Raw genomic sequence first — 119,113 nt, forward strand, 5'->3', positions numbered from 1 at the left:
TCCCCTGCCCTCCTTCCTTCTCCCTCTGTTCCCCCAGCTGTTGATGGGCATCGCCGCCTTCGGCCGCTCCCACCTACCCATAATCCCTCACCTATTCTACTTCCCAGGTGACCATCTGGAGAAATCATCTGCACTTTGACTCTGCCTTGGCTTTTGCTTCCCAGGGGACTGTGGCTGACTTTGACATGCTCCTCTGTATTTGCCATATGCTTCCCCAATTTTAGTCAATTAAGATTATATTATTATTGGCATCAGAAAACATGTTTTCTTTTCCTTGACACATACATATGTATACAAGTGATATCTTTATATTTACACATGCTCTGACAAACTGAAGCCCCATGGATCACGAAATTCATTTGCTTAACAAAAGAAAAGGGTGTCTCATTTACCTACAATTTCTTTTTCATCTCACCAAGGAGACAGAATTCTTTTTCTTTTTTAAAGATTTTATTTATTTACTTTCAGAGAGAGGGGAAGGGTGGGAGAAAGAGAGGGAGGGAAACATCACTGTGTGAGAGAAACGTCAATTGTTTGCCTCCCGCATGCCCCGCACTGGGGACCTGGCCCACCACCCAGGCATGTGCCCTGACTGGGAATCGAATTGGGACCCCTTGGTTCACAGGCCGGCACTCAACCCACCCACCGAGCCGCACCAGCCGGGGTGGAGGCAGAATTCTAGGGGGCAGCAGCACAGAGCTTTCTGGAATGCGCAGAACAGAGCACCAGCCCTCTCTGTCCCCCGGGGCCCCTGCTCATGCCCCAAATCCTCCGGCAGCCCATTCCCGCCTTCTAGATCTCTCCGTGGGGGCACGGCTGGACAACAGGGACACCCACTCTTTTTGGCTCCGTTTTCCCCGGATCCCAGGTGGACGGGGCCTCTCAAGGGTCAGGAGAGGTCCTGGCTGCTTTGATTCGTTGAGGCTTCCAGTCCACTTGAAAACAAATAGCATCAAAAGAGAGCTCCAAGTTTGCGGTGTGTTTTAAGTATTTACCTTGAACAAAATAGTATGTCTAACACACTCAGACTCACATAAAACTTCCACATTCACCGCATGGTCACTGAATTTATTTCTCACAATATTTAATTGCTTGTCACAACAGGGGCATGAAGCTGTGTGACAAAGGCCTCATTTCAGTCTTGGGGCTTCTCTGTCCTGCTTGGGCCTTCGGCCAGAAGGCCACCTCTGCTTTTGTTTTTTCAGATGGGTCACCAACTCAGCAGTTCGATTTTGAGCTCGATTTTTTCTATCTTGAAACATTATCAGCCTTTTGTTTTTCCAAATACAAACTGTAACCCATTTACTCCGAAGGGTTTAAATGATGAAAATGGTATAAAACAGAAAGTGGAAGTCCCCATAAACTGGTCCCCTGCCTTCAGGATAAACACTTGTAATAGTTGGGTGTATATTCTTTCAACATCATATTCTTAAATATTATTTTTTAAAATTTAATCAGGAAATATTTCATACATGTGAAGATATATTTAAGCTGTGGCGCATAACACCAAAAATCATATCCGTGAACCCAACGTCCCATTTAAGAATCAGAATGTTCCCTACATGTTGAAGCTCACGTGTTCCCCTCCCCGGTAAACAGAGGCAAGTAACCAATACCTGAAAGTGATTCTTTTGTATCACCCCCTTGTGTTCCTATACTTTTGCTTGTTTCTGAGCTTTAGAAACATATCTCCTGCTGTGAGTTGTCTTCTGGGACCTGAGTGTGCATCCCCGGTAGTGCACCGAACTGTAGTTCATAGAACGTGTGATGGACATGTGTATGTTGTTACCCATTCTACCATCCGTGGAGTTTGGGGCTGTTTCCAGGATTCTGCTATTACTACAATGCTGCTCTGAGAGTTCAGCACCTGTCCCCTGGGTCACGGGTGTTTCTGAGGACAGCCGTGGAAATGGAGTCACTGGGATGAGGTCGTGCGTGGCTCTACAAGGTGACTTTCCCAGGTGGTCCTGAGTTTACGTCCCCAGCAGGGGAAGAGGGCTGTCCCTGCTCCACATTTGTGACAGCTCCCGGAGTCACTGGGCTTTGCGATCAGGTACCATTTGGTGGGGGCTTCAGGAGCAGCTTTCTCTCCCGACTTACATGTCCCAAAGGTGGGGCCGGGATTAATTCCAGGCCTAGTTGGCTCCCGAGGTCGCCTGCCGAGCGTCAGTAGAGGGCTGAGGGCTGGAAGGCGAACCTGTGCAGCTGCGTTGGAAGACAGTTTGGCAGTTTCTTACAAAACTAAACATACTTTAACCATATAATCCAGCAGTCCCGCTCCTTGATGTTTATCCAAGGAACTCAAAACCTTATGTCCCCACAAAAAACACGCACACGGATGTTTATAACAGCTTTATTCATAGTTGCCAAAACTTGGAAGCAACCAAGGTGTCCTGCAGCAGGTGATGGATAAATAGACTGTGGTCCATCCAGACACTAAAATAGTATCCAATACTAAAAAAACAGGAAAAGAGCTATCGAGCCATGAAAACTTTTGTGCATATTACGAAGTGAGAGATGCCAATCTGAAAAGGCTACACATGGTATTATTTCAAATATATGACAGTCTATAACAGCAAAAACTATGCAGATAGTAAAAAAGTCCGTGGCTGACTTGCCTGGGGGAGAGGAATGAGCAGGCGGAGCACAGAGGATTTTTAGGGCAATGACCCTGCTCTGTATGATATTGTACTGTCGTGGTGGGCCCCGTCTTCACATATTTGTTAAAACCTGTAGAACGTACAAGACCAAAAGTGAACCCTTTTGTAAACTATGGACTTTGGGTGATACTGTTGTCAAGGTAGGTTCAACGATTGTCACAAATGTACCACTCGGGTCGGGGATGTCGATGAGGGATGAGGCTGTTGGGTGGGGAGGGGCAGAAGGTATGGGGGCCAGAGGTATATGGGAAATTTCTCTACTTTTTACTCAATTTTGCTATGAAACGCAAAATTGTACTTTTAAGTGCACAAAAGTATACTTTCCACTCAACTTCAAAGTAGCCTAAAACACAAGGTTATTAATTTGTTTAAAGGACGTGTGGCTATTATCTTCAGCCTGCACCCAACGGAGGTTAATACCGAGAAGGGAAATCCATGGATTCATAAAGTTAGGTGCAGCCAGGACTACAGACATCACCAAGGCAGAGAGTGGACACCCAGAAATCAAATCCCCGCCCTTCTACTTACCAGCTGTTTGCTTTGGGCAATTTACTTAATCTCTGTGAGCCCCTGTTTCTCCATCGGTAAAAGGGAATAATGGGATCTATTCCATTTATAGATGAGACAATTTATGGCAAACTCTTGGCCGGTACTCCATACGTGTTAGCTCTTATTCGCATTACTATTATCCGGTACAATATTCATTCGTGCGATGACAATTAATTGAGCGGTGGGCCAGGTACCAGGGTGTAGAAGGCCTACAGCCTAGCCAGCAGGGCTCCGGGCACGCGGTGGTGTTGGGAACAGAAGACATGGCTCCCACTCGGGCTTGGCAGGCGAGCACCTGCCAGTTCACACACACCGGCAGCGGCTTCCGGGGGCTTCGACAGCCGAGCGATTGCTCCGGAAATTTTGTTACGAGATGTGGGTGGCGTGGCGCAGAGGTGGACCACCAGGGCTCCATCCCGAGACCTGGCACCTCCTCGCTGCGGGACTTTAGGCAAGGGCCTCACTTCTTCTGTGCCTCTTTCCTCATCTGTATGAAGGAGTGGATAACAGGACGCATCTCATGAGTTGTCGGGAAGATTAAACAGTGTCACCTACGTCGAGTGGAGAGAGCAGAGCTGGACGCAGCGCAGGTGCTGCGACGTGTTGGCGATGATCCTTGTTTTGACTCCCCAGTGGCCGGAACACTGGCCCCCCGCGATGGCGACCAGGGGGAAGCAAGGCAGGCTTCCCTGGTGTTGGGGAAGAAATCCAGTCAGCCCAGTCATTTCTGCAGCCCGGTGGAGTTCCTGCCTCGTGGGCGTTTCTCCCATGGCGCGGCTGGCAGAGGCCTGAAGTGCTCCATCGCTACGGCATGGTAGCAGCAGCCGCGTGGGAGCAGAGGCCCGTGATGGGGACTGGGTACAGATGGTGCGCCTCCCCCGAAGAGAAACACTAGCTGAGGCGGCCGCAGGTGAAATGATGTGGAGAGACTTCCAAGGGTATCATTAATCCCAGAACGCCAGGGGCAGTGCAGCTTCACGCTGTGTGGAAGCTCGCACACACGTGTGCACATGAAGAACCACGCGTGCCGGTGTGCTTCGGTGATATGATGGTGGCTGTGTCTGGCGGAATCCCTGCTTGCCTGGCACTCAGAGGTGGGAGAGACATGTTCCTTTCACCCTGTTTTTGTTGGCGCCTTTTGAATGGGAAGCCATACGCACACATTGCTTATTTAAGGGAAAAAAGGAGGAGACTGGAGTTGGTTCAGAAATCAGCACTGCACTTCACCGTGTCCTGTTCAACTTCTGCTGCTGCTCCCCGAGCAGATGGCCCCGGGCGGGGTCGGGCGGGGGCCAGCGGGCAGCCTCCGTCCCCTGCGGCATGCGCGGAGCCACCGGGGCCCGTGGCTGGGCGCACGCCTCCCGCTGCGCCTCCCTGTGTGGCGGAAGGCCGGCTGCGGGGCTGCGGCCGCTGAAGAGGAGGCGCCCGCTGTCTGGCACAAGCCGCACACCCCGTGCAAGGTCATGGTCCTTGTACCTGGGTCTGGCCTGGATGGCTTGCCAGGGCAGACAGGGGTGGCCTATGGCCTCATTATAAGGACCAGGAAAGGCTCGCCATCGAAGCTGCATGTCATCGTTCACAGGGCAATTTCCCAGTGAAAGCCGGGGTCAGAGCCGCCCGAGGATCAGGAAGCAGAGCTGGAGGGGCCAGGGTTTCCTGGCCTGCGCTGGGCCTCCGTGGGCTGGAACGAGCCCCGAGGAACCTGGGTTCTTCATTCTTCATCCATCTGCTGAGCTGAAATATAAAGATGCTTTTCAGAGCCTTCCCTGAATCGGCCCTCCAGCTTCGGGACACACACGGCATTGTGTGCGGAGACTTCCCTGTAGCCAGCAAAAGGGACAGAAAGGCCCTTTCAGTTAAACTGCACAAGAGGCAGGGCTCTGTCCAAAGACGGGCCCTCTGCCTCATGGGCCCCTGCGAGTTCATGGGCCGTATGAGCACCATTTACCGCCTGCGGTGTTGCCTTAGGTTTTTCAAATGCCCTGTAGTCTGCAAGTCTTTATACATACCTATAGGAAAAACATACCCGGATGCATGCAAATGGGCACCCTTCAAAGAGCCTTTACACATTCAAACATACCGGCACACACGTATTTGTATGTCGTCACACTCTTGACTGGCCTATTTAGTACAAGGTAACAATAAGATCTACAGAAAGTTTAAAGTGACATGCAAAGTTATAAGAGTAATAATAGAGCCTCCTTTCTTTGTTTCTCCAAATCTGAGTCATCGTCCAGTCCGTTCGCTCTTTCCACCTACAGATGCTAACAGCTGCTGCGCCCCTTTTCTGCTGTGACTCATTCGTTCGTTCACCGAGCATTGTGAGGGGCCCTGCCGTGTGCCACGCATTGTTCTCGGGTCCTGGGATGTATCAGTGAACAGCGTGGTCAGCGACCCATGGCCTGAGATGTTCACTGTGGTGTCAGATAGGGACAAGGATGGAGAGAGGGGGCTTTCGGGGAAGTGACCATCGAGTGCAGACTGGAGGCTTATAAGCCAGGGGGCTCCATTGCGCTCACTTGGCAAAAGCCAGCCCTGTCAGACCCAACCCTCCACCCACCACAAACCCACATCTGCACAACTGAACCGTGGCTACAGAAAACCGTGCACCGTGTTGGCTGGCCTCACCGAAAGTGGTGCCCAGAATTCACAGGGTGGAGGGTGGGAGCAAGGGGGGCCTTCAGCTTCCGTCACGCAGTGCTCACCGGGCCGTTCGCTCTCTTACTCCTGAGGTGGCCAGTTGCCATCAGCAACTCGCCTGCTTCACTCTCAGCTCGTTCTCCTTCCTATTTCCCCGAGTCACTGAAGAGCTACCTACCGCACCAGGATTCCTACGCTTATGCACTTACCTACTTCATTCTTGCCCAAATCCTTCCTCCCTGTTACCCTGCAGGAAACACGCAGTGGTGCCCAGCCCCAGCCTGCTACTCACGCACATCACTCCAAAGAGGCTCCCTCTCTCCCACATCAGCTGCCCTCCTCCTCCCAACCCCCACCTCCTGGAATCGTGCCATCAGCATAGAAATATGGGGTACCTTTCCCATAGTTAAAAAAAAATCGAGTTCTGACCAGCGTGACTTAGTTGGTTGGGCATCCGTCCTGCAAAGTGAAAGGTTGCTGGTTCGATTTCTGGTCAGGGCACATGCCTGGGTTGCAGGTTCGGTTCTTGGTCAGGGTGTGTGCAAGAGGCAGCCAATCGATGTTTCTCTTCTTGCGCTCTCTCCCTCCTTTCCCTTCCTTCTAAAAATAAATTAATAAAATCTTTTGAAAAATTACCCCCCCCCCCATGGCACGTTCCCCTCTGTTCCTCTTCACTGACACATTCCTAGGGAAGTGGCTGCCTCCAACGTCTCCCTCCGGGTGCTCTTCAAGCCTCCGCTCCCTGTCACTTCCTCAGGGAGGCCTCCCTTGACCATTGTATTCAGAGCTGCGCCCCTCCTCCCCAGCTTCCTTTTTCTCCCTGGCTCTCATCTGACTCTAATACGCGCTGTGAGGCAGGTATCTAATTTGTTTACATTCCAGGATGAAGTCCAAATAGGACAAAAAAAAAAGAGGCTGTCCATTTTGTTCATGGTCACACCCTCAGCTCCTGGAAAAGGGTCCAGGGCTCTCGAGGTGCCCAGTAGCGCTTGCTCAGTGGGGGGAGCGAACGCACGTGAGGGCGGGCGCGGGCCAGCCGCCGCCGATTGGATGGCGAGGGAGTCGGGTGGCTGGGCGTGGAGGGAAAGCTGCAGGCAGAGGTAGCCAGAGGCCCCATCACAGAGGGTCAAGGGGAGGCTCTTATGCTAAATGCGACTCATGAAGCAGGAGGGTGGCGGGTTTGGAGCTGGGGAGGGACATGATTTGACTGATGTGACTGAGATTCTGGGCACAAGTTGAAAATTGCACATTTCATGAGTATGTTCCCAGGAAGGCAGTTTTTACATTTATGTCCTTACTTTTATTTTTATTTTTATTTACATTTGCAGGGTGTCCCAATTTTTTAAAAAGATTTATTTTTATTTTTTAAAGTTTTTATTTATTTTCAGAGAGGAGAGGGGAGGGAGAAAGAGAGGGAGAGAAACATTAATGTGTGGTTGCCTCTCCCACACCCACTACTGGGGACCTGGCCTGTAACCCAAGCCATGTGCTCTGACTGAGAATCGAACCTGTGATCCTTTAGTTCGCATGCGGGTGCTCAATCCACTGAGCCATACCAGCCAGGGCTATTTATTTATTTTTAGAGAGAGGGGAAAGGAGGGAGAAAGAGAGGGAGCGAAACATTGATGTGAGAACCATTGACCAGTTTTCTCCTGTATGTGCCCTGACCAGGAACTGAACCCTCAACCCAAGCATGAGCCCTGATGGGGAACTGAACTGGTGACCTTTTACTTTGAGGGACAATGCCTAACCAACGCTGGCCAGGGCAGGGCTGCCATTCTAAATGTCAGGCACAGAATCTGAAAGCATCTCCGTCCTTAAGAACTGAATACAGCAGTAAAACATCCAGTGGCTGCCTGTCCTTTTCCAGGCACAAAGGTTTATTATGCGCCTTGATGTTCACGGGATGCTGCCTTTATAAACTAAAGGTACAAGGTGCTCCATGGACGAAGGGAGGATGAGCCAGCTTGGGCAGGAAATACGTGGATGGTGGGTTCAGGTGTGTGTGTGTGTGTGTGTGTATTGGTGCAGATGGTGTGGCTGCTTCTAGACCTGAGTGGGAGGGGGGCATAGAGGCCAGAGCTTCTGAGCGCTCCAGGCAAGCCAAGATGGGGGTGGGGGGCGGGAGGGGACCAAAAAGCGTGGGCCTCAGCAGCTGCCCAGCTGGGGTGAGAAGAGAAGAGTGACTGGCCGGAGGCCTTGGCGGGAGCCTGAGGCGCCGGCACTGGGTTCGGAGCTGTGAGCGCTGAACACCCGGGAGGCTGGCCCTGGGCTTTCAGACTTCGTTCGGGGCATGGCCTCGTGTTCCCAGTGCTTTGTCAGCTATGTCCCCAAAACTCGAGGGTCAGGCAAAGGGGCCCACAGCCTGCCACTGTGATAGATGTCCTCACGCCTGTGTGCGCCATGGGTCACCGTCACAGTGCTCTGAGGAAGCACGGGACTTGAGACTAGACTTGCGTTTCCCAAGTGTGGCTCCTGAGCCAGCCGGCCCAGCGTCGCCTGAAAACCGGTGACAGATGCAAGGTCTTAAGCCCTACCTTGACCGAGCTGCTGAATCAGAAACTGTGGGGGTAGGCCTGGCAAGCAGCGGCTTCAGGTGCCCCCGAGGAATTCTAACGCGTGTGGGAACCACTGACCCAGACCCGTTCCAGTGACACTGATGCTGCTGCTTCCACGGCTCTAGAAATTTCATAAGAAAATTATTCAGTTTATGAGTAACCCTGTTACTAATTAGCAAGTATTACTGAATACCTAAGGGTATAATAATGTTTAATAATAATTACTTCTGAACAAGGGGATTGTGGGCAACTTTTAAAAAGTTTATGTACTCGATCGCTCAGTATTATCATAAACATGTTTTCCTTTCGTAGATAAAAATTAAAAGATTTTAAAAGTAAAAGTACCTTATTCTAGTATATTTCTTAATAGCAGTGCTTCTCAAACTTTACGGTGCAAATAAACCACTCAGCCTCTGGGAGGGGGTGGCTTCCCCAGAAATGGGAAGGATGAGCCACTGAGAAGTTCAAAGTCAGGTTCTTGGCATACACTAGGAAGCTAAAACACAGGGCAGCCAGCCCCCCGACACCCACCCGCCGGTTCCAGGGATCCAGTGCAGGAAGGCCATGATAGGAGACCAATTTTAATCTAAGTCAAGGGTCAGCCTGGAGGCTGGGGATGAAAAACGAGTTCTACAGGAAGTAACCTCACAGGGTGATCTGATCATAAATGCAACCAGGCAGGTCACACACCAGGCAAACAACTTTTGTAAATGCCTTATCTTTGCCTTATGCGAGCCCTGTCCATTGCTTTTGTGCATCTAGGTTAACACACCTTTGAGAAGTCTGTTTTCAGACCCCCTCCTTGTAGTGTGTGACTACCCAGTTTCAGAGGAGACCTCTCCCAAAGCGGTATCATCCTCAAGAGAGCACAGAGTCGTAACTCTCCTGGAATCCCATCCCCGTCTTGCTCTCTCTCACCTCCACATAATCTTCCTGAGTTTCCCTCCTTAATTCCAAACGCATAAAAAAAGTTGCAAACCGTCCCTTCCTTGGAAACATTTATCTTAAGTCTGTTAAAGTCCCTACTTCCGGGCATACCCTGTGTTTGGTGCAAATCAGTTTTCATAAAAATTCTCTACAGGTTTGGACGTCCTTAGCTGACACGGGTTTAAGCAGGAAAGTCACGGGTCTGTTACTTTTACTATCACTCTGGCTGCTGTGTGGGAAATGCCTCACCCTACCTCGGAGTTGGTGCAGGGAGCCCAGGGCTGCGCGTTGGCGCTCGGGAGTGGGCCAGCGGCCCCCAAAGCCCCGTGGATCTATTTAGGGGTCAGGAATGTCCATATGAATAACGAGCCACCAGGGGACGCGGTTTTATTGCTGCTCTGAGGACCTCAAACGCTCCTGCTGCAGGAACAGGACTTTTTCTTCCTTTCAGAGGACTTGAGCTCCCGTCCACGCTTTGCTTGTTACCACGGCATCTTGGACACGTCCTCCTCTGTGCCTTAGTCTCCCCACCTGTCAGAGAGGACGTCGGCCCGGCCTCCGCGAGGACGTGACACCCCGGGCCTCCACTCGTGCACTTCGGTCAAGTTGAGCGGCGGGCACAGCCCGGACAGAGGCCGAGTCCAGCGGCACACGTGGGGTTGGCTTCCCACCCTGGAAACAGAGGCCTGGAGGGGAGAGAGACTTGCACCCTCGAGGCTCCCGCAAACTGTAAGCGGCACGTCTCGGGCCCACTGCCCAGGCCTCCAGTTAGTGGTCTGTGCGCCGAGGCCCAGGCCCAGCTTTGCCACGGTTGCCAGGGACGGGGCGGAGCCGGCGGTCCGAAGCCGGTCCGGGACGCGCAGGAGGCGGCGGTGGCAGCGGGGAAACTCCGCGCAACCCCGGCGCTTGAGCGCGGACCCGCGTGCGGGACGCACCTCCGGGCTCCCCAGCGCGGGCGGAATGGGCGGCTGGGCCACGTTGCCTGGGCCACGTTGCTCTGCGCAGACCTGCCCCGGGCGCCCGCCCTCCCGAGCGCCGGCCCCGCCCCTCGGCCGCGCCCCCGCCCCCTTGCCACCTCCCCCGCCTCCGCCTCCTCAGTCCCGGGACGTGCCGGGCTGGCGACCGAGCGGCGGGTACGGCGTCCGGCGCACTCACTTCCGCGTCCCGCCGCCCTTCGGCCCGCGCGCGCCCAGCTACCGCCGCTCTCGGACAATAGGCCGCCCGCTCCGGCCGCCGTGAACTTCCTGCTTCGGCTAGACCGGCCCGTGCGCCGGGGACCGCGCTGCCTTTCGGCGCGGGCCAGGATCACAGCTGCGCGGCTGCGGGGGTGAGCAGCGGGGACGAAGCGCGCCTGGGACGTGCCTGCGCCTCCGGCCCCCGTCCAGCCGGGCGGTGCGGAGGCTTCTACACTCTCCGGCCCAGGAGACTTCACGCCGCCCCGTCCTGCGGCTGCTGCTTTCTGGGTTTCCGAGTTTGGTCGCTTAAGGAGGATGTGATTTTTTTTTCTTTCTCCTTTTATGACTTGAAAAAGAGAAAAGAACGCACTGTAAGCTGGGACAGGGAAGCGCCACCATCTCCCCCCACGTGGACACTAACGAGGGGAAAAGGAGTTGGAAGAGAACTTGGTCCATCTGGCCTTGAGGCCTCCACTTGGGCTGGGCTCTAAAGCCTGGGGTCATGACTCTCTCTCCAGGCAGGTGGAAGGTTTTACCTGTTCTGGGCTGGACTTGAGCCCCTGTTCGTGGCCAGCATCGTCCCACCACCCCCTCCAAACACAGACGCACCACCCTTGGCACCTGGCATAGGCGTCCACCCGAGTCTGCAACATGGATAAGTACGACGACCTGGGCCTGGAGGCCAGTAAATTCATCGAGGACCTGAACATGTATGAGGCCTCCAAGGATGGACTCTTCCGAGTGGACAAAGGTGCAGGCAACAACCCAGAGTTTGAGGAAACCCGCCGGGTGTTTGCCACCAAGATGGCCAAAATCCACCTTCAGCAGCAGCAACAGCTCCTGCAAGAGGAGACCCTGCCCAGGGCTGGCCGAGGTCCTGTCAACGGCGGGGGCCGCCTGGCCCCACAAGCCCACCGGGACACTGGGGCGGGCAGCAAGCTGACCACAGACGGTGCTGCCAAGCCCCCTCTGGCTGCCTCGACAGTCGCTCCTGGGACAGCCACCACCATTGCTGCTGGGCAGCCCTTGTACCCGCCCCAGGAGCAGAGGGCCAGGCCGTATGTCCGTGGCACAAGGCCTGGTAGCCAGGACTGTGGTTCCAAGGAGAGCCCGGCAACTTCCGAGATGTCTGCCTTCCACGGGCTGAGCCCCTGCGAGGACCCTTCCTGCCTCAGCCATGGGGACTATTACGACAGCCTCTCCTTGGGAAGCCCGAAGTGGGGTGAGGAGCCCGGGGCGCCTTCCGGCGGCAGGCTGGCTATAGGGAGCGGGTGGCTGGGCTCCTCAGGAAGTGACCCCTCACCGTCCAGACCCTCCAGGGACCCTCACCTACACCAGCCGCAGCTCTCCCCGAGTTCCAGCAGGTCATTTGAGGGCGCCCAGGACGGGGGTGTCGATGGCCGCAGCAGTGAGAAGCCAGCAGGTCTCTGGACCACCGCCTCCTCCCAGTGGGTGCGGCCTGGCCTTCCCTCCCCAGGCCCAGAGAACGGGGCCCTGCTGGGGCCGGCTCAGCCCAGGACCCCCATCTCAGCACCGCTGGCCCTGAGCTGCCCCAGTCAAGGAGCCCTTCCAAGAACAAACTCGGGCGCGGGGAGTGAGGTTCCAGGCGTGACGCCCAAACTGAATGTGCACTCTCAACCCTGGTTCCAGGATGGACCCAAATCTTACCTTTCTAGTTCTGGGCCATCGTCTTTGCCAGCCAGCATGGACGGTTTGCAGCTGGGTGCAGCCGCTGGGCTGGGTCCCAAGCCCGGCTGCACAGACCTTGGCGTTGGTCCCAAACTCAGCCCCACCAGCCGTGCGCATCCAGTGATGTCCGCCCCGCTGGAGGCATCTTGTAAAGAAGGTCCCGCTGGCTGGTCTGAGGGCAGCCTGGGGTCTGTGCTCCCAGAGAGCCCCAGCCCCCACCGAGTGAAGCTGCCCTGCCAGACCCTCAGCCCCGGCGCTGAGCCTGGGCCCTCGGCCGCTGAATTGAAGTTGGAAGCCCTCACTCAGCGTCTGGAGCGGGAGATGGATGCCCATCCGAAGGCCGACTACTTCGGTGAGTGAGAGGCTGGCGGAGTTGCCCACTGTGTGATGGGGTAGCCGCCAGGGATGCTGTGACTCTCTTTGGCCTGTCCCCCCCCCGCCCCTTTTTTTTTTCTGGCTTCCTCTTTCAGGTGCTGCTTCTGATTGAGAAACTTGAAAGCATCCCTGGGCAGAAAGCGGATCTTGCAGCTGGGGGTTACCCATGTGTAAAGGGCGAAGCAGGGTGGGATTGTTTGGGACCACGTTCAAAAAAGGGAAATGCTATGACCCGTGTTCGAGGGTCTCAGGTGTGCCTTAGGGCCTCTCACAGCGACCGCCTCATTCAGGGACGTGCATGGGAGCCACCCTCTCCGCCCTGGTCCCCTGAGCCGTGCATCAGTAGCCGGCTGGGCCAGGCAGGTCTGGCTACCAGGACCAGTGGTTAGGCAGGGGCGCTGTAGGGCCCTGTGTGTGTGTGTCTGCAGGTACTGTGGGTAGTTGAAATGAGTCACACTAACATGAGGGAATTTGTTCTAGAGCAGCGGTTCAGTCTCTGGACCAGCCCCCTCCTTCCCCCAGGAACTGGTTAGAAATTGCAGCCTACAGGGCCCCGCCCCAGACACACTGCCTCCGAAGTTGGGGTGAGACCTGGCATTTCCACAAGCTTGACATACAGAGAAATTTGAGCCCCTGTAGACCAGGTGCCTCCTGACTCAGCCCCCACCAGCTGCCAGGTTGCTGAAAATAGTATGGAAGATGCTCCTTTCTGGTTTGGCTCAAACTTGCAGACTTGGTTTTATTCTCTTTTTGTTTGAAAACCACAAACTTTTGGAGACTGCTGGCTTTGGCGTTTTCCCTCTGCGCGGGGTTTGAGGCGGCAGGAGAACAGCTATGTTCTTCTGGGGAGTAATGATGTGGCTGCCTCGGAGGGGACCCCGCTGGAAGGCAGCCTATTCTTAGGTGGGTTGGAGGGTTGTTTTTGTTTTTGGTTTGGTTTTTTTTTTTCATTTTGAACTCTGGATTCTTGAAGTCACGCTTTCTACCCTGTGAGGCCTGAGAGCCCTGGGAAGCTGAGTCCCACTGGGATGACCGCTCTGCGGAGTGGAGGGGGCAGGACGGAGGCAGGGGCGGCCCTGGGGGAGAGGCTGGCTTGCTGCTTTCAGTCTACCCTTTTCTCCGAGAATGGGCCACTGTGTCCTGGGTGCTTGCCGGGTCTGAGGCTCTCGTGGTGGCCCTGTGTCCTTGCTCCTTGCGAGAGTCTCGCGCCGCATCGGGCGGTCAGAGGTCGCGGGGACGTTTGTTGGTGTATGTTTTTGAGCACTTAGCATCATTTTACTAAGAATCCTCTCTTCTTCTCCACAAATCCCCCCCTTTGGGAATAGGGCTTAGCTGGAAATTCTGTGAGTTTTTTCATGTAAATTTTTGTTTAATTTTTTTAAAATAAGAGAACGCTTATTTAGAAAGTCACAGAGGTAGAAGAAGTGAGACGTACACAAAATGGGCTGAGGAAGCAAGTTACAGAGGCAAAGGAAGGGGCCCGTGGAGCTTAGGGAGTCGGGCAGAGGCAGCGCACCTGGGGGCAGGAGGAGGGGGCAGGCGGGGCGTGGGCATGCTGCCCAGAGGGAGAGCGCCCATTTCTTTAATGCATTTCAAGCTCATTAAACTGCAAAACAACAGTTTTATTTTTCCGGGGAGGCACGTTTGCCCTGTGGATCAGAGCGGAGATATTAGCTAGCACCATCCATTCGTTTCATTCAGCGTGTTTATTGAGCATCTCCCTGGGCCACGCCCTGCTCCAGGCCCTGCAGAGTGAACAGGACCGGCAGATGCTCTGCCTCCCCAAGCAGGCACCGCGGTCGGTCAAAGGAGACAGGAGGTGAACAAGATAAATTAGCTGGTTTTCAGGGAGAGAAGGAGGTAGAGGAGGGGATGGAGCCGCAGGCAGGGAGGGGGTCCAGTTTTAAATCAGGTGGTCAGGGGAGGTCCCATCCAGAAGGTGGCATTTGGGAGGAGGCTTGAGGGAGGTGAGGCGGTGGACACAAGTCTGCGCAGGGAAAGGCCAGGCAGACAGCAAGAGCAGGGGCCCGGGGCGGGGGCTGGGCCGGGCCAGGCACTGGGCTAGGCCCTTCACGCAGAACATTTCATTTACTCGTCACAGCAACCCCAGGATGCAGGCTCTGGCATTAAACCCACTGCACCGAGGAAGCTGAAGCTCGGGGAGGTTGCGTTACGTATCTGGGGTCTCAGGTCTCGCAGGTGGCGCTGGGTGTGGCTGGGATTGGGCCCCATGGTCCAGCCTGGCCTTGCTTCTCACCAGCATTGCCAAGCTTCCCCACCCCCCCAAGCTCAGATGTGAAAACCTCATTCATATGTTTACTTTTATGGCTTTTCAAAAATTGTGGTGAACTTCATAGAACAAAATTAACCATTTTAAAGCAGACAGTTCAGAGGCATTGAGTACATTTAGAACATTCATAGTGCTGTGCAAACGCCACTTCTGTCTAGTTCCAAAACATTTCATCACCCCACAAGGAAGCCCTGCATCCAAGCTGTTGCTTCCCATTTGCCCCTCGCTCCCAGCCCCGGGAAACGGCCAGTTTGTGTCCTGTCTCGATTCACCTACTCTGGATCTTTCATATAAAGGGAATCATATTTATTTATTTTTAGAGACAGAGGAAGGGAGGGAGAAAGAGAGGGAAACATCAATATATGTTTGCCTCTGCAGCACCCCCTGCTGGGGATCTGGCCTGCAACCCAGGCATGTGCCCTGACTGGGAATCGAACCAGCGACCCTTTGGTTCACAGGCTGGAGCTCAAGCCACTGAGCCACACCAGCCACGGCGGAATCGTATTTATTTTTTGATTGTGTTATTCACATGCAGAAAATTCAAAAGACATAAACACATGTACTATAAATAACTAGTCTCCTTCCTACCCCCATTTCTAGTCGGGTGTCCTGAGTATGATGAATACATAGCTGCCAGTGGCAGCAGTGGCATGCTGTCACCTGCTCTTTGCCTTTGCCCCAAACAGTGTGTCTTGGCAGTTGTCCTATATCGGCATGTGTTGAGCTGGCTCAGCGTCACCCCCGGGTGGATGTGCCCCGGGTCACGTAAGCAGCGCTCGAGGAGGACTTGTCAAAGGGGCCACCTGCGAGGTGCATGCGGAGCTGTGGGGGAAGCTCCCAGGGTGCGATTGTGGGGCTGGGGGCTGTGTGCCCTTCACATGCTGCCTGGTGGCTTTTTTTGGAGCTTGTGCCGGGAACCCCACAGCCCACCGTGGAGGAGAGGGCCTGCCCCGCGCCTGGTACGGCAGCGAGCCTCCGTCCGTGCTGATGTGACCGGCTGTGTGGCAGAGGGGGACGCTGGTCCTCTGAGCCCCCGGCAGCCAGTGCTCGGCCCGGCTCCTGCCGCGGGACCTTGAGCGAAACATGCTCTCTTCCAGGCCACCCCGCATCCGTAGTACAGGGAGGCCAGACCAGCTGCGGGGCTCCCTGCTCGCAGGCCTCCCCTTCCCTGGACCTGGTGTCACTGGATAGAGTTTGTCTAACACACCGCGCTTGTTACATCATGATGAAATGGTGCTTCCAAACAGAAGACTATCTACAGATATGGGGCTCTTGCCAGAGAGAATCAGGGCAAGGTAATGGGCATCCTCAGTCAACGTAACTCTAGCCAGAAGCAAGGTAGGAGTCTGGGTGGGTTCCGCAGGCCCCGTCCTGGGGCAGACGAGGTGTCCCGGTGGGCACTGTGGGAGGAGCTCGTGAATCCCGGCCGCCACCTTTGAGAACACTGAGGTCTGAAGACACCTCAGTTTCCAGTTACTGACCATCCGGTCACCGAGGACCCTTCTGGTACTTTCCGTGGCTGCCCTTGTAGGTTCAGTACGATGAGGTCCCAGGGGGGCATTTCTCCCTCATCCGTTCTCCAGTCCTCCTCTTTGTGTCTTTCTGTCCACGAGGAAAGAGTTAAGGACAAGCTTTGCTGCTAGGAGAACATCGTTGGCTTTCCCGCCTCCCCAGGCCTTGCCCTTGGAGGAGGCCACCCGAGGACCCTGTGGGCTTCCGTTTAAACACCACTGTTTACACCGGGAGGAAGCGAGGAGGGCACTGTGCCTTTTGTTTAACCTTTCCTGCCTTTTCCTCCGCGGTGTTCGTTTGTCTTCCTCACACTGGGCCTCTCCTCCTGCTCCAAGGAAAAAGGGCACAAATAAACCACCTGCTACGGGCTGGGTTTCCTGGGAAGCGGACTCTGAGGCAGAGTTTATGTGCAGGGGGTGCTCCTGGGACCCCGACCTGCGGTGGGGAGGGGAGCCAGGTGGGCAGAGGAGAGCTCCAGCTGCCACATGGGCCTGCAGCCTGGGCCGACCCCGGGGACCCCCGAAGACCAGGCACGGCAGTAAACCTGCACCTAGTGCTGAAGTAGGAGGCGGCAGAAGGTCAGCATCAGCTCTCGGGCTCCATCCGAGCAGCCGGCATGACCAGATGCCATCGCCCGGGAGTTCCCCTGAGTTCCTTCTGGGGACATTGCACCGTGACTCGGATCTGGGCATCCGTTACCATGTGGGTAAATTTCTGATCCTGTGGTAACGTTTCTAAGTGGCACCTATGACCTCGGTCCTGCCTGGCTAGCCCTGCAGGTGCCACCTGAGATATGGGGACACCCAGCCCTTTTCAAATTGCATAAGCCATGTGGATTTTTAAAAAAATAAACCAGATAATAGTCTCCTTAAAATCAGAAGGGCATATGTTTTCTTAACTTTTTATTGATGTGTAACAGACATACATTGTAGATGTTCACTGAGAGGTCACACCCACGTAGCCTGCACCCAGGTCAAGACACAAAGCGTGACCAGGACCCAAGAGGCCCCCCCTACCTGCGCCCCTTACATTTCTCTACCAGCCTTGAAAGATAACCATAGAAAGAAAGAAAAAAGTTATCAGAAAGGTAACTTCTGACCACGACCTTGAGTTTTTAAGCAATCGTGTGATTTGAAATAACTTCTAAAACCTTAAGCAGATTTTAAAACGTTTCGTGGCAGGTTTGGGGATGAAGAGGCAGCGCGTGGGCCGTGCGCGCGCAGCTCTGGCTGTGGAGAGCAGGGGTTCGGTGACGGCAGGGTGGCCGGCCCCGCCGTACCCGCTGTCCAGCTCGCACTGTGGTGTGGCTGCTCCTCTTGGCCAGTGGTCAGGGCTCGGGCACCGTTGGGCCTCTGTTCTCCGAGGGGGTGGACTCTCCATCCTCCTTCAGCCCCGGCCCCAGCTGCCGGCCGTCCGCAGGATTGCTCTTCAGGGGTTTCAGCGGGGAGAGGGCGACCAAGCGTCTGCACCTCGTTCACAGGGGTTCCCCTGTCCCCTGATGACACATCAGCAAGGTGCACGGTCAGGGCCCTGTCCTCTCGGACAGGAGGGTCCGGCTCGGGCCATCGCTCTTAGCAGTGACACCATCGTCCTCTTGCTGGGCCCCAGCCCACTGTGCTCACTGGCTCCTGCCACCCCAGCCTCATTGCTGGCCCTGAGCCGGTGGTGTCCCTGCCCACCACAGGGCTCCTGCCCTTGCCCTTGCGCAGCCCGCGTCCCCCTGGCCAGCTCCTGCGTCCCCCCCAGGGCCGTGGGTCTGCAGCTGCAGCACTGGTGTGCCCTGACATCGGTTTCCCACGGCGGCTGCCTGGTCCCATCGGGCTGGCCGTCTCTGGGGCCTCCCTCCTCGGGACCAGGAAAGAACGGCTTGTCTTGTTCATCTAATTCTCCTGCTCTTTCCATTAGTAATCTGGAGCATGAAACTGACCTTTATACATGGCCGTTCTTGCCAGAGATTTTTTAAGTTGCGTTTCTTTACACATGCTGATTTATGACTCGGCACAGGAGACTGAGCTGTGGAAGCAAGGCACGCACTTGAGAGCGAGGAGACCAGGTGTTCTGGCCCGGAGCCTTCCAGCAGCCCCAGGTGCGACGTCGGGCTGGCTGTGCTCTGCTGAGCTGGGAGCTTCTCACCCGCAGTCTGGCAGCCGTGGCTTGGTCTGCAATTGCGTGCCCGGATTCTAGCTGACCCAGCGGCCCACAGCAGGGCAGCCGGGGGTCGGCCATGGCGGGAGCCTGGGGAGCCGGGGGCTGACCCGATCATCTCCCTTCCAGACCTGCATAGAATTAAAAGACTTTTTTTAAGTTGCTGTTCCATTTTCAGTGGTAAGCGGTAATTGCTTATACTTTAGATATTCTGGAGCAGACGTGCAATTACAACAAGAACCACGAACCACTGACGTGCCTGCCACCCTTTGAACTATCAGCGCTGAGATTTTTGGCAGAAAGTTGCCCGTGCAGAGCCGTGGCCGGAGCCCGTTGGGATGCAGGATGCGTCTTGAGCTGTGGGCCTTGGCTCTCTAGCCAGATGCGGAGGCGTTTTGGACCCAGAAGCCAGGCTGCTCTGCAGGGAGTGTCTACGAAAGTGACACTAGAAAGGACTAAAGGGCTCCTTCAGGAAACAGCCGAACGTGGGAGCTGCTGTGTTACAGTGGTCTCCCTGCCTCGAGGCCTTTCAGACTCTCCTTCTAGTTAACCGTGGGGTCCTCAGGGCGGGGGACCCCGGTGAGCCCCGGCCGTGGGGCTCAGTGACCTTGTTTTTGCCGGCATGTCCCAGGCCTCTGTGGACCCACTCCGTCGTGATCCTTGGACGTGGGACAGAGGCCTTGGGGCCTGGCACTGTCAGGACCCCACATAGCGGGGGCTCAGTTGATGCCTGCTGACGGGACTGAGGGGCTGTGGAGGGAAAGGAGAAGGGTTTTCAGCTGGGAGGACGGCCCTGAGATACTTTTGCTAAAATTCGTTGAGCAGGCGCTCTGTGCCGGGCCCTTTGCAAGTCATCTCGGCTGCGTCAGCGTGTCTAATGCTCCTACCAGCGCTATTTCATGACCCCGTTTCATAGATGGGGACACGGAGGCACACAGAAACCAAGTAACCTGCCTGATGCATTCGTTAAGGAGCTTTGCTGAGCGTGGCTGCGGAGTCCGAGGTTCTGGCCTCCGCACCGTGCTGCCCCTCAGCCCCGGGGAGCGCGGTGGCTTTCTGACCGAGGGCACTGCAGGGCTCAGGGCCGGAGTCTCCCCCGTCCTCCGGGGCAGCAACAAGGAAGGCAGGGCGTGAAGGGGCACCCGAGCTGGCGGGGGGCGGCCACGATGCCCTGGCCTAAGGGTCATTGTCACGCCCAGGCCGTGGGCGACGGTTCTCGAAACCCAGCGTTGGCTGGGGCTGTGCTTGGAGTCCACCCTGAACAGAAGCCTCCCCTTCAGCAGCACAGGCCCTGAACTCCCCAAGGCGCGTCGCCGGCAGGACAGTGTTTGCCAGCAAATATTTATATCTACTGCAGGTTTTGTTTTTCATTTGTCCCCTCCCAGGGAAGCCAGCTGGACACAGAATGTCAGGGTCACGCTGGGAGGCCGGAGACTTTCTGCGTGAGTGTTCCAAGGGGAATTCTTTAGGGGCCGAGGCCAGGTTATTTTTAAGTTTTGAGAGCCATGGGTTTGGATGTGGCCCTGTTCCTTCTTCGCCCTTCTTGTTCGGTGACTCGTCTGTGCGTGTCCTGGGAAGAGCCGGGACTGCTTACTCCCTGTTACTGGAAGTCTGCCGGGAGCATATCAGGGGCCTCTAGCTTCCTGCACACGTGTATTTGTAGCACAGAGAAAGTTCTGGAAGCCTACCATGGTGTGGTCTGTCAGTCAAAAGAAGGGGACTTGAGCTTGGTTAGCATGGGTCTCCCTCTGCAGCCAACCCCAGGAGGTGCAGAGGCCCAGGTGATTTGAGGACCGAGTGGACAGGGCGCCCCTTCTCATAGGCCCTGAGTCAGAGTGGACATGCACCCCCGCAGGCCCTGGGCTGGACAGCACGTGACAGCCCATTCAGCGTGACGAGACAGCAGCGGATTTGCCCTGGCTGCCCGAGGCCCCCCGACCACAACAGCAGCTTCCCTGTGCCCTGGAACCTCCTATCGGCAGCGTTGATGGTTTCCTTTCAGCCGGTGGAACCCAGCGGTGACCCTGTTTGCTCATAGGATAGTCAGTGCTTGCCCTGTGGACTGGGCGGAGGTTTTGCACCTGCTGAAGTGTTGCCTGTTCTGTGTACCGCACGCCCCCTCCCCTCTCAGTTGACATTTGCTGCCTGACGATGCAGTAGGTATTGAGTTTAGAAGGAGACAGGTTCCGGGCAGCCTGGCTGGCGGCAGCTGTGGCTGGGCTCCAGGGCGCTCGCCAACAGCGCTGTCCTCACCCTGACGTGCCGGCAGCTGGGAGCCGCAGGCTGTGCCAGCTCAGGCACGTAGCTTCCCTTTCCTGCCTCAGTTTCCTCGCCCGATGGGGAGTGGGTGTCCTGTGTTTGTTACACTTCTGTTTGCTTTCCCGTGCTGCGGGGTTCAGGCTGTCGGCTGGGAGGTGGCTCTCGGCTCTGGAGGTGACCATGTTTGGGGGCAGGAGCGGCTTCAGACACTGCGTGTGGGGGGTGTGTGTGTCTGTTGAACTTGGAAGAGTAGCCAGCACCAGAGCAGAGAAGCCTGGGGTGGTGAAGGCGGGAAGAACCTGCGTGTAAATGAACCCACCCCCCGGGCGGGGAGCAGGTGGACAGCGACGGCAGCCCCTTTTCCGAGTCGGCCGCCAGGCCCCTCCATGAGATCGCAGTGTCTCAACCCAGGTGGCGTAGAAGTGTCCTTTCACTAACAATGCGTGGTCGTCGTTGGCCTGACTCATGGGATCAAAACTACATTCTTTTGGGGGGAAAAAATGTAAGCTATGTGATAAAGAAGCAGTTAAGAAATAAGAAAAATGAGGAAATAAAACCGAACACTGTGTTAGTGATAAGATTCAAGATGTAAAACACAGGGCCTGGTCCATGGAAGGGACTCATAAAGTGTTTGGTGAATGGTCGAGTCATGGTGGGTATTTATAATGTTACGCCATCAGAGTCAAAAACTGGAATGTCCTGGTCACAGCGCTACTCTTTGCTTAGCAATAGGGCGCTGAGCCACAGTGGAAGCCACAAACGTAACCGCTCCATAACTTGTGCGCAGCGGCAGCTGTGACGCCCTGTACCGACGTCTGTCAGGCCCTGACAGCGCATCGAGTTGAAGGGTGAGCTTATTGGGTGAGGACTTTGGTGGCATGGCCGGCGGTAGGTGGGCCAGACGCGGGGCAGATGCTGAACATGGCAGACGCTGAACCTCCAGAGGCTGTGCACGTGGGGATGCCCTGTTCCCTGCGCCGGCCTGACACGTGACCACGTTTTGAGGAGAAGGGAATTGCAGTCAGACCCCACGTGACCTGCGTGACTCTGGACGCTTCCTGTCTTGCTGGCCGCGGGGAGCTCGCAAGGCCTGAAGCGGGACGGTGGGCATGAGCCCCCATGGGGCACTGACTTCCCTACTGCGTCCAGTGGCGCTCACCTGCCCCTCCTCTGTCCCTCCCAGACCCTTCCCCCACCTCTGTCTGTCACCCTGTTCAGTTCCAGGCCCAAATCCTCTACTCCCTCAACAGCCATCATGGAGCACCTGCTGTATGCAAGGGGCTGAATTAGGATTAGGAGGCTTCCTCTGTGCGCAGAGACTTACTGCTTGGTTCCCCTGCTGGAACATGCACCCCAGGAGAGTGCGGTGTCTGTCCTGGTCGCTGGTGCATCTCCGGGGCCCAGGGCAGCGCCTGGTACACAGCAGAGGCTCAGCAGGTCCTTGGTGAATGAAACAATGGATACCCTGCCAGTGGAGGAAAGGAGACATTCCCTGGCTCCCTCCTGAGTGTCGGTGCTCTGAGGGGAGCTGTTGCCGCCGTGGTGGGCACAGCGCCACATGCACAGGTGAGGGTAGCCGGCTCGCCCACCTAGCCCTCCTTAGCCATGACCCGGGCCAGGAGGTGCTCGGGTGGGCTCTCCCGCGCGGGCAGAAGGTGCCCGGGTGACTGAGGACTGGAGGGGCCGGAGGAGGCCTGGGCGCCATGGGTTGCCTGGGTCTGCAGAGCTTGGGGCCCGCTCACTTAAGTCCTGGGGAGGCTGGTGGCGGGCGGCAGGAGGCGCGCTGGCTGGCGCGCGCGTTCCTGCCCGAGAAGATATTCGCAGCACAAGAAAATCCGCTTCGGAGTCACTGTTTGTGAATGAGAAAAGCCATGTGAGTGGGTGTGGCTGGGCCGGCCCTGGGCGGAGGGCTCGCGGGTCTCGTGTCTCCGTTTCCCCATCCGGGAAATAAGGATGTGGTTGTTGCGAGGAGCAAGTTAATCGGTACAGTATGCGTCTGTGCTGTCCAGTGTGGGAGGCACTAGCCACAGGTGGTGCCGAGCACTTCAAAAGGTGGCCAGTCCGAACTGAGCTGTGCTCTGCCTGTGAGAGACCTCGACTTTGAAGACTTGGCATGGAAAAAAAATGTAAATAGCTCATTTATATTTTTATACTGAGTTTATGTGTAAATGAGAAGATGTTGGATATACGGGGCTAAGTAAATATATTACTAAAATTAGTTTCACCTGTGTTTACTTTTTAGGCGTGGCTACTTGACAATGTAAAATCCCAGGTGGCTCGTGTCATTTTTCTGTTGGACGGGGTTGTGCTACGTGAAGCCCTCAGAATAGGGAATGGCCTACCATACAAACACTTACGATGATTATTTGCTCAAAAATATCAAAGCCTCTTTACCTCGTCCCGTGAGAAAGCCTAGCCCCCTTGATTTGTTCAAATCCGTAAGTGCTTAAACAAGAAGATTGTAACTTGTCGGTGGGGGGGGGGACGGATTTTACCAGCGAGCCCTACCCCGCCCCCTGAGGCTCGCGTGTGCACTGACAGAGGAAGAAGACGCCCTGGGGCCCCAAGCTGGTGTCTGCGTGGGGCATGACCTAGCAGGTGGTCATGTTGCTGAGCCAATTTTCCAGAACCTTAAAAACACGCTCTGTTCAGCGAGTATGGGCAGAGCATCCAAAGAGACCGCCCATCCCCTTGTTATAGTTAGAGAAGTGAAAATCGCTGTTTCCTGTCCAGAGAGGTGGGAGGGGGCCCCTCGGGGTCTGGCTCCCCTGGGGCCCCAGCGAAAGGCTGCCCACACCCTGCACCTCTAACCAGGCTCTGGAGGCCTTGTGCGCCTGTGGGGGAGGGCGGCCAGGCTGGGGTGGCTTTCCGGGCAGCTTCCAAAGACCCCATTGTCTGGGGCCTGCTCTAACGCAGCTGAGGCTGTCCTCTCAGGTGGCCGCGCTTACACAGGCCCTTTGTTGACCCACCACACTGAGGTCAGTTTTGGAGCTGGCAGCCCCGCCTCTGCCCTTGGCCGACCTGTGGCTGCCTCCTCTCCAGGTTACCCGCGCCCGACAGTGGTGTATGAGGAGGGGCGGGGGTGGGGACAGGCGGCTGTGCCTACGTTTACAGTCCAGGGCGGCGCTGGATGAGGGGTGGGGGAGGAATGGCCCGGCTGGTGCTGAGCAAACAGGCAGGGCCTCCGCCCAGCTGCACGCTGACTGGGCTTCTCACCTCCACACCGGACACCCCAGGCTCTCCTGAGCATCGCCAGCCCAACCATACTCAGGGGGAGAGGTTGAGGACCCCCACCTCCCCATGGAAGGAATGCCAAGGAATTTGTGCTTGTGTTTTTTAAACATTTATATACAGTGCACTGTTTAGTTCCATGAGTTTTGACAAGTGCATGCACCCTTGTAACCCACTCTCCTATCACAATCTAGAAAGTTCCAGCCCCAGGAAGTTCCCTTGGCCTCTTCTCAGCCAGCGCCGGCCCCAGGCAACCACTGCTCTGGTTTTTTTCATCCTTTTATTTGTTTGCCTGTCCTAAAAGGTAACATTAATGAATTTCTATACAGTCGATCCATATTATTCAGATTCTGTTTTATGCATTTGCCTACTTGATGAAATTTATTTGTTGACACCATCAACAATAGTTAGCTCTTCGGTGATCATTTGGGAATACGCACAGAGCACAGAAAATTTTGAGTTGCCTGCAGATGTTCCAGCCGAGGTCTCTTGGGGTGACGTGGTGCCTGCCTGTTTCGGCTCTCATGCTACAAACAAGTGTCCTCTTCGTGGTCTATTCAATGCCACGGTTTTTGCATTTTTGTGCTTTTTGTTGGTGATTTCTCAGTGTTAGATGGCCCCCGAGAGCATTGCTGAAGTGCGGCCTAGTGTTTGTTCCTAAACATGAGGAGGCTCTGGTGTGTCTGACAGAGAAGATACATGTGCTCTGCAAGCTTCGTTTGGGCATGAGTCATGCTGCTGTTGGCGTGAATTCAGGGTTAATGAATCAACAGTTTATACTAAATAAGGTGTCAGAGACACAGATAAAACAACACTACGTATGGATTGGTTGATGAAAAAGTGACCAGAGGCTCATGGGAACCTAGCCTTGTATTTCCTGTAGGAACAGCAGTTCAGTATTTGTTGACTTGGCATTTGCGGCGGCTTCACGGATAATAGCTGCGGTGGAGAACGAGACTCTTCTACAGCATGACAGTCGGGCTCTTCCTCAGTGTGTCAGGTCGGGTGAAGGTGCTTCAAGGATTTCTCTATATCAGGCCACACTGCCTTCCAGAAAGGTTGTCATGTTTATGCATCTACTAACAGTGTTCCAAAGTGCCCTTTCCTCTGCGCCCTCCACAGCCGCTGTTGTTCTCCGTCTTTGCCAATGCGTCAGGGACAAGTGGCGTCCCTCCTTTGCGTTTGACTCCTGGCAAGGCGGCACATGTTTCCCTGCGCGGATTGGCCGTTCCTAGGTCAGAACAGAGCTGAGAAAGCAAGCGGGCCTCTGAGTGGGGAGACGGGAGGAGAAGGGAAGGGCAGGCCGGGGAGCCCCAGGAGCTGGGGGCGCGCGGGGCCTGCTGGGGGATACCCTGAACTCTCTTCTTCCCTCGGGAGTGGCGGGCGGGGCTGGCGGGGAGCCCTGGGCAGCTGGGAGGCTAGCTCGGCCTATTGCAATAGAAACTTCCTTTCCCACTGCAATGAATTGAAGCCATGGTTGGTGTTGAGCAGCTTTCAGAGTGAAGAAAGCGGACTGGCGCAATGACCTCGGTGCCCAAAATGGCCTTAAATACTTCCTTTGTGGCTTGCTGAGAGTTCACCCCTGGACTCAGGAATGACAGGGTGCCTGGGAGAGGGGGCAGAGGCAGGGGGGGCCAGGGTGCCGGGCTGTCAGCCTTGGCCGCCTCTTAGTGTCCCCTGCAGTGGTTTGGCCCCGCCCCCAAACTGAGGCCCCTCCCTGGAGGTTGAGGTGAGCGTCTCCACCGCTTCCTACCGCCTGTTAAGAGAAGTGCTCATCTGCGTGTGAGGCAGGAGCCCAGCACCCACCGCCCCCTGGGGTTTTAGGGGAGCTTCTAGGGTGGCGTGGAGGAGGACCATTGCTGGGGTCATTGGTCCAGCTCTGCCCCAGCCCTGGGCCTCTCTTCCAGAACCTGTTTACTCCCAGAGCTTCCCAGAGCTGCCCAGATCCACAGGCTACAGCCCTCGGCTCACAAAAAGCCCTGTTCAGCTTGTGTCTGGAATAACTCATCCCGATATGTTCCAGGCAGACCTGCCCCCCGGCCCCAGCCCGCTCCCCAATGCTGGCTGGGCGCCCTGACCTTTGTCGCCACTCCCTCTCAGCGCAGTAGGTGGTTGATGACTGTGTGAACCAGCCCCCTCCCTGTGATTTGCTGCAGGGGCCAGAGCTAAAGAGGCTGCCCCCCACGTCCAGTGAAGGGGGCAGCTTCAGGACGGCCCCCTGATAGAGGACCTGGGGTGCAGGCCACACCCACTGCCTACCTGATGGGGCCTTTGTATTTCAGTCCTCGTCATAGCAACGGAAGGCGCTGACGCAGGTGGTCCTCACGCAGGTCGGCTGTGCGTCCGGTGGAAGGGGGCCGCAGGGTTCTCGGCGCTGTCCGCGGCGGGGGCGGGGACGTGGGCAGGACCTGTGCTGCAGCCAAGCCTCGCGCCCGGGCTGCTCGCTGCCTCTGTGTATGCAGCTCCTGCCTTGGCCAGGAGGCAGGCCCAGGTAACGTTTGGCTTCAGGTGTGCCGAAGATCATTTAATACCGATCTGGGGTAAGTGGCGTCTCTGCCAGGGAACGCTGCCCATTCGATCTGCATTCGATCAGTTTCGCTGTGTCATTGGCTCTCAGACAATCTTCCTGGTACCGCCGTCCGGGACGGGGACATTCCAGGAGGCCGAGTGGCCTGTGTCCCACCCAAACCATAAAATGATCTTCCCCTTTGCCTGTCATATAGAGTGGAGGTTCCACTGATACTGTTTTTGAGAAAAGTTTCATGTCCTTTAAGCAGCTTGACAACCACCATTGTGCACAAGAGGGTCAGGCCAGCCAGAGCGGTTAATACGCAGCCGAAACAATAACGATGGTGGCGGTGACAACAGTAATAATAAAATACCACCTTCCCTTAGGAGTGAAACGTTCTGTGAATGCCTGGTGAATTGAAAGCTTTTGTGAAGGCCTGTTACTACGTTACATTACAGTAAGTCACAGTGTTAGCAGCATGGGTCACGGGTACCCAGTTTTTCTTCTCTGTCACTGGGAGGTCTGGTTCGGCTCTGGACAGCTGCCCCAGGCCCCGGGAGGAGCAAATGCAGTGTGAATAGGGGCCTCATCGTCCTGGCACCTCTGCCTGGGAGGAGCCCTGCAGGTCTGGGCGGCTGCGGTTGCCCAGTCCGAGCGCCTCGGAAGGATGCCTTGCTCCTAGGACACGCTGCGGCCCCTGTGAGCCCCCTGTGGCCGAGCGGCGCGGTGTCTCTCTCCTGCTCTTGCTCCCTGGCACCACACTCCCTGCCTGGCTCAGTCAGTCACTCCCCATCCCGTCCTGTGTCCCAGGGGCCCCTCTGGGGTGTCCTGGCCTCCAGCGCCTCCTCCCCGCGGCCCAGCTGGCTCACTGCTGTCACATGCATCCCCCCGCAGTTGCGCACAGGCCTCTGGCCTTCCTGTCTCCGCGCCACCTTCTTGTGCCTTTTCCCGAACCCAAACCGCCCTCCCTCCGCCAGCCCCAGCTTTTGAATGCGTTCAGTGCTTCTTTGCTCCACCGTGCGTGAGCTCTGCGTTCCTTCTGCTGGTGGGGACGCAGCCACGCGGCCAGGCCCTAGCCCTCCGCAGGCCGCTGCTGCTGTGACAGGTGGGAGGGGACAGGTGTGGCTGGCTCTTCCTGGCAGGAAACCACAGGCTGCAGAGGAGGGGCCGGCTGGGCTCGGATCCCTGCAGCGGCTCTCTGCCCCAGGTGGTCCCCCTTTTAAACCAGGAAGCCGTGCCTCGTCCTTGTCCTTCCCTGTGGGAAGAGTATAATTTTTGAAAAAATCCCATGCAGCCACTTTGCAAGACAGTTTGGCAGTTTCTTGTAAAACGAAACATATGCCTACCGTACAGTCCAGCAGCTTGCTCTATAGTGTTGCCCCAAATGAACTGAAAACCTGTGTGCACATGAAAACGTGCACGCGGGTGTTTGTCGCAGCTGCATTCATAATGGTGAAAGCCTGAAAGCAACCGCGACGCCCCCCTCAGTAGGTGAATGGATAAGCCAACGGTAGGACATCCAATGGAATTATCATTCAGTTAAAAAGAAATGAGCTATGCAGCCATGAAAAGACATGGAAGAACCTTAAACATGTGTGACTAAGTGAAGAAGCCAATCTGGAAAGGCCACATACGCTGTATGATTCCGCCTTCATGTCCTTCTGGAAAAGGCAAAGCTGTGGAGACAGTGAAAAGATCAGTGGGGGGCAGATGTTAGAGGAGGGGGATGTGTAGCAGAGCTCAGAGGACTCCCTGTGATTACACGCGTGTCCAGACCCACAGACCATGCCGCAGCCGGAGCGGACCCTCACGCAGGCTGTGGGTTCTGGGTGCAGGTTCATCACGTCCAGCGTACGCCCCGCCCCGGCGGCGGATGTTGATGCTGTGGGAGGATGCGAGGGCGTGGGGGCGGCAAGCGTGTGGGGAACCTCTGTGCTGGTGACGCAGTTTAGCTGTGAACCTAAAACTGCTTTAAAAAAGTAAGTTGTACTTTAAATAAACCGCCAGAAGGGAAGAAGCAAACAGGAGTCCCTACCCCAGGTAGTGAGTATTCACGATCTTTCAGAAACTTGCCCAGTTCCCAAGCTCCCCAGGGAACCCTGTGAGGCCGAGGCCCCGGGCAGGCGCACACTCTCTGCGGGATCCCTCCGTGCCCCCTACCCCACATCTGTGGTGGGGGGAGCGGGCGTGGCCCCCACCTCAGGCTACAGCCGCGAGAGGGCTCCGCTCCCGCCAGTGGGCGGGAATTTATGGATTCTTCGGTGCTCTGAACGTGGGCGCGAGAAGCCTGGAGCCCCATGGGCATCCCCCCTTATTCCCCTGGCCTCTCTGTGAATGCACGGGGTGGGCATGGCGTAAGGTCAGCCCGACTTGGGGCCTTCTGCTTAATCTTTGAATGTCAGGTTCTCGTCTGTATAATGACGATGATGCCCGTTTTGTAGGATTGCTGTTAAGTGAAGAAACATATAAATTGTGCAGCCCGGTGCTTGGTACATACGATGCCTAATAATTCCCACTAAGGATAGAGTAACGGGAACTGGATGGACCTCCTCCCTGAAACAACCAAAAAGCACAAACAAAGCAAACAACGGACAAAATATGTGAACCAAAGGTTTTCAAGATAGTGGATATCAGGCAGTGAAGGACAGTGAGTTTTGAGAGCCGGACTGGAGATGGGGTGAGCGCTGGGGCGGCCGCAGCCCCCTGCCTGGGGAGAGGGCGCGGGCTTGGCACACGGCAGGGGGAGGCGAGGCCGGGCCCGTAGACCCTTGAGTTGAAATGCACCTCAGAGTCCGGGGAGACAGAGACAGCTGGAGTTCATAGGACTCCGGTGAAATCTTTACTCCGCGAGTATCTCATAAAGGGCTTGTATCCCAGACAGGTAAGAAATCCTCGTAACTCAGCAGTAAGACAAAAAGGGGGCAAAAGATTTGTACAGACATGTCACCCAAGACGATACAGGATGGCAAAGAAGCCCATGAAGAGTTGCTCCGGCACATCATTCGTGGCAAGTGCCACAGGGATGTCGGGAAGGTGGAAGCCTCGTGAACCGCCGTGGGAATGTAAGATGGCAGAACTTCTTTAGCAAACAGCTTGGCCGTTTCTTATGAAGTTAAACATATACCCACCTAAGACCTAGCCATTCCACTCCTAGGTCTTTACCCAAGAGAAAAGGAAATATATGTCCATAAAAACACTTGTACGCAAGCAGCTTTACTTGTAACAGCCCCGTGCTGGAAACAGCTCAGATGTCCATCAGCGGGGGCGGGGGGGGGCAGGCAGATGAACCTATTGTGGTCCTGCCATGCAATGGAATACTACTCAGCAATGAAAAGGAACGGACGCTTGGTGCATGCAGCGACATGGGTGAATCTCAAAAGAATCATGCTGAGTGAAAGCGAACAAGTAAAAAAGAGCGCACACTCTACACGCCATCAACATAGCCTTGAGAAAAGGCACGCTGATCTGTGATGATGGAAGGCAGAGCGGCGGTTGCCTGGGGAAGGGGGCGGTAGGAAGGGAGGCCTTGCCAAAGGCACGGGGACAGGTGCCATCTTTGGGGACAGAGGATGCTGTCACTGCCTTGAGTGTGGTGATGACATTTGTGTACAAATGCCAACTGTTATTAACATTAAACATGTGCAGCGTGCCGTATGTCACGTCCACGTCCTTAAAGCTGTTGGTGAAAACGTCCGTCCAACGCAGTTTGGAGAACGGGTTAGTGGGCAGTAAGTCTAACTGCAGGAGCGAAAACGCCCCTCTCTCTTTCTTTTCTAAAAGTTTGCCTTCTTCTTCCCTCGCCCTCCCCTGGTGTTTGCGCTGGGTTACTATAGTGCAGTGTGAGGACATACTCTCCCTTTCCCCTGTTGGACATTTTTTTAGAGCCCTGTAGCTAAGGGGCCACGCGGGAGCCAAGGCGCCGGGGAGCCTCTTCCTCCTCTCTGTGCCACGGCGGCTCACACCTGCAACGCGCCTGATGCCTGCCGTGGGGTCCTCCCCACACCCACCAAGTCTCCACACCAGCCGGGTGACCTGCAGTTCAGTTCAATTCTGACCCTGCTGGGAGTCAGCACAGACCCCACATAAAACTGTCCCCCGCCTCGACTGCAGATGTCAGTCACTAGTTCAGGTTGTCACCCGTGCTTCCCACTGACCGGCTATCAATCGGGGTTCCCAAAACTCCCTCCTTAGGTTCGATTATTTCCTGAAATGGCTCACAGCACTCAGGGAAAACCTTACGTTTTCCAGGTGATGGTGAAGAATATGATAAAGCAGACAGACAAACAGCCAGGGAAAGAGATGCGCAGGGCGAAGTCCAGGAGGGTCTGGGCACAGGAGCGCCGCCCCGTGGAGTGGCGGTGTGCCACCCTCCCAGTGCCTGGGTGTGTCCGCCAACTGGAAGCGTTCCCTGAACCCCCTACTTCGAGGGTTTTGACAGAGACCTTATTGTGCAGGCGCGATCTGTTGTCAACTCATTCTCCAGGCCCCCAGCCCGCTCCTCTCTCCGGAGGGTGGAGCGGAGAGTTCCCAGCTGTAATCCTGGCTCGTCTTTCCAGCGACCCTCGCCACCCAGAATCGCCTCCTTAGAACAAAAGACAGTCCCATCACCCAGGAAGTTGCAAAGGATTTAGGGACTCTGTGTCAGAGCTGGGATGAGAGACCCGCACACGTATTTCTTACTCTTTCGCAAGCCTGAGCCTCTCCCCAGGCCACTTTGCAGGACCCTAGACGAGACCGGTCAGCATGGCAGGCTCTGGCTCCCTGGCCTCTGGGTGACCGTTCCACGAGGGCAGGGCTGGCATGCGGCCCCTTTTCTCATCATGCTGTTGCCGGCCTGTGGGGAGAGCCTGGCTCAGCACGAGGAGGGAGAAGCTTTTGTGGGGCGAATGGCACCGACAGAGGGCAGGAGGAATTGAGGGTCCCCACGGGGGGGTTGGGGTGGGGGCGGGGACAGCCTTGTGGCTGAGGTCCCAATGGGAGGCGGGCCCGGCTGCCAGGAGAAGACCAGGGGCAGGCTGCTCTTGGGTCTGAACCCCAGAGCAGGTGGTGTGTAGGGGGTGAGGAAGGAGTCCCCTGTTTTATTGGGGGGCTCATATGTGTGGGTGGAGTAGCCACATCTGCCAACCAAAGGGGAGAAGGGGGCTTTAGATTAGAGCCGGGGCTCGGATTCCATCGCTTGAAGGCCCCAGCGGCGTGACCTTCAGCAAGTTACACATCTTTCCATCTAGAACTTGGACTCCAGAAAGAGGTGTTGGCAGCGGCTCCTTCGCTAGAAGGAAACTCTCAGCCTGGGGTCTGATAGGTGCGTTTTTTTCTTAAAACATGAAATTGACTTTGAGTGATTTTTTTTTCCTACCAAAGGAAGAACAAAGCTGTTTCCTGCCCACGTGGTACTTTTCTGTCTACTTACCACAAGCCACAAGGAAGAAATACTTTCCTACCTACGTGGCTTCTTCTGGGATCTTCCTCACTCTGGCTGACAGTCCTTCCTTGCTTTGTATCTGTGTGAGACAGTGACGTGCTAAGAAAGGATGTCAGCGCTTAAGGTCCCGCTGCAGGAGTTAAGTGAGAGAGAATGAGGGGAGGGGCAAGGTTGAAGTCAGTAGGTCACAGGCCTCCGATAAAGAGGAAGCCAGGAGACAGTGCCGCTCAGCTGGCTGCAGGAGGGGGAGGAAGGCCTGACGTCAAGAGATAAAGTAGCAGGAAGCACGGTTGTCTGCGGCCACTTGAAGGCGCTGTCCGTCCTGCCGGTCGCCTTACGGGCAGGAGTGGGACAGCTGCTCTGATCGAGTTCCCAAACCCAAACAAGATGAGTTCACGTCTCAGTGGGGGCCGACAGCGCCCCGCTGACCATGAGCTTTCTTTCGGCTTCCCGCCTTGGCCAGCGGTCTCCAAGGCTGGTCCTTTTCCTGCGCTCACCCGTGCACAGCGCGGCGAGGGCCGGGGGGCAGAGACTGGCCACGCCTTTGACCCACACGGCTCCTCGGCTCTTTCTACAGTGTATTCAGGAAAGAGGCCCCTGTGATCAGCAGGGAAGAAGGGGGGTTGCCCTTGGGGGTGAGCAGAGTTCTCTTCGTGTTGCTCTGACGATCCGTCCAGTCTGCGTTGGGCGTGTCTCAGTTGCCGTCTGACAAGCCGGTCTCCATTGCTTGGGGTCAAGGCTTAGAGTCAGGTCAACTGGGGGACTTGGGATGGGGTGGGCTGGACGTAGACCTCGGGGTCCCCCGACAGTGCAATCGATACCCCGCCATTACTTGACATTTGACAACTTCCAGGAGCATCCCCCCATCACTGCGTTGGCATCCGGCCTCAGCCAGTGCTCAGAAACGTAATCTGTTTCTGTCTTCACATGTTTGTTGAGGGCCTACTAAGCGCTCTCTGTCAGTGGCTGCAGGTGTTCAGAATAAGACTCTGAATCTCTGTAAGAGACACCTACCAGGGGGACAGACATGTATACCCGGTACAAGGGGACGAGGAGGGAGAGGGCAGGGCTGTGCATGGAGCTACATAGGAAGGGATCCAATTGAGCGGTGTTGAGCCTTTGCAGGGCGCCGGTTAGGACACGGCTCCGTCCCGAAGGCATGTGCTGTTTACCAGCAGAGGCAGGTGGATGCCCAGGCAACCAGGAATCTGCCACAGCACGGCGGGTGCTTAGTCTGGTGGCAGGCATGCCATGCCCTCCTTTAACGTCCCTACGCTCCCAGTGTGGGACGCCCCAAGGCCACACCTGGCCCGGCCCGCTTCAGTGACCAGCCCTCCGGGTCCCGCAGCAGCCGCCGCCTGCGCCACCCGTTTCTGGACTGGTGAGCCTGCTGAAATGAGCCGTACAGAGGAGACGTCACAACAGGACCCTGCCGCCCCCACGTTAGCTTCCCTGCTGATGGTCACAGCTCCGAGCATGTCCAGAACTGATGTATTTCCTAATGTAAGAGCAGCCTAAGTTGTCCATGAAATTAACAAGCAGAAAGAAATGCAGGTGCCTCTGAGTTCCTTGATGTTTTCCATTTCATAGCAGCGGGGGCACTCTGTTTACTTTCTGGCTTGCTAAGTACAGGACACCAGCTGCCAGCAGTCTCGTCCTGCATGCATGCACACATGCGCACACACATGACACGGGCACATGTAGACACTGACACACAGGCAGTTTCACAGCAGTTAAAGAGATGGTGGGAGTTGGATTGATTGATGTTAACCGTGGTAGAACTGGGGTGGTGGGTGTATGGGGGGCCCCTGTATGATTCTTTCCACTTTTCTGCATGTTTGAAAAATTTCCTAATGTTGAAATTGAAGAACTGCAAATTGCGTTCTCTGGAGTTTTCCATGAACAAATCCCCCCGAGAGCCGTTTCTTGGGGCAACACCACGCTCATTTGTGAGCATGGGGCGAGAGGAGCTCTGGAACAGAGGGCTGCCCGCCCTGCAGGCAGAGGGCTGGGGGGTTTCAACCCACAGATCGGAACCGGGGTTGGGAGGGGGCCGCCCCCTCTGACTGAGCCCGAGAGCCGGCACCTGCGGGGCGCTGGGGGAGCGCTTGCCTTATATACAGGGCAGGGTGCAGCACAAAGAACGCCCTCCTTTATTACAGAATCATAAGCGTGTATTTCTGCAACATGACAATATCACGCTCAAGCACACTGTATGACATTTTCGGTGAAATGTTAAAATTCAAAGTATAAATTATTGCACCCGTATTATTGCCCTACCAACCACACTCAAGCAGGTGTTACTTCTGCCAGACCCTGGACGTGTGTATGTAAAACTGACTTTTCAAAAGTTTTAACATCATACCATATATTTAAACATACTTAAACTTTTTTGAGACTAGACTTTATTTTTTCTTTTTTAGCTCAAAAGCCATGCCTGCTCTTCCAAGAATTATTTTTTAAATACAGACACTGCAAACAAGTAAAGCCAGCCATACATTTACAGCCTAAAGAAGCCCCTCTTGACGTTTTGGTCCATTTCCCTGAATCGTTTTTTGCGCAGCCAGCATTGCTTACTATGCAGCTGGCATTGCTTATGTAACTGTGGTGTTTTTCACTGGAAGCCGATGGGGGAGCCCTGTGGTGGAGGGGCCCCAGGGCCTCCGTCCTGTGGGCTGGCCCGGAGCCTGGCTGTGGTCGCACTGCGTCCGGGTTGGTCCAGACTGACTCCCAGGCAGACACCTGGCTTGTTCACAAGGTGAGGTCCTAGGAGGCCCGGAAAGTCTTGGGCTCCCTTCGTGCTCAGACAAAGCTCACTGCTGAGGGCAGCAGCTCTATTACCCTCCTTTTTATTCGTGTGCCCATCTCTTGAGCATCCACCAAAGGAAGGGCCCTGTGCCACGCCCTCTTCACGTGTCTCACGGCAGCCCGGGGGGAGGCTGCCGTCGGCCCCCTATGTGGGCCATGACAGCTTGTGGCGTGACAGAGTCCAAGCCCAGGTCGCTCGCAGAACACGCCGTGGCCCTGGTAGATGAACTCTTCAGGGCTCCTGGTTTGCTAAGCAGCCTTCACTGCAGCTCCTGAGTCGTGCACGGCCAGCGAGATGAACCTTTTTCCTACCTGAGAACTAGTGCGCAGAGAGCCTACCAGGGTTACCCGAGCCCCGTGGGAGGTGACCTGGCTCTTTGGCTTCTGGTTCACTGTGTGGCCTCAGAGCCAGAGAGCCGGAGGGAGGGGGCGAGACCTGGAGGGTGTGAAGGGACGGAAGCTGGGCGCGGAGTGCCAGGCAGGGGAGCCCATGAGCAAGGAGCGTGGGAGCTGAGGTGGGGGGTGGGGGTCATGCTCAGAGGTGAGGGAGCGGGGAAAGCATCGGCTTTGCAGACTGACGGACCTGGGGCAGGGCGCCTGGTGCTTTTGTAAAAGTGAGGATAGTAAATCCTAGTCGGTGGTTCCCGCTGAGCATGGAAGGAAATCATTTACCTGAAATCTTGCCACCTGCGTGCTTGGCACATTGCAGTCATGGCGCAGTGTTTCGGACTTTGTCTCAGAGACGGCAGGAGACTTTGAGAGCTTTGGGCCAGGGAGCGGGTAGATAAAGTGCAGGCGCGTGGTGGGCGGGGGGCGGACGCCTGGTGCCCAGCCTGATGGCTGTCCCCTGCCGCTGGAAGTACTGATCCTTGAACGGCTCGGGGAGGGAGTGTGAGAGAAAAAGACATTTCAAAGGGGGAGCCCACAAGATTTGGCAGGATTTGGTGGGGAGCTGCTTATGGGGAGGATTATTGGGCTTTGTTCACGGGCTTTTGATGATTCGGTTTACACCGTCTCCCCGTCCCTCCCCTGCCCAGCTCACTCGTGTGCTCTCGCCCTGCAGGTACCTGTGTGAAGTGCAGCAAAGGGGTGTTTGGGGCCGGCCAGGCCTGCCAGGCCATGGGGAACCTCTACCACGACGCCTGCTTCACCTGCGCGGCCTGCAGTAAGTGTGTGTGCGTGCGGGAGGAGGGGGAGGTGAGGATCGTTGGGGCTAAGAAAGGGAGGCGGGAGGGGCACCCATCGTGGAGACCCTGGCCCCTGGTGCCCCACGGCCTCACTGAAGGGGCAGTGCCTTCTGGAGCAGGGTTCCGTGCCACCAGCCCAGGGCTCATCCAGGTCAGGTGACTGACCACAGAGTGCCAGGAGTTGCCCTGGGTGGACTTTGGTGATACGCTGAGTGGCTTCAGAGGGATCCCGGCTAAGGCCAGGCTTGTAATGCCTGTCAGAGGTTTCCGAACTGTTGGGGGTGGGGGCGCGTGGGGATCTGCCACCGTCTGCCTGTTGCCAGGGCCCTCCCCTACGGCAGGGGCCAGCCAGCGACCCCCGTGGGAGGCGGGGCCCCTTCAACACTCCATGACTCCAGTCTTTGACTGGAAGGCTGCTGTACAAGTGTGAAGTGTGCACGCGTGTGCGCGCCTGTGAGTGCGCACAGCTCAGGAGCACACCTGTGGGCATCTCTGCACTCTGGTACATGCATTATGACCAAAGCAGCAAACCGGGGGACCGGGCCTGTGCCCAGCTCAGCAAACTTCTCCCCAACTTGATGGCGACCACAGTGGAAAGATTCTGACACATTGCACGACGTTTGCCAAGGCTGAGCAAGTCAGGAATTGTGCTTGTTTCGTGGCCTCTACCAGAGATTAGTTCTGAGGAGCATTTCTGGAACATGGCCCACGGATGTTCTCTAATTCTGTACCGAGGCTAGCAGCTGTCAGGCAGCAGGAGACATTACAACCAAGCTGGAGTGTCAGGGACGAAGGGGTCTATTGTTCGGCCCAGGGGTTCTCTGTCCTGGCTGCTCCTGAGAATCACCAGGGGGCATAGGAACCAGTTGCGCCGCTGCCCCGCCATGGCCAGCAGAACCCGAAGCCCCATGGGTGGAGTCCCTGGAGCGGGGCGAGCATACAGCTTGAAGCTCCCCAAGCGACGCCAGGCGGTGGCCGGGGCGAGCATACAGCTTGAAGCTCCCCAAGCGACGCCAGGCGGTGGCCAGGGCTGAGCGCCCCGGGTGCATGCCAGGCTCCTCATTTTAGGAGCCTCTGGAGGAGGGCGGGGAGGGGCCTGCTCTCAGCAGCCCTCTGACTCCCGGCCTGAAGTGAACCAGGTGGGCAGGGACCTGTCTCCCCACCTGCCGAGCCTTGATGGCCAGGGGCTAAACCTCCTGCGTGGGTCCTCACTGCGGCTTCCTGCAAAGCCCGGGCCTGAGAGCTTACCATTTGTGCGGGGGTCGGTGTGGACCTCTGTAGGGAGAAACTGGGAAGGCTTCGGAATGGATGTGAAGTCTCCTGAGAACCTCAGCGGAACTGCTTTGTCTGGTTAGCAGATTCCCCGGGCCCTGGGCCTTGCCTTGTCTTTGAGCCGTGCTGCACTCTGCAGATTGCACAGTCCTGATGGCGACGCACACGTTTCTTGTCTGTGACAATGCAGACTGTCTGGTGCAGGCGCGGGGGGCTGTTGCTCTGTGGGGATCGGCCGCTGTTGGTCTCATGTCTGTTCAGCAAGTCAATGCGCGCAGCCCCGGCGGCCACACATGTGTGGTTCCCTGCAGACTCCTGGTCACTGCAGCTCCCTGGTTCCCTCCGTCATTCGCAAGTTAAATAAAATCTCTGACACGTGTTTCCACGGTAGCTGTGCGAGAGTTGTGATTGTGCCTTCTTTTAAGAACCATCTTTGACTTTTGGCTCCTGCCAAAATATGTCTCAATATTTGCTCTTATTTTCCAGGATAGAAAGAAAATACCGAGTAGAAGCTGTGTTTCTTCTCAAGCAATTATTTGAACTAAGAAAGTCGTTGGGGAAAAATATTGTTAATGAGTCAGTTGGTTCCTCCTTTGGCTGCATGACTATTGATTTCTTTTTTTTTTTTAAAGATTTTATTTATTTATTTTTAGACAGAGGGGAAGGGACGGAGAAAGAGAGGAAGAGAAACATCAATATGTGATTGCCTCTCGTGCACCCCTTATTGGGGACCTGGCCCGCAACCTAGGCCTGTGCCCTGACTGGGAATCGAACTGGCGACCCTTTGGTTTGTAGGCCGGCGCTCAATCTGCTGAGGCACACCAGGTAGTGCCTAGCTATCAGTTTCTTAATGGTTGAGTTTATCTTTCTTCAAACTATGCCAAGCACAAAGGCTTAAGGAAGCGGCTGGGCTGGGTGTTGGGTCCAGCATTCAAGGCCCTTTTGGCTGGCCTCTGCCATTGCTCCCTGCTAACTTACCAAGTCAAACTGGATTCCTCTTCTCCACATCCGAACACACAGCGCCCTGGAATCTCCTCCCCCTGCTCTGCATGTTTAAACTCTGACCAGCCTTTAGGACCCAGCTCGCAGGCTGCCCCTTCCAGGAAGCCTTCGCCCCTCCCCTAGCAGGAAGGAGCCCTTCTCCTGAGTTGTCCTGCCTGCCTGCTCCTCGATGTCCTCCTACTGGCTGTGACCCACGCTCTGTGACTCTGGGGCCAGCCACCCAGGCCCGAGAGCAGAGCTACTGAAAGCATAGGGACGGGGACTCGCTCCAAAAGTGAGTGCTGCGCCTTCCTGTTTGCCACGGCGCCTGCACACACTCCTGTTGTACGCAGACATGTCACTCCCTCTGCGCTTGGACGGAGCGGCTGGAGACCAGCCATGTGTCTGAGCGGCTTCTCTGGGACCCCGGAAATCATTTGCCTTTGCTCGGTTGACTTCTTGCTGCCTGTGCCAGCTTGCAGCAGAAGGGGGGACCGGGGCGCCCTGCGGCCTGGCTGTGCAGGTCTAAGAAGCTCAGCGTCGAGAGGACGGCACAACTGCGGCCGGGCTCACCCACCCACCGCCTCCTCGTTGGTGGAGCTGGAAACAGAGGCCCAGAGAAGGGCAGACAGTTTCCCAAGATTGAAAACCTGGCATGGAGCTGGCTCTGGAGTCCAGGCGCCCCAACCTAGAGGAGCCTTGTGTGCCCCCGTTTTGCGGGTTGGTTATTGTGTGTGTATGTGAGTGTGTATACGGGTGTGAGTATCTTCCTGTTTCCCCGCTTCATTTATCACAGTAATAGGGATGTTTCTGTAGGCATGCACACGCGCGCACACGTACACACACTCACTTCTTGGATTGTACTGATAATTTATTAAAATAAAATGCTGGGATCTTGTCAGTTCATACACGCTTACAAGGCCAGGCCAAGGCCTGACTGACCTGACTGGCACAGACACACTGAGCCACTTGGAGGTTCAGACAGTTTATGACTTGCACAGACAGCGAAACGAAAGACATGCCCAAGGTGCCAGCTTCCTGGGTCCTTGTCCCACACACCTGAAAGGGTGACACAAAGAGGGGCCCGATGACGCTGCGGGATGCAGCCCCGCACCTCAGCAGAGAGGAAGAGCTGTCTCGTCTCAGTGACAGGCACGCTGGGGAGCAAGGGAGATGCCTCGACAGCCTCCCACCCTCTCGGGCCCTGGGCGGGTCCCAGGGGTTCCCACTCAGGCCCCCTCCTCCGTGGGGGGTGCCGGGTCTCTAGGATCCCGTGGCGGTTCCCCACCGACAAGAGGCGACAGCGTTCCGTTCGTTTTTAGTTGTGAGAAGAGCGTGGCAGCCATTGAGAAAATCTTAGAGGCAGACCCCTGTTCTGTTGCTGTCACATGGGAGTTTCATGTGTGTATTTTCCCTTCTAGGCTTTGTCCAAATTTATACAACTGGGTCCACAGTTTCTCCAAAATGTTAGTAAAGCATATCCTTTTTGGTTACTCTTTTGTTGTAAATTCGTCCCCATCTTTGCTGTCTTCCTCTTAACCATTGGAGCCGTTACCTAGTAACTGATGCGCGGGGGGGGGGCGGGTTCCACAGTTTGACTGCATCGAGCGGGTTGGATTCCAGGCTGTTGATTACCACCCACGCCTGGCAAATGCCTTTGTGCATGCAGTTTTTTTTTTTTCCCCCTCTGCTGAATTGTTTCCTTGGTGTTCGCTCCCAGAAGTAGCTTCCGGGTGCAGCATGTGGGTGTTTCTGTGGTTTGTTAAAGTTCTTCTCTTCTTTCTTGACTTGCTTCTCAGGCAGTGAGTGTTTGGTTGCCATGGAGATGGGAGCTGGTGTTGCCTCCGCACCCCCCCCCCACAGGCCCTGCCCACCCACGTGGCTGGGCCCCCACTGGGCTCCCGGAAGCTGCCGGCTGGCAGTGCAGTGGAAGGGAGGGTCAGTGAGGAGCGCAGGCATGGCCTGGCTGGCGGCCACAGCCTCTGCGTCTGGACACTGTGTGTCAAGTGGCCTGTCTGAGGAGACGCTGGCGCCCGTGTGAGGTTTCGGAGAGGTGGAGTGAGAAGGAAGAAAACGTGTGCTGAACTGGTGGGGTCAAGAGGAGTTCTCTTTGGCACCTTCCAGAATAGACGATGAGGGAGGAAGAAGGCAGGGCTGTGTCCTCACTCCCAGGCAGCCTCAGGTCTGGGAAGTGAGATTTTTGTCAATTTGTAAAGACCAGTGGAAGTCCGTCCTGGAACCCAGATGAGACCTGTTTGCCATGCGTGGCCCGTCTGTGGGAATTGGAAGGCGATGGGCTCGATAAGACATTGCCTGTGCTTTCCTGCCCTGGGTGGTGCTCATAGAACAGGGGTTGCCCAGGTCCTGGGAGTGAGGGTTGGGGCACAGGTGTTCTACGCTGGCGGGAACTGTGCCCAGTGCTGGCCTGTGTCCAGAGGAAGGTCACCGAGGGCCAGACAGGGCCCATTCAGGGGACAGGGCTGGGATGTGCAAGTCGAGGCCAGAGCCGGTGACTTTCAGTGCTGTGACCCAGTGCTTACACTCCTGGGTAGGGTGCACTGTGACCCGCTGGCTGTACCTCACGGGAAAACCCCTACAAAGTTAAGACTATATGCCATTTGCCCATCCCACCTCCCAGAAACCAAGCATCCGTGGTTGTTAAGGATCGAGAGAGGATTTTATAGTGAACTCTCACACAGGTAGACCCAGTCGGGGGAAGCCTGAGTCAGGGGGCAGCCTGCATCTGGAACCCTAGAACGGTGCCTTTTTATTCCTTCAGGTAAATAAAACAACTAGAAATAAGCCCAGTGTATGGAACAGAGGTCAGTCAGGTGGTTGGCAGCTCATCATCCAGTGAGTTCTGAAGTACAGGAGGGTTCTGGTCAGCTACTTGGTTTTTCTTACTAAGTCTAAATACTGCCCCTGAAATCCTGTTTACCGTATTTATCGTTGACTCCGAAAATGCTCAGAGTCGCAATCACTGGCGCCCGAATTAGGGAGGCCATCCTAGATTCATGGCAGGCCCGCTTCCCTAAAACAACCGTCCCTGTGTTCATGAGTACAGTGAGGCCTCGCTTAACTTCACCGCCAGGTTCTGCGCCTCAAACCGAGGTAAACTAAATCGGTTTCACCATAAGCTAATTGATAGAAACAAGAGTTTTAAGTTCCTGACGCATCTCATCAGCCTTATAATGAAACGGCGTTATTCGCGGACCTGCTGTAGTTTATCGGTGAGCCTTCTAGCTCCCTGCCAGCCTCGCCCCACCAAGCCTCCACCCCCAGTGACTCACCAAGTCCTGTAACAGCCCAGTGAGTTCGGCGTTATCATCACCCACATCTTACAGGCGAGCAGACAGTGGCTCGCAGAGTTTAGCTTGCTTGTGGGTGGCTCTCTGGTGGTTAAGTACGGGGGTCGGCACTTGAGCCCAGGACCGTGTGGACCCACAGCCCTTGCCATCAGCCATGATATTGTTACCTTTGCTTAAAGACAATGTGTGCTGAAGCAGGCGGCTGTCCCTGGACAGGGGGTCTCTCCATGACTTCTCAGATGCGGCTGCCGCCTTGGGGCCGTGTGACAGCAAAGGCTGGGTTTTCGGATGCTCTGGGGTTGTGAATGCAGATGAGCTAGCTGCCTGGGCCCTGGAAGGGGGGAGATGGGACTCCCTAGCGGGCTGCGCCCATAGCAGAGACATAGATGGAGGGCTTTGATCAGAGTTCTCTTCCTTCTCAAAGCCTTTGATCCCTGAATTTCTGAGCCCTCGAGACATCCCAGTATTTCTCATCCGATTCAGTATTTACGCCCGAGCCTCATGAGTCAGCCGGACCTAAGGAAGAAGCTGAAGATCAAGAATGTGAGAAAGGAAGAGTGGGCAGGTCCTGAAGGCAATCAGTGGGCGCGGGAGAAATCCGGAAACAACCAAAATAGATGGCTGGGCAAAGGGCTGTGCGGGTCGGAAGAGAGCAAGCGGGGGGCCGCTTTTATTGGGTGGGTCAAAGGCTCTCTTGTGTCCGTCTGTAGCAAAGCCAGTTCTGCTGGGTGCACTGGAATTGGAACCAGACTCGGTTTCTGAGGCCAGACTTTGTTGATTCAACCAGAGGCCACAAAGTGTCTGATGTAGAAGAACGTCAGATTCTTCATGGTGGTGGCACATGAATCAAAACAGGGTTTTTGAACTCTATTGTGCAGGGGACTGCAGTGTAACCTGCAACATGAGTGGCCACACCCGGGTTCCAAGCACACTCGTGGTTTGGGGTGGAAATCTGCTTTCCTTTCCTTCAGCAATCCTAGACCACGGGTGAAACCTGGTTGTGCCCAATGTGTCTACCGTTTCCCCAACTCTCAGAGGAGAACGGAGAGTGTGCCGCTGCGCCGGGGACACTGCACCCAATTAGCGGGAAGATGTCACACCGGGTGCCTCATGTCAGAGCCAGAATCCTGGATTTAGGGAGGAAGAGCTTTTCCAGAGGAGGATGGTATTCTGGCATTGCCGATGCTACCTGGGTCTCCTGGGCTCTCATTTTCCTAAGAGCTTCTCTTCTTTTCTCTCTTATATGCCCCGTCTCTAAAATTTTCTCTTAAAACTTCTGTCCCAGCTCTGGCCCTGTGATGGTTTATTTTGTGTTTCAATTTGATGGGCCATGGGGAGCCCAGATGCTTGATCAAACATTATTCTAGGTGTTTCTGTCTGGGAGGGTGTTTCTAGATGAGATTAACAATCTGTAGTCTGAGTGAAGCAGATTGCCCTTTCAGAATGGGTGGGCCTCACCCAATCAGTTGAAGGCCCCGTGGCGGGCACTCCCACAAGTGAGGAATTGGAACCAGGGCATCTTTTTTTTTTTCCTTCCTGTAAAGACACTAAAAATACTGAAACTACACTGTCGGCTCTCCTGGGTCTCCAGCTCGCTGACTGCAGATCTTGGGACCTGTCAGCCTCAGCCTCCATAATTGTGTGAGCCAGTTCCTTTTATAGTAGATCTGTCTACATACACACACACACACACACACACACACACACACACACACACACACAGTTGATTCCATTCCTCTGGAGAGCTCTGACTGATACAGGCCTTTTCATCTTCCTGCTCCCCTACTTTCCCTTCCCTCCTCACTTCCTCTCTCGCACATTCCCTCACCAACAACTTCTTTTGCACCCCTGGTTTTCATCGGCACTTCTGGGCCTCCGATGCCAGATGTCCCCGCGTGAGCCAGTGTTCATGGAGTATTCGCTCGTCTTCTCACGGCCACCTCCTGTGCCTCCCCAGCACACGCATGTACACAAGGGGAAGTGGAGTCTCGGAGTGGTCGCACAGCTGGTGCTCGGGGACTTGGGGTCCCAGCTCAGCTCCAGGTGGCCTTGCAGTGTAAGCGCTTGCCAGCACACCGGTGATCCTCACCCTTTCCTGTGCATCAGTCACAGTCATGGGGAGCCTGTTAGGATACAGACTCCAGGCTCCGCTTGTGCGATCCTGATCCCTGGAATCCAGAGAGCAGAGCCCAGGCACGGGCATCGTGGTGAGCGTCCCAGGGGCCGGGGGCCGCCAGTTGCGGCCTCTCCTCCCAGCCCCCTTCACCTTCACTCAGCTTCCAGGTCTCTGCTGCCCTCCTGAACTCTGGACGCACATCGTCCCAGATGGCAGCCAGGGGCCACATGTGGCTATTGAGCCCCAGACATGTGGCTTCTGTGACTGAGAAGTCGATGTTTTAATTTCACTTTAATAAAAGTTTAATTAAATTTAGCTAACCACATGTGGCCAGTGGCTTCCATTTGAGACGGTGCCAATATAGCTTCTGTTCCTAAACTAGAGTTCACTTATTCATAATCAGTGAAGTTTATTATTTTTAGTATTTTATACATCACGAAGGCAATTATAGTCATGTTATAAAATATATACGTGGGAGAAGAAAATCACCCATAACCCCATGTTAGACCAACAGGACTGCTTTAACAGTTTGAGGTCTTTTTTTGGTAGTACATACAGATCTGCTGGTGATAAATTCTTCCAGATTTTGAATGTCTGAATTCATCTTTATTTCACCTTTGGTTGTAAAAGATATTTTTTGCTGGGTTATCGAATTCTAGGTTGATAGTTTTCTCTTTTAATTTTTCAAAGGTGTTGTTCCCTTGTTTTCTTCCGTTGTTTCCCATCAGAGGTTCAGTGTCATCTGTATCTTTGTTGTCTCATACTCACTCATGCCGTTTTCAGTTGTTAATTTTTCTCACTGTTTCCTGTTGGACAGTCTCTATGGTTATGTGTTTATACCCACTAATCTTTTCTCCTGCAATGTCTAATCTGCTCTTAAACCCATCCAATGTATTTTCCATCTCAGACATTTTAATTTTCATCTTTAGCAGTTGAATTTAGACCTTTAAAAAAAATACCTTCACCTTGACCGGTGTCGCTCAGTAGGTTGGGCGTCATCCCACAAAGCAAAAGGTCACCTGTTCAATTCCTGGTCAGGGTACATGCCTGGGTGTGGGCATGTACGAGAGGCAACCGATCGATGTTTCTCACATCGCTGTTTCTCCCTTTCTTTCTTCCTCCCTTCCCTTCTCTCTAAAATAAATAAATATCTTCCATGTCACTACTTAACTTTTTGGATGATTGGAATACAGCAGCAATTTGTAATGTTCTTCTCTACTGGTTCTAATGTCGGTATCAGGTCTGGGTTGATTTCCAGAGCCCGACTGTCCTCTTCAATGCAGGTCATGTTTTCCTGCCTCTTTACGTGTCTAGTTATCTTTGACTGGATGCCAGACATTGTGAGTTGTGCCTTGTTGAGTCCTGGGTACCTTCATATTCCTTTGAATTTTCTTGAGCTCTCTCGAGTCTGCAAATAAGTTATATGGCAGCAATGCCCCTTCCCAGTGTAGCTTGTATGATTTGTTAGGTGAGTTTAGGACAGAGCTTGGTCTAATTGTTCCCCACTCCCAGGGCAGACCTCCCTGAGTAGGTCACTTAGTGCCCCGTGGAGGTTTCCCAGCCTGGCTGGTGGGAATACGCGCCGCCCCGCCCTGGACGCCAGGCGCTGCTGTCCCGTCCTTGCAGATGTCTTCTCCCCTGGCCGTGTAAGTTCTTCCGCACAGCTCTGTGCTCTGCTGAAAAGTCTCCAGGACTTTTTCTCTGCGCGGGGTTCCTTCTCTGCTCTGGATGGTGGTGGTCCAGAACGGTGGGAACAGAAAACAAACAGAACGGCTGTAAAACTGAGAGAGCGGTGCCCGCGAGGGTGGCCGGTGGGAAGGGAGCGGGAGCGCGGCCGTCCCCCAGCGCGGGCTGGGAAGCCGGGGAAGCAGCGCAGAAGTGGAGACTGTTGAGGAACTTTCATAACAATGTGGCAGAGTAAATTGGGCCTTGGGTTTCGTATTCCATTTTTCCACTGTATTATGAAAATAAATCTGACAGGTGGAAATTAAAAATAAAACAAAACCTGGTCTCTTCCCACAGGTGAACTGAGAAGGAAGACCTGGCGGAGTTGGGCACAGAGGGAGGTGGCGGCGGCCGTGATTTTTAGCTCAGGGAGGTTTCAACTGAGGAAACTGAAGGCCCTTGTGTGTCAGGTGCTTCTTACAAGCCAGCACTGTGCTGGGTTCCCCTCCCTGGACCCCAGTTTTGTCCTCTCCACAGCACGCTCCACCAGGGAGCCCAGGGAGTTAGTGACGGGCCAGCTGGTCATTTCTGGGAAGTGGCAAAGCCAAGGACGCCAGACCGAGCGCTTTTCCACACCCCCTCCTGCCGCTGCGTCCCGTGGCCGCCGAGGCGGCATCATGAGCTGTGAAATCCAGGTTGATCTGTTTCATCTGAGCCAGACCGATGTGGTTGGTTTCTTCCTGCGGCTTTGTGACTAGCAGTACGTTTTAAGCATTGCCCTATTTTGGGAAAAGCTGTTTGAAGAAGCGCATCGGACAGAACTTGGTGTAATAGTGCAGATGCTCTAAGGCTGCCCTCGTCACGAGTGTCCGGCAGGTCCTTCACATGTTCTTCGTCCAAGTACTTAAGCTGAATTTTTAAAAATTAGCTTAGATTTGCATACAAATAGCCGCCTGGTGGCCACTGTGGGCAGCACAGGTTGGAATGACCAATTCAACTAAAGCACAGTCTAAACCGCTGATTTTCACCCGGTGTGCCGCAAGAATTTATAAAACATGCAGTAGCTGACTATTTAGTCAGAGGCACTGACCTCTTGTCCCTTAGACTGTCAAATAAAAAAATGACAACAGCCAGCACAACAATAGCTGCTCTGTGTGAATGAATCAAAATTAGACCTATTTATTTTGTCAGATCGGCAAAAGATCTATTTTTGGGTGTGCTGCAGAATTTTAGTAATTAGTTTATGTGTGCCATGCAGTCAAAAAGGTTGAAAATCGCTAGTCTAAACGATTGCTAGTGTTTACTCCCTTTTCTCGGGAATTCATCTCATTGTCAGGAAAACTTGCATTTTTACTTTCCAGGGAGGTATTTTGGAAACTGAAATTTGTGGTGAGGCCTTTGAGCTAAGGGCCAATTACTTTCCCAGAATAGCTGCGTCGCTCCTATTTCTAGAGCGGAGGGAAGAATGGGGAGTGTTGCCGGTTAGCGTGACTGTCAGATTAGATGCTGGCTGGCTGTGGCCTCTCCCTGCGGCACCCTCCACCGCTGTCCCCTCTGTCAGCCACACCGGCTTTGCGCCCGCTTTTCTCTTTTCTACCAAAGGCGCCCCAAAGGCAAATATAAAATATTCAGTCTCTGAGTCTATGGGAAGTGGCTTTTACAGGGGATTCCGGATGCATCTGTACTTTTGTTAGTCAGTATTTTATAAACTATTAAATAAAGAGCAACTTTAGCTCCTGTCTTCTAAAGCTCTGGAAAAACTGGTGTGTTGTGGGTGTGCCTATCACCAGTGGCAGGATGACTCTGAAGCTAGAATTATAAAGATGTCACACTGACACGCCTTGTCCCTCGGGGGCTTGGTGCTTGATGCTGATTGGCCAGGGGTGGGCTAGGTCTTAGCACTTGACCAAGGTGGGTCTCATCCCGTGGAAGTGCTGGTTTGGAGACCAGCCATCGTGGTCCTCGCCCTGGGCCAGCAGCAGCATCGCCTGGGAGAGGTAGGTTCTCAGCGCCTCACCGACCTGCTAAGTCAGAATCTCGGGGCCTGGAACCCGGAAATCTGTGTTTGAACACAGCCGCCAGCTGGTTCTGAGCAGGCGAAAGTTCAGGAACCACTGGCTTTATAGATTGGTGATCACCCCTCCACCATTGCATTTCGTCCTTGGTCTATGTGAGCGCCGGCTGGCACAGCCGTAGCTGCCGGCTCCTTGGTGTCACCTCTGCCCTCCGTGTCCTGCCACAGGGAGTGAGGCCAGCCAGTCCTCCCACTTGCTCCCACTCTACTTCCCTGCAGTTTGATTGGGCAGGAGGCCGGGAACCCCCCCTTCTTCCACTGGGCCTGAGAGAGGTTCCGTCTGGGACAAGGAGATGATACATATAGCATGGTGGGAAGTGGTGATTTTGCACCAGAGAGACCTGGGTGCCAATCCCAGCTCTTCTACTTAGCTGGCCTGGCTGTGTCGCATAATGTGATACGTGGGCGTGAACTGCCTCAAGTTCGGGCCCCATTATTGCGGGACTTATGAAATGATGGCTGCCAGCCTCCTCCACCCTACAGCGCGGAGTTCTGCGCCAACCTGCTCTGGTCCTGGCTGTGCTTTGGGGCCACCTAGTGGCGCTCGGCTCCTCTGGCTTCCATGTCAGTGGGGACGGTTCTGGGTCCCCAATCAGGCTATATCCCACGTGTGCTTTCGTGAGAGATTTGTACAGAATTGTCAAGATAACTGAGCAAGATACAGTGTAGGTAAAGTGCCCAGGAAATAGAAAATGCTTCAAAAATGAAAATTCCCTTCCCTGTTCCTTGGGAGGAGCAGAGAAACTGGATTCCATGTACCAAGTGCGCCCCACAAGGGGGCGCCTGTGAGGCCGCGCGACAAGCATGGGCACAGAGCCCGCAAACCTGGATCCCATCTGCCCCTCACTGCCTGGGCCAGCTTCCCTGAGCCTGAGAACTCACCAAGTGCAGATGATCACGTTTCATGGATAAGCACTGTGTTTTTAAGAAGAGAAAAGGAAACCTGGGGAGTTGGGAGCGATCCTGGGGTGCCATTCCCAGGGATTCCCAAAAATAAACAGTTCTGCCTCCTTACGCTGCTCTGTGGTGTTGGCATAGCATGGATTTTGTTTCGACCTCATTCTCCGGTGAGCCCTTTCCACGCTCGCTGAAACCCGGAGGAGGAGGTGATGCGGGGTGACGCGTGGACGTCTCTGTAAGAGGCATGTGGCGGGGCAGAAAGGGGCACTAATGGTACAGTGACGAGGGACAGTGTTTTAAAACATTTTAAAAGCTCTTATAACATAGAAAGTTCTAAATGCAGTACTTGAAACACAGAAGGCAATCAACAGATGGTAGCCTTTTTCTCCCACTGACAAAATACAAACTAAAACATTTGGATGTGGGATTTGATGTCTAAATTTAGATGGGCTTTTAAGAGTGAAGTAAAGACTGGACTTTGAGTCCTCCGGGGAGGACTAAGGCCCCTCACTCTCCCTCATGTCTGCGGGGGAGCCCTCAGATGATGATGATGATGATGATGATGATGATGATGATTTTGAAGAGAGGAAAAGCAGGCGTTCAGCCTCTAAGCCCCTCCCCTGGCCTCTGGACATGGGACGTCTCAGCCCTGGGCACTGGCAGCAGGAGGGTTTGTCGAGCCAGCTGGGCACTTTTTAAAATGATGATCGAAGTAATACCTGCTTGTTATGGAAAGTTTGGGAAGGTGGAGGATAAAGAAGCAAACAGCCGGCCAACACCCCCAACCCTGGGCATGTCGCACACATGAGGCAGACGCGATGTGTGGCCGCTGACAGGCACCGCCGCTCCCAGGCAGATTCCTTTTCCAATCTCCTTTGAATTTCTTCATTACGTTGAACTACACAATGCTCAGCTCTTTTTTACTTTTCATATTATTACATAAGGGATTTCTTTTTAAAATTTGAAAAGTATTTTTTTAGATTATAAATACACACTTCTAGAAAGTTTAAATACAGAAATGTGTGACGCAAAAAGCGAACTTTCTCTCATATTATCTACCAGCGTACCTAATACTATAAAAAATTTTAAATACTGACATGTATGTATAAAGTGGTAAGTCAAACTTACCTTTCATGCAACCTAACCAGTGATCTATAATACCAGACAAGTTTTTAAAAATTTTATAAAATTGAAAGCAAAATTTCCCTGTAATGCAATCTACCAGTAGTAACCACAATTAGTTTTAGTTTGCAATCTTCCAGGTGTTTTTCTTTTTTTGCATATCAGTGGTATGTGTGTAAATTACTGAAATGGAATTGTACTATAAATACAGTTATCCAGCTTTCTTTTTTCACTAACTAATGTGTTTTGATTATGTTTCTATAATATAAGCATTTTCCAGTATCACTAAAACACTTACTTGAATGGTATTTCGATGGCTACATAATATTTTAACATTCAGATGTACTCTGTTTTATGTAGTCATTTTCTGTAAGGCTGCCAATTTAGATCTAAGTAAATATTTACGCACATTTCAGATTCTTTCCCTGCGCGAAGTCCCAGACCGCCCCACAGAATCAATGGTAAACATTTTCATGTTTCCTTTCCAAAGAGAGTTTATGATTTTACACCCTCATCAGTCGTTTACAGAAATATGCAGTGACAGCAATCACAAACGGCTGTCGTCGCTTAAAAAAATCTTTGTTGACATCATGAGTTGTAAAAGCTCTTGTTGACTTTGTGTTTCTTAGAATACAGGAGGGTTCAGTGCCCTGGCACGTTTGATGATCTTCCCTGATGATTTTTAGAACAGAGGTGATCTGCCCTCTATTAAAACAAAACATTAATTCCCAGCTCAGATTCTTTAGAACTTTCGGGACCTATTGGACCCGGAGCTGGGTGCTCTGTCCCAGTGGGTCAGAAGCCTCACCTCTCTCTACGAAGCCCTGTGGGGTTTTCAGATGGCCTGCTGGCTCCCTCTAGTGTTACCTCAGCCTCACCTCCTTTCTCAGCATCCCCCTGGGAAACCTCAGAATGAAGGAAATAATTAAAATTAACTTGCAGCCCTGGCTGGTGTGGCTCAGTGAACTGAGTGCCAGTCTGCGAACTAAAATTAACTCGTATGGCAGTCAGGGGTTTCTGTGAGTGAACCCTGAAATCACTTAGTTGTAAGCACTCATCTTGTTATCCTAGTTAGGCAGAATTAGGAAGTACTTGTGAAGGTTCTAGAACCTTCTAGAAGTGCGGGTAACTAACTTTGAAGGAAGGACAGGGAAGAAGGTTTGGAGAGCTAAAGATCTGTAGCTTTCTAACACGCCCCACTTCCATTTTCACACTCCTCGCTCCGTTACACTTTATTCCAGGCTATGAATAATAATAATCATCGCAGAAAAAAGCTAACTAAAAATCCCCCATTTCCATGCTCAAAGGTAACAACTGTGGGCATTTGGTATACATCTGAGGTGCGCAGGCGTGCGTATACTTTTGCAGTCACATAGGTGTGTGAGCATGTATATCGGTATCTGTACATACACTCATGCACACTTGTGTACCCCCCTTTAAACTACCTTAATTACATCTCTGGATCATTAAACTTCTTTTTGAAAACAGTCTTCTTGCAGCTGCATAGTGGTATAAATGCCATCATTTATTTTACAGGAACCAGACATGAGGTCCTGTCATTTTTCAGGCTATTCTAAATGGTGCTGAGATGAGGCTCCTTGAAACGGTTGACCTCGATTATTTCCTCAGGATGAATTCTTACAGTAGAGTTTTTGGGTCAAAATACTCTGAACTTTCTAAATTCTATGAATACTTAATACCAAATTCTGTTAAACCCTGTTCTTGTTTCTGCTGTCCCTCGCTGAGCGGAGGACGTCTGTCAGTGTTGCTATGAACTCTTAAGTGCTGCTCCTTTCAGCCTCTGCTAGCCTGATAAAACATGGGATAGCATTTTAATTTGCAATTTTTCTTAAATTGTGAGAAAAGTTAAAGATTTTAAAAAATATTTTTGGGCCATACATACTTCTTTTGTCATCTGTCTTTGCCTACCTTCTTTTTTTTTTCATATTGGACTGTTAATTGGGTTATTTGCCTATTAGGGTTGAGATCTCTTGTCACATAGTGTGGATGCCTTCTCTAGTTTGTCATTTGCCTTTTGTTTTGTATAATTTCATCTGAAGAAGTTGTTTGTGGGTGTGCATACAGTTAAAAAACTACAGCAAAGTGCTATAGGAAATCACTTCACCTATCACCCACAATGCACAAATATTCATATGTTGTCATTTGGCTTATTTTTTTTATGAAGGAAGTAGACTATTACAGATAAATTGGAATCATCTGGCCTCCCATCCTACTTCCCCTTCCCCAGGGCGGCTGCTATCGTGAATCGAGTGCCTGGATCCGTCAGTCCCAGTTTTTCTGCTGTTACCACACGTACAAGTATTAGTAAACAACATGCGGTACTAGTTTGTGTGCATGCTTTAACTTACGTATATATAAGTACCTATCACATTAATGCATCATTGGGCAGCGTTCCTTATTCGCACATCAGTATGTTTAACGCATAGTGACATGTGCGGATCCAGCTCATTCCTTGTGACTGCTGAGTGGCATCTCGTCCCGTGACTCTTAACTCCAAATGCTCCCTCCACGTACGCATTGATCTTTCACACTGACGAACACCAAAGGTGCTTCTGGGTTCCCAGGTTTTCACCTCAGTGCTCCAGTGGGCCTCTGTCTGTGCACGTTAGGAGACCTTCCCAAGAGGCAGCCCGAGGCCTGTGTCGTGGGGAATGTAGATTTCCAGGATTGTGGGCTCTCTCTTGCCAAGTTCTCCCCAAAGTGCCAGTCGACCCTGCCCTACGCCCGCGTAGCAGTGTGAAAGGCCTCCGTTCGTCCCTCGGCTTCACCAAGACATGGTATCGTCAGGCTTAGTGGTTTTGCCCATCTGGGGATGAGATGGCTTCTCACTGTGTTTTAATTTGCACATCCTGATTGCTGGTGGGATTGAACATCTTTTAAAGTGGTTATCGCCTAGAACTTAACAGGTTTTCTCTCCTCTGCGCCTTCCCTTCCTTATCCTTTCCCTATCCTTTACCCATTTTTTTCCATTGAGTTATTCGTCTTTGTCTTATCGATGGCTGGTGTTCTCTCTGTTTTAGGTACTAGTGCCTTGTTACCTGGGTTGCAGCCACCTTCTGATCCCTGGCTTGCCTTTTACTAATTCAGCTCTGCATTTATTGCCCTTGGACAGGCCAAGCCCTCCTAGTGTGTAGCTGAGTTGAAATTATGTCACATCTTCAAGGAATGTAGCAAATACTCAGAATATTAGAAAGTTCTACAGAAATCAGTCAGAGTGCTGGGGAGACACAGAGACAACAGCGGGTCTGGCAGCAACAAGCACCACACAAAGGAGGGTCTGCCCAGGCCAGGCGAAGGGGGGCCTTCCTGGGAGGTGGGGTACAAAGGCGGAAAAGTGGATGGTCAGCCCGCGAGCCTGCGTCCTTCCCGCCTAACCTCCACTTCCAGTCCAGCCTCCCAGCCCGCGGCCACGCCCAAGCGGGCTGTTGTGGGTGGGGGGGGCCCCCCCGGGGTGGGTTGGGCGGGGCCTCTTCTGCCTCTTTGACCCCTGGCTCTTCCCACAGTCTCTTTCTGCCTCCCTGCTGAGGAGCAGTTTGGTTTTTCAACAGCTTTATCCTTTGACCTTTGTTTTATGCTGAACAGAAGTTTTGACTTTTGATGTCATATGTATCAGTTTTTACTTTCCTAAGATGTGCTTTTTATGTCTTACCTAAGAAATCCTTTTCCGTGCCCAAGTCAAAGGCAGCTCCCTATAGTTCCTTATAATAGCTTTTGTTTTTCACACTGGGGTCTTCGATCCTTCTTTTGTAGTGAAACTTCCTTCCTTCTCTGGGGCTTTTCCTCTGTCAGAGTCCTCTTCAAGCTCCAACAAGTCCCCATCATCGGTCTCTCCTCTGTCACCTTGTGCTCTGCCTGCTCTGGGGACACTCAGTGGGTTTCTCGCTGTCCCTGGCACTGTTGTTTGTGGCATTGGTGGCTTCAGTTTCATGTTGTGGACCCTGGCTCCGGGGGCTTGATTCCACTAGTGTTTCGAAGCCCTTCCATGGTTGAAACTCCCGTGGAGCCGGTTGCCTGTGCTTTGTGCCTGGCCCTGGAAATACTCTCGGAGCTGGGCCGACCGCCGAGTAACAGACCCCGGGCCTCTCCCAGGGTGGCCCTGGTGACCTTGAGCACGTGGCCCATTGTGCTTTTTCCTAAGGGATCAAGGGCACTGATACATTGTTCGCATCAGTGGCCTCGCTTTCTGGTGCTTGCATTTTTCCCACTCCCTGTTCACCCCGTTTAGATCACAGGAAGACAAGAAAAATCATTATCATTCCAACAATGTGTATGTTTTATGTTCAGATGGGAAAAAAAATCAGAAAATAAGGAAAGTAAGAGTTGATCGGTTTATAGGGCCTTCCCGCTAGGTTGTCACCAGCATCCCCTGGAGAACACGTCAAAGGTGATGGGCCCACACCCCTGTGGGAAATGGCAGCCTCACAAGACACTGTGGCCCGGTCCCCCGACCTGTGTGTGCCTCGGCCATCCTGTCACCAAACGTCTCGCTGGCTTCCCAGCAGGAGGATTCCCGGGGCAGCCCCCAGCTGTCCCACCAGGCGCGGCCCCGGGCCGTCCTCTGGCCCCAGCCTGCCTGGGGCCGCGGGCCGCCTGCAGCTTTCAGTAATCCCGTGGGCATATCCACGCTTACACACAGTGGGCGTATTTTGCGTGTGTATTTCTGCTTACAGAGATTCTTGCCTTTGTTTTGTCTTTGTTCACTGCATACTAACGTTTTCTTTTTACCTGGCCTTTGTGGTTTTTCCTTAGGCCGGAAGCTGAGAGGGAAAGCCTTTTATTTCGTCAACGGCAAAGTGTTTTGTGAGGAAGACTTCCTGGTGAGTTTGTCACCCAAACCTGCCCTCCCTGGAGTCCGGACCAGAGTCGGGGCAGCATCGGAGAGGCCCGGCCGGGAGAGGGGGTGGTCTCTGTGGTCCCCAGTGTCAGTGGGAAGCTGCACTGTTTAAGAAAGGGGTTCTCTCTTTCTGTGGACGCACAGGGTGGACTGAGTTCCTCGGGCAAATGACAAACTGGAGAGCTTCGTGCTTTGAAAGGACTTGGGGATCACTCAGCCTGTCCTCTTGTTGCTTCACCCATTTCTGCCTCCCCTCCCCCCGCCCCACCCCAAAAAACGTTCAGCTGCGATCCTTCAGCCGCCATCCCGGCCCTCCCTGCAGCTCCCTCTGCCGGCCGGCCGCGGGAATGCCGCCTCTCCAGGCACAGACAGCCCATCAACGTGCCAGTGACCCCCGATCTGGGCCCCAGCCCTGTCAGCACCCCGGAGACCAGCCGCTGACCCCTCCCTGCCTGGAGGAGTTCCTGGGCTGTCTCCCAGCTCTTCCCACCTCACTTGCCTGAAGCAGAACCATCACCTTTTGCCTTGGGTCCTCATCTCTGAGAACTGTGTCCTAGGTTCCTCCTTGCGCCCTCCTCCTTCCCCGCCTGTCCCAGAATGCAGCCACACATGAGCCTTGTGCCACCCCGTCCTCCTCTGGGTCTGCACAGCTCTCCCTGTCAGCTGGCCCAGCCCGGCTGGCCTGGTGACCTCCTCCACGCCAGCTGCCCGTCCACCTGGCCTGCCGGGCCCCGCCTCCCCAGGGTTCAAAGCGTGTGCAGAAAGCTCTGTGTCCAAGGCCTGCCTCTTCCGGCTTTGCTTGGGTCTCGCGCTGGCTGCGCCTGCCGCTGGCCCAGCCCCCCTTTCCTGCCTTAGCGCATGCCTTTTCCCTGCTTGGAATGTCTTCACCCTTTCTTTGCTCTGTTAACGCCCACGGCCTCCCCTGTCCCTCCACCCCGCAGAGCAGTTAGCACTCCGCCTGCCCACTCACAAGTCCTCCTGCCCCGCCCCCGCCGGAACATGCACCCCTCCGGAGGGAGGCTCCACCTGTACGCCACCGGATCCGAGCACAGCGCCCAGGCCAGAGCAGGGCTCGGGAAAGGGAGCCGAATGGAGCCCGCGTTTCAGGGATGAGGACTGGGAGGCCCCGAGATGGCAGGGCCAGCTTCCTTGTGGCTGTGAGGGTGGGCTCGGGGTGACTCGCATTTGCCAGGCACAGGCAAGCAAACCCGAGGCGACTTAGCAGAAAGGACAGTCGTTCCAGCAGCACCTTCCGCAGTCGTTTTCTCTCCGTTTTTGGCCCTGCCTTTCGCTGTGTTAGCGTCCGTCTCGGGCGCTACGTGACGGCCACATGGTGGCAGCCCTTCCAGGCGCGGGTCCAGTGCTTTGCCTCATTGCCTAGAGTCTCAGTGGCTCTTGTTGGGTCACGTGTTCATCCCTGGGCAAAATCATTGGCATTGGAGAAATGCGAGGTTCTGAGTGGCCAGGGCTGAGTCGATGCCCCACCTTGGAACGCAGCTTGGGATCAGCCCGCAGGAACCCTGGGGACCACGAGGTTGGGGCGGGGCTGGGTCCCAAGCTAAAATAAAGAACTGCCGTTACTCCTAGAATGAGAGAAGGTGCCAGGCAGCAGGATGCTTCACTACTCGTGAAAAGTAGAAAGTTTCCCTTTTTCCATTTTCCCCCTTCCTGTCCATTACAGTTTTCCCCATTGTTTTATCTACAATATCTAAACTATAGTGTTTTCCAGTGTACAGTGTTTTGTAGCTTTTCTGAAGAGAGTTCCTCATTTCCTTCAAGGGTCCAGCTGTGTGTGTGGCTCTGTGTGTGTGTGTTGGTCACGTAAGGTCGATAATACCAGGTTTCCTCGAAGCTAACTGTAAAAGGCGTCGGCTTTTTAACCGGAAGCTGACTTGAATTTGAATCCTCTCCTTAGCCCTGAGCGGCTACGTGACCTCAAGAAGGTCCCTTAACCTCTCTGAGCTTCCCTTCGGAGAAACAGTGTAACATACAGGTTGCAGAATTGTTTTGAGGGTCAGTGTGATGGTCTCAAACTCGTACATGCATCAGGGTCCTCTGAAGGGCTCGCGAAAACAGATTCCAGGGCCCCCGAATTTCCAGTTCAGTAGGTTTGGGCTGGATTCCACCCATTTGCCTCTTTCGAATGACGTGATTAGACTAAGGCCTCTCTGGCACGTCCTGGGCACCCAGATGTACTTATTGTCAGGGCAGGTGGTATTTGTATGTGTAACAGCCTTTGTGGCAGAGAATATTCCATGATCCATCACACAGCTGTGTTGTCCGTGGGGAAATGACGAATCCCTGAATAGAATGACACATCTGGGAGCCTCCCTGTTGTCATCGTGACCAGCAGGCGCGGGGCTGGATCCACATGTCCGGCCGGCGTTTAACTGCCTTCTCTCTTTCCCCTGCAGTACTCTGGTTTCCAGCAGTCTGCGGACAGATGTTTTCTTTGCGGCCACCTGATCATGGACATGGTGAGTAGGGTCCGCCGAACAGGACGGTGAGGCGCACGGTGAGAAGGAAGGCACTCAGAGAAAAGAGAAAGGAACCACAGAGAACATCACTTCCCAGCTGCACTCATGGTCTGGCCGGTTTTATTAAAAGCAGGCCCCATGCAACACACGCAGCTTGCTTGCTGTAGTAGGACCCACGCCATTGGCCTGTTGCCATGAGTACCCTCCGCCACCCAGCCCACGCAGTGTTGTGTTTCAGACAGTTGTCTCTGCTCTGGGCTGTCCAGAGCACGCGGGCCTCCTTCTGATTTCCTGTGACCTCCCACAGCGTCCCAGGTGAGCTGTCCAGTGGAGGCTGTTTTTACCACAGATGTGGCAGCTACCGTGGAGTCCAGCGCAGAGACTCAGATGAGCTCTGTGTGTTGCCCGCCCCCCCCGCCCCGCCCCCAGTGTTCTGTCCGGCTCAGTCTCTTCCTAAGATGAGTTTTTGAACCAGCAGAACAGGCAGCAAGTTTTATACACTCTGTTCCTGGTTCAGCCACTGGCTCTCTGAGCTCGTCATATCTTCATCTCTTCAGTGGGGACAGTGTTTCCTTCCTGGCCTCCTTCTAGGACAAGGTTGTGGGCTTGAGGGATATGGAGTTCTTATTCTGTTTCAGGGATCACATGGTTTACCATTGGAGATTGGTCCTGCAGAATTTCTGTAATATACTGGTTAGAAAAAATGACTATATAACATTTCTTTTTAGTTGGGAAGAGTTAAATTCCTTTCTAAACTGACTCATGAATTCATTTCTGGAAAAGAGAACTGCTGAATGTTGCTTTTTTTTTTTTTTTTTTGCTTTTACATTTTTATTGAGAGACAACTCCTCTTAGATGTACAGCTAATGAATTTTTACATTTGCATAAACCTATGTAAGCACCACCCAGATCAGGACGTAGACCATATCCCACATTCTACACCTTAGAAAGCCCCTCCCTGGCCTCCTTCCAGCCAAGGTCCCCTCCCACAAAGGCACCCACTGTTCTGACACCTCTTGCCCCAGATTTGTTTCGCTGGTCCCGGAATGTCATATAAATGAAGTAGTGCAGTACAGAGACTCCTTTGGGGCTGCCTCTTCTCACTTAGGAAAGTGTTTTTCAGATTCATTCATGTTGTTACGTGTGTTGGTAGTTTGTTTATTTTCATGGCTAGGTAGAGTTCCATTGGAGGGATGCAGCATTTCTTTTTCCATCCTCCTGCTGATGGGGACTTAGGTGGGCTCCGATTTGGGGCTACGTAGGAATGAGGCCACTGCGGACACTCTGAGGCATGTCTTTGAGGGACATAGATGCCCATTTCTGCTGGTTTTATGCTAACCCGTATACAATGGTGAACCGCAGCCGTCCCCGTTCATGAAGAGAACGGGCTGTCGACTGGCCCTGACACCCCCCAGCAGAGTCAGCCCCGTGAGCTGCGGTGTCCTCGTGAGCAGCCGGGCCTCCCTGGCAACGTGGCGGCCTCCACCCATTCCCCCAGGGAAGGACGGCGGCAGCCACCCACCCTCGCCCCCGCTTTCCCCAGGTGCCTGCCTGACTCCACAGGGCACCATTTCTTTAGCAGAATATGTCCTTGATTTTACAAGTCCTTCTGACAAACCCACCACCTGTGAGGTCAACAGTGTCCAAACTTTTTTAAAAATTTTAATTTATTTATAGAGAGAGGGGGAAGGAAGGGAGAAAGAGAAGTATAGAAATATACATCTGTTGTCTCTCGTGCACCCCCTACTGGGGACCTAGCCCACAACCAAGGCATGTGCTCTGCCTGGGGTTCGAACCAATGACCTTTCGGTTCACAGGCTGGCACTCAATCCACTGAGCCACACCAGCCAGGGTCCTGATGTTCACATTTTTTAACACAGTTATACCCTATTCTTATTTCTGGGTATCCTAAGCCTTCTTTGAACCTCAGGATGTTCCAATTATTTATTGCTATATGACACAGTACCCCCCAAAACAGCGCTGTAAAACAACAGTGATTTACTATTGATCATGGTTCCATGGGTCAGGAATTAGGTCAGGGCTCAGTGGAGCGATTCTTCTGCTCCCTGTGGCATCAGCTGAGGTTACTTTCTCAACTCTGTTCAGCTGGTGGCACAGTAGAATGTCCAAGATGACTTCTCACACTCTAGGTCTCTCTCCTTGTGGCCACTAATCTCATTCAGTATCTGGTGTGGACTTCCTTACAGCAAGAGAGAGGAAGCAGGCTTTGTACAGTGGCAGTATCGTAGCCAGGGAGGTGTATGCGAGGCATGATTATTGTTACAAAAAAAGAGATAGAGGAAGCAGAAGCTGCCAGTCTTCTTACATCCTGACTCAGAAATTTCAGAACATCATTTTTTTCCTCATTCCGTTGATCAAAGGATGTCACAAGACCAGCCTCGACTCAGGGGGACGGGAAATATTCTTCACTTCTTGAAGTGAGAATCATCCCATGCATGTGGGAAGGAAAGGAATCGCATTTTGGAGACAATCTCCACCACACTGGACACTGTGAACTTAAACCTGGATTCTTGCAGGCCTTCTCTAGGACTTGAAAACTTTTAGAGAATGTCTGTCTGGCAGTGATGCCCAATTTTAAAAACAGAAACCTTACCTGTCACCCAAAATTGTAATGATGCAGAGAAAGATTCCCTCAGATACCACCCCTGGTTCTCCAACAGACCCCAGCTGTCCAACTTTGTGTAAATTGTCTGTCTGTGCCCTCTTTTTTCCTGGACGGATTGAGCGCTCTGGGCTTGCAGCTTGGACCTGGGCATTTCCCCTGCTAAAAGAACACTACATAAGAAGATATGACATAAAAAGAAACAACTCCTCAGAGTGCAGCAAAATGGCACCTTTATCCCACTGTGTGTCTGGCACAGTGTGGGTTAAATGAATTCAAGGGTCTCTTTCTGCCAAAACAGGGTCTGAATTGTCAGTTGGACTTTGGAAGCCTATCCAGCGGTTCTTTGTATTTTGGTAGCTTGAGAGGGGCCTCAAAGGTTTGGGAAGCCCAGACGGAATGAGGAAGCTGGAAAGCTGGGAAAGCAGGAGTCCTCCCTGCTCGCCCGTGGCCGCAGTGTGCGCGGTGCGGTGTGGCCTCTGGAGGCGGCGTCAGGGCGCTGGAAGGGGCCGGAACACAGCACATCGTTCCCACAGGTCTCACAATGCACCAACAGGCCTTCCCTCCGTTGCAAGGCCTCTTCTGAGGGGCCCTGTGTGGCCCCCGCTCCCGAATACCGATGGCCGTTCGGTGCGTCGCCGGCAGCTGGGTGCTTCGGTGCAGGCTGGCAGGTGCTGCTTCCACAGCTCCACGATTTGTGCTAAGCTTCAAGGCCCCAGGTATTTGCAGAAATGAATCTCCTACTGAGTCAGCCAAGATGCTTTCAGGTGCACGTTATAGAAAAACTCAGACTCGTGTTAACTCAGATCAGTGCTTCTCAAATGTCTGCGTGCTCAGAATCGCCTTATTCAAACCCCCACCACTGGCCTTTCCCCGGAGCCGGTGATTCAGGGGGCCTGGGGTGAGGCCCGAGGCTGTGCGTTGTTCACAAGTTCCCAGGTGATGCCGATGCTGCAGGCATTGTGCTTTGAGAACCCCTGACCTAATAGGGAAACTGCTTTCTCTCACCTAAGAGGCTCGGAGGCAGGCACTTCCATGGTGGGTGAATTTGGTTACTCGCGGACAACGTCACCAAGGGTGTTCTTTCCTGCTCTTCTGGCCCCTCCCCTGGCGTCTCAGCCCTGTCCTGGTTTCAGGGTGGCCTCTTACAGCCCCAGGTATCGTATCCAGGTCAAGTGACACTGAGAGGGAGGATTGTGGGGCTTTCTCTCTCTGCGTTGAAGAACGACAGAAGCTCTGCCTCCACTTGGATTGTGGTGACCAGGGGTGGAGCCACGGCTTCTGGATCCTCCTGCCGCAGAGTCCGAGCTGCTGAGAAAGAGCTGAGGGGTTTCCTCCGAGCTCTGCATTTTCAAGGGCGCTTCCTTTAACCTTCCCACGTATTTCCCGCTTCCCAGATCCGGATGGATCCTCTCGGGGCCCTGCTGTGCCTCATTTCCTGCGAAGAACCGGAACACTTTTTGAAAGGGAGCCGTTTAAAGTTCCCCCCGGAGTTTTTATGAATTCAGGAGAAGGATCCTGTTTGGCCTCCCCTGTGTATGCACGTGGTGGGGTTGGCTTTCCTGCGTGGTCACTTCTTGACCTCAGTCCCAGGGAAACCCCAGGGCGAGTGCCTCGTGTGGCGCGATTCCACGGTCCCCTCGCGGGATGCTCTCCCTTCCACCGTCTGTTCCTCCCCATCATGCCGCTGAGGCCCAGCCTTGTCCTTTGTGTCCCCAGATCCTGCAGGCCCTGGGGAAGTCCTACCACCCCGGCTGCTTCCGCTGTGTCATCTGTAACGAGTGCTTGGACGGGGTGCCCTTCACCGTGGACTCTGAGAACAAGATCTACTGTGTCCGAGATTACCACAAGTAAGGCGGGCCGGCGCCGCCCGTGTGGGCCACGCCGCGGGGCACTCAGCGGAGGGCCAGGCGGCCCCTGCTGAGACGTGCCTGCAGGCGGCTGGTCCGGTCATCCCCCAGCCCAGCGGAGGCTTAGCGGTCCGAGGAGTGTAGCAGGGGCCTCGGGAGCTCAGCGGGTGCCTGTGCAGATGAACTGATTAAAGGATCATGTTTACTAGGAACAAAAAAACAGATCAAACCTGCGTGGTTCCATATCTCCAGCTTTGCCTAACTTTAGAAACCACTGACTCGGCTGGCCTCCACCCCCTCGCTGTGCCTGGCCTGAACCAGGCACCAGGAGGGGGGTAAGGAGACAGTGTCTATCCCGAGTTGAGGGAGGGGGGCCGGGTGTGCTTGTTGCCACCGAGGAATGATCCCTAAGCATTGCTGAAGGAGCCCCAGACAGTGAGCCAGGCTCTGGGGCCAGGCCAGTGAGGGAGGCCTGGGGCAGGCCTGGGCATAGGTCTCCCCAAAACATGGGGCCTTGTCCCCCAGAAGCACAGCCCGCACCTCACTGCTGCTCTGCCTCTCCCGCAGGGTGCTGGCCCCCAAGTGTGCAGCCTGTGGACTGCCCATCCTTCCGCCGGAGGTAAGGTGCCCTGCAGGCCCGGGCCCCGCGACACGAGTTTCTCCCCAGGGCTGTTTTCAAGATCCGTGCCGTGCCCTTGGTGCCCTGGCCGGGAAGCCCCTCTCGCCTTAGCTGGCTGCCCCGCCCATTGCCCTTCTTGTGCCCTGTTTGCCCCTGTGATCAGGGCAAACTCTCTGACTCCACACTACCCCCGGGTTAGAAGCAGGTGAGCCAAAGCAGGTGGGTGGTTTTTTCAGTGTGGACTGGGACATCCCAGGAGGTAGGGCTCCTGTCCCTCCGCTTCTTCCCATCAGCAAAGGCACCCTTTCCCCACCAGTGTTTGTATCCATCGCCGATTTTGGCTCTTCTCAGGCCGCCTGCTTGTTACCCAGAGTCCCGTCCCCTGCCCCAGACACAGCCCCTCGGCGTGTGGAGCCCGGTGGGTCCCCAACTGGCTTCTTGTTCTCCCTCTTCTCGGTCCAGGGCTCAGACGAGACCATCCGTGTCGTGTCCATGGACAGAGACTACCACGTGGAATGTTACCACTGTGAGGTAGGTCCCCCGCCCCCCCGCCCCGGCCCCCCAAACCTGACGAGCAGTCCAAGAGAAAAGCGGCCCAGTCGACTGTGGCAGGAGACGGTCATCGAGGTTCGGGCCAGGGGCGGCCGTCCGAGCTGACGGAGGAACTGGGGCAGAGGGAGGGGCGGTCGGAGGGCACGCAGACATTTGGGGCGTGAAGGCCTTTGCTATTTTCTCCTCATTCGTCCCTGTCACGGCCTGAGCCCATCACAGCTGCCCTGCCTGAAGCTGCGGAGCGAGAGGGGCATGGGGAGTGTGGGGTGCAGGTTCTGTCTGGGGGCCACGTTGTCAGGCAGGTGTGCGATTTGGGGAGTAGACTCCCCTGCAGCTTGTAGGCTGTTCTGCCTGCCCGGAGGCTCTTCCTCAGCTGAGCCCTGGAGATAGGGAAGAAACTTTCCCCGCCCCGCCCCTGCCCTTGGAAACAGGGATGTGGCTGGTCGGTGAGAAGGCGGGTGGGGGCCATCTGCCCCATCTTTGTCCGGGTATCATCATTCCCAGGCTGAAGGAGCCACTGGGGCCGTGACCATTAGGCCAGCCGGGGTCGCTTCTCACCAGCCCTTGTAAAGGGCACAGGCGGCGTCAGAGCCTGTGGACTTTCCACCGGAATTAAATGGAAGGAGATGAGATTCATTTTGTGGTGTGGGGGGTTGGGAGAGCAGGGCGGCGGGGGCAGGTAGCTCCATCCCACCGCCGGCCCTGAAGAAGCAGGTAGGTGCTGTCGGTGGCACCCCTGCCCTGGGGAAAGAGGGGAGACACTCGCTCGACCTTCTGTTCCACGCCTCCCAGGCCAGCGCCGCCCAGTGGAAATTCGAGAGCCACAGGTTCAGGTCCTGCCTGTCATTTTGTTTTCTAGTAGCCTCCTTAGAAAAGTGAAAGAAATAGGCGGGATCAATCTTGGTGATAGAATTGTGTTTGACCCAGAGCGTCATCATTTCCACACGGAGTCGCTAGGAAACCTTTTTCCTAAGTCTTGGAAAACTGCTGTGTGTTTACGTTGACATCCCATCCATTTCCGACGAGTCCCATTTCAAGTGCTCGATAGCGACACGTGGCTGGTAGCCCGGGTGTGGGACGTGCAGCCCAGACCGTCCCTGGGGTCCGCATTTCCCCGCCATAGAATCACCGTGCTGGTCTCAGGGACGGTGGCCTTTGTGTCAGTCTTGCCGTCCTTTTCGTTTGCGACCACTGGATGTCTTTGCCTCACGCAGGACTGTGGCCTGGAGCTCAACGACGAAGATGGCCGCCGCTGCTACCCCCTAGAGGACCACCTGTTCTGTCAGTCCTGCCATGTCAAGAGGCTGGAGAAAGGCCCCTCGTCCGCTGGCCTCCACCAGCACCACTTCTAGCCAGAGCCTCGTGCAGACCGCAGGGCGGGACAGGGACAAATCCACCTGCTGATGCCAGCGGTCCGCCTGGGAGCTGGGGTGGGGGAAGGAGGGCCTGGCCGGCGAGTGCCCGCGCGCGTGCACACCGTGGGTCCTTCCTTTCCCCAGCGAGGCCACCCCTCTCTGTGTGGTGTGTGCATTTTCCAAGGGCCTTTCTCAGCTGGCAGGCGCTCATCAGATTATTCAGGAAACGCTCCAGCCAGCGTGTGGCATGTGACGAGAGATCACATCAGTGCAACTGATGGAGCCTACCTGTCCCCTCTGGGGACCGTTCGCTCCAGAGGGAAAGGTTTGCACTGGGCATATTTCATAATGTCCCTGGAAGAGAGATTTCAGCTGCCGATCCATCGGCCCTTTTCCTCCCTTCAGGAAAACGCGTGCACCTGACCTCCCGCTGCGCACACGGGTGTGCGCATGTGTGTGCACACACACGATTCAAGGCTTCCTTCCACCCCAAGCCACAGTAACCCTGTAGACGGGCTGCGAACTTTAATCGTGTTATGGCGAGAGGGAGGCCCTAACGTGGGCTCTGTCTCTTAGATAAACCAGAGCCAGGTGTTGAAATAAGCGAGGCAGGGCGGCCTCCTGTACGCTGACAGCCCTCTGTGTGTCCCCTATCTCCCCTGCCCCACAGGTGGCGGGGGGCCGATGCAGATTGGCCCTGTCCTAGCAGAGGGCTTTGGGACGAAGAGCTTGGCGCCGGCGCCAGGCTTCTCTGCCCAGCTGTTTGCCTTTTCCCCTTTGCCCTTTTCCGCTCTCGTGCCCTCCGGAGTCTGTGACTTTGGAGTCGCTCCCCCACAGACGAGTCTCGGGACCCCATGTGCGGACATCCCCTTTGGAAGTCCTGCCCGCGTCCTGAGAGCCAGCCCCGTGTAGACGAGGCGTGTTTGTGTGTGTGAGACCTCGAAGCCAGGGTGGAGGGCATGCCTGGGGAGAAGTTATTACCGTCATTTCACAAGTGTCTCTCTTACCCAATTCTTGGTGCTGGCATTACGTTTGCAGAGACCAGTATAAGGTACATTGCTGTCATCTGTTTTTTCTTCTTTTTTAAAAAAAAATTATTTCCCTCCACTGTCAGTCTTCCACACACAAAATATACCTCACAGATAAGAGCTTCACCACATCGCAGGTAAAGGGGGAGTTCGACCGTCACCGTGGCTCAGCCAGCTCCCGTGGTGTGGCTGTGCGGCCAGCCTCCGGCGGGTCAGGGCGCCGTAACCCTAAGCAAAGGTCAGCAGGGACTAGAGCAGATTGACATCAGGTGCTATGCATTGCATCGTGCCACACGCTGGCAAGATTCCAAGGCAGCCTCTGCCCTGAAGAGGCGAAATTTGCCCTGCATGTCACTGTCCTGAGGCCAGATGGGGGTCAAGGCCCCTTGGTATGTCAATAAGAAGAAGATATATACATAAATGTTTTAAAAGATTGGCTGATACTTGCCCCATGGCCTTGTCCCAGGAGCGTTGGGCCGTCTTCACCACGTCCAGCCGGGCTGGGGCACGGCAGCTGGCATCTGCTCTCCGCCTCCTCACCTGGCACCCTGAACCAAGGGACTAGGGGACTGGGGGTTTGGGGCTGTGGTGGGCGGTCAGCAGAGCCCTTCTGGGACTCCCAGACTTTCCACGGGGCCCAGCTTCCTATCTGGGCTGCGTTTGGCCTCACTCGGCAGCAGCTGCCTGCAAGAAGCACAGCATGGGCACTGTGGATTGTTTCACATTTTTGTTAAATTCGTTCTGCCAGGATCCTCGGCTAGATGTCTCTTCTGTCCCCGCTGCATGCCTTCCTCGCTTCCTTTTCACGGGCTGAGCCTCCTGAAAAATCCGGGAGTGCGTGGGGCTGGGCAGTGACCCCCGGAGGTCATACCCCGCTCTTCCCATCAAGTCTTCCGGCTCAGCCTGGGCAAGGCTGTGGGCAGGTGAAGCCGGCCGATACGTCTCAACCTGTCTTTGCCAATCCAGGAATGTTCCTCGGCCTTGCAGACTCACCTTTGCTCCACTTTCAAGTAAAGACAGTTGCGTTTGCAAATTGGGAAACTAACTAGTTAAGTGTGTGATTGACTTTTTTAAATGAAAATTTAAAAGTAGCCTTGATTGGGGTGATTCTGATCTCGCTGCAGATATTTTATGTCATTGGAGAGCAAAGAAGAGAATTCCCAGACGAAATCCAAAAAGCAGCTTCTCTTGCGATCGGCGTCCTAGGAGAGGGCACCGGGTAGACTCTGGTTTTGTTTCTCTCCTACCCAGGCCCTTGCGTGTAAGCCAGGAAGAGATGTTCACCTACCTGCTTATTCTAAACATTCTGTAAGTTATTGCCCAAATAGAACCGTAACGAGGTTGTACTTCCAGGTGGCTTAGAAAGAAAACAAGCGCCTGGTAGACCAGGATGAGTAAGTTTGCTGTAAAAGTTAGAGCACATAGCCCTTCCCAAGTTCCCTGGACACCTGTTGGACTTCAGCTAAATGAGGAGAATTGTGGCCTGATTCCAGACCCCAAAGCCAGCCTCCAGCCTTCTGTGCCTCGTTTTGCCCTTTAGTTTTTTCTCGCCACCCGTCACCAGCTCCCCTTCCTCCCCAGGCTGGGCCGTTCAGGCCAGGAACCCAGTTCGGCCGGCTCTGTCCGGATTCTCTGGGTCGGTCTGCCTGGCGTTTCCCCATCTGCCGCCGAGTGGGGTGGTTCATTCGCCTCTCACCTGGTCCTGCCCCCCTCGTCCCCTGTCCCCGGCACAGGACTCCCATCGCTCCGTGGTGAGTGCCCCAGTGAAAACCTCTTCCTGCTGAGTCCTGAGGTTTGCCATTGAGTCCTGGGTGGCAGGAGGGATCGTCACAGAAATTGCATCCCCTTCGAGGGCTGCCACCGCCTTGTTTCCGTGGGCTCGAGTCACACAGAAGGAAAACAGGAGTGTTGGGACCCGAAAGAATGATCTGGCCTTCCCAGTCCTTTGCATGCTGTGTTTGTGTGCCTTTCCCACGTGTGTCAAAGTGGGAGCTGTGAGGGCAGTGGGTGCTTTTGGAAAAAGTGTGTGAGAGACCTCACCCCAAATCATCGTTGTCTGGTGCACTTGTTTATAAAAGTCTGCCAGGAAACCAGATTCTTTCTGCGCTCCTTTGTGCCACAAATAGTCCTAATCTCCCAGTTACTATGTGAAGTAACTTTTAAAAGCAACAGAAAAAAAATGAACAAAATGTATTAGGATCTATTGTTCTGATCCTCGTTTCGGAGGTGGGAAATTTCCAGAGTGTATGAAAATTTCAACTGTGCAGGGAAAATTATTTTTCTGTATCATCTTTTACCATAAAATTATTCCAAAGTTCACTGTTACTATGAAAGTGTGCAAAATATTACTACTAAAATCTTCCTGAAATGTTACTGTTACTGTAAAGTGATTCAAAATATCATGACAATAAAACTGCATCAATTTGTAGACTATTAAAGTGTGCTCCAAACATGATGCCGTTTACCGGGTCTTCTTTTGTGTGTGAGTAGATTAAGAAGATGGTGCTTTTTGTTCACTGGATGTGGTCTCCTTTTTGAGCTCTGGATTCTTAAAGGAACACATGGGTGTCAAAACTGGGAAGGGACTGAGATGGTGCCCCATAGTTAGGCGCCTGATAACCGTGTTTCAGTCAGCGATGGGCGGCACATACAAAGGTGGCCCCATGAGATTATAACGGAGCTGAAGAATTTCTGTCGCCTCGTGACATAGCCCTCAACGTGGTAGGGCAGTGTTGGTCGTGTTTGTGGTGATGCTGGTTAAACAAACCTGCCCTGCCAGGTGTATAAAAGTGTAGCACGTGCAATCATGTACAGTGCTGCCTAATACTTGATAACAATGAGAAATGACCATCACGGGTTTATGTATTTTCTGTACGATACTTTTTATCGCTCTTTTAGAGTTTATTTTCTACTTACAAATAGTTGGCTGTAAAACGGTATCCCAGGTTACACTGGCAGCAGCCTCACACATCCCGTGTTTACTGTGTCTCTTGACTGCATTTAATCTTGTGTTGTTTTGTGCAGTAACATGCCCCCCAGGCCTGTAGCCCAGGAGCACTAGGCTCTACCACAGAGCCTAGGTGTGTGGTAGGCAGGACCGCGTAGGTTTGCGTAGGTGCACTCTGATGTTTGCACAACGACAACATTGCCCAACGATGCATCTGTCAGAACGTATCCTTGTTAAGTGGCACATGACTGTACTTACAAGCTGTTAAGTTGGCATCCTGTGGTTTCGTCGATCCTGGCAGAAGTTATGAGACTCCTAGTTCAGAGACACAGGCCAGTGGGATGTTCACAGCAACAAGAGTAGCATTTCACTTTATCAGCATTTGCACCAGTTCCCTGAGCCCTAATTCCAGCGACTGCACGTGCAGTTACCGCAGGGAACCCACGCTCAGGGAGCCTCAGTTGTCTGTGAGGCCTGGCTTCTGCTCCACCCAGAGATACTAGGTCTACCATCCAAGATGGCTCACCATAGCAACCGCCGTGAAAAGGTAGCGTGGAACCCAGGCAGTCGGTGCCTCGCTCATGAGATGTGCAGGAATGCGAGAGCCCTTTGGGGACTCACCTAAGAACTGGCGGTTTCTTCAGCTGGGTCCTTCTGATTGAGACCCTCCATGCTGCTGCGGCGGCTGTTTTATCTCCTCCCTTTTTGTGTATGTGTTTTTGGGTTTTTTCCTAATGAGTCTGTGACCAAAGAATCCCAGAGGTGAGCTGCCCTGCAGACCGGAGGCAGGCAGGCTCAGGAGGCAGGAGTTGCACGGGGAAGGGGCGGGGGCGGGGGCCCGGGTACTTCTCTGTCACTGCTCCGTGGGTGGCGTCATCGTAGGTTTTGGTTCAGTGCTTGTGGCTGCCAGGCCTGCTGTGCCCAGGACAGGGAAATCCGAGAGGGGGGCGCTGATGGCAGTAGCATCTTACTAGAAAATAAACCATCTTTTTGAATGATCAGAGAGCAGTTACTCTGACTTTACAAGCACAGGCAGCTGTTTTCCTATGACCCTGATGCTACAAGGGATGAAAATCAGGGCAAAAGAGAGTCTGGGCCAAGGCGTGCTGGCAGACCAGCTTGGGTGAGGTGGGGGGTGGGGTGGGAATTAAGCCCTGATTGGAAATGCCTGCTGGTTTCTCTCATGTGAATACTCCCTAGTCCCAGGACGGCCAGTTTTAGGCTATCAGCATGACATCCCTGAACTTGGGAGTTGGGAGGAGACAGGCGTAGTCCTGACCAAACGCTAGCTGGCTCCGGCCCCTGGGCTGCTTGGATCTGAAGCAGTGGGGAAATGTGGTTTGGTTTTAAGTTCCACGATAAAGCAGGCCCGGCGGTAACAGCTGGCTTTGATTGCGTGCTCACCACGTAACAGGTATTGTTCCGAGGACCGTATTCTTTATAATCCCTCATTTTATGGACAGCTGAGATACAGAAAGGTGAGTTCACTCTTGAACAGTAAGTACCCAGTGCACCGAGCCGCTCCGTCCCAGGCAGTCTCACCCCAGGGGAGCTGTTCGATCACTCCACCTTCTGGAGGCCTTAACTTGTCCTTGAGTGCAGTCATTCATTAAAGCTGCTTAGCCAGAACTCACTGTGAGTGTGGCAAGGGGCTTATCGCTGTCTCGGGGGAGTCTCCATTGGTTTCCTGTTGTTTCTGTAACAAATTTACTGCTTACAACAACGCAAATTCATCCTACAGTTCTGGGGGAAGTGGCCACAGAGGGCTAAAGTCCCAGGCGTCAGCAGAGCCGCATTCCTTCCGGCGGCTCTAGGAGAGAATCCATTCTTGCCCCTCTCAGCTTCTAAAGGCTGCTCACATTCCCAGGCTGTGTTTCCATCACTCGGATCTCTTCTGTTCTCACACCTCTAACCCTCCTGCTTTCTTATAAGGACCCACGGGAATTCATCGAGCACACCCAGACGGTGTGCTTGATGATCAAAAACCGTCTAGGATAACGCCCTCATCTTGTGACCCTCAGCTTAGTCACACCCATAAAGTCTCTTTCTCCTTGAAGGCTAAGCTATTCACAGATTCTAGGGATTAAGACATCTTGCCAGGGGCGGGGAGCGGACATCCTTTAGCCTACTAAAGTGTCCAAGTTTTTGGGGGTGGAAATGAAAGATGATCCCAGGGATATTAAGTACATTTTCTTCAAGCATTGCTAAAAGTAGGGTTTGCATTTTCTTTGGATTGAAAATGGAAGTGAATAAGTTATTTGGACCTTGGACTTTGGGTGAAAACAAAGAATAAAGTGGGTCACAGTCTGGGAGAAAAAGAAGCCAGAGGTCTGATCCGGGAGAAGGTCTTGGGTCCATGACAACTGTAGTTATGCAACCCTTTCAGGAGAAGCCCTGTTTATATGACTGCCTCCCCCCTGCCCTGCCCCATGCAAAGCAGTGTAAGGTGCACCATCGCATCAGCGAATGGACCTGCTGGACCTGCGTTGCCCATGGGACTGAGGGGAAGTGAGGGGACACACCCAATTTGGAGGCTTGGCAAGAAGGCAGACCGCACAACAGACAGAATGGGTCAAATGTAGATACGTGGGAGATGCACTTGGGAGCCACACTCTCCTGTACAGAAAGGACATCAAAGTGGGCCGCAGAGGGAATTGGGGTGATGCCACCAAGCTTCATTTGCAGCTGGGATTGTTTCCATGGAAAGCCTGTTGGCAGATTTTATAAAAAATTGTATTTACATGGACAACATAATTTCACTATAGGAAAAGCTTGGCTAGAGATGTCAATTTCTATTACTACTCCTTGGCTGGTTTCTCGTCCTGAACATTGCTTTCCTAACAATCCAATTTTGGTTTGTTTGGCCTTTAAAAACGTCCAAGAGGAACCCCTGTTTCCATGTGGATTAGTTCCCGTTTTCCAGTCTCATTGAATGTTCACAAAGGCTGTGGGTTGTATTATGCAGTTGGCAAAGGATTAACCCTTGTGTCTCTTTGAGTTTTGTGGTGACAGAACTCTACACGGTGACGTGTTCAGAGCCCAAGCAGGTGCCCATAAGCATCCTTAAAGCCTCACCAGAAAGGCTGCAACCTAATTCCCCATCTTATTAAAGGAGAAGAAATGTCCAAGAGCCCAGAGCTGGTGAGTAGAAGCATCATCAGGACTAGCAAGGAGGTCTTCTGATTGCTAACTGGCAAGGGGGACCGGGGGGAGCGCATATGTGATCACCATTCATGCCCAGACAGGGAATGGCCCTGTGTCCACTCACATGGTCACCCTCTGGCACGTGATAAGCCCGTGGGCAGAACAGCTTTGGGATCAAGAGCCCAGATTCAAGGTTTAACTCAGGCTCCACCACCTAACTGCTCAATGACTTTAAGCAAATTTAGTTCCCTGATATTTAAAAATGGGGACAACAACAGAGCTTACCTTAGGGAACTGTGGTAGGATTGAATTAGTCCAAGCAAGGAGCTTAGAGCTCTTAATTGCTCAATAAGAGTGATGGGCTTTCAGACTGAATTGATTTTTGCATTGGGAGGACCAACAAAATAAATTACAAATGGACTAAAAGTAAATGGAAAAAATAATACAGACACTAAACAACATATGCAATAGAAGAAACTATAAAGGAAAACACTGGAACACTGGAATATATGAAAGTGCAAATTACTCTAGGTGCAAAAATATAAGGAAAAATGTCAATATTTGGTAGCTAAAGAATTCAAATCCTTTATATATTAAAAAGTCTAACAAATCTGCAAGAAAACACTGAATGCATATATCAAAAGAAAATATATACATTGTGATGAATATATACAAGTAAAGGGAGGTCCTGTTCTTCAATTATGAAAATTGTGAATAAATCATAATAAAATTTGTAATACACAGTGCTGGATAGCATGCCAGGAAACATGTTAATTGGTGAAAGTGTTTACTGGCTTAATTTTTTTGGAGAGCGATTATGAAAATATATACCAAGGGGTAAAAATGTCCATAAAATGGGCCCTAAAACTACCACCTGATCATTCCACATCTAGAAATTTATTAGACATATATGAAATAATTCAACACAGAATTATTTTTAAAAAGTTAAACTGACCATCCAAATTCCCAACAAAAGAGTAATGCTTAAAATACCTACTTCTCTAATGAGAAATCTTCAAAGAATATTTAATAACCTTAAATCTCACGCAAAAAAACCAAGCAGACAAAAAGGAAACACAGACATTTCTGGTATAAGGCCAAATTCGGAAAAGTACGTGTGTGGATAGGCCCATATTAAAAATAGGGGTAAAAAAAAAAAACCTCGAAGGGAAAAATTAATGACGTTAACATTGATGATCTCCAGATGAGACCTAGCATTACTTTTATTTCCAATAATTTTCTATAGTTTACAAATTTTCTGTAATTTCCTTAGGAGGAAAACACGTTATATTGGAGTGATTAAACGATCGATTGAGTGACTGGTTAATGGACAGTGTTCGAAGTCTCAGCCACTCCCCGCATTCAAGTCCCCTCTCAGCCGCAGACGTGTCGGGCCTTCCCAGGTCTTTGAGCCAGGCACCCGTAAAATGAGAGGAATATACGAGATTACCTGGGGTCTTCTTCCTGTAAAAATACCCACGTCTTAAGGTTTCTCGATGGCATTGGGAGGGCATGTTGCTTTGGGACCCCCAGCTCTCAATGGACCAGGCTGTAGGCTCCCGCCACTGCTGAGCCGCTCAGACGCGCGCAGCCGCACTGCGGCGGTTCCTTCTCCAATGCGGTTAGATCTGGAGCCCACCCCATCTCGGTAAACTGGCCCTGAGCCGCTCTGCGCATCACCAATGGGTCTTCTCATCCACAGGGAAAAGGCCAGAACCGCTGCCTTCCCTGCGCCTCTGTGTCTTCCGGTAGCTAACCTCCGGCCACAGTACGCGCCCCCTCCCCATCCGCACTCCAAAACTGCTGCCGTTCCAGGTGTGTTTTCCCAAATGTACCCACTTTACAGAGACTCCTCAAGTGGTTCATTAATACGGCGCTTCGCAATGTGCAAACGACCTCGCACAACTCCGGGTTGCAAATATAGCTTAAAGGATGACATTTTGGGCAAAGAAGCGTTAAAATTCAAGATATTTAATCTTCACACTTTCGTTATAATCCTTCCCAAGAAAGCCGTGGAACATCTACCTCAGATGGGACAAAAAGTGTACGTTACGAGCCAGCCAGGAGTCGAACCTAGAATCTTCTGATCCGTAGTCAGACGCGTTATCCATTGCGCCACTGGCCCCGTACTACCAAAATGCTCGTTGCAACGTAGATCACCCCTTACACAGTTTCAAGAGGCTCCCCATCACAGCCACTGCATTTCTGCCGCGGCGCCCGCCTACGGCTCCTCCGGCTCCTCCTTTCCCCTGTAGATGCCCTCCGCCAATCCTAAGCGGCGACGTCACTGCACTCCCACCCACTACGTCTGACAGTCTGTCTGGCGTACGCACTAAGTTTGTCCACGGCCGCCTCCCGTTCGCTGTCCGGCCTGGAGGGGCGTGGAGAGGGGTGGGGCCAGGCTGGGTGCTGCGGCCGCCGTGCCAGGGTGACCGGTGGCGCCGTAGCCGAGGTGGCGGCTCGGGGCGGGGCAGGCGGAAAGAGGAGGAAGGAGGTGGTGGTGCAGGATGGCGACGACGTGCAGGATGGCGGCGACAGCTTACGAGCGGCTGAATCTGTGAGTCCCGCGGGCGGGAGGCCGTGGACCGAAACGGGCGGCGGGCACGGCGGCAGGTGCGGGCCGATGGCCCCGGGGAAGGTTCTTGAGTCCCTGGGCGGCGGGCCGCTGTGGGAGCCTTTCGTTCCCTTCGCCCTCCTCGCCCGGCGCGGCCGCCCCAAGGCCCCGCCCGAGTCTCTCCAGGCCGGGGAGCGACAGTCTCGCCAGCCTTCCTACGTCCCGCTCGGCCACGGCGTCCCTGGCGAGAGCGAAGCTGCAGGCCGGCTGCTGGCAAACCGAGGTCGGCGGTTGGATGCAGCCCTTCACGTCCCCCCCACTTTTTTTTTTTTTGAGAGGTGGCAGCCAAACGCTCTGCCCGGAAAGTTTCTTATTTAACGGACCCGTAGCGCCACGTTGGAGACCACACACAAATCGACAAACCTTTGGGCATCGAAGCCTGCCTGACGTGTCTTTAGGAGGCAGAAAAATTTGTTTAAAGTAGGGAAAAAAAAAAAGTAAACTATACTCAATACTCTGAAGGTCCCGAAAGGTGTACTCGGCTTTGGGTATTACAGAGCTCAAGCGTTAAAGCAGGTTCTTAAGTCCAGGTTGATAGCCAGAGGCTGGTCTCGAGAACGTGGGCACTGCCGACGGACTCTTCGGCGAGGCCGGGTTCTGGAGGCTTTGAGAAACAGGCTCTGGGTGATAGAGTTGTCAGTTAGGTATTTGTAAGGTTTTTGGCTTGTCCTGGATAAATGAAAACACGTATTTCCGGTAGCATTGCCATCTGACCCCTACACTTTTCATCGGAATAGCTTTGTTTTACTCACGGTGTTTAATGCCTTAGCTTTAGACTGAGCATCCAGTGGCTGTAGTCTGAGAATGCCGTTGGCAGCAGGAGCAGATGTCACCTTTGGGGAGTTTCTCTCTCCCGACCGAAGTTGAAATACCTCCGTACTTGGACACAGGTGTCGTATTTCCATTGCAGGGCTATGAGGACATCAGACTGTGGTTTGGGCACTTCCTGTGCTCCCCAGAACCTCAAGCCCGCTGCACTTTCTCAAGGGTTCAAGTTAAAATTTGGCGTGCAGAATTGGGAGTGAGGTCGTCTTGACACCAGATATTTTGCGGAGAAGATAAACATTACCTTCCCCTGAGCCCACTCCTTTCGCAGCTCCTGTTCACTGGAATTCCCTTCGAAAACCCCAGCTGCACACTTCCCTGCAGATTTTCCTGGCCAAGTTTCCGTGTTCTCCCCCAGTTCCCCTTCTCAGGGTGATCGCTCACCTTGGTGAACGATTCCATCAGTGTCTTTGACCAGGGTACTGGCGGGGCCTCTGTCACCTGTGCTCTGCTGGCTAATTAGGTTATTGCTGTCTATCTGATAGTTACTAAAGGGTTTAATACGATCCTCCTCCAGGTCTCAAATGTGTTTAAGCAATACTGAGCGTTGGCCTGATGCGGCTCAGGGTTAGGTTACGGGAATGCAATTGAATTTTCTTGCGGTAAAGATCGAATGGGAGGAGAGCTTGAGCAGCCAAAGAAGCACTAAATCCATCAGTCCAGACCAAAAAAACAAAAACACTAAAACCTCTGCATCCATAAGAGAAAGGAACTTGGGCCCTTAAGTGATGAGGCTGATGCTTTTGTATTGAATTTTGTGAGAAGTGGAAACTTGTGTGAATTTGAGAGAAAAGTGAAAGTCATTCTCATGGGTCTGTCCTTAACTTTTTTCCTTGACAAAAAGTTTTGAGTGCTTGTGGAAATGCAAAGATACCACCTTTTTTTTTTGCAACTTTGTTTTTCTTGACCTAGGAGTTTGTGAGTTGCAGTCTCCCTTCTTACTCCTGTGTGGCCCTTCCTGCTAGGAGGCTGGTGCCCCAGGTTTTTAAGTGTGGCCTGATCTAAGGAGCGTGCTTTTTTAGATGCCTTTGGAGGTGGAAGGAGTTTCCAACCCATATTAGAATTAGGAGGACACAACAGCTGTTTTTAAAAAAGAGTCTCAAGATGTGTTTTAAGGAAGGTCCATACAAGAGATAGTTTGATGATATTTCATTACAAAAGTATTGCTGCTAGGTTTGTTTAAATATTGGAGTGCTTTGGTTTTAAGTAATTTGTTCTCCTTCATACCATTTTCTCCAGTCCATCTCTGACCTGCTATGAAGTTTAGCTTCCTAATGCTCTGGTTTCATCCCCTACTCTACTCCTCAGTCTCCAGTTCCACTTTATAAATCTGTAGGATTAAGTCCCCTTTTCTTAGCCATCTCTACATTCAGTCTTTTCACAATCTCTGCCTTAACCTTATTTCCCCAAACTGCCTGATGCTCCCTGGCCCCGCCCCGCCCTAGACTTGGCGGATTTTCTTTTAGCTTCAGGCTTGGGCTTGTTTTCAGTGCTGCCTCCTCTCTCCCCTCTTTCCCTGCTGGTCGTACCCGTGATAGAGCTGAGCGGCATCAGGTGTTTTTAGTCAGAACAGACTGATTCAGATCCCGACCTGGTTTCTTGCTTTGTGTCCTGGATGTGTTGCTTATCTCTCTGAAACGGTTTTTCATCCATAAAATGAGAACATTACTGTTTCACAGGATTATTACGAGGATTGAAAGAAAGCATATCTGACATAACCAGCGTCCTTAACAGACACTTTCTGTTGAGCCTTTTCCCTCATCTTTACCTTCCCTGAGCTGCCAGACCAGTCTGCAGTCACTGGGATGAGATGCTAAACATCTGTGTGGTTTGCACGTTCAGCCTCGTAGAATGGACAACAGCGTGTTTGCTGCGTGGTGGCCAGGAGGACTGAGAGGCACAGCGATCAGTCCGCAGCACTGTTGATGAAGTCATTATGTACTTTGTTTCTCCAGCTGTGTTGCACACATGTGGAACATACTAGGAACACCTTAACCTTCATTTTTTCTCTACTCCTCCCCAGTACCAAGTATAAAACCTTGTGCAGAGCAGATCCTCAGTGAATCACCTGAGTGAATGAAAGGAACTTTCCAGTGTAGAACACCTGCCAGCACTTCAGAAATTGAACAGCCTGGAGTCATTTGGAATGTGGTTTTTCAAACAGCAGCAACTTAAGCCATTTCATGTACCTGTGTTGCTATATCTCCAATGGCTCTGTGAGGTCAGCGGTTGATAGATATCCTCCATCGTAGCCGGAGACAGGGAAATAATTGCCCTCGGCCCCACAGCCAGGTCAGCCCGCCCAGCCGTGGCAGAACTGGCCCTGGAACACGGGAGGCCCCGTCCAGTGATCTTTCCATTGCACTGCCTGATTCAAATTACCTTTTGTCTTTTATCAGATTGCTTTTACCTTAGTCCTCAGACATGTCTGGTATAGAAATGAGTCACTTATAATTGGAAATAGTGGACATGTTCATATGGAATTTTAATATAGAAGGAGTTTTGATTTGTTTAGAATTTAAAATTCATACTTTAAACATCCAGGCAGTTCTAAATAGCCTATTTTGCGACTCCTTTTTTCCTTATAAGTCATTTGTGTATAGATGGGTAATATCAGACAATGATAAATTTGAAATTACAAAATAATGGCAACAAATCCATTATTGGAAACATTCAAAACATTTTTAAAAAAAATATTTGTTTATTTTTAGAGAAAGGAGAAAGAGAAGGTGGGACATGAATGTGTGGGAGGAACACGGATTGGTTCCCTCTCACATCTCCAATCTGGGACCTCGCCTGCAACCCAGGCTGCAACCCTGCCCGGGAATCGAACTGGCGACTTTTGGTCTGCAGGACAGTGTCCAGTCCACTGAGCCACACCAGTCGGGACTCAAGTATTTTAAAAAAAAAAAAAAAATCTCTTCAAAGGTCAACTGAAATAGGTGTAATCCTTTAGAAAGTAGATCAGTCAGGCTGCAGTTTACCTCTGAAGAAACATTGTTTCCTCCCATGGGAAGTTGCCTTTCTTCTTAAAAAAGTCAGAGCTGTGATGTGGTGGAAGCCCAAGAACAGAGGTAAACTAAGCTACACTGTGACGCAGACACCTGTGGTCTGTCTAGTACAGTGAACATTCAGATTACTCACAAATCTCTCTGCAAGGAAGGATGAAGGGAAGCCACGGTTACCTTCCTAAGCTTAGGCACGGATGATAGGACGTTTGTATCTAAGACATTGCTTGGGAGGGGGTTCAGACTAGACAGCCTAGGCTGGTGCTGGGTGGCATAGGTCACTTTCTGTGCTTGTTTTAATGCCTGTTCCGGAGCCCCTTGGTAGGCCTCCTGAGGCTTGGCAGCCTGCACGTTCAGCCAGCTGTGCTGCTGCCTTTCTTTTGCACTCCAGCAGGTGTCTGAGGGCAGGGCTGGCTGAGTGAGGAGCGGAGCGTGCTGGTAGAGGGCATTGTTTGGAGTGCCTGGGGCTCCGGAAGGCGTTTTGCTGTGGGTTGCAGCTTCCTGCGAGGGGGCATTTAGATCTGGTCTTGTGAAGAAGACTGGTTTTTGGAGGGAATGGGTTTTAGGATGGACAGAGCATAGGAAGTAGACGGGACCTCCGGGAGTTGAGGAAGAAGATGGAATTCAAATGAATTGGCTTTCTAGAAATACCAGCCTGGGTTCTGGGATCGGGTTGGGCTCCTGGTTGTCTGGAGTGAACGTGGGTGCTAGGAGAGGTGCCCAAGGAGTCGCCACTCAACGAGGGAGACACTGCTGGGACCCAAAGGGAGGAAGGATTGGGGTTGCTGGGCGCACCTTCTGGGTATGGGTGTGGTGGGCTCACAGGACCCTTCTTCGCTGTCTGAGCTCTTACTTTTTGCTTAGCCAATAAAATGTCGTGCCTGCATGGTTCCAACCAGCGAGATGGTGAATTCCATCAAGACTTTGGTTTCATTCTTTATGGAAGGTTTTTGAGGAAGTATGTTCTTGCTGCAGTTCTGTGACAGGACAGTCACCGTGCTCCTATGCAAATTGTAATTTTGTTGTTATTTTAAATCGTGGTAAAATATACAAAGCATGAAGGCATTTTTAAGTGTACACTTCAGTGGCATTAAGCACATTCACATGATCAGCCGTTACCACCATCCATCCCCGGAACGCTCTTCACCTTGCCAAACCAGAACTCTGCACCCGCTCAGCACCCCCATCCTCTCCCCCGAGCCCCCGGCAACCGCCACTCTACTTTCTGTCTCTGAATTTGACTGAGTATCTTATATAAGTGGCATCGCGCAGCATTTGTCCTTGTGGCTGGTTTATTTCACCTGGCATAATGAACTCATCAAGTTCATCCAGGTTATACATGTGTCAAAATTTCCTTTTTAAGACTGAGTAATATTTTATGCATATACTACATTTTGTTCATTCATCTGTCAATGAATACTTAGATTACTTCTGTCTTTTTGGCTATTGTGAGTAATACTGCTATGAACGTGGGCGTATAAATATCTATTTGAGGCCTTGCTTTCAATTTTGAGTATATACTCAGAAGTAGAATTGCTAGATCATATGGTAGTTCTGTTTGTAATTATTTGAGGAACCACCATACTGTTTTCCTAGGACATCTGCATCATTTTATATTCCCACCAACAGGGCACAGGTTTCTCATTTCTCCACATCCTCATCACCATTCGTTATTCTGTTTTGTTTTTCTTTTTAATAATAGCCATGCTAATGAGTGTGAGGCCAGCAAATAGTCATGTTTTTTGAAGTAGGTTACTTTTATGCATTATGTTGTGACAGGATTTTGAAGAGGTCAGTTGTTTCCTGAAATATATAAATGTTACGTGGGAGAAAAAGTATGTTTTCAGACACTGGAAAATCGTATCGCCAACAGTAGGAAAAAATAAAAATGACAGCTGATGTTGATATTATAATTATATTGCCTTTTTAAAAATTTAACAAGGGTAATTTTTTAAAAGCACTCTTAAAAGCTATTGAGTATCAGGTGGCTGTAAGATTAAATGCATTTATGTAAAATATAATAGTAAGAATTGCCTTTGTTGAATTTAATTTTTAGTTCCCTGTAATTTTCTTTTTTGTCCCCATACTTGGGCAGTAATTCATAAAAGGAAAATAGTCAACCAAATGAAAGTTGTCAGTAGGAAGTAATTGTTATTTCAGTATTATGTTATTTTTATCTGTCTCCCAAAATATGTATCATCCTAACAGAAACCAGAACTCTGTTGATACTGAATCCCCTGACTTGAAAGAAAGAAGGTGATATTCTTGTGCAGTAGGGGTCATGGTAGATACCCCTTGGATTCTCGTAGCCTTAGCAGACAGCTTTTATATAGGGCCAGCGCTCTTTTCAATATACAGTATTACGTTGAACTTTAGAGATTGGTTATCAACAGTACATTAATGAGCAGAGCATGTTCTTGAAGGTGTTCTCCTTGTCTTCTAAACTCTATTTCATAATATCAGTAATGTGAGAGAGCTGTATGGAAATGAGGGACGCCGCAGCAGTTGCAGTAGGGAGAGGATTTTCTCCTAGGTTCTTGGTTATCACTGAGTCTTCCCTCTTGGTTTCCATGCAGTTATTACATTGAGGGCTCTGTATGGCCTGTTGGCTGGTTCATTTTGAAAAACTGGCAAACTTGGCTTCCCTGACACATTGTAGACTTTCTCATCAGAGAAAACTGCTCCCTTCTTCTACTCTTACTAGTTACATTGTGACATCAAATCCAGTTAAAATTTGACCTGTCAAGATCTTTCCTTAACTAGGAGAAAGGAAAACAGTTTTTAAAATTCTGTTTAATCTGTCACTGAGCCAAAGAAAATATTAGTTAAAGGCGATAGGTAAAAACCTATGTAGGTCTTAATGTAGGTCTTTGTTACGGTCTCTAAGAAAATTGATTGGAGCTTTTCCTACCTTCTTGTGTGAAAAACTGAGTCCTTGTCTACAGACTTAGTAGCCCATTGGTGAAGATTAAAGATAAAAATAGTAAAACCATGCACACCGGCAAACGTCAAACCACTGTCCGTTTACGGCCGTGTTTCCGACAGTAAATGCTGGAGTTAAAGCTAGTTTCACTAGCTTTTGAAATGAAACCTGGGAAGCATAAAACTTACAGAATAAAATCTGTTACATAAAACAGATACACTTCAGGTCCCTGTTAAGGCCGGTTAAAGAGGAGGGGGAAATGGAAGGGGAGAGGAGGAAGACAGCAAAGGGGTGTGCAGGGGACTCTGGGTCGGGACGGCCCCCGCCATTACGACTAGTGCGATCCCGAGTCATTACCTATCGTGACTCCTCTTAGAAATGTCGATTAGCTGGCAGTCACTGTTCTGTGATCACCGCTCCAGTTCTTAAGCCATTTTCAATAACATTATCAGAGTAGCCTGGCGGCAGCACCGGCCCCTGAGATCCAGCAGCGTCTCCCTGGGAGGTAATACCCAGCAGAGGTCCCGGAGCCCTGGGCCGAGGGCTCTCTGCCTTGATCCACGATGACACTTTTTTCTTTTTCTTACTTTAGCACATTTTAAAACTTGATGTTTACCTTAATTTCATACGTGTGTCTGGTTTAACAGTAAACAATACACCAAGCTTGTAAGAAAAGCACCGTGCACCCCCTGCAGGCCCAGGCGCCACTGCCCAGAGACGTCCGCTTTCAGCTGCCCAGGCGATCTCTTCACGTGTTTGGCTCCACGTGTCCACACAACGTGCTTACGCTACTGTCCCTGATTTTTTCAGTTTCAGTCTTCTGATGGCTCTGACTTCAGAAGGTGGGAACTCCGCTTTTGTACCACACTCTTTTCCTCTCCTCAAGGTAGTTACAGTGAGATTGGTTATGGTCAGTAGCTAGGATTTAAATGAAGTCGATAGGGGATTTTAATTACATTACCTTATAAAAATGTTCCCCACACCCCCGGAGTTAAAAGGGGTTGTTTCTTTATATTTACTTGGCTTTTTCAGTGTCTCTGTCAGTAATTAGTCTTCAGTTTCAGCCATGGAACCCCTTTCAGACATGTGGGGACCGGGCAGCTCACGTTCGGCCCTGGGGCTTCCCCGGGGAGCCCGTGCGGCGTGGGGCCGGGCTGCCCCTCGGCCTCTCTCCTGCCTTCCCGCCTCTCCCGCGCAGGATTCCAAGTCTAACTCGCCCTTTACTCCATTTTTGCGGAACAAACTTTTCCTTCTGTCTAAGAGTGAAGGCTGTATCTTTGGAGATACGGCACACCTGCAACTGTTTTCGTTCTGTCCCCGCACTTGTGTGCGAGTGTGGCTGTGTGCAGGATTCTGAATTAGAAATTGTTATCCTCCAGATATTGACTAGGCCGATAGTGTGACTGTTGAATATTTCAGTGCTTCTTACTGTTGTTGTTTTTTCCTTCTCTTTGATTACAGTTGTGCCAGAAGCTTTTATTATTGTTTCATTTAGTCCTCAAGATTGAGCACCATGCCCACCCCCAGAATTTCCTATGTGCCTTCATTTTCTTTATAGCGTTTCCCACCTGCTGAAATCACTGAGCTACTTCCTAGCATGTTGCTTGTCTTTCCTATTAGAATATAAGCTTTGTGATCCAGGGACTTTGTACCACTAGTACCTAGAACAAGGCCTGCCATGGGGTTGACCCTTGTAACTTGGCCAGCATTACGTAGCCAGCAATAGCAAAGTCAGGATTAGAACCTCTGTATTTTTTACCGCAAGTCTTGAAGCCTTTTCATTGTATTGAGTTGGCCAAAAAATTTGTTTGGTATTTTCTGTAAGATGGCTATAGTAGCGCTTAGCTGTCATTAACCTCATGTGAAACAGTTTTGTTAGATTGTATTGTGACAGCTGTCATATCCCTGTACATTTTTTAAAAAACTTAACCAAATTGGTCAATTTTTGTGTAGTCATTTTAATATCGAAGATGGAAGAAAATACACATTTTTGGCATATTATGCTTTATTATTTCAAGAAAGTCAAAAATGCAACTGAAGTGCATAAAAAGATTTGTGAGGTGTGCGGAGAAGGCGTGGGACTAAGCGGACGTGACAGACGTGGTTTGTGAAGTTCCGAGCTGGAGATTGCTCGCTGGACCAGTCAAATCAAGACAGTAATTGAGAGCAGTGTTCTCCCACACAGGAGACAGCCAACATACTCAGAATATCCAAATCAGTTAAGTTACTGGTGAAAATGAAAATGTGCCTTTTATTTTAGTGAGAAAACTAAATGAACTTTTTGGCCAACCCAATAACTACTACTGATGCAGTGCTGTTATAATTTGGCAGTCTTTGGTTCAAACTAAATATAATAGTTCAAATATAATGATCATCTCATATAAACAAGGGTTATGTGTGTGTTGATGGCGATCAAGGATGGTTGCTCGGGCTTACTGGGACTAGAACCAGTCGGTGGTAGTTGACTGAATGCTAAAGCAGCATTGGTAATGGACTGATCCTTCTCAGTGTTACAGTCATTTTAAAAACAAGGTAGCAGAGGAGAGATTGTTTGTTATTCATTTGAACTTTATGAAAAGTACTCACAGAGTTTCCTGGCGTGTGAGAGGAGGAACAGAATGCTCCGCAGTAGCAACCACCGTTGCCTGAAACCTTTCCACGTGCCGAAGCTCTCTCGCTAGGTGGGACGCGTCCCGCCCCCGGGCACTTTCCGGCACAGGCAGGACTAGGGGTGTGGCGGGGACCTGGAAGAGTGAGGCTTAGCAAAATGCTGTCTGATTTAGAGACAGCAGTTTTTTCAAAAGCTATTATAAAGAAGCCTTGTTTTCAGGTCTGCTTTTTAATATTTTTTTTCCTATTTTGTATTTGTTTTTTATTTATTACATACCTCCTAGGCCCCAGTGCCTGGGTAATTACTTGGCACATGGTAGCTTTTCAGTCACTTCATTGACTTGCTCTTAGAATGCAACTTATACTTGCATAAAACATTCTGCAGATATGGACTGATGTGTTGGATTTTTTAAAAACCAATTTCATACTAGAAGTAAGTACCCTCTATGAGTAGATTGAAGTTTATTATATTATTTTTGTTTCAAGAACTTCTCACTTTGTTATCTTTTTATAGCTTTATTGAGGTACAGTTAATATACAATAAACTGCACGTATTTAAAGCGTACGGTTTGATACATTTTGACCTAGTTTTACACCCATGAAACCATCGCCAGTATCAAAATAATGAACACATCCATCACCGGAAAAGTCTCCTTGTCCCTATCCCCCGCCCCGCACCCCTTTTTCCTCTCTGCACAAGTTAAACAACTGCAATGCCATCCAACCAACCATCCTCCTCCTAGGTAGTTGCCCGAGAGAAATGAACGCCCATGCCTGCCTTTACACCTCTGCAGGAAGGGCCATAAAACCTTTACTGGTAACATCCAAACTGGAAGCGGCCCACCGTCCATCCACCAGTGAACGGATACACAAAGTGTGATGTACCCATACAGTAGAATACTATTCTGCAACGAAAAGGAGTGAGCTGTTACATTTAGTTTGAACTGTGAGATTTGTTGTCTTTGATTTGTATCTAAATGGATATTCATTCCCTTAGCACATCCCCCCAAGTGGAAGAAACTAGCTTAATATTAAGACGTTAGTTAGTTATAGATGAACCATAGAAGGATGTAAATCGTATTTGGGTAATTAAGGATTGATCCTTCTTCTGAGAACTTAGAAATGGTCGGTACAGTTTGTGCTGCTACAGGACTTGATTCTGTGGCATCAAGTGGCTTCTACGACGCGTGAACGAGCAGCGATGTCAGTTGTGGCTGTGTGGGTTTGTGTAAGATGCAGCGGGCAAGGGGTGTGGAATCGAGGGCGTAGAATTAAAAAGAACAAGAAAAACCAAACCCCTCAGGCCGGCTGGGGCACAGACAGGTTTTTTTCAAGTGGGGTGTAAGAACAGTAAAGATTAGCTCCTGGGGCGGGAGGGGGACTAGTGCCCACCCTGCAGCCTGAGGTAGCAGCTTCTGAGGGGCTGTACTTCCTCTTGTGCCCTCCTAACAGCAGCCTCAGCTGCGCTGTTTTAGCACCTGCACATCTACGTTTCACTTTATTGTTTCTGTTCATTGTTGATGTGACCTGAGGCAGTCCCTAATGATGCTGCCTGAGTTGTTCAGGTTACCTCCTTAGGAACCACTAGTTATTTCTGTTGGACTCTAGTTACAAAGTTGCGTATGTTTTGAGTAATCTGTCCCAACCCTAATTTTACCCCCTTGATTTTATTTTTTATTTTGCAGAATGAGATTTTATTTTTTTAATTCTCATTTTTTTTTAATGTGGCTTCCTAACCGAAAAAAAAACAAACAAAAAACACCCAAATGTTAAAGTAGTTTATTAAATGATTTCCTGGAAATACTATATTAAAAATGTGTTTCTTAGTATTTTTACCTAATATTTAGATCTTGTTTACAATGTGTCAGATACTGTTCTAAATGCTTATCAAAGATTAGCTCATTCTGTCCTCACAACAGAACTACGCGATGAGTCTGGTATCATCCTTCTTGTATGGATAACGGAACAGAACAGACAGGATGAGTAACTCGCTCAGGATCACAGCACAGTTAGTCTGGTTCTGTGGATTGTGTTGCCAACTATTGTGTTACTTGCCTTCTGCGCCATGTTGAATATAGTAAATTAGAATTTGTTATGATTTTCCTGTGTAAGTCCCATCGGTGGTTTTGCAGCAAAGTAGCATTTAGTCAGCACTGAATGTACAAGTGGAAAGAGCGGGACCGCACACGGAGGGCTGGGGAGCGGTGGCCGGTCGCAGCCCGGCTGCCATTGTCTCAGCAGTTTTTCAGAAGTCGGTGTTTCATTCGGTTTATTTATTTGGGGTTTTACATTTTTCTTAGGCATATCACACCGGAGAAATTTTACGTGGAAGCTTGTGATGACGGAGCAGATGACGTGCTTATCATCGACCGTGTGTCCACGGAGGTCACCCTCTCAGGTATTTTATAGGCAGGTTCAGGAGTGTCTGAGAAAGACTGTATACCTGTGTTGCAGTAATTGAATTAATCAGGTATGTCAGTTGTGCCCCTCTCAGTGTCTTACAGAATTTCAATTCTTTTTGCCTCATTTGGTTTTTATGCTTTCTCCTTTTTATGAAAAGGAAAAATGATCTTGAAAATTTCACTTTCTGTAAGGACTTAGAACCAATTATGTCTTATTTGTTAGCATTAGGTGTATGTGATTTTAACAGCTTCTGTTGTTTTTTTAAATATTCATGACCATGAGGGTAATTTAATGAATAAAAAATAATCTAAACATCATTGACTAAAATTCTTTTAGGCAAATGATGTTTCTAAGCTTTTTATCTGTCTGTCTTATCCATCTATCCAGTTATATTTTGTTTTTGTTTCTCTGGAGTTTAAGAAACAAATTCTTTTTCAATTGTGTAGAACACGGATTTCTGACTAGAGTAATGTGAAATGATTTTGGTGACTAATTAATGTACCATGTGATATCATGTTTAGAATTTCATATTGTAGTTATTTAAAAATTCACCTCTGGACAGAATTCTTTCTTTTTTTTTTTTTAAGATTTTATTTATTTACTTTTAGAGAGAGGGGAAGGGAAGGAGAGAAATGTTGATGTGCAGGAGATACATCGATCGGTTGCCTCATGCACGCCCCCAGCTGGGGACCGGTCCTGCAGCCCAGGCCTGCGCCCTGCCTGGGAATGGAGCTGGCGACCTTTTGGTGCTCAGGCTGGCGCTCCATCCACTGAGCCACCCCAGCCAGAGCTGTTTTTCCCTTCAGTACAGTATTTGAGTAACCATATAGTAGGCATTCAGTAAACAATGAATATCCTTTGTATGAAGTGAAATATGAAAATATTTTGCATCAAATAATAAAGTATAAGAAAGATACGACCACATTTCAGTTTCCTTGGTTATGTGGCTATTCTGGTACGGACTATATATATATAATTTTCATTTGACCAAATGGAATCAGAGCTCTGCTTTACTTTGATAATTTGACATTTACTTGGTGGCTGCTCTCTTAAGGTAGATAATTGGTTTTAACCAATGGCAGTGCCCTTCTCATAAAGTAGTTACATTACTTTTTTGTAAATATTGATACAACCTAGTGTCTTACTAAAGCTATTTAGTATGGATGTATTTTCAATTATTTCTGACTTTGCAGCGACACCTAATTAGTGAGTAGAGGTTGCAGGCCCATTTGAGGGGACAGAGCTAAAGGCCGGGAATGGCGTGGACACGCGCCAGCGGGCATGTCGGAGCCGCTCTGACCCGCAGCCGCGGCGGCGGGTGGCTTGTGGCTCGCTCGCAGCTTCTCCGCCGGCTGGAAGCGCGAACCCTCATGAGAGAGAGATTTTTTTCCTTCCATGAAAAACTAACCTGTTTTCTTAGAAATTACCGTTGTTTTATTGCTATTCTTCCCCAGTTAATGTAATTTACAGCTCTATCTGTTTAAGCCCATCAGATGGTCTCTGTAGACTCAAGATTTTCTTTCAGCTCTTTGTCTCACTGGTATTACCATTTTTCATGTTAGTTAGTTGTGGCCTAGTGTTGCTAAGTAAATTGAATTACTGAGTGAAACAGAAGTGAATTTGAGACTTACTCAGAATTACTTCCTTCAGGATACTAGGGCTGCCATTAAGAAAAAGAGCTTGGGTTACAGCAGTGTTTCAAAATGGATTCCAAGGTGATGAATCTGATGTGACTGAAAGAAAAAGTGCGCAGCCACCTACGTTTGGGACACATGACTAACCAGCCAGGCAGCTGGGCCTCGGAGGTTTCGTCTGCTGTGCGTTCCGGCTCCTCTTGGGGGAGGGCACAGCAGCGGCGCGGGCGGAACGAACGAAGCTTTTTTGACGGGACATTGTTCCCTGTACTGGGGTTCTACAAAATACGTTTGGTGAAACACGTTGGGCAAAAGTTAAACAATTAGGAGATGAACCCTATAATCTAAGATTAATAGATTACTGGTAATTTATTAATAAGAGCATTACTGGTAAAGGCACAGCTCGAGACGGTGCCTCCCTGCATGCCTCCATAAATTACTGTTGGACACGTGGAGGAGGCTTCTCCTTCCTCTGTCTCCCTCGGACCTTCACCTGCACCTCCCACATTCTTAGGCATGGAGAGCCACGTCCTGTTTACGTTCTGTTGGTTGTGTGTTGAAATTAGAATCATGTCCCAACCCTTCTTCCATTTACCTTCTTTTTCATTTTAGTATTTATGTATGTATTTTTTGTTTTTGTTTTTTCATTTACTTCCTAATTTTCTTAAAGCAATAAAGACTGACTTTGTGGCAAGAGGTTGAATAAATTTAGTTGAAAATTGACAACTAGAAATAATCCACAATTTACTTGATAAGAATGCTGAAGAATGTTGCTTTTGACACCATAATCTGGACAGGCAGAGACCTTTATATACAACAGGGACATCTGTATTTTAAATTCTGCCAAAATCGTTTTCTGAGAACAAATCATGCATGTTAATTTAGTTGAACTATTGAAATCATACTGAATTTCCCCATCTGTCGGTGACTGTGTTCTTGATTTTTTTTTTTTTTTTTCTTTTAAAGTCAAGAAAGATATTCCTCCTTCAGCTGTCACGAGACCAATATTTGGTATACTGGGCACAATCCACCTGGTGGCAGGTAAGGAACAAGTACGCTCCGGTGGGCAAAGAACGTCATTAAATTGACACAATTAGTATATAAGATGAAAGCATACTTTTCATCTCATGTTTTGTGCAATAATCTGTAGATTAGGTATTTGTCATTAATTTCTAAAAGTAATATACACCAAATGGTTAAATTTATCAACCTGAGATTCCATTAAAAAAGAAGCTTGTTTTTGGTTTTACTTCAGCTAGAGTTGAAATCCCTAGTCAACTAAACATTTTTCATAAATTCTGAGTATTTAAGTAAAAATTTTCACATATTAATGGACCAGATTATTCTACCTTTAGTTCCATTCTGAGTTGAGTAAGACATAGTATGTGTTAGAGAGCATTATGTGGTTCTGAGTTAGTAGGAAAGTGATTTTGTTACTAGGAAAGAAATGTATCTAAATTTCATTTCATTGAACTTTAAAAAAATTCCTGTTGTATCAGGTCCTGTGCTAGATGCTAAGTTATAAAAGATGCAAGTCCCATTTGTCCTCACTTTACAGCCAGGGAGAGGCATTTAAGTAATCAATTACTGCAGTACAGTGTGACAAGTTCTAGGAGAGAAATGTACGTAGGAAAACGTCCAGGGGTGGCACGTATGGTAGAGCCTGGAACAACAGAGCTTAGGAATTAATTAGTGGGAAAGGCTTACCTTGTTTTCTTTGTCGGGGAGGAGGCGGCCAGGGTCAGGGTTGGTGTTGCGCACAGCGCTCTCGGCTCCTCCCTGCCTGACTGTGCATCTTCGTACAGATGCTCCAGACTTAGGATGGGGTTACAGCCCAGTAATCCCATCATAAGATGAAAGTGTCGTAAGTCGAAAATACATTTAATACACCCAACCTACAGAACCTCATAGCTTAGCCTGGCCCACCTTAAACATGCTCGGAGCACCCATGTTAGCCTACAGCTGGGCGGGATCTCTGACCCACAAACGTGCCGTAGACTCTCGGTGGTTGGCCCTCCTGACCGCGTGCCTGACTGGGAGCTGCGGCCCGCGGCTGCTGCCCACAGCACGGGAGGGGATCCTGCTGCCTATGATTGACCCGGAAAAGATCCAAATGCAAAATTCAAAGGATGGCTGCTAGTGAACGTACGCTACTTTGGCGCCATCGTGAAGTAGAAAAATCCTAGGTCAAACCATCGTAAGTTGAGGACCCTCTGTAATGCTGCATTGACCAGTTAGATATAGTGCTGCCCCAGCACATTTGTCTACCATTATGTTGATAGAAAGACATGAAGGACGTAAGAATGGTGTAGACAGGACATTGTCCTGCAGTGGTCAGATCTCATGCCCTGTGGCGCTTGGAGCTATACGCTGGGAAATGTATTAGAAGCCTGTCTGCCTTGGGGATGATGGCGGGGAGAGACGAGTGTCTCTGTCCCTGCTTTTGGTCTGCCAAGGTCACCGCTTCAGGTATCAAAGCCTTGGCTTTTGTCTTTGTGAGAAAAATATGTAAACTTTCAGTAGGAATTTCTGTAAATAATATGCTGGTCTTTCTATTCATAAATTATAAGATTGCTTTTTAAAACTGCTGGCCATTTATCTGGATAGCACAGCACGGTCTTACTTGCTGGCCTTTGGAGTTTGCACGACAAAGACGCTTCTTTTGGCGTTAGAGTTGCCTTATTTATATTTATCTGAGTTTGGCTTTGCTCTTTTGCAGGAAATTATCTAATTGTCATTACCAAAAAGATAAAAATAGGTGAATTTTTCAATCATGTAATCTGGAAAGCAACAGATTTTGATATTCTTTCTTATAAGAAGACAATGTTGCACTTGACTGATATTCAGGTAAGAAATGGAAGCACTAGTTGCAAAACCCAAAGTAGTGCCTTGGGGGTGGAGAGAGGGGGGTAGAATACAAGGAACATTTGATGGATTTTTAAACCTAACTATTTAAGCAACCATAGAGCAAGGTCACTTTACACACCTTTATACCTAGGCATAAAATGTATTTAAAAAATTCTTCATATATTTTATTTCTCTTGGTTTGGGGTGTTTTTTTTTTAAAAAAATAACTGGCTCTGTTCTTAAATTATGAAATTCCACATGGAGAGGAAACAACAAACAGAAAATGCATATGTTCTCAATGCCCAGATTTAACTTCATATGCTTTTTGTAAAGAAATAAAACATTAAATACCTTTGAAGTCCCACTCATTCCATTTCTTTCTTTCTTTCTTTTTTTTTTTAGGTTTTATTTATTTATTTTTAGGCTGAGGGAAGGGAAGGCAAAAGAGAGGGAGAGGAACATCAGTGTGGCAGAGAGACCTCAATGGGCTGCATCTCACATGTCCCCTCTTGGGGCCCTGGGCTGCAACCCAGGTGTGTGCCCTGACTGGGAATTGAACCAGTGACCTTTTGGTGCACAGGCTGGCACTCAGTCCACTGAGCCACACCAGTCAGGGCCACTCATCCTATTTCATTCCCTTTTTCCCCAAAGGAAAAAAGTTTTCTTCACTTTTCCCACGTGTGGCGGCCGTGAGTGTGCATATGTGTGCGCAGACAGTGCTCCTGTTGCGTGCGCAGGCTTCGGTTAGCGTGGTTTAGTTAACGCAGTCCCCGACAACATGGTTTATAGTTCGGTCATGCTGGTATATTAACTAAAGATTGTCCCACCAAAGATGAAAGTGCGAACAAACAAAAGCAACAGCTCTGGAAGTGACATTCAGACTGACCACGAGTGAGGCGTAGAAGAAATTGCTGACTGTGGGGACACTGGTACTGTCACTGTTCACGAGACTCGGGAGACTCAGCCAGAGGTTTTAGTGAAGTGGCTATGTTTCCTAGTGACCCAACACCAACGGTTATGTTTTAAAACAAAGATAAAAACAAATGTCCGTCTTGGTATTCACTGGGAAAGCCAGCTAAAATGATGATCAGAAAATAAAGTATATATTACTTTTATAGGACTTTTTAATTTTTTTAAAAAAGAATTCTGTTTTACTTACCATCCTCTCCAACCAGTTAAGTTAGTTTGTTTGTTTCTTTTTAAATTTTACTTACTGATTTTAGAGAGGGAAAGGGAGAGAGAAACATTGCCTTGTTGTTCCACCCACCCATGCATTCATTGGTTGTTTCTTGTATGAGCCCTAACTGAGGATCGAACCCGCAACCTGGGCATATCAGGGTGACACTCCAACCAACCGAGCTAGCTGGCCAGGCCTAGTAAAGTTTCTTAAGAACATGGATGGTAATATTCTCTCGTTACTCACTGTTTGTGTTACTGAGCCCTCGTGATTTTGTTTTTCATTTATCAAATGAGGATACTTACTCACCTAGCAGGTTTGTTTCTGAAGGTGAAAGAAGATCTATGTAAAGTGTCTCGCACACAGTAGGTCATCACTTAAGTTGGTGATATTTCAGTAAAATAACTCTTCCCATTAAAGTAAAAACTGAATGATACCGAAGGGAAGGAGCTCTGCCTAATCAATTAATATAATCATACCTTTCACTATTGAGCATTGTCCTTCTGCCAGTGATATTTAATAGGGCCAGACTTACAGGTTTTTATTTTCCTTATTTTTTCATGCCTACAGATTCCTTTTCAGGTATGAAGTAAGCTGATTTTTTTAATTTTTTTTTTTTTTACAGTTACAAGATAATAAAACCTTCCTAGCAATGATAAACCATGTCTTGAATGTGGATGGGTTTTACTTTTCAACCACATATGATTTGACCCATACTTTGCAGCGGCTGTCAAACACTAGTCCAGAATTTCAAGAAATGAGTCTCTTGGAAAGGGTAAGCTAAATTGTCAGCTATTTTTATTCCTATGGGTTTTTTTAAGAGGCATATCCCTGTTTCATCCATTAAAATATGTATTGCTTGTTCTCAATCCTGGCTGGATGTATATTTTCAAATATACATCAGTCCCACATTCTGGGTCCCAATCTGTATATGCTACGCAGACAGGATTGAGAATTATGATGTAGGTGGTCAGAAATCTGGTCTTATCGCACATGTTGGTGATTTCCTAGCTCTAGGTGTTTTATAGTCTAACAGGTATTAGCATTAGTGATGTAATTATGCTTATAAAATTAATGTATTTCTGCAGTGGTGTCATTTACAGTTTTTGCAGCTAGAAAAGTACAACTTACTGACTTAAGAGTTTGAAAAATACCCTTTCGTTTAAGGTGGGGTTTTTGGTTGTTACTTTTCTTTTTAAAGATGAGTATCTTTAAAACTGGGCCTCAAATGATCTCAACTTAAAATTTTTCCTGTTCAGGAATCTAGGTGATTGCTGCCGTGATTTTTTTATTAACCTTAGATGTGTTACATCTAAGGGCAGACAGACTTTCAAAGGTTGCTATCAGTTACGTATTAGATTGGAGTATATGAAATGGGCGGTAATTAATGAGTTTTGACCAATAAAAATGATAATTTCAAATAGTTCAACCTAAATCAAAGTTTTAGTTGATTGGCTTTATTAAGAATCCAGACTCTGGTAAAATTTATGTAGGCTTAGCTGTAAATTCAGAGACAACCTTAGCAGTCAAGAAATTGGGCTTTTACCTAAAGACTCTTGATTTTGAAAGCAGTGGCTGCATTGTCCGTTTGTCTGTCAGATGTCTCTCAGATGCCTGCTCCGTACCAGGCACTGTTTTAGCCACTAGGGACACAGAATGAAATGACTTGGCCCCAGCCCGGGGGGCCTGCCGTCTGCTGGGGAGGCGGAAGCCTAGGCAGTCACACGACAAGGGACACTTGCTGTCACGGAGCTCTGTACCCTAGTGTCGTGGGACCCTGCAGGGAGGCGGGTCTCACTCAGTCTCCGGCAGTCGGGGGCGACATTACCGAGATCACTTTCGAGCTGAGATTTCATGGTGAATAGGCCTTAGTGGTCAGGTGACAATGGAAGAGGGCGGGTTTCCAGGCGGAGATGGTGACAATATTGGGCTAAACTGAGAAAGAAGCCATTATATCTGTGGGGATGGGAAAAGAAGTTTTTGTTAGCGAATCCGAAGAGTCAGTTAAAGTTAAGATAGGGAACTGTAAAAGTGATAAATACACCACATGGGCCTTAAATGTTTTCACTTAAATTTTTGCATTGACCGGTCAGTTTCTTGATGTCAGACCATAGGCTTTTCTTTGTTTTTGGTTCCTTGATTCTTAATTGTCTTTGCAGCTTGAGTCTATTGGAAGGTTTTGACACAGCAGTGTGTTTGCAGAATCTGTAGATTTTTACTGTTTCTCTCATCTTCTGCAGTTGCCACTCCCACCTCTAATTCAACAGCAGCTTTGTTTTAGCGAATTACCTTTTATCAAGTTAAATTCCAACTCATTTTGCTTTATACTTTAAGTCACATTTCATCGATTTATAAAATACTTAGTTAAACTGTGTAATGACGAGTAACTAGTACAGCTGGCACGGGAACACGCGCTTGAATCTCGGGGAGCGGGCCATCCGCCTGGTGTGGCGGCGGGCAAGCGCGCTCCCTGCGGTTTCAGATGGCGGGGGGCGGCGGGGGGGCTGCCAGATGGGCGTGTTTTGTGAAGAGAATGGAGAGAAATGGTTAGTCTGCGGAGTTGTTGAGGGAGCTTCTGTGTTTATAGTTTGAAAGTCAGAATGGCCAGAGATGAGATCAGAGAGCTAATAAGTAGGGGCTGCCGGAGCCCGCGACCGCTTAGGCCGTGCAAGCGAGCGTTGGTTCTTGAGACGCGGGGAGCCAGCGGAGCGTCCCGCAGCCGGGAGGCCTGTCGCGCTGGGCAACCCGGCCGGCAGCCGGCGGGGGCCCGCGGTGAGGCTGGAGCCAGGTGCTGGCAGGGGTGCGGGGAGCAGGCCTGTGGAGAAGAGGGTGGGTTGGAAGAGTTGGGACTTGCCGGTTGACTGAACGCAGGAGAAAGACAGACCCTGAGGGGACTCCCGGGGTTCTGGGCCGCAGCCGCCCGGTGTGGAGGCGGAGCGAGAGGAAAACCCGGCCGGCGGAGCGGGGCGCTGATTGGAGGGGAAGAGGAGTCCTGTTTGGAGCTCGTCAGAGAGGCCTGTTTCTCGCCGCAAGGTGGAAACATCATAGTTTTCTTTCTGTAGAGACTCACCTTAGCAGGAGATATTTTTTAATTTTAAAACTTCTCTCTCAGGCAGATCAGCGGTTTGTATGGAATTGTCATCTTCTGAGAGAACTCTCCGCGCAGCCAGAGGTAACGTACACTAAACAGAACCTGCTTATTTGTGACAGCCCAAGTTTTAATTGCGCGTTATAGAAGGGCTGCCTGATCCCCAGGGATTTGGGTGATGCTCGTTTAACTCCGCTGACGACCTACAAACTTTGGTCAGGTCTGCGCTCTCGCATCACTCTGGGCTGAGGACGAATAGCTGTTCGGCCCTGGGCTCCTAGGGAAGCCTCCAGTAAAGAAAAAATACTGAAGTAAAAACACGCTTTCGATAAGTGAGAGAGCTAGATTGGGCCTTGGTGGATGAGTAAGGGAGAAACCAGGGGCCGAGCTAAGTCCCCAGGCGAGGGGAGAGTTCTGCATCTGCCCCTCTGGGGCCGGGACCCCCTTCAGTAGCCCAGGAGTCACACACAGGTGTCGCCCGCCCCTGTCCCCGGTCTCTACAAGTGAGGCACAAGCAGGCGGCGCAGCCAGGAAGCATACTACGCCGGATCTGGGCGCCTGGATTTTACCTGCTGGCTTTCCGTCTTACCATTTGCTTTGCCTGTGTTTTACAAAAGTAGTTGGAGCTGCGAGCAGGTAGCATGGGCCCGGCCTTGCCCCAGAGGAGCGGGCGTTGGAGGCCCAGGTGAGCGCTCTGCAGCCGCGGCCGGTCTCCGCGGTGTCCCAGGGCCTGCGACTGTCCCGCCCGGCGCTTACAGCTCGTCCTCGATGTTTCCATTGGGACGACGATGTTAACTAGAGAAGTTTCTTTAAAATTAAGAGTTACCCATAAGCTTACTACCTTGTTATATTTGTATATCACCTCCTTATGTGTAAATATGCTTTATAGAGGGCTTTTTGTTTACTTTAAAAGTATATTTATTCCTAAATGTAATGTGTATCTTCATTTCAGGTCCACCGGTTTGCTCTCCCAGTAGTACATGGCTGTATCCTTACATAACGCTACTCTTTAGTTTTCTAGTGGTCTTTATTTGAATATTATTTATAAGGCAGATTCAGAGATAATCTCAAATATTGCATGAGGCAAATATTGTAGAATTAGTAGAAATTGCTTTTGATAACAAAATCAAGCCCATTAACATAAAATCCTAGAATACTGATTGTAAATAACTTTTTTTTTTTTTTTTTTAAGAATGCCCTCTTTAGACTGAATTACTCTCTCTCTTCAGGAATTCTGGGGCTGATGGTTTCAAAAAAAGGAATAGGGATACTGTGTTTTGCCTTACTAGACTTTGCATCAATAAACAAGAGTAGTTTGAACCTTGCTATTGAAAACTGTAGAAATCTCAAAAGTCTCAAGTACTAGGGTGATCTGCAACTTGGAGAGAATTAATTACAAATTATATTTGTCATTTGAAATAGCCACAGGAAAGTAAACGTAGATAATGCTTGGGGAGTGGGGAAATCAGAACGAATACAAAATAAGTAATGATTATCTAGTTGGAAGTTTACTTTAAAAGCTTGTCTTTGTCATAGGCATCACAATAAAAACGGGAGGCAGAGAGAGGCGGCCGGGGAAGGAGCGGCGCTGGCCCTGGGGCGGCTGGTGCCTGCAGTAGCCAAGGGGCCGCCCCGCTCCCCGCTCCCCGCACCCCACCAGGCTCCTTACCACAGCAGCCTCTGATTCGTTTGTGTGTTATGATTTCCTTAAAGTATTTTGCTTGCTATATGTAAAGAAAGGCAGAGAAGTAGCGGAGAGAACATTCTCCACAGTCATGGGGGAATAATAGAAAACCTCAGATTAAAATCTCTTATTTATTCTGGGTTTGTTTGTTTGTTTGTTTGTTTTCTCTCTGGAGCTTTCCAGGTTCCGCTGAGGGTGCAGTGAGAACAGGTGTAATTAGGCAGTGCTTTAAGGGCTTTGGACTGATTGTGGTGGTTTTCCACCAAATGAGATTGTGAACGGACATAAAACTGTCAAGTGAGATTTACAGGACACTTTCTAGGCATTTTTAGAATAGTTGATCCATTTGGCTTCATCTGAAACTTTAAATTAGTTTTTGTTTAATGTAGTTTCTTGATTAGAGGTAGAGTCACATGTTTTGAATAAACACAGAAAGGTCAGCAAGAACAAGGCCCCAAGGCAGGCGCGAGCCTGGGGCCCAGGGAGCCTGGAGCCCAGGGAGCAGCCAGGGCGAAGCTGCGAGGGAGGCGCGGGAGGCAGACGGCTGGGCCCAGGCTCTGCAGAGCCCGAAGGGCTGCATCTGTCGGCAGCTGGGATGGGAAGCTGTTGGGATCTAAGGGGAGGGCCGGCAGGAGAAGGCGAGATCACGGTGTGACAGTGACGTTAGAGAAGAGGCCGAAGGGAGCCAGGGTGGACACAGCGCAGTGAGGAGGTGGTGGAAGTAATGCAGGCAAGGGCGGCGTTGCCTGGATGGTGGGGTGACGGCGGCGAAAGACGGGCAGGTTCTAGGGGCGGTTTGCAGGCAGAGCTGACGGGACTTCCTGGCAAGTTGTACGGGGGGCAGGGGGCATGAAAGGGAGAGGTTTACTTCGGATCTAAACTTTTGACCAGGGTGTGTGGAAGGAAGCCATCTGCTGAGGTGGGGAAGAGCCTAGAGGTGGGAGGGGGGCTGAAGAGAGTTCATACGAGGCTGGAGATTTCAGTAGGTATCCAAGTAGATTTAGATTCATACTAACCTCCTCCTTCATACCTCCTGTACAATTTGTCAGAATTGTTCACTCTGGAAATAGTACATGTGATTTCTCTATATGTTACATTTTTCTTAATGTGGCCAAGTTATTACTATGCACTCGTGTTCTATTAACGGCAAACACTTTGACTGGATTCTCATCTCGAGGAGGAGCTGCTTCAGAGCTGGCGTGCGCTACTACGTCAGAGGTGGGCTTGCTTCCGTCAGCACGGTTCAGTCCTGGGTTATGCCGAGCTCTAATTAACATTTCGTTTTACAGTGACATGGCTGTGACCTCTTGTATTTTATTTGTTTGCATAACCATTTGATAGCTCAGTAAATATTTACCCCCTGCTTCGCTGTAACGGTCAGGTAGGCCTGCTGCGCCCTGCTCCGGCGCGGGAGGTACGCCGCAGCTTCTTCCTGCTGCATTTGGGTCAGGAAGTTACTTGGTTCATCTCCCTTATTATGGGCAGTAGAGCAGAGGAGGAAAGACATTCAGCGAGTGAGCTGGCCAAGATCGCAGAACCAGGGTTAGCATTGGCAGCTCCCTGTAACTAGAATTTCTTGGGTGGAGATATATTTTTTTTTTATCCTCACCCGAGGATATATTTATTGACTGTAGAGAGAGAGGAAGGGAGAGAGACAGAGACATCACTGAGAGAAGTATCAATTGGTTACCTCTGTATACACCCTGACCAGAGATTGAACCTGCAACCTAGGTATGTGCCCTGACCGGGGATTGAACTCGCAACCTTTCGGTGTATAGGCTGACGCTCTAACCAACTGAGCCACCCAGCCAGGGCTGGAGACATAATTTTTAATTAAATTTTTTGAATAGGTAATACATTCATATAGTTCAGCTATCAAAAAGTATAAAAAGAAATGCAATGAGAAATATTTCTTATTCTGACGCCATCTGCTGTATCTTACCCCCACCAGCTAATCAGTGGTTAGTTTCTGTTTATCCTTCCAGATAATTTTATACTGTTGCAGGTATGTTCTCCTCCTCCTCCTCCTCTTGTGGACAGTGGTTGTGTACTGTGCGCAGTTCTTGCACCTTGTTGTCTTTTTTTTTAACTTAATATATTGAGAAAAGCTTTTCGTGGAGGCCTTTCTCTTTCTCTCTTCCCCCATCTCCATCTCACTTTTAAAAATAACTGCATATCATTCCATAATGGAAATGTGGGACTTGTGGAAAGAACCAAGTGTATAGTCTGTGCTTGTGGTAAGTAACTTGAGAGGCATTGAGAAGGCATTTCATTACTGATTTGACTCAGTAATCTTGTCCCCTTCTGGTAATACATTAACAAAAAAACTGATACCTCACACCTCAAAGTGTTACGTTTCAGAAATATGTCAGATAGAAATAACGTTAAGAAGTATTTCAGATAGTTAAAAATCCACTGATTTCTTTCTGATAATTTGGAAACTTGAGTCAGGGACTAGCTCAAAAGTTACCTTTGCTCAGCAAGCTTTTCTTAGTGAAAATATACGGTGGAAACAGGACCGTTGGGAACGCGTCAGGTGTTTGGAAGGACGGCCCCACAGCAAGACAGCGCTTTTCGGGCGAGGCTGGGTGGGTGTGTTCAGGGGGTTTCCGAACGTGGGGAGCTGGGGAGTGTATACAGTTCGTGTGCTCTCATTTTAATAATTATCATCATAAGCATCTGCTGGGCCATTTTGATTATTATAACCAAATAGTATCAACATTAATGGCCCACATTTGCATTAAATATTGTGTTTAATGGTTTTAACTTTCAAAATTTTACAGTAGTATTTTTTAAAACTAGGATTTGTGGACATATATGAGGCATCCTTGAGAATTTGTTTTTTTCCTTTAAAATATATCTTAAGTTTGAGAAACATTGTTTTGGGGGAATTATAGGAGTGCATATGTATAAATAATTGATATATCAAATAATAACCAACTACTTATTAACAGGTCCTTATACTGCCCTTCTATTTAAAATGAATGAGCATTGATTACCTTTCTGATCATGTATTGTGCATTTGTTTAAAATGTGTTTTTATAAATACTTTTCCACTCACTTGATTCTCTCTAAATTAAATAGAATTTTTTGGTATGTTTCTTATGTGATAAATACAGTTAATTTTTTTCAATTTAGGGATTGATTCCGAGGGCCACGCAGCCAACTTTGTAGAAACAGAGCAAATTGTGCACTACAACGGGAGCAAAGCCTCATTTGTCCAGGCAAGTGAGCGTGTCTGTGGGCTGGCCAGCCAGCTGGCCTTTTCTGTGGGGATAGGAAATTTGTTACGTCATTGAGATTTCTCTCCCCTCCTTTAACACACTTGTCTACAGTGTAGGAAAAGTGCCCCCAGAACAAAGGCGGTCCGTTAATCTGGCGCTCGCTGGGTGGCATTTCCTGCCCTTGGTTAAACCCCAAAGGCGAGGGTGGGGCAGGAGGTGCGGGGCCCTGGCAATGCGGCCTCCTCCCCGCTCGGCCCTGTGGCCTTCCTCAGGGCGACGAGGGCAGGACGACCCCGTCTGCCTTGCGGCACCTGAGAGGAGCCTGTCCCCCTTGCTGCCTCCGTCAGGGGCTGTGGGTCACGGGCCCCCCCCGCGCCGGAGGGGCTGCACATGCGGATCCCTGCGGGAACGAGTGCGGCCACTTTCCAGTTTCCACGCAAAGCCAGCGCAGGTAACAGGCGTGGCCTGTTACTGTCCACTCCTCGGTCAACGGGTTTCTGGAATTTAGGGGAAACACTGAACGAGGTACTGGTGCTGTGCATATAAAATCAGAAGGAGAAAAGTTCCTTTCCCAAAGGATTGCCACAAAATAGGCACTTTAGGAGCAGGTACACGTGGACGTCTTTCATAGTTGGTAGGTTGTATTTATGGTCTTTCCTTTGCAGTCACTGATGTGTATGTACCGTGACAGGAAGCAAGCTGAGGAAAACAAGTCTACACGTATGTTTCTTTTCACATTTCTCTCTCCTCTTTCAGACTCGAGGATCAATACCAGTTTTCTGGTCTCAAAGACCAAACCTCAAGTACAAACCACGGCCACAGATCAACAAAGTAGCAAATCATGTGTGTATCTTCTGTGTTTTCCTTATTGGCATTATAATTTATATATAGAGCATGTATTTATTCCTCATAAATCAAAATTCATCATCTTTGAGGCCTTTCTCCTTGGTGCTGGCACATAGTGAACCCCCTCAGGAGGGTCCAGCCTGCAGCCTGCGTACAGCCCAGGACGGCTGTGAATGCGGCCCAACACAAAATCGTAAATTTACTTAAAACATTATGAGATTTGTGTGTGTGTGTGTGTGTGTGTGTATGTGATTAAGTGTCACAGCGTATTTAATGTGTGGCCCAAGACAATTTTTCTTCTTCCATTGTGGCCAAAAGGTTGGACACCCCAGAGTCCAAACCAAAGGGTTGTATAGATGGCATGTTAGAAATGTGAAAAACAAGCCATGGTTGAATGGTATCTCAAATTCAGATTTTAGAGATTTCAGTAAGATTTGCAGCTACCTGGTGTTCAGAGTATTTTGTGTATTCTGTTTGAGGTTGTGCTCAGAATTACAATAGTAGTATTGCAGCTTGGAGCAGAATGGCTTATAATTACTATTTACTGTGTGGTATTTAGATGATCTAGAAGACAGAGACGAGGTTTCTGTAGCAAGGATATTTAAGGAGATACTTTAAAACATCTTATGAATATTCTTACAATGTGCTCTAATAAAGTGTCTTAATTTTTTTTTCTTCTCTAGTTGGATGGTTTCCAAAGGCATTTTGATTCGCAATTAATTATTTATGGAAAACAAGTCATAATCAATCTGGTATGTTTCTTTCTTGTTTCTGGGGAAGCAAAACAAACCAAGAGAAAAAGGACGTTTTTTAACGTAAAATTTATCATTTTAACCATTTTAAGTGTACAGTTGGTACCATTAAGAATGGCGTACAGCCCCGGCTGGTGCGGCTCACTGGGTTGAGTGCCGGTCTGTGAACTGAAAGGTCATCGGTTAGATTCCCAGTCAGGGCATGTGCCTGGGTTGTGGGCCAGGTCCCCAGTGGGGGGGCGTGTGAGAGGTAATTCATAGTGTTTCTCTTGTACATCGATGTTTCTCTCCCTCTTTTTCTTCCTCTCTTCCCCTCTCTCTAAAAAATAAATAAAACCTTCGAAAAAATACTGTGCAACCATCACTACTGACCATTTCCAACTTTTTGTCGTACCAAAAGGAAACTCAGTATTCATCAGACTTAACTATTATTCCTCTCCCCTCGGCCCCAACTAACTATATTCTACATTCTGTATAAATTTGCCTGTTCACATATTTGTTCCTTTGTGTCTTGCTTATTTTATCTAAAGTCCATTCATGTTGCAGCATGTGTCAAAATTTCATTCCTTTTTAAGACTGAATACTCCATTGTATGTGTAAACCAGTTTGTTTATCCATTGATTTATCCATGGACATTAGATTGTTTCCATGTTTTAGTTACTGTGAATAATGCTGTGTGCACGTATCTGTTTGAGTCCCTGCGTGCAGTTCTTTATCAGGTATAATACCTAGGAGTGGAAATGCTGAATCTTACGGTATTTCTATGTTTAACTTTTTAAGGAGCAGCCATACAGTAGCTACAATATTTTGCATTCCTCCGAACAATGCACCAGGGTTCCAGTTTCTTCACATCCTTGCCAACACTGTTATTTTCTGTATTTCTTTTGGTTTTTGATTATAGCCATCCCTGTGGGTGTGAAGTATTAAGTCATTGTGGTTTTGACTGGCATTTCTCTAATGACTGGTGATGTTGAGCATCTTGTCCTGGCCATTTGTGTATCTTCTTTGGAGATACTTTGTAGCATCCTTTCATTTCAACCTGAAGGACCTCCTTTCGCATTTCTTATGGGGCCCGTCTAGGGATAGTAACTCCCTCAGCTTTTGTTTGTCTAAGACTCATAACTGCTCTCTCATTTTTGAAGACAGTTTTGCAAAATACAGAATTTTTTGTTGACAGTTTTTTTTGTTTTGCATTTTCTCATTAAAATTAATTGGGGTGATACTGATTAATAAAATTACCTAAGTTTCAAGTGTTTGGTTCTGAAATACATCACCTGTATGTAGCATCGTGTGTTCACCTGAAGCGCAGCCTCCCTCCATCAGCATGTATTTGACCCCCCTTTCCCTTAACTACCTCTCCCTGTCCTGCTCTCCTCCTCGTAACCACCACACTATTGTCTGAATCCAGGAGCTTTTGCTTGTTTGCCTTGTTTGTTTGTTGTTTTCAGGTGGTCCTTTTCTTTCAGTGTGTTTGACATATCCTCCCACTGCCTTCTGGCTTCCAAGGTCTCTGAAGAGAAGTTGTCATATAATCCTATTAAGATTTTACTGTATGTGACGAGCCATTTCCCCTGTTGAGTTTAGTATCCTTTCTGTATTTCAGTTTAATTAAAATGTGTTTGGTGTGGGGTTCTTCGAGTTTATTACACTTGGAGTTTGGTCAGCCTCTTGGGTTTGAAGATTTGTTTTTCATCAGATTTGGGAGGTTTGGGCCATTTTCCCTAAATGATCTCCACACCCCCTTCTCTCGCCTCTTCTGGGGCTCCCGTAACGAGCACATAGTCTGCTCGATGGTGCACAGGAGTCCCCGTGCCTCTGTTTGCTCTTTTTCATTCTCTGTCCTTTCTGCTCCTCAGACTTGACTCTTTCATCTGTCCTCTCTTCAAGTTTGCTGATTCTTTTTTCTTCCTGCTAAATATGCTTTTGATCTCCTTTCATGAATTTTAATTTCCATTTTGTACTTTTTATCCCCCGACTTAGTATTTGGTTCCTTTGGATAATTTGTTTCTTTGTTGAACTTCTTGTTTTGTTCAGGCACTGTTTTCTGGAGTCCCTTTAGTTTTTTTGTCCATCTTTTATTATAGCTTTGAGCATATATTTTTCAAACGATTAGACTAAGTTTATTTAGAAAGTTACAGAGGCAGGAAAAGTGAGCCATTTGGGCGTGGGGTCGGGAAGCAGGTGACAGGCAGAAGGGCCCTTGGAGCTTAGCGGGGGTGGGGCAGGGGGAGGCAAGAGCAGCGCACCTGGGGGGAGGGGGAGGGAGAAAGTCCAGGCATGCGCCCCGGAACCACAGGGCCCTGAGCAATATTGGAGACAGTTAGTTTAGAACCTTTTTCTAATAAGGTTTCTGCAACGATGGTTTCTGACCATTCATCCTTTTTCACTGAATAAGCCTTATGTTCTTATTTCCTTACATGCCCTATGATTTCTTTGTTGTGGATGAAACTGGGGTACTGGTTGGTTATAATGTGGTAACTCTGGACCCGTGGGTTTGCTCTTTTTTCGTTTCTGTTTCACATGTTGAAGGCTCTAGTAATCCCCTTGTTTTGAGGCTTTTCCAGACTGTTTTTGCTAAGACTATTTCCTGCCATGTTTGCTCACTGAAGTCTGTTCTTTTAGCTCATGTTCAGCTAATGCTTTGACAGAGATTTCCTTGAATGCCAGGAATTGAAACAAAGAAAAAAACAAAAAAGAGAGCACATCAGCTCCCAGTCTCTGCAGATTAGCGAGGTGTGCCCAGGGGCCAGGGGCCAGCCTGAGGTGAAGAGTTGAGGTATCCTCAGGGCTTTCCCGAGCCCGCATCTCACCTGGGCCCGCATGGGGCCCTCTAACATCCCCCTTACCCGTGGCTGCTTTGTAATGCCCTAATTTCCCAAAGATTACCCCCCCAACTTCGTATGCAGGCTTAGATGGTCTGTTTCATGTCTCTGCCCGGAATCTTTTGCCCTGAGCATCTGTTGGTCTGCGGTCCTGTTTCAGCTTTTATGGGCAGTGCCCGCCGCTTCTCCTGCTTGTATTCACCGTCTTGCATGACAGACAAATAAGCCAGGCCTTTAGGTCAGAACAAAACATGCACAGTTCTGTGCAGGCGAGGTCTGGCCTGCCCCCTCCGGTGTGCGGAGGGGAACTGAGAACCGGTTCCCGCTGCCTAAGACTGAGACTGTCCCTGCGCAGGGATGGGCGTAAGGGCAAGTAAAAGCGCCACAGCTGTTCTGCGGTTTTGAAGATGGATTCCTCTTGATGGGACCTTTTCTTGGTTGCTGTAAACCTTTGATTGTTGTCCAGAGCTCCTGTAAACTTGGTTCAGACGGGTTCTGGCTTTTTCAGAGTTTCTGAGAGGGAACAAGGACTTCCATCACCCTAGTCCTCCGTTTTGCTGATGCCACTCTCCTTCCAAATAAACTTAAAGCTATGGTGTTTTTAATTTCTTACAGGTTAACCAGAAGGGTTCAGAGAAGCCACTCGAACAAGCATTTGCAACAATGGTGTCTTCCTTGGGGAACGGAATGATCAGGTACCTTACCAGGCGTCTGTGGGGGACTTTTCGGGTTAGGCGCGCACTCACATATATATATGAGTACATAGATCTCATTTACCGTCCATTTCACAGACGTGTATTTCAACTTAATTTTTTTTACTACTAGATCAAAGCATGGTTTTGTTGGCTTAAAATTTTCTCTGGCATAATTTCTATTGCACAACTTCTTAACAGTCGAGTTTTAATTTGAATTTTATAAGAATTTAGTCTGTGATTAAAATTGCCTTCTTGAGGCTTTGTGTCCCTTGAGTTTGTGTCCCTGTGGTCATCGAGGCATGAATTGCAGCCCCTCGTGATGGCTTCCTGCAGTCCCACCCGCCTCGGGAGCTGGAGCGCTCTCCTCTGGCCTGGTGGCCTTGTCCAGAGCAGCAGCGTGGCCTACTGGACGTCACCAGGCACAGCTGCAAACCCCTTGTAGCCTTGGCGGAAGAGGGGCCCCCCCAGGCGGCAGGAGCTGCCTGGTGGAGAGGTGCGGGGGACGAGTCAGCCTGTCGGGAACCTGCCGTGGCCGGGGCTGTGCTCTCGTGGGAAGTAGAAACAAACTTTGGGGGAAACTTCCCAAAGGAATAGTTCTAGGTTCTTTGGGGAGAATTTTAAACATACACGAAAATGGGATGATACAGTGAACCTTTGGGGAAGAGTTTGTCTATTTTGTCCAATTTAAAAACTAGCAAACTCATCAGACCTTTGCCCTGTGCCCATTGCGGCCTTCTCACCGCAGTGGACCTGTCCACTTCCACTCGGGGGGACGCAGAGGAGGAACTGCTCACCAGACGTGCCTCTGAATCCCCAGGGGGACATGCTCACACTATACCTCAGCCTTGACAATCAGAACCTCTGGGTTTGGCGTCCATCGTGTCTCTCCTGGGGACGCGTGTGTCCTGGCTTCTGTGAGCGCCTGGTTGCGGCCTCTCCCCAGAGGCTTCTCGGGGCTGTGCTGGCCTCCGGGGTTGTCCTCAGCGTGGAGCGGCAGCTTACCAGGGACACACGGGGGTCTCCGTGTGTCCTCTGCCTTCTGTCCCCCGCTCTTGGCTTTCAGGGACTGATTCATGACTTCCCCCTCTCACAGCGCGTTCCCCAGCTTGAGGTCGGCCACCTTACTGTACGTGCGCGCTCTCACGGAGAGCTGTGCCTGCTAAGTCTGGATAACTGACGACAGCCCTTGGCCCATTGACCCGTGTGTGTGATGCGCAGACCCTGAGGGGGGCTTTTGTCAGCATGGTCAGGAGCAGCCGGCGTGGGGGCCATCCTGCCTCTGCGCCTCACAGCCCCTAGCACAGAACAGACGCTCCTTGGACTGAACCATGTTTGACCGTTTGGAGCATTTTAATGAACTTGAAAACCACAAAACGGGATGCTCTCCTTTGCACACGGGGGTAGAGAATAAATGTGTGCGGTAGAGAATAAATGTGTGCTAGAGACTCGGTTGGTGAGGGCTCCTCTCCAGGACACGCCCCCTGCCCTCCCTGAGCGCGCTGCACCGGTGCCCCGCCCAAGGGCCCCAGCAGAGCCGTGAGGTGGGAGCGTGTGCCGCTTCTCCCTGCGGCCGGCCGTGAGCCTGCGACGGCGGCCGTGTGCGCAGCGCGGAACCAGGCGTGGAGGAGGCCCTGCTGTCCCAGGCCGTCCGGTTCCTGTGCTCTGCTGTAGAGAGGAGAGTCGGCTGTGCAGGTGTTACTGATAGAAGAAAAATGATCAATCTTTGGTTAGTTTTGAATATCTTTTCTTTTGGTAGATACATTGCCTTTGACTTCCATAAAGAATGTAAAAATATGAGATGGCATCGACTAAGTATTTTACTGGATCAGGTAGCAGAAATGCAAGATGAATTAAGGTAAGCTGTCTCACCTCCATCTCCCCGTGGAGGCTGTGGGATGAGGTCTGTGTGTGTGTGTGTTAACCGTATTTATTCATTATCTAGCAGACTTACAGTATAGTTCCCTGGAATGACAGCACTTGCCTGCACTATTGTTTCTAGGGTTTTCTTTTATTGAAAAGATGAGACTTCATAATTTAAAAAAATTTTTTTAGAGAGGGAAAGGGAGGGAGAAACATTGACTGGTTGCCTTTTGAATGCACCCGGACCTGAGACCAAACCTGCAACCTAGGCATGTGCCCTCCCCAGGAATTGAACCCACGACCTTTCAGTTGGTGACCTGACACCCAACCAACTGAGCTATGCCAGCCAGGGCTAAAAATACTGTCTTTAAGTTCTTAAAAATGACCCACAACAGGGTGTTTCTGTATTTTTATAAATTATCTTTCACACATTTACAATTTTTTTACATAATGAAGTTAATTTGCTACAGTTTTATAGTCAGTTTTTTTTCACTAAACATTCCATTACAGATGTGTGTCATTAGCGTTCCTAGTCCTTGTAAGGACAGTGTTTATGGCGCTTCTGCGTTCCATTGGGCAGTGATACAGTGTCAGTTAAATGCGCTGCTCTGCCGCCTTACGTCCCTCAGGGGAAGTGGCCTGTGATGCTGCGCTTGCTTTTGGAAGCGGGGCTCTCTTGCATGGCCCTTCAGGCGTCTCTTTGGTCTGTGGTAATGAAATACACCTGGACTGTGCATTGCCTCTCTGACCTTTCAATTTACTGGTTTTAATATTGTTACGGCTCAGAGACTGGTGTTATAAGAGTATGTCCTTAGTAAATTTAACCGACTTCTATGAGAGTGTTTATACAAATATGTTTTAGTTATTTTCTAGTGGACTCCACCGGCAAGGTGGTGGCGACCCAGGAGGGCGTGTTCCGCAGCAACTGCATGGACTGCCTGGACAGGACCAACGTGATCCAGAGCCTGCTGGCCCGCCGCTCGCTTCAGGCCCAGCTGCAGGTGCGGCCCCGCTTCTCCTCCATTAAACGGCATAGCCAGCCGTGAAGGGAGCTTCATCTTTAAAAACCAGTGACAAAAGCATTCACGTTGCCCTCGCCCTCACCCCACTCATTTTGTTTCTGCGTCTTGTTTTGTGGCTGTGCATTTTCCGTAGCCATGGTCAGTCTGCATGCGCACAAGTTGAATCTTGCCATTTCCTGTAGCGTTATATGTAATCATAGTTTTTAAGTGCTGCATTCAGTTACACTACAGTTTCCTAAGCCTTTTAGGGTACTACATTTTTAGCTTTTAAGTAACACTGTAGAGAACTATGTCTGCATATATTATTTTTAACTTGGACTAGTTCCTTCTGGCTGACTCCTGGAAGTTCAGTTACTGGGTTAAAGGGAATGTATGCAGTACTTTCCAGAGGCCCTGCCAGTTCGCGCTGATGTCAGCGAGCAACAGATGAATCCATTTCCGTGAACTCTTGCCAACATTAGATATTTTTACTTAAAACTTTTTTTTCTATTTTAATAATACAGAGTAGTGCCTCAAGTTCGTTTTTACTTGCATCTCTTTTATTACTGGCAAAGGATAGTAATGCCCCAGGTAAAAAGCTCCTGACACAGTTTTGCTTCATCATTAAGATTATGCTGTTGCAAAAAATAGATATAAATATTTTCTTGTTTATGTTCGGAATGAAAAGTATTTAAAGTCCAACTTTTTTAAATCACATTGACATTTGTTGTGAGGGGCAAACAAGTGGTTTCCTGCTGAAATAATTAGTAAGCCTCACAACTTTGTGCGTAACGGTTTTGGGGTCCCCAGGGAGGAATCATGGAGGCTGAATACCTCCCTGAGGAGGGATTGTCCTTAAACCCCAAAGCAGCCTGTGTCCAGGGCACAGATCCCCTTTTGGAGTGGTCTCTGGTTCCTTTGATTTGTGTTGGACTGTGTGCTTGTCAGTCTGTTGGACTGACTTCAAAGTATGTGTTTCAATAGCAGCAATATTAGGAATGGTTGTTTCCAGGGCCGATGAACAAAAACCTATTTAACTAGGTTCTGTAGTCTGCAGTTATAAAACGTGGCCAGGTTCAGAGAATCTTTGGGCAGACGCCTGTCCCTTTCGGGGTGGCCGAGCTCTCACCCATGAAGGCCGCTGAGGTGGCTCCTGCGCTGAGCGTGAGGTGGTGATGGTGAAGCTGGTGGTCCTGAGAGGGCCGAGGGTCCACGACAAAGCCCAAGGCAGAGTTCTGTGGCCTGTGAACCCAAAGGGGAGCCTGCGGGGGACCTGGGGTGCCCAGGAACCCCCCGAGAGCATATGCGAAGGGCCGTGCAGTGCGTGTTGGTGGGGAGGCAACGTGCAGGTTTCCTCCTTTTCTCAGTGGGGGGAGGGAGGCGGTGGGGGGAAGGAACAACAGCTGGAGTCCCATGGAGCTGTCATGGTGCCCCTTTCCTGTCCCTGTGCCCCCTCCCCAGGAGCAGGCAGTCCCGCTGCCCCTCCTGCGGTGCTGGGGCTCCAGGGAGAGGGGGCCGCTGTGCAGAGGCCGCGCCTCCCGCCCGTGGCCGGCAGCCAGGAGTCACGGGAAGTGACTTGAAGACTGTCTGCTTTTTCTTCTAAATCTGGTGCTGAAATCTACTACATGTAAACATGGGAGTTGTTCTTATTTCAGAGACTAGGTGTTTTGCATGTGGGACAGAAGCTTGAAGAACAAGATGAATTTGAGAAGATTTATAAAAATGGTAGGTGTTTTCTTTAACAGAGGCAAAGTTACTCAAATTTTGAAATAGATTAATACTTTAGACCTAGAACTCTGGTTGTCATTTCATCATTATCAGCTGATCTTTACTTCTTTTCACAGCCTGGGCCGACAACGCAAATGCTTGTGCCAAGCAGTATGCGGGGACCGGTGCCTTGAAGACCGACTTCACCAGGCAAGCTTGCTTTGAAAACGGCGGCCTTTCGGACAGATGGCCGCAGTCCTGGGGCAGCGGCCGGTCAGGGCCCATGGGGCCAGGGTTGCTGGGCGACGAGGCCCCAGTGCTTGCGGGTGGGCCCTTCCCATCGCCCCCCCTCCCCACCCCGCCATGATTCGGACGCGCAGGTGGCGAGAACCTCGGCTCCTGTTCCTCTCGGCCCTGCCCTGTGCCTGGATTGGCCCTGTCAGGTTCGGCAGGTTGGGGCCGGCCTGAGGCCTGCACCGCCAAAAGGCACCCGGATGGTTCTGAGGCTGCTTCCCGCAGCTGCGTGGGGCAGTGAGAGGCGGGGACGTTTTGAACTGGTTACAAATGCAGTTGGGCCTTTTTCTGCTCTCTGGGTTTCCTGGGAGCCAAATAAGATTTCTCAGTCTTTCTGCCATTTCACACCACTCAGCCTGGACCTTGTGTCTCTCTTTCTTCTTGTCTTGGCACTTGACATGGAACTTTTCCTCTGTGTGCCTACTTTGGTGGTGTTTTAGAAAGGGAATACATATTCCTTGGACTCGCTTAGTGGTGTTTTTTGTGAGGTACCTCCTTTATGTTCTCAGGGTTGACTTCTAAAATCTTTGTAATTCCCGTATCTCCATACAACATACATATTGGCCTTTTTTTTTTCGAAATTCACACTATGAAGCTGTGAGAATTTAATATGGAAATAGGTAACTCAGCACTTAACCTCTTTCAACCAGAACCGGGAAAAGAACTCAGTTGGGACTTTTAAAGGACGGCTGGAACTCACTAATACGGTATTACAAGAACAACTTCTCTGATGGCTTTAGGCAGGTACGTTTGTGTTTGATGTTCATTTTGGGTCATGAGGCGGCCACACCTCGGCGCTGGTCCCCCGTAATGTAATCACACCTTACTCGAAGTTAATTGTTTTCCTTTTGTCTGTTCTAGGATGCAATAGACCTGTTTCTTGGGAACTATTCAGTGGATGAATTAGAGTCTCACAGTCCTTTAAGTGTTCCAAGGGATTTGAAATTCCTGGCTGTAAGAAACCTTTATGTTTTTCACATGTTAAAACCATTGTGTCTGAAGGCATAGATAGTGCCAGCTCCCCTTGATTTAGAACAGTATGTGGTGTTCTCAAGGGAATATAAATGCCCAAAGCCCCCTCGGAGGACGTCTGGGAGAGGAGTAGAGTAACTGGAGCATCTGTGCTTTGTTTTGTTTTCAAATTTCACCACCTTGTGCACATCCTTTTACTGTGACGACACATAGCAAAGATAATGTGGGAGGTTTCTCATTTGAAGAAGACTCCACTCCCCTTAGTCAGGGGTTGCTAGAGGCAAGCTTGTATCTTGGAAGGCAAAGTACAGGCATGTGCCTCAGAGATATTGCAGGTTTGGTGCCAGATACTGGAATAAAACGAGTATCTCATTAAAGTGAGTCACATGACTATTTTCGTTTCCTAGTGCATATAAAAGTTTGCACTATACTGTGCTCGGTTAGTGTACATATCTTAATTAAAAAATATTGTTGAAAAATGCTAACCATCACCTGAGCCTGTAGGAAAGATGGCCCTAATATTAGGCTTGCCTGACAACAGGGTTGTCACAAACCTTCAATTTGTTTAAAAAGAAAAAGAAAAAGATGGTACCTGCAAAGCCCAGATAGGTGGAGCGCAGGAGGATGAGGCGTGCCAACGTGTTTTGGGTGCTCCCCTCCTGTGTTGACTCCTGCGTTCACCAGACTCTGCAGGGCCTCTCCGAGGCCACCCGTCACGGGGCAGAGCGGCCTGGAGCGGGAGGGCCTGGTGTCCCAGGCTCGCGTCCGGGCAGCCTCCCTCCACGCGGCACTCGGCTTGGAGCAAAGGCATGCTTCTCAGATCTGGTTACGTAACCAGCCTGAAGGTTTGGGCAGTTGTGATGGAACCCCTAAGTAGGAATGTTTTGTTGAAAAAAGACATTTGTGTATTATATTGTGGAAGTTTTATTTTTCAGGGAAAGCACGCGCAGCTGATTTGGCAGCCACTGGGTAGCGTTCTCACTGACGGTCTTGCTCCGTTCTCTTTCCAGCTGCCGATCATCATGGTGGTGGCCTTCTCGATGTGCATTATCTGCCTGCTCATGGCAGGTGAGTCTCTTTCACATTCTCCTCGTTGTGTTTTAGAACGTTGAATGTTCCTGGTACGACGTCTTGAGTTTTGGAGTCTACTCAATGCTTGATGTTTCCCAATTCAGTTCACCAGTGAAGTGAGCAGATAAGACTGGTCCTTAAATGTGACCAGAGGAAAAATACATACTCAGTAGCTTCATAAGTGTTTTTTTCTTAAGATTTTTAAACTTTTTTTTTTTTTTTTTACTGCCAGAGTAATAATACATAGTCGTTATTGAAAATACAGCTGGGCAAAAAGAAAAAAATATCTATTATCCTGCCTCCCAGAGATACACTGACTGCTCTTCATTTTTTGATGTTTTAATCTTTGTAATTGTGTGTGATATTTTTTCAAAGATACAAATTTTTCATAATTTTTTTTCACTGATCAATGTAAACATTTTCCCATGTTCTTTATTTTTAAGGGCTGCAAAGTATTCTATTTATGGATATACAGTTTGTTTAACCAACCACCTGTTGGACAAATAAGTGTTGTTAATAGATTAATGTAGTACTTACAAATTTTAATCAGTTGAGAGCAAAATTGGCTAAGAACTGAGCTAACAAGGTCCTTACTGGTTTCCTTTCTTCCTCTCAACATTTTCCTATGTCACTAAGTTCATAAGCATCAAAGACTTGCGTATCTCCATTGAGTGATATTCAGCGCTCTGGGAATGTGGGTCTGCCTGTGACTGGGTTGTACGGTACTTCTGAGGCGCAGCCTTAGACGCTCTGGAAGAGGAGGCGCCCTTGTCTTCCCCCTCCCCCCTGAATCCTGGGGCTAGCATTTTGCGGCTTGTCTGAATTCCTCTCCTCGGGGCCCCATTCAGGTGCTGCCCCCACCCCCAAGGTGGTCCTTGGTTCTCCCCCACACGCAGGACAGCTGAATGGAATTTAGGAAAACGGCACAGCAGCGCCCTGACCCGTGCGGCTCAGCGGGTCGGGCGTCCTGCAAAGCGAAAGTCACCGGTTCAGCCTCCCGTCAGGGCACATGCCTGGGCTGTGGGTTTGGTCCCTGGTCGGGGTGTGACCAAGAGACAAACGATTGATGTTTCTCTCTCACATTGATGTTTCTCTAAAAATAAAATACCGTATTTTGCCATGTATAATGTGCACGCATGTTTTTGTGTGCAGCATATCCATGGTATGTACTCATATACCCACATGTAATGCCCATCCTTTATTTTCCCTCAAAAAATTGGGCAAAAGGTGTGCATTATACAGGGAAAAATACAGTAAGTAAAATCTTGTTAAACAACTAAACCTCTAGAATAAGAATGCACATCAGGAGAGTTATGTACATACAAGTGTGTTATTAGAGTAGGTTATTGAGTTTTGTTTTAGACACACTAATACATAATTTTTCTGACACATGTACATTTTGTAGTTGTTTTTGTGTAGATATTTTGATAGTAGCTCATACTGTGAACTAAACTACTAGTGACACGCCGGCCAGGCGGCCAAGTTCATCGGAGCGTCATCCCACACACCGAAGGTGGCGGGTTCGGTATCCGGTCGGGGCACATACGGAAAGCAGCTGATCAGTGTTCCTCTTGCTCTCCCTCCCTTCCTCTCTAAAAGCAATAAAGAACATATATATCCTGGATGAGGGTTGGAGGATATATATACATAACTAAAAATAGGGCTGAGAAATTTAAAAAAAAATAAACTACAAGTGAGTTTCTTATAATATTAAAATACATAATCTAAAAGTAGCTATTATGTGAGTGATTGAACATGAAATAATTTAGACAAATGCTTCTCCACCTGGGCCCCTGGAACATGTTGAAAGCCGACAGTCGGCCCTGGTATCAGTAAATGACTTTCATTTACCACCGCTTTGTTTTTTATATCAACAGGTGACACTTGGACAGAAACGCTGGCCTATGTGCTCTTCTGGGGAGTTGCAAGCTTTGGAACATTTTTTATTATCCTTTACAATGGCAAAGATTTTGTCGACGCTCCCCGATTGGTCCAGAAAGAAAAGATAGACTGAGTTTGTGTCTGTGGAAAGCGGCTTGGCTTGGAAGACTCCACTGTGCAGAGCTGGAGTCTTTACTGACCCGCTTTCCACAGCAGCCCGCGGTCCCCGCAGAGCCTCGGTCCGGAGGTGCGCCCTGTGCTCTGTGTGGGCGACGGCCTAATGCCGACCTGGCGTCACTGTCTGGATGATGATCTCTTTACGGTCGAGACTGTTGTGCTTATAATTTCTGCTGTTCTTAATGCAAACGGGACCTGAATTCAGCTCACAGAATGGAAGGAATCTACTCATTGTCAGTTTAATCAACTGTTGCAGAATAAGTAATATATTTAAAAATCCAGCTTCTTTCATTACTTAGAACAGTAAAATTATTTTTCTAGCTTAGTTTCATTTTTGTCATTATGGAAGAAGGCGCTGTCAGCAAGCATACTTTTCTGCACATCTTTGAACTTTTCTTAGAAGTTGAATAATAAGCTAACTCTGCTATGTTTATATAACATACGTCTTTTACACTCATCAAGGAGTTTGACAGAAGAGACCCTGACATTGTGGCAGGGAGGGGTGTGGGGGCCATGTTCTCGGGGAGTCTTGGTTGGGCTGCCTTATGTGTAAGCGCAGCTTGGCGAAGTGCGATGAAGCAGTTCAGGTATTCTTTATCTTTTTTAAAAGGTGTAAATGAATCAAAGAATGTAAAGTCTATCTCTTATGCTAATGGTCCAAAGCCGCCTCTCTTTTAAGGATTTCCCTGGTGTGCAAAATCCCCTTGGTTGGTCAGCCACTTCCTCCTGGACACCTGGGTTTCTTTGTGGCCCTTCATGGAGACACAAGAGGCCCCGAGGGGCTCCTGTGCCGGGTCGGTGGGGACACAGAGGCCGTGGCTGCTGTGTGCTTGCCTGGTACGTGGCACCATGGAGGCACTTGCCTCTGTCAGGTAGGGCATAGTTCTCCAATCAAGGACCAATGTAAACTTTAATTTATGTGTAAAAACAAACCTGAAAAATATGCTTTAGAAGCTGTGCATAGGTCTAAGTCGGATTGTATATTCAAATTGTAATTGTGAGGTTTAAATATTAGAAAAGTACGTAAGGTAGTGTAATTGCCACTATTTTAAAACCGTTCGGTTAAATACTGCTACAGTATTTGTGTTGTGCTTGAAAATCTGTACAGTTTTTCAACAGCAATCTTGTTTTCCTTAAATATCTTTAAAAGCACCTTTATTTCAACATTACCTTTTTCTTTCAACATTATATTTTATAAACATTAATAAGAGGTGTTGCTTTTAGAAACTCTAAAGGCAGTAATCGCTGGAAAGCACTCTGTAGCTTCAAAATCAGTCATTAAAACTCACACTAGGGTAAGCAATTAGAACTACCTATCCCAAACATGTAAATAAGCAGAACCTGTTCCAAAGATGAAATACTGAAACCGGCTCATGTCTGCTGTCGCTCACATCTGCTATTACTCTGGCATTTCACGCTGGGAGCTTAACTTCGCGATGACAACAAATCCCAAACCGGGACCGCGGATGGGACGCTTTGCAGCGAACGGGCTGGTGCTGGGGTGGCTGATTGTGCCCTACAATGATTTTATTTCTAAATTCATGTACTGTATATCCATAAGTGAAAATAAAATGTCATATTTTCTAACTACTGTTGGTGTCATTCCTATACTTTATTTTGAAAGGAATTTTTTTTATTAGAATTTTAAAAATCTTGCAAAGCAATGCATGGTCAACGTAGAAAAATTTGACAGCATAAGGGAACAAGAAATTTTGTAGCTCCTGAAATCCTACTTTCCAGTTATGCTCGCTTACGAAATTGTGTTTATCCTTATAATAATTATTTCTTAGTTAAAGCCAGGGAAATAATTTAGTAAGGTGTAATGTCCATAAAAAGATGTCCTTTGTTCCACCTCCCTATCGGCATTTGTTTTCCAAAATGATAACAGGCCTCAACTGACGAGTGGGATGATACTGCTTATTGGAAAGTGTCCTCTAAGGCCACAGGGAGGCGACAGAGAGCAGGATGGAACACCGAGGAGACCCTCGCAGGAGGAGCGTGTGGGGGGTCCTGGGCACAGGCCTCCGGGACACGCACCCCCCTCGTGAAGGGTGCCATGCTGCCATGGGCTGCGCCCTGCTCGTCCCGGCCCTCTTCTGCAAAGGGGTTTTAGGTGGCACTGCCACACCCTCCCCGTGCCCCGCCCTCTGCTGTGGTCCACTAGTCGGGGCTCTGCCTGGTGACCTGTGCCTTTGTTCCATGGGGGAAAGGTAAACTATGCTTCCGATGGCTTGATAATTGTTCAGCATGAATGAGATTTCATCAATGCACTCCTAAGCCGCCTCTTTGTGCTCTAAGTCTTCATTTGTGACCCCAAAATGGAAAGCTCTTTCCCATTCAGGGCTCAGTGATGGGCGGGAGGGGAGGAGGGGTAGTGGTGGGGCGGTCCCCCAAGCACCTGACGCAGACTCATCCCTCCGATGGTACAGGGCTTGCTTTTGTGTCCGGATGAGAGCTGAACCCGAGTCCGCCCTGAGGGAAGGAGACAGGCAGGGTTAGGTGTGCTGTGTGGGAAGGGCCACTGGGGAAGCGGCTTAAACACAGGAGGGGCCTCGGGTTCCTCCCTCGGGCTTGCCCAAGAGTCCAGTGCCAGAAGAAAGTAAGTTATTGTAGTACAGGGTAAATTATGATAAACACTTAAAATACTGGGGTTCCCACCTCCCAGGCCTCCAACGTGGCAGCTGCATCGAAGCCAGCAAGGTGGGAGTTGCAGTCCTTTATAACGTCTCGGAAGTGTCCTGTCACTTCTGTCACATTCTGTGCCTCAGAAACAAGCCACTCCATCCTGCTCAGCCCAAGGGAGAAGGGGCTTCGCGGGGCAGGAATACCAGGGGGTGGGCATCTCCGGGGACCATCTTAGACATCTGCTACCATGACCAGCGAGGAGAGAAATGTGAAGGTGTGATGCCACGCTAATGGGGAGGGGACCAGGTGGCCTGCAGGAAGCGGGGCTTCGGCTAAGCCCCAGGCATCCTGCTTGCCCCCCAAAGTGGCAGAGAACAACGGTAACTTTTTTTGCTCGCAAAAGCCTGCAATGTGGGCAGGAGCTCGTGGGCACTGCTCATCAACTCCCACTTGACGGCAGTTGTGCAGCTCAAAGGCTGGCGCCTACAATCACAAGAAAGGCGCTCACTCACCGGTGGGGGGTGGGAGCCAAGAGGAAGCAGACGGGAGCGGGAGGAGAGAGGGACTCGGCAGGCTGCCCGGAACTCCTGGCCCAGGCACGGCCAGGCTGACCTACCATGACCCCTGCTCCCTTCCCGCTTTGGAACGACCCTGCTGTAGGGGTTGCTGCCCCGACTCAATCTAAAGCCTCACTGCTTCCCTCCTGACGCTTTCCGGGGAGGGAGCAGAGCCTGCCCCTTGGAAGCCCCTGTCCTCCCTCCCAATGCCGTCCCTAACTCTTTCCCTGCAATTGCCACAAGCCTTACTTGTTTCTTTACATTTCCTTGCATTTCTTCGCAGTTGAGTAGACACATGGATCCCTACGTAGGTGTACCGTTTACATTCGCTCTCCCTTCATGCCTCACTCCCATCCTCTGGCCTGGGTGGCACACAGAAGCTCCAAGAAAGGGATTTCCCTGGGGGAGGGGCAGCGAAGAAGCTGTGCCGTGTTTAATTATGACTGGTTCCAGGTGAACTGCTAGACGGCCTGTTTGTTCTCAGCACTTCCCTCTATAGATTATTCCGAGCATGAATTTGTACTTGTTTTGTTGGTTTCAGCCAAAGGTCCAAGTGTTCGCCTTTCGCCATTCACCCGTTTCTGTGATGTGTGACTGCTGCCCGTTTACAATTCTAACTGTGCAAAGCTTAAGTACCATCCATTAAAAGATCATGTTACATTTGATGTCCTAACTTAAGCTCCTATTAGGGTTGGGTTTAAACATTGACTCTGAGGTTAGAAAAAAGTTGGCGCAGGTTGTAAGTCATGTGTAGGAGAATTTGAGATGTTCTCGCTGAGCCTCGGGACCGCACATTGTCCTGGCTTGTGTCCAACTTCAGTCCCTGTTGCATTGCTCAGTCATCTCCCCTCTCCACCCCTGTCCAACTTCCCTCCTCCTGGGGAGTGTTCTCACCGTGTTGTGAGCCAGGAATGGGGGCAAGACTCAGCTGGGTGGTTCTTCTGTTGCAAATGGCACTGATGGAGGTCCTCGGTGGTCCTCAGCTGGCTGATGGGTGGGTCTGTCTGGTCCACGCTGGTCTGATGTGTCAGCAAGGACGGCTGGAGGGCAGGCTGTGCTGGTCCAGGAGGCCGGAGCACTTCCAGGTGGCCCTGCAGCACAGTGGCCTCCGAGCAGCTGGGCTTCTCCGGGGCAGCTTGGTGCTGCCTGGGCAAGCGTTCCAGCGGGCCCAGTGGATGCCTGCGTGCCCTTTTGTGATCTAGCCTCAGATGTCAAACAGGGTCATTTCCACCATATTTTATTGGTCAGAACATCACAAGCCCACTCAGACGAAGGAGGAGGAGGCACGGACCCCATCTCTCAATGAGAAGGATGGAAGAGAATCCGTGGTCACACCTGAACACAAGCAAGGATTGCTTTTCTTTCCTTTTTTTTTTGTTTTGTTTTGTTTTGTTTTTAGGTCTTGGACCTGGGCCCTACTGTCTATGGTTGTCTCCTTCAGCTGTTAATCTAGTCACTCTGCACTCATCAGTCAGGCTTAGACAGCTCAGGGTGGGGTGGAGTCCCTCCTGGGTGCAGGGTTATTGGGTCCTCTCATGCTGCTGCCACTCGGGGGAGTGGTCTCTGCCTGAGCAAGATGGCTGCTGCCGTATTGGGGAGGAGTCAGCACTGGGGTCCCTCTGGCTACTCTCTCCGTTTTCTTCCCAAAGCCTCCTTCCCCAGTCTCTCCTCAGATGTCTCCAGACCACTCTGTCCCTGCCTTTGCCAGAGACCAGGATAAGTGGCTGCAAATACAAATTTATGTGTTGGCCCTTTAAACAGCTCTTTGCATCTCCAGCCGCCTGTCTCTGGCAGAGAGCAACTGTGCCGCTTTTTGCAGCTGGCTGTTATCTGTGTACTTTTTGGGCTCTGGTGCTTTAGGCTGGAGATCCCCGCTTTTGGTTTAGTCCCCACTCTTCTCAGAGGGATCCAACTGGTCCTTCCAATATCCGTCTGGTGCTGCCGCCCATGGGCACCCTGCCCATCTTCTCAAGTCTCTACTGCACTTCTTACCAGTTTGGTTGTGCTAAAGCTGATTCTTCTGTCTCTGAGGTTATAAGGCTCCTCTCTCGCTATTGTTCAGTTGTTTGTTCTGGGTGATTTCTCCACAGTTTAGTTGTAATTCCAGGTTGGTCCTGGGAGCAGGTCAGTGTGACTTTCACTCACTCCTTCGCCATCTTGATTATATATTTATTTTTAGAGTGAGGGGAAGGAGAGAGAGAAACATCAATGTGTGGTTACCGCTTATGTGCCCCCCCCCACAGGGGACCTGCCTGGCAACCCAGGCATGTGCCCTCACTGGAAATTGAACCGGCAACCCCTTGGTTCACAGGCTGGCACTCAATCCACCGAGCCACACCAGTCAGGGCTCTTTTCTATTTCTATAGCGGAACAGCCGTGAGTTTACTTTTCCATGTAAAGTAACTCACACAGAAACTGAAGACGGCGGTTTACACGCGCTTTTTCCCTGCGGCACCGGCCCCATGCTGGCTCCCCTATTGTGTTTGTTCAAGGCCTCGGCCAGTGAGAGACACGGAGATGGGCCGACTGCCCAGCACCCCTCTCAGAGGGCAGGAAAGATTCTGCAGCAATTCAGCAGAGCTCCGGCTCTGTCTTAGATTCAGATAATTAGAAATGTTTCTTTCTAACTTCTCTTAGGGAATCTAACCATCTTCTGTTCCGGGTCTCATCCACCACTTTGGTGTGGTTTCACTGGGCACATAAGGAAGTAAACATGGAACAGGTGGTAGAGAAAAGACTGGGTGGATTTTTTTTTTTTAAAGACTTTATTTATTCTTAGAGTGAGGGGAAGAAAGAGAGGGAGAGAGACATCAATGTGTGGTTGCTTCTCGCACGCCCCCTGCTGGGGACCTGCAACCCAGGCACGATGCCCTGGCTGGGAATTGAACCAGCGACCCTTTGGTTTACCAGATTGGCACTCAATCCACTGAGCCACACCAGCTGGGTTCAGACTGGGTGGATTCTCCTCCTCTTCTTCCCTTTCTGTTTTTCC

At 50.5% G+C, this 119,113-nt stretch overlaps 2 protein-coding genes and 1 non-coding gene across 4 annotated transcripts; 2 read left to right on the forward strand and 1 right to left on the reverse strand.

Moving 5' to 3' along the window:
- The first annotated feature begins 10,436 nt into the window (after nt 1-10,436).
- On the forward strand, nt 10,437-67,145 carry LIMD1 (LIM domain containing 1). Of its 2 annotated transcripts, XM_054594672.1 has the most exons (8): nt 10,437-12,550; nt 35,813-35,914; nt 54,145-54,212; nt 56,644-56,706; nt 61,049-61,179; nt 61,747-61,798; nt 62,261-62,329; nt 63,565-67,145. In XM_054594672.1, exons 1-8 carry the CDS (start codon nt 11,161-11,163, stop codon nt 63,700-63,702), a joined length of 2,013 nt encoding a protein of 670 aa, XP_054450647.1. In that variant the 5' UTR covers nt 10,437-11,160; the 3' UTR covers nt 63,703-67,145. The 2 variants fall into 2 exon arrangements, with proteins under 2 accessions (XP_054450647.1, XP_054450648.1); XM_054594673.1 differs by lacking the exon at nt 35,813-35,914.
- A 5,731-nt stretch (nt 67,146-72,876) lies between these two features.
- TRNAR-ACG (transfer RNA arginine (anticodon ACG)) lies at nt 72,877-72,949 on the reverse strand. The gene has a single exon. It is a non-coding gene; the product is annotated as a tRNA-Arg (tRNA).
- A 292-nt stretch (nt 72,950-73,241) lies between these two features.
- SACM1L (SAC1 like phosphatidylinositide phosphatase) lies at nt 73,242-114,507 on the forward strand. Its single transcript, XM_054594776.1, is given in 20 exon segments — nt 73,242-73,381; nt 85,105-85,202; nt 87,808-87,882; nt 89,561-89,688; nt 91,491-91,640; nt 93,978-94,037; nt 94,906-94,939; nt 96,754-96,855; nt 98,776-98,861; nt 99,618-99,704; nt 100,391-100,459; nt 103,897-103,976; nt 105,733-105,831; nt 106,699-106,837; nt 108,493-108,562; nt 108,682-108,754; nt 109,489-109,582; nt 109,700-109,792; nt 110,821-110,878; nt 112,759-114,507. Coding segments are annotated over 20 exon segments (1,848 nt in total). The 5' UTR covers nt 73,242-73,331; the 3' UTR covers nt 112,962-114,507.
- Nucleotides 114,508-119,113: the final 4,606 nt, after the last annotated feature.

The sequence above is a fragment of the Pteronotus mesoamericanus genome, unplaced genomic scaffold, assembly GCF_021234165.1.
Source record: "Pteronotus mesoamericanus isolate MK-2021 breed Mesoamerican mustached bat unplaced genomic scaffold, CSHL_Meso_final scaffold_533, whole genome shotgun sequence".
Taxonomy (NCBI): Eukaryota; Metazoa; Chordata; class Mammalia; order Chiroptera; family Mormoopidae; genus Pteronotus; species Pteronotus mesoamericanus.

Excerpts from the sequence above, each read along its gene's own strand:
- LIMD1 (XM_054594672.1), top strand. The coding sequence starts at position 11,161 with ATGGATAAGTACGACGACCTGGGCCTGGAGGCCAGTAAATTCATCGAG. Across the intron at positions 54,213-56,643 it reads TTTGTGAGGAAGACTTCCTG|TACTCTGGTTTCCAGCAGTC; the intron begins GTGAGTTTGTCA and ends TTTCCCCTGCAG. Across the intron at positions 61,180-61,746 it reads TGTGTCCGAGATTACCACAA|GGTGCTGGCCCCCAAGTGTG; the intron begins GTAAGGCGGGCC and ends CCTCTCCCGCAG.